The sequence below is a fragment of the Haematobia irritans genome, chromosome 3 (assembly GCF_050003625.1).
Source record: "Haematobia irritans isolate KBUSLIRL chromosome 3, ASM5000362v1, whole genome shotgun sequence".
NCBI lineage: Eukaryota > Metazoa > Arthropoda > Insecta > Diptera > Muscidae > Haematobia > Haematobia irritans.
This window is the reverse complement of record NC_134399.1, coordinates 32977808-33094887: the sequence shown is the minus strand read 5'-3', so window position 1 is coordinate 33094887 and position 117080 is coordinate 32977808. Positions and strand designations below refer to the sequence as shown.

The 117080-nt window shown below is 31.3% G+C and overlaps 5 protein-coding genes and 2 long non-coding RNA genes across 11 annotated transcripts; 4 read left to right on the top strand and 3 right to left on the bottom strand.

The window, feature by feature from the left end:
* The first annotated feature begins 40802 nt into the window (after positions 1–40802).
* Positions 40803–41842, top strand: LOC142227932 (uncharacterized). The gene is made up of 2 exons (XR_012720017.1): positions 40803–41139; positions 41565–41842. It is a non-coding gene; the product is annotated as an uncharacterized LOC142227932 (long non-coding RNA).
* A 1586-nt stretch (positions 41843–43428) lies between these two features.
* SamDC (S-adenosylmethionine decarboxylase) lies at positions 43429–44927 on the top strand. Its single transcript, XM_075299952.1, has one exon. The coding sequence runs from the start codon at positions 43663–43665 to the stop codon at positions 44713–44715; it is 1053 nt and encodes a 350-aa protein (XP_075156067.1). The 5' UTR covers positions 43429–43662; the 3' UTR covers positions 44716–44927.
* A 3434-nt stretch (positions 44928–48361) lies between these two features.
* Positions 48362–49734, top strand: LOC142229727 (uncharacterized). Its single transcript, XM_075300294.1, has one exon. The coding sequence runs from the start codon at positions 48425–48427 to the stop codon at positions 49613–49615; it is 1191 nt and encodes a 396-aa protein (XP_075156409.1). The 5' UTR covers positions 48362–48424; the 3' UTR covers positions 49616–49734.
* Positions 49735–55420: 5686 nt separating this feature from the next.
* Positions 55421–64613, bottom strand: LOC142229631 (uncharacterized). 3 transcript variants are annotated; one of them, XM_075300208.1, is made up of 2 exons: positions 64512–64613; positions 55421–58248 (listed from the first exon to the last, which is right to left on the bottom strand). In XM_075300208.1, exon 2 carries the CDS (start codon positions 58025–58027, stop codon positions 56603–56605), a length of 1425 nt encoding a protein of 474 aa, XP_075156323.1. In that variant the 5' UTR covers positions 58028–58248; positions 64512–64613; the 3' UTR covers positions 55421–56602. The 3 variants fall into 3 exon arrangements, with proteins under 3 accessions (XP_075156323.1, XP_075156321.1, XP_075156322.1); XM_075300206.1 differs by having other exon boundaries at positions 64317–64592; XM_075300207.1 differs by lacking the exon at positions 64512–64613 and adding an exon at positions 59618–59717.
* A 1953-nt stretch (positions 64614–66566) lies between these two features.
* LOC142231528 (beta-1,3-galactosyltransferase 5) lies at positions 66567–68865 on the top strand. The gene is made up of 2 exons (XM_075302153.1): positions 66567–66887; positions 67802–68865. Exons 1-2 carry the CDS (start codon positions 66617–66619, stop codon positions 68710–68712), a joined length of 1182 nt encoding a protein of 393 aa, XP_075158268.1. The 5' UTR covers positions 66567–66616; the 3' UTR covers positions 68713–68865.
* A 7540-nt stretch (positions 68866–76405) lies between these two features.
* Positions 76406–116611, bottom strand: Zw (glucose-6-phosphate 1-dehydrogenase Zw). 3 transcript variants are annotated; one of them, XM_075302150.1, is made up of 4 exons: positions 116187–116611; positions 91848–92125; positions 82161–82378; positions 76406–80574 (listed from the first exon to the last, which is right to left on the bottom strand). In XM_075302150.1, exons 1-4 carry the CDS (start codon positions 116218–116220, stop codon positions 79500–79502), a joined length of 1605 nt encoding a protein of 534 aa, XP_075158265.1. In that variant the 5' UTR covers positions 116221–116611; the 3' UTR covers positions 76406–79499. The 3 variants fall into 3 exon arrangements, with proteins under 3 accessions (XP_075158265.1, XP_075158267.1, XP_075158266.1); XM_075302152.1 differs by lacking the exon at positions 116187–116611 and adding an exon at positions 92400–92423; XM_075302151.1 differs by lacking the exon at positions 116187–116611 and adding an exon at positions 92210–92363.
* On the bottom strand, positions 107302–108531 carry LOC142230667 (uncharacterized). The gene is made up of 5 exons (XR_012720767.1): positions 108272–108531; positions 108115–108178; positions 107878–108044; positions 107541–107782; positions 107302–107473 (listed from the first exon to the last, which is right to left on the bottom strand). It is a non-coding gene; the product is annotated as an uncharacterized LOC142230667 (long non-coding RNA).
* Positions 116612–117080: the final 469 nt, after the last annotated feature.

Below are 117080 nucleotides of genomic sequence, written 5' to 3'. Positions count from 1 at the left end.
AAAGTCCTACCCCAACCCGCCTTAAATCTCCTTCTTATTACAACTTCTTTTTACAAGACCTGTTTGAAGAGATTTTGCGTTTTTTTGAGAAAGCCAAATATCGGATCGATTCGCGGATTGAGTTAAAAGACGAGTCGTCATTGAAAAGTTTATGGACTTTTCGACAAGGGAAAAAAACTTTATATCTGAGAAATGCAACTTCTATGCTAAGCTAAATTTGCATTCGTTATGGACAAGAAAATAAATTTTTCAAATATTTTTACTTCTGTTACAATCACGAAATTAATTGAAATGTTTTTAATAACGAAAATGATCATATTCAATCACACACACACACAAAATTGCTTTCTGATTAATAGATCCAATTAATTTTTTAATTGAAATGTCTTCAATCACAGAAATGATAGTATCAATTAAAAAATTAAATGATCTAATTAAAAAGTTAATTGATACTATTAATTTTTGTGATTGATTTTTGTTGCAATTAAAAAATTTGTTGAATCAATAAAATTTTTAATTGAATATTTTTTAAAACTCAATTAAGACTTTAATTGGAAAATTTTTCGGTAAATTTTTGTAACTGCAATTGGGCATAAAAAAATACATGATATCATTGGGATTTTTCAATAAAATTTATAATTAAAAAGTTAATTGATGTTGATTGCACAAACCCAATATTTTTTTTTAATTCACTCCAAACAATTTTCAATCACTTTCTTAATTTCAAAATTTTCAATCATTGAGTTAATTGACATAATGCTTCAGTTACCAAATTAATTGTATGAATCATTTTTTTTAATTTAAAAGTTTTCAGTTTCTATCAACTTTTTAATTGGAGATATTTTGGTGATATGTTTTATTGTGTTGTTTTACTATTCCATTGATTTTCTATTCCCTGTTGAGATATTTAAATCTCGATTTTTTTCTTAAAAAGACCAAATTGCGCAATTCCTACAACTTGTCCCAAAGAACCTCATAGCATATGAAAAAATTAATAGAGAAGCCATGGATGTCCTTAAAAAGCAAAAGCACAGCAAGTTGTTCCAAAAACATTTTTGGTATTTTCTCAAAAATAGTTTCATTTTAATAACAAAAATTTGGCCATTAATGCACTATATTTTTCCAGTGTAGCCCCTATTTAACATAAACTTAAACAAATCTTTGATTTAGTATACAGTCTATAGGTATTGAGATATGTCGGTCAATAACATGCCAGTAGAATAATGTTGAATGAAACCAACAACAAAAAATTATAGGCATGTTTGCAATAAGCCATTTGATAGAAGAAAAAAATTGTAATGTTTAGTTTGTGTGAATGTTCTTATAATTTTATTTCTCTATATATATTTTATATCGGTCAATGGTGCTGTTACCTTCATGGTTTTTTTCTGTTTGTTTAACAACAGAATTGTGAGGATGTTGAACGCTGTATGGGGGCGTGTATCATCAGCATGCTAGTAGAACACCCAATAACAAAAACAAGTAGTCTGCTAATCGGTGGCTGCTGATACAAATGGCAAAAGTGAGTCAAAGTTCTTGAATTGTTTTCTACGATCATTAAAATGATTTAATAAGCTATAATACATTTTCGCACGTGTGAAATTTACAGACTCAACTATATCGGACTATCTCTTGTTTTAGCTGACAATGGCTGGGGTTTTCAGCATCAACTTTTTGGGCCTGTTCGAAATCCAAACTTTTTGCCATATCTAGCAAATTTTATGAATATCGATATAATTACATCGAGAATTTCAAAAAAAAAAAGAGGCAAAAAGGTAGCAATCATTATAAACTAATTTAATCTAAGAAAAGTTATTAAATTACTTTATATAAGGAAAATTTCCATTTCATCGAAAATCACTGCTAGAAATTGGTAGCTCAGCGCAGTAAATTGGTTTCATAGTATAGAAAAATTTATTTGCATACTTTCAGGCGCTACATGACTCCACTTGAAAAGGCCCCAATAAAAGATGAGAAAAGTGATCACACATTGGACGCGTATATTCCTTTATAACATCCATATTAGAGACCGATTATTTCGGTTTTTGGAAGAGTCTGTTTTCGGTTTATACGAAAATCTCAATTTTTTAAACCCCGGTTTTTATTTTGCTTAAAACCGGTTAACCGGTTAAAAACGAAAATAAAAAAATTAGTGAAAATGGGGTTTAACCACGGTTGCCACAGTTGTTAGAATTGTACCAAAAATGGTAGATTATTTACTGTTTCGTAGAATTTTTTTTTTTCGCAAATTTTGCAAAGATTTTGACAAAGTTTTCTATAGAAATAAAATTTTTACAAAATTTTCTATGGAAATACAATTTTGACAAAAATTTTCATAGTAATAAAATTTTGACAAAATTTTCTATAGAAATAAAATTTTGACAAAATTTTCTATAGATATAAAATTTTGACAAAATTTTCTATAGAAATAAAATTTTGACAAAATTTTCTATAGAAATAAAATTTTGACAAAATTTTCTATAGAAATAAAATTTTGACAAAATTTTCTATAGAAATACAACGTTGACAAAATTTTCTATAGAAATGAAATGTTGACAAAATTTTCTATAGAAATAAAATTTTGACAAAATTTTCTATAGAAATAAAATTTTGACAAAATTTTCTAATGAAATAAAATTTTGACAAAATTTTCTATAGAAAAAAAAATTTCTATAGAGAAAATAAATTTTATATAGAAATAATATACAAATATATAGAAATAATATATTATATAGAAATAAATTTTTGAAAAAATTTTCTATAGAAATAAAATGTTGGCAAAATTATTTATAGAAATAAAATTTTGACAAAATTTTCTATAGAAATACAATTTTGACAAAATTTTCTATAAAAATAATTATTTTCTATAGAAATAAAATTTTGAGAAAATTTTCTATAGAAATAAAATTTTGACAAAATTGTCTATAGAAATAAAATTTTCTCAATTTTTTTTTTTGGAAATAAAATTTTGACAAAATTTTCTATAGAAATAAAATTTTGACAAAATTTTCTATAGAAATAAAATTTTGACAAAATTTTCTATAGAAATAAAATTTTGACAAAATTTTCTATAGAAATAAAATTTTGACAAAATTTTCTATAGAAATAAAATTTTCACAAAATTTTCTATAGAAATAAAATTTTGACAAAATTTTCTATAGAAATAAAAATTTGACAAAATTTTCTATAGAAATAAAATTTTGACAAAATTTTCTATAGAAATAAAATTTTGACAAAATTTTCTATAGAAATAAAATTTTAACAAAATTTTCTATAGAAATAATTTTTCTTTTTTCTATAGAAATAAATTTTTGAAAAAAAAATTCTCTAGAAATAAAATGTTGACAAATTCTCCAAATAGAAATAAAATGTTGACAAAATTTTCTATATAAATAAAATTTTGACAAAATTTCTATAGAAATAAAATTTTAACAAAATTTTCTATAGAAATAAAATGTTGACAAAATTTCTATATAAATAAAATTTAGACAAAACAACAAAAACTTTGTGGGTCTATAATTTCTTTTCACAGAACAGAAATTAATTTCTTTCCTACGAAACGAAATTTTCTTTTATTGGTAAAGTTGTCTCTATGAAAACAAATAAATATTTGTTAATGGTAGCCTAAACAAAACAACTTTACAGCAATAAAAAAAAAACAACCAAAATTATTATTAGTAGTAAGTGCGGGAAAATATAAGCTCCTCCAAAATATCATAAGAACCAAAGTAGAAGGACGCCGACCGAGAGGGAGACGAGAAATAACATGGATAAAAAACATTCAGAAATGGACAGGACACCAAGATGAAATAAGGCTTTTGAGCGCAGCCAGACATAGAGAACTAGCTATAATTGAATGACATTTTTAATTTTGCAATATATATAAAAAAAATAACTCTGTAATACTTAACATTGTATGACCGCTAATATTCGAATACGGATTTGCAAATAAAGAAGAAGTGCGAGAATGCTTCGATGCATCGTCTATATCTCCCATGCATTGCACCATTTGTGTCGGTCAAATCAGAACTCTCAGTTTAGAGTAAAGTGTTTGGGGAGCCACCGTGGTGCAATGGTTAGCATGCCCGCCTTGCATACCCAAGGTCGTGGGTTCGATTCCTGCTTCGACCGAACACCAAAAAGTTTTTCAGCGGTGGATTATCTCACCTCAGTAATGCTGGTGACATTTCTGAGGGTTTCAAAGCTTCTCTAAGTGGTTTCACTGGAATGTGGAACGCCGTTCGGACTCGGCTATAAAAAGGAGGTCCCTTGTCATTGAGCTTAACATGGAATCGGGCAGCACTCAGTGATAAGAGAGAAGTTCACCACTGTGGTATCACAATGGACTGAATAGTCTAAGTGAGCCTGATACATCGGGCTGCCACATAACCTAACCTAACCTAACCTAGAGTGGTGCAATATAAGCCATAAAAATTATACACTGGCGGCATAAAGTATTTGCGAAAAAATAGCAAGAGATGGTCGATCATTAATAGGAAAAAATCCTAATCTTTGTCAGAGATTATAGGCCACACTGGTGATTCTTTTTTCCAAAATGTTCCTTTTTTTTTTGAAACCTGCAGTCATCACACTATGCTCATTACATTGATAGACCAAGCAATGCAAATAGATATATTTTTTAGTAAATCAATCAAAAAATGTTCGCTCTTTGTTTCATTGTAATCCGTTTATATATAGCGTCCCCATTTCAACATTCATCACTCACCGATAAGCCGAATAAATTTTCAAATTGTCCACCATTTTAAAAGTGTTTACGGATTTACAAAACGGTAGCAATGTTCTTCTGCCAACTCTGCCGTCACCCAGCACAAAGAAATGAAAAAAAATGACACCGACTGATCCCAAAAACAATGACTGTGTCAATCGAAGGAATAAGAAAAAAATAACAGAAAACGTCAAAACAAAAGCGCAAGTGGGCGGTTGGGCCAAGAAACAAACTGACTGCGAGGGCATTAAGAAAAATAACGAAATTTTAAAGAAAATACGAAAATGAAACAAAGTAAAATCTATTTTCATTTTTAACCCAATAATACCCAATATTGAAAATAGAATTAACAAAAAAGAACAACAACAACAAAATACTTCAGTAGACTTAAATACACAACGACTTTTATGAAAAAGGTGAGTGAATGTGATGATGATAGTGAAAATGTTCAAAATGTTTCTGTATTTATTTTTAGCATAGCATACGTATTTCTCTGCTGGGGTAGAATGTAATTTTTCTAAAAGACATTGCAAAAAATGATCTTGAAAGATCATAGAATAGAAGAGAAAAAACAAAGATAAAATCGCTTTTAATTTTGGCACCATGAAGAAGTGAAAATATTGAACTTGGCCTCATTTCAGGGGGATGGTTGGTAGACATTAATCAAAAACTACGATGAAAAACTAAAATGCGACTGATCCGTAGATTATAAACATACACTGAAACAAAAAGCTACTCAAATCTAAAGATGTCCCTAGATTAACACATATTTCTGGAAATACTATACTGGCAATGTCAAAGAGCCTCAACGCTCGGAATATTATATCAGAATCAAGAATCAGACAACATTAGCATATACTGCCAATACCATAGACGCTCAACGGTTATATACGGCCAGGTTTATTATAGCAAAATCCAGAATCATGTGGGTTTCAGGTACCCTACAGGGTAACAGTCCTGAAATTTGGATAACGGGCCGCTGCCTGATAGGCCATTTTAAAAAGTTTGGGGTGGTCAACTGATTGAGCTGTCTTAGATCTTATATTTGATATTCTCTTAATTATTGTAAAATAAAGGATTGGAGTTTTTTTCTGAGGAAATTACATATTCAATAAAACAGTATTAAAATTTTTGAATTTTATCGCGATGGAATTTTTTTTTATTTTGGCAAATTATTATAAAATAAAGGTTTGACGATTTTTTGGGGGAAAGTTACATTTGCAATATGTAATCATTATTTTTTCAGATACCTTCGCGGTGTGAAGAAATGGATGAAGGAAATTTTCATACACTAAAGTGTATTGTATTTGCCTTTTTTGGGGGGCGCCCGTTTTCATTAATATATTTAAAAATTTATTAATATTTTCCGTTGAATCCTTTTGGGAATTTCAGACGAAAATATAACGATGGGGTTTTTGGGATAAACTTGATTATCTCTTACAAAACAATCTGGCAACCGTGATTACGTAGGGTAGAATAAACTCGATCCCGTATGACTTTTGCACTTTCTTAATTGTCTAAAACTTTATACCATTTGAATTTTAGCAAAGAAATTATGTAAAAATTTATGGAAATTTTTTGTTATTTCCATTTTGAATACATTTCCCAATAGAATACTGGAGTTCGTTAATATATTTACACCTAACACCCTAAACGTACTCAAAATATTTGACCGATCGTTACATTCGAAGAGAACTGAGAAATATAAAATACAAATAGTGAGAGTAATTGATACACTCAGCCAGAGAGAGAGCATCTATACACGATTAGAAATAAATCGGCAATTTTTCTCTCAGTATTTTCAACTGTCAGTATGACACAAACCAGACCACCACTATCATACAGAGTATATTATTCACTTAATTACGAAGGGAAGGGGTTAATCTGCAACAGTCAGCATACACACACACACATAAATTCACAATTTATAATTGAAATTACCGAAAACATTGTGGGGGAAAACAATGTAATTTTTGCGGTTATATCATTTACCTTCATTAATAGATCCACGATTGACAAGCATGTTTTTTTTTTTTCAAGAGTAGAAGCAGGAAATCTGCATTTGATTCAAAGAATAAATCAATTGAATTTTAACAGCGTCGTATGCTACTAGCTAAGACGTCTTAAAGCGATGCAATTATCTGTTTTATGAAAATTACCCAAATGGGTTAATATTTCAGTATTCTTATTTAACAATGCAAATGCAAGTATAGCACTTTAATTAATCACTATTTTCAAAAATTAATCAATTTATTAATGTGTTTCACTTGTATGTGGTACATTTTTGTATTTATTTTTGCAGATGTTTTCGACTAGTTGACACAGTTGGCCGACTACACTGGCCAAATGCAAAACTTTATTCTCTTCTTAATTTTTATAGAGAAAGAAACTTTCAAGTAAATTTTCTTTTTTCTATTTCATTCATGTACTTGCTACAACATATTTTTGTTACACTGCGTACGTATTTCTTATGCCCTTTTCTTTGTTTTTACTTGCGTTGCGAAAAACTCAATATATTTTAGGCGCGATACATTTTGTGTGCACGTCGCTCACAATTAATAAAACTGAATATTTTTGTGAAAGAAATCCACGAAATGGTTACGAAAAAACAATCACAAGAAAGGAGAAGCCAAACGAGAAAAAAATTAAATCAAATCCATAAAGAGGGAACCTCAAAGTAAAAAAAAAACCCAAGAGTGTGAGCGTAACGAAAGCACTCTATTAAAATTGCCCCACTGAAAATATATTGAACAAAAACAAAATGTAATGAAAGAGCACATATATTGTTTGTGAGAATTGGTGGGAGAGGAAGTTCTTCTGCCAAAGCAAAGCCAATTGTCATTATGGGGAGCAACAACAACAACGACATCAAACGTAATATAAAAACAAATTGTCCCATATATAAAAATGGGGAAAACGCCAAAAACACACGCTAGAGAATTTTCTGACAAAAGGGTGTTGCCAAAAACAATTGTTTTTAATGAAACTAGGATTCAAAAATTAAAATGTTATGTTTAAAATTTTTATGAAAAATTGTATTAAGCTGCTAAAACAACAGAAATCCACTTATAAAAAGGAGGAAAATCATCTCTAAAATGGCAAAGCATTTCGGCCGCCATGCATACACAAGGTCGTGGGTTCCAAGTTTTTCAGCGGTGGATTATCCCACCTCAGTAATGCTGGTGACATTTCTGAGGGTTCCAAAGCTTCTCCAAGTGGTTTCACTGCAATGTGGAACGCCGTTGGGACTCGACTATAAAAAGGGAGGTCCCTTGTCATTGAGCTTAACATGGAATCGGGCAGCACTCAGTGATAAGAGAGAAGTTCACCAATGTGGTATCACAATGTACTGAATAGTCTAAGTGAGCCTGATACATCGTGCTGCCACTTAACCTAACCTATGTACCTCAAAATCATTACTAAAGGTTGAAATTTCTCTTTTTTTATTATGCAATTTATAATAATTGTAAAAATAATAATAGAAAATATAGACTATTTGCTATTTTTGTATCATTATCGTTTTGGAAGCATTGGTAATAAAAAAAATAATACGCACAAAAGGTGATTCTTACACACTGGTGCCAGATGATTTTTAAACATTATCGCTAAAGGTCAATTAATATCGTGATTGAATCAGATTTTTTTGTGTGTATCCATTATTCGCCACAAAAAGAGTTCGAAATTTCTAAATCTTCTAGAGTTATTGTACACAAATTGCTGGAAGAAAAAATTAAAAAATCTCGGCAGGCTTCGATCAGAATATTTTATTGGAATCAAAAAAACAAAAAAAAAAAAAAAAACAAATCAATCTAGAAATCCAACTATGGAAAATAGGATACCGATATGATCAGACCGCAAGTTATGATGCATTTCATAGCCGTCTATTCCACATGGTACAGGGGAAAACGGATATAATAAAGTCAGAAAATCCCGCAATTTTTTTTCTAAAATGTACAAAACTTAAAAATTTCAGTCAATATGAACTTTTTAAAGGTGCTTAGTTTTATAGTATTTTGTGATACCACTAGTTCGCTAATTGCTAAGCTAAGATTCAAAATAATTTTAAAATAAAAAGTAACATAGAATATTGAATAACTCCAATATAATAAAATAAAGAAAACTAAAAACATTCGACATTATGTGTTTTCTCTTATAGGATTTTTTTATAATGGGATTTTGGTCTTGTGTGATTGCTAGATTGTTTTTTTTTTCTTATTTATTTGATATGGAACATTTTTCGCACCAAAACACAGCAACAAGACATTGTGTTTTTGATACATTTTCTTATATGAGATGTGCCTACTGTAGTATCCATTGACAAAATTTTATAATCACATATTTAAAAGCGTTTTATGGGGGAATTGTTAGAAGGCAATAGTTTAGATTAAAAAATTCTCTAGCTTGGCAACCCTAAATATGCACTTTGTGTTTGATGACGCTGTATGGTGTAATACATCAAAAATAAAAGCCCACACATACACAATCCCCCCAATGAGAATTTGAAATTATACTAATAGCTGCTATGTGTGTAGGCAATCAAGAGAGCAACGGTGATGTAGGAGAGGCTTATTTTCCGTAGACCAAATTGCTTTAAAATGTTAGTCAAATAGCGACTACAACGATCAGCGCACGGTATCCAACAAATGAATCTGAACACGGAAAAATCAATACAACAAAAAATACAAATTCAACTTCCTTTAAAGGATTATAATTGAACCCCCTCATGCAGAGAACAATGACACCATCACCAATGGTAAAAACGCGATACAAGGATAGTAGCATCGGAGAAACTGTAAATGTTTTATATTCGATTATGGAAGTTTAAAGTAAAATAAATAGATAGAGGACAAAGTATGACCGTAATTTCAACATCATCGTGTAAGCATAAGAGTAAAATCGATATGCAAAATCATTTAATGAAGAAAAATCAAAACATTGAAGTATGTTCCATAACACCGCTAAAAGAAAAACACATTTTTCATAATTAAAAAACCTATTCGCATGACTTAATTGCAATAAGAAGGATGGATTAAAATTGCAATATGAATGTAAAGTGGAGAAAATACAAAACAAAAGAATTATGACTAGTACGTTTGACTCCTATTTGAGGATCTAAAAATGCCGACATGTAACATCAAAAAGAAATCCTATTGGAATGAGCTCAGATAACACACACCAATCCCCGCTATAGTTTGTAAACACAATCAAAGCGTGTATCGTTAGATTGTACCTGTTTACGTGTATGTCAAGAGGCACATCATTAACCACAACTACATCGACTGTTGGTACGCGAACTCTTGTTTGCAGTTTTTTCAATCACATATTACTACTTTACTGTGAATCTAAAACACAACCATAGCTACTTTCGGCATACGAAAGCTTATTGATATTTTGGAGAGCCCAAAATACGCGGCGAAATCTCGCGAAACCTAGCGCCGAATCGCCAAATTAAAATATATACTAATTCTTTGGCGGTAAATAACTTAGTGTTGCCAATGGTTGCTATTTTTTTACCAAACCATTAGGCATTGTTGTTGCATTACCAATCGCCAGTGATCAAATTAAAGTGACAAATATGATAATAAAAATTGGAATATAAAAAAACTAAAGCAAGTCAATTGGCGTCAAAAAATCCTATGCCGGACAAAGAAGGGCATAATTCAATTCCTACGGAATGAGTGTATTAGTCTTGCTAAATCATCTGACTTGCAGATATCTGGTACATGAATTTTGAATCGGTTAGCCATCTGTATTGGGAGTCACTATATCAGCTTTAAAAATGTTCCGGTGACATTGCAGGAATCCTATATTCCTAGGAGAGGTATACTCAATGCATAATTGCCAGGAAGTCTTTTTTATAGTTTTTCAATGATAGCTTTCCTCTGAGTGTGGATCACTATGTTTTACATATCTAACATTTTTTGATAGATTCTTTGTGTCCGATTTCCAAAATAATTACAAGCTTTATGTGCAATAAGGCATTAAGAGCATATTTAATATTTTACTAAATGCTTATGTACATTCCCCGATTTAATTTAATTTATAATTCAGATTTTAAACAAAATTATTTTGATTCATTTTCTCTTTCATACTCCTTGAGTTGTGTACGTGACACGAAATTGTGAATCACGAAAAATGTCGTGAGTCATGAGTCACACTGATGGCAACAGCGTGAGTGATCGTGATAGTGATTAACAAATCAAAAGTCGTGCGTGAGCTTGAGTCACGAAAATAATTTCTTCGTGAGTGTGTGTGAGTAACCAATTTCGGAAAAGTACGAGATGAATTCATTTACAATTTTAGTGACACCTGGGATGTCGCGATTTTAATCATGCTCATGTTTTCAAACACGTCCCTAAGGTAAATTAGTCATAAATTTACTCGTGAGTCACGACATTTTTCGTGAGTCACGATATTTTTCGTGCATCACGTTTTTTTGTGAGTCACGACATTTCGTGCGTGAGTACAAATTTTATTTTCGTGAGTGAGCGTGAGTCCTACCAAACAATATCGTGCATGAGTAAGAATTTTCCGCCGTGAGTGTGCGTGAGTAAATATTACTCACGTGCACACCTCTAGTCTTATCCACCACCTGTCTATAACAAAATAATTTTTGGAAAACCAAGTGATATTGTCGAAAACATTTAATTATTACCAACAAATAATAGGAAAATATTTCTATAATAAAGTGATTGCGAGCTTTGGGGCCAAATGAAATGCACGCAACTCTTTCACTCTTTTAGCTTTTCTTTTGTATTTTTCAATTTTCATTTTCCATAGAAGCACGAATTGTAATCACGCAAAGTCTAAATAAAAGAAATCTAACTGACGTAAAAAAAAGAAAACAAAAACAACAAAACCGCTTTATGAGAGATGATATCGATGATTGAAGGTGCCTGCCTTCAAGACTTTACCAATTTTTGATGTGGGGTAATTACTACCACGTGGTAATTAATTTCAATTGTGCTTTGTGAAATAATTTTGTGTAAAATAAGCCACTTCATCAAATTGTTTAGTTTTAATAACCACCAATTGAATTTTTTTACATACATTTCTTAGAAGATTACGAACAAGTCTATTGTAAAAATGGACTGAATAGTCTAAGTGAGCCTGAATCTTAATCGGGCTGCCACTTTAACCTTAACCTCTATTGTAAAAAAATTATAGGAACACTCTTAGAAAAAAAATTCTGCTGTTTACACCGACTACTGATTTCAGACGAATAAAGAATTACTGATATTTATGCCCTGCATTCAAAGCCTATGTGTTGGTCATATCATTCATGAATATTTGAATACGCGGAAGCTCTGTGCAAAATGGGTGCCGCGAGAGCTAACATTTGACCAAAAACAACAACGTGTTGATGATTCTGAGCGGTGTTTGCAGCTGTTAACTCGTAATACACCCGAGTTTTTCCGTCGATATGTGACAATGGATGAAACATGGCTCCATCACTACACTCCTGAGTTCAATCGACAGTCGGCTGAGTGGACAGCGACCGGTGAACCGTCGCGTGGAAAGACTCAAAAGTCCGCTGGCAAAATAATGGCCTGTTTTTTGGGATGCGCATTGAATAATTTTTATCGATTATCTTGAGAAGGGAAAAACCATCAACAGTGACTATTATATGGCGTTATTGGAGCGTTTGAAGGTCGAAATCGCGGCAAAACGGCCCCATATGAAGAAAAAAAGTGTTGTTACATCAAGACAACGCACCGTGCCACAAGTCATTGAGAACGATGGCAAAAATTCATCAATTGGGCTTCGAGTTGCTTCCCCACCCACCGTATTCTCCAGATCTGGCCCCCAGCGACTTTTTCTTGTTCTCAGACCTCAAAAGGATGCTCGCAGGGAAAAAATTTGGCTCCAATGAAGAGGTGATCGCCGAAACTGAGGCCTATTTTGAAGCAAAACCGAAGGAGTACTACCAAAATGGTATCAAAAAATTGGAAGGCCGTTATAATCGTTGTATCGCTCTTGAAGGGAACTATGTTATAAAAACGAATTTTGACAAAAAAATGTGTTTTTCTTTGTTAGACCGGGGATTTATCAGCCAACCTGTTAGAATTGGCATTGGGTGAGGCTATGTGTGGGCAAATTAACTTTAAATCGGTTCAGAATTACATGTATTTTTCAAATAATGTTTTTCAATTTCCATTACAAGTTCAGAAAATTGATTGCTAAAACTGAAGCCCTTCTCTAATAAAATCTCTACAAAAACAAAATGCCACCTCTAATTAATCATTTTGGAAGAAATTACAATATTTTCCTTTTTACATTGTACTCAATCAACATTTTCATAAAATATTTGAAGTAACTTGGAAATGAGACACATGTAACTGTAAATTTAGCCAAACCTTTAGAATGGGCAACAAAAAACACAGATTTTTCAAAATAGTAATAGCAAAGATGTTGTATAGGTTGCAATTCTTACTGCTTGTTTTGACGCCTCCCAAAACTAAATTTGGTGACTGCTTATTGCCCTCGGCAAATGAGGTTGTCCTTGGACGCCCACTCATATCGTCGTCCGCGTCGTCGGCTCCGACTCCTAAAGCAGCGGTGTCCTTCGGGCGTTTATCACTGCTACTGCTTGATGCCTGCGTGTTGGCGGTTTTTTATTAATAACACCAAGGGAAAAAATTATTACAAATAAGATTTCTCCGTTTTTACTGTTGCGAATTAGTTGATTCGCAATGCTTGTGTTTCTTTTTTTTACTATTTTGATGACAGTGATGATCAAATTACTAGTTACTGAAAATGTTTTTGTTACGTTTTTTTTTTAACTGGTGTTCTTTGTTGCACTCTAATAATTTTTATGGATTTTGTTGAGTAATTTTGCTTTTTGACTTAAATGTATCGTCTAATGGTTTGGACGATACTTTATCTCAATTGTTGTTGGAGCATAAAAAGACGAGTTATTTAGGAAATGCGTGATAGTTGTTGTTGTTCTTTATAAACCCCTTGACGTGTTTTGCTTATTAGTATCAAATGCGTTTATTCTTAATTGGTTTTAACAGCTGGCCGCTGAGTTTGATTGCTGCTATTGTTGCTGTTCTTGTGGTTACCATAAATTCAATTTCTTTTGAATCATAAAATGTTGCCAAGATGGTAAAGTAGGAGCTGAAATTAGAGAAGAAAGAGATATTGATTATATATATTGCTTTAAAAAAGTAGGTATTTATTTTGGGATATCTTGAAATCGTGGAATTTTTGATCCATCACAAAATCAAAAATCACACAGGCGAATCTTACATTATTTTAAGCGACAAATCTTATAACAATTGGCAATATTTTTTTATTATTATTATTAACTTAAGCTAAATTAAAAATTTTAGTTGAGAAATATAATGGAAAAATTTCATTTTAACATATCGGTCATTGTTTTTAATTATCTTTTGACCTATAAAAATTATCATTTGTGACAATCCCTTTTTTACCAACAAAATGTTAATTATCATACAATTGAAATTTCTTTAAAAATATAATAGAATTTCTATTTTTGATTTTGACTTAAACCTTTCAAGATTTATTCTAAAATCTATACAAATATTAACCAAACTTGACTAACCGATTTCTGGCATTGATCAAAACGAAATAATCGACGTTTTATGAGGTTCAAAAACTATTGTTTCAGTTTTAAGGCGTACAAAATCAAAAATCAATTTTGAGCTAGGGATATAAAAGTCGAGAATCAGCGCTTTGACTAAACAAATTCTTGTAAAAGATGTCGAAATCCGACTCTTCTTTATCTTCAAATTCATCAAATCGTATTTAATTGAAATTATAATCTTATTTATTTATTTAAGCATATCCTGTAAAACAAGATTAAAGTCTTATAATTAAAGTACAGGAATTTTAATAAAAAAACAATATCCGTTATAAATTTAAAAAGCAAAAATGAATCATGATGATAATAATTTATATTAAAACATCTGACAATTATTGGAAATTAAACGTAGAGGGTTTTGCTAGCAATGGAAACCGACTAATTGATTGTTAGCGACAAAATCGAAAACTTTTCTTTGAAAATCTTATTCTGAAAACTCATTAAAAAATCCAAACAAAAGGGCGTCAAAGGTTGACTTCACAACAATCTCCAAAATCGTAACTTGGCTTTTCCGGATTTTTTTTAAAGTCTAGAATATAAGGTTCTTGTAAATAAGAAAAAAAATATCTCCACTTATGCAAAAAAACTTTCCAAAATTTTTAGAATACGAGAGTACTCCATTGACCTTCCAGATTTTCTGTTTTTGGGCGCGTTAAAGTCGACATTTTTATTCGATTTTTCCTGAACTTTGGAATCTATTTATAATTTAGATCCATTATCAGGTGTGCTGGGAGGCATTGTTAAAACGATATAGCAATGCTCCCTGCGCAAATAACGCAAAATCGGATTCAGGTTTTGTTTTCCAGGGAGATTAATTTCGAAGATTTGCTAAATCGGTACAAGTTTTTATATAAACTTTTCTTGAGTATTTAGATTATTTATTTATTTTTTTTAATAGGAAATACTGAAGAAAAAAAGCTAAATGTAAATTAAAACGAAAGTCTAGCTTCAAGTAGGGACTTCTTCTCGATAACTGGATCCCAATAAGTAGGCATTTGCGAGTAGTAATCAATTCCTAATTATCAATAAATTTTTTAAAAATTAAAAATTGTTAACATAAAAATATATATTATTTAAAATATTAAATTTTTAGTGGCAAATAATTAAACTTATTGGTTAATAACCCGCGTTAGTAGGCATTTGAGAGTAGTAATCAATCCCTAAATTTTTATGTTTATATATCAAATTGTTTTTGTGACGTAGTCTACATAGTAAGATATATTCTTAGTATTAAGGTTGTAATTATATGTCAAGTTTTTGCAGTCTTTGATTGTAGTCCTAATTATTTTTATAATTTTTTTTAAGTAAATTTAATGAAATTCTTTATTTTGAGTATCCCTGTAACCGTATATGGTCATTTCGGCTTGGTTGTAAAATGAATTAAATAAATAAAAATAATAATAATAATAATTTCTTGCACTTATTTGGGAGCCACCCTGGCGCAACGGCTATCATGCCCGCCTTATTTATTTCATCTCAGTAGTGCTGGTGACATTTCTGAGTGTTTTGAAGCTTCTCTAAGTGGTTCCACATTATTGTGAAACGTGGAATCGTGTAGCACTAAGTGATAAGCGAGTAATTCACCACTGTGATACCATAAGGTACTGAATAATCTAGGAGCGTATGAAATAAAGCGCTGCCATTATAACTAACCTATATTATTTATGGCCGAAAGATAGACCAACGGTTAGTAAATTTTTTGTATGGTATCAATTGTTTTATCGACACGATAAATAATACCAACACATTGAGAAACCAGCTCTTAGTGTGAATATATATGTTGGCAGACCGATTGAAGTTGCCTGAGAAGTTTGAGATAGTGTGTATTTGATCGCGTTCGTTATATCCTGCACGAAAAATTGGGCATGATAAATCTGTCAGCACGACAACCATCATACCACGTCTAAGTAAATGTGGACATTCATTAAATGTCATCCAACATAGTTTTTTAGGCGTTCCGTAAAGCCGATAAACGATGATGGTCAAATGGTCCAAAGGGCTGTCCCATCACCTAGAAAAGCACAGACATCATTTAAATGAGCAGGCCATCGCTGCCATGGGATCTCGAAAAGTTTTGGAACATTGCTGGTTCAAGGGTATCGAGTAAACTTTTTTGAAAAAATTCACCTTTTCGATTCTTTTTACGATAAATCGTTGGCAAAACTATTAATGAAACAACAGCTGATTAGTTCAATATTCACTATTGTATTGCAAATGAGAGTACAAAATGATTCTATTACAACAAAAAAAAAAAACAATAATTTATAATAGTAATATTTTCAACACTTACGTTTTTACTAAAAAAGATGGTTTCCAAATGAATATATTTCCTTGATATCCACAGTAGATTTGGCTTTAGTTTATTTTTTATTTATTTTACTAAATAAGATTGCACAATTAATTTTTTAGCTTTTTTTAAATTAAAAGTAACTATAAATTATCTAGTACTTTTAATCTATTTTGCTCTCATGCGGATGCTGAATATTTTTTTTTTACAAAAAGTTTGCTTGTATTTTATTTGCTTTGTTTTGGAGTGGTTTCGGTTTTCATTGGATCACAACAAAACAAAGAGAAATTAATTCCTTTTGCAAATTGTAATCTTAAATTTGGTTTTAAAACATGATACGATGGATGTACGCAGAATAATTAGCTCTATTTATTTACATTATATCAAATTGTAATAAACCGCACTGTAGACTGATTAAGTTGTCGACTTGATTGATGATGCTTTCTCAATACTTTTTAAATGATTTCTTTATAGCAGAGCACAACAAATAATTTTCGACAAGCATAAGCATCGAAGAGAAAAATGCAATTATTTCCTTTTCTTTGGAAAAATCTGGAAATAGAAAGAAAAGGGAAATAATTAATAAGAAATTCAGTAGATGTTGCACATTTCATTTTCGGAATAATGTGTTTGTTGAAAGGCAATTTTTTAAATTTTATAACATAAAAGAATATATTTTAAACAATTGCAATACGTGTGTATTTCGCGCCCCCATTGTTTGAAATCATTATACTAAAGTTTAATACTATAGTAATGGGTTCTGTGCATCGGATTAGTCCGAAAATACTGTCGCCACAATGTGCAATAGCATTTCTGTCGCCTTAATGAGTTCACCAATGTGGTATCACAATGGACTGAATAGTCTAAGTGATCCTGATACATCAGGCTGCCACTTAACCTAACCTAATGAGAAGATACCTGAGCCTATATTGCATTAGGTTCCTAGTTTTCATTAAACTGTTAATACAGTGATCGTGTATGGCCAATATTGGCTCATTTATAGTGGATTAAATCATAAAAAATGGCTAAAGTCTCTTGCATTTCCAGAATAATGCAATCGCAGTATAAAAATGCATGACAATCTCATATTTTTCAAATCAGCTCACAAGAAACTTTCAGATATTCATATGAGACAATTTGACGCTATAGAGATATTGCTTGGGAGTATAAACGCTTTGGCATATAAGTAAAACGATGATGGTTGCCCATTTGCAATATTTTGCATGTGTTTGTTTTACGTTTTCATTTATTCTAAATTGTGTTGGCAACTGTTGACTAGCTCTCTCCTAATAGAATTCCTAAAAATATAAATTCCCAACAAAATTCATGCAGAAAAATTTGTGTGTGTCGATTGGCTTATTTTCTTTATTTTCAATTTCTATAGTATAATTTAAGGCGCAGCATATAAATCACTTTTACTATCGTTTTTACCGGTTCTTTTTTTTTTCAGTTGACTTGTTTGTTGAGTTGAGTTTTGTTTTGTTTTTATTCGTATATAAAATGATTCAATCATATTATATAATGTAGCAGCAAAAGCACCATTTAAAAGGTCCACTTAAGCAAATGTATTGTGGCATTACAGAATTCTTTTTGTTATAAAAATTACGCATACCAAAATCAAAAATCGTTTGGAAAGCAAAACAAGTAAGAAAATGCGGTTTTGCCTCGTGTATCAAATAATCTTGAAGGTAACTTTGTTTTGGTAAGCAATTACATTTAAATGGGAAAACTTTTTCAAGAGGATGGTCCTATAAGGAAAATACTTCTCTGTTATCAAACATTTATTTCTATAGAAAATTTTTTCAAAATTTTACATCTATAGAAAATTTTTACATTTTATTTCTATAGAAAATTTTTTCAAAATTTTACATATATAGAAAATTTTATCAAAAATTTATTTCTATAGAAAATTTTATTTTCTATCGAAAATGTTGTAAAAATTTTATTTCTATAAAAAATTTTGTCAACTTTTTTTTCTATAGAAAATGTAGTCAAAATTTTATTTCTATAGAAAATTTTGTGAAAATTTTATTCCTATAGAAAATTTTGTCAAAATTTTATTTCTATAGAAAATTTTGCCAATTTTTTTTCTATAGAAAATTTTGTCAAAATTTTATTTCTATAGAATATTTTGTCAAAATTTTATTTCTATAGAAAATTTTGTCAAAATTTTAAAATTTTATCAATTTTTTATTTCTATGGAAAATTTTGTTAAAATTTTATTTCTATAGAAAATTTTGTCAAAATTTTATTTCTATAGAAAATTTTGTCAAAATTTTATTTCTATAGAAAATTTTGTCAACATTTTATTTCTATAGAAAATTTTGTCAAAATTTTATTTCTATAGAAAATTTTGTCAAAATTTTATTTCTATAGAAAATTTTGTCAAAATTGTATTTCTATAGAAAATGTTGTCAAAATTTTATTTCTATAGAAAATTTTGTCAAAATTTTATTTCTATAGAACATTTTGTCAAAATTTTATTTCTATGGAAAATTTTGTCAAAATTTTATTTGTCAACATTTTATTTCTATAGAAAATTTTGTCAAAATTTTATTTCTATAGAAAATTTTGTCAAAATTTTATTTCTATAGAAAATTTTGTCAAAATTTTATTTCTATAGAAAATTTTGTCAAAATTTTATTTCTATAGAAATTTTTGTCAACATTTTATTTCTTTAGAAAATTTTGTCAACATTTTATTTCTATAGAAAATTTTTTCAAATTTGTATTTCTATAGAAAATTTTGTCAAAATTTTATTCCTATAGATAATTTTGGCAAAATTTTAAAATTTTTTTAAAAAATTTTGTAAAAATTTTATTTCTATAGAAAATTTTGTCCAAATTTTTTTTTCTATTGAAAATTTTGTCAAAATTGTATTTCTATAGAAAATTTTGTCAAAATTTTATTTCTCGCATTCTGCTCTGCGTACATATAGAGTACAGCTCGATAGTAACGGTTTTTTAATAAACCCTAATCTGATCAGTACGGATTTTTGTTAATTCTTCTTGTCTACCAAATAAGTAAAAACCTATTTTTTTGAGGTAGTAATATAAAAACGTTTCTTTTGCAATAAATTTTAATTTTCTGAATTTTATCCGATATAGAAAATAAGAAGCCCAAATATTATTGGAAATGCTGGAAATTTTCTATTTAGCGCCACCTAAGCTAAGAATAGACTTTCGATTTTTGGCCGAAAGTCTATTCTTAGCTTGAGCTTTAAAATGTCTAAATCTGAGTTTATTTAACCCTCGGACAGACACATGAGTCTGGCCAGACCTTTTTCGATTCTAATTGTAATTAAAATATATTTATAATATAGCTAGAGACTTGAAACTTCAGGTACCCTCCTAAAATTTTATTACCTATCGATGTGTGAAAAAATCAGGACGGAAAATACGACAGTAATAATAACAACAAAATATCATATTTTCCATATAAATACATTAAAATACATAGTGGGTCTGGCCAGGCCTCATGTGTTACGAATGTGACTATCGAAACATGTGTATGATGGAGGGTTAAAAAGAAAGTTGTCCGTAATGCTATTCATGCGTAATAGGGGGATATCATATAGTTTACTCGAAAATCTGAGCAGGTTATTGTTGCAAACTCAAATTGGATAAAAAGCGTTGTAAAAGGCTATGATTGTAGTCTTAATAAATTGCATAGTTTTCATCTAGAATGGTGTCAAAGAATATATTTTGGAAGCTGTTTTGGAGTAATCGGTCGTAGAATATGAAAGTACCACCAAGACCCGGCACTGCCACAAAAACAAAGAAAGGATAAAAAATCATGATCTCCTCTTGTTTATACAGTCGCCAGACGATAATTTAAAGGACTTTTCCATTGGGGCCAAGACCAAAGTATTGTACGAGAAGGAGCTAAAATACCGGCAGATTATATGCGTGTAGTGATCGTTTCTTTTCGAAACAAAAGTATACTGGAATTTATATAACTTCCACACATTTTTGTCATTTGAATCAATAAAAAAAACCTCATATTAAAAAAAATATATGGTCGCAATTGAATTGGTAAGACTTTGCGGCATCTACCCTTTAAACTCTCTCTATAGCTTAAAGAAAACAAACCGGACTTCAATTGACATCACAAAAAAAACACATTAACTTGACTTTATCAAAAGTCACTTTTTGTAACTGGACTAACGCTAGAGAAAACTTTGACAAAAAATCGCCCCAAAATATTTGCATACTTTTAGGCAAATATTTAATTATTTCTTTAAAGGAATATGATTTAAGGAACTTAAACCTAGTAGATATCGAGTCTATAAAAATTAAAAATATGAGTGGCACAGTACAAAAATTAGCAAAATGAACTATCATCGTATAGATGAAATAGCAAATTTGTCACGAAAGTTGGACAACGATAGCTCTCATTATGTCAATAGAAATTATCTTAATCGTTTTATAGAATTTTAAATAAATTATGAAATAAATTTATTGGAATTTAGATAACTTCGACACATTTTTGTCATTGAATTCAATAAAAAAAACTTCATATTAAAAAAATATATGGTCGCGTTTGAATTGCTAAGACTTTGCGTCATCTACCCTTTAACCTCTCTTTATATCTTAAGGTGAGTATTAAGTTCGAGTTTAGACGCTAAAATCGCAATTTTTTCACGATTACTTTTCTTTACTAATATTTTTTAAGGAATACAAACTTTGTGAAAACTTGCTTTGGGCTATTCCCCATCAAGTTATAATAAAATCTGCAACAAATATGTATAATTGTATGCCTTTTTTTACTGATTTAGTTTTCACTTTAGTGAAAAAAGTCGAACTTAATACCCACCTTTAAAGAAAATCAACCGGCCATGAAAAAAAACACCATTAACTTTATTTTATCAAAGGTCGATTTTTGTAACTGGACTAACGCTATAGAAAACTTTGACAAATAAACGCACCAAAATATTTGCATACTTTTAGGCAAATATTTAATTATTTCGGGTCTATAAAAATTAAAAATATGAGTGGCACAGTACAAAAATTAGCAAAATTAACTATCATCGTATAGATGAAATAGCAAATTTGTCACGAAAGTTGGATAGCTCTCATTATCTTAATCGTTTTATAGAAATTTAAATAAATTATGAAATAAATATATTGGAATTTAGATAACTTCGACACATTTTTGTCATTTAATTCAATAAAAAAAACTTCATATTAAAACCAGTAAGGAAAGTCTAAAGTCGGGCGGGGCCGACTATATTATACCCTGCACCACTTTGTAATTGTAAATTTTCGATACCATATCACATCCGTCAAATGTGTTGGGGGCTATATATAAAGGTTTGTCCCAAATACATACATTTAAATATCACTCGATCTGGAAGAATTTGATAGACTTCTACAAAATCTATAGACTCAAAATTTAAGTCGGCTAATGCACTAGGGTGGAACACAATGTTAGTAAAAAAATATGGGAAACGTTTAAATCTGAAGCAATTTTAAGGAAACTTCGAAAAAGTTTATATATGATATATCGCTCGATATATATGTATTAGAAGTTTAGGAAAATTAGAGTCATTTTTACAACTTTTCGACTAAGCAGTGGCGATTTTACAAGGAAAATGTTGGTATTTTGACCATTTTTGTCGAAATCAGAAAAACATATATATGGGAGCTATATCTAAATCTGAACCGATTTCAACCAAATTTGGCACGCATAGCTACAATGCTAATTCTACTCTCTGTGCAAAATTTCAACTAAATCGGAGTTAAAAATTGGCCTCTGTGGTCATATGAGTGTAAATCGGGCGAAAGCTTTATATGGGAGATATATATCCAAATCTGAACCGATTTCAAGCAAATTTGGCACGCATAGTTACAACGCTAATTCTACTCCCTATGCAAAATTTCAACTAAATCGGAGCAAAAAATTGGCCTCTGTGGGCAAATGAGTGTAAATCGGGCGAAAGCTATATATGGGAGCTATATCTAAATCTGAACCGATTTTGCTGATATTTTGCAAGTTTTTCGAGACTCATAAAATATTCGGATGTACGGAATTTGAGGAAGATCGGTTGATATACACGCCAATTATGACCAGATCGGTGAAAAATATATATGGCAGCTATATCTAAATCTGAACCGATTTTTTCCAAAATCAATAGGGATCGTCTTTGAGCCGAAACAGGACCCTATACCAAATTTCAGGACAATCGGACTAAAACTGCGAGCTGTACTTTGCACACAAAAATACATCAACAGACAGACAGACAGACAGACGGACATCGCTAAATCGACTCAGAATTTAATTTTAAGCCGATCCGTATACTAAAAGGTTGGTCTATGATTACTCCTTCTTGGCGTTACATACAAATGCACAAACTTATTATACCCTGTACCACAGTAGTGGTGAAGGGTATAAAAAATGTATGGTCGCGTTTTAATTGCTCAGACTTTGGGTCATCTACCCTTTAACCTCTCTTTATATCTTAAAGAAAACCTACCGGGCATGAATTGACATCACAAAAAACCACATTAACTTTATTTTATCAAAGGTCGATTTTTGCAACTGGACTAACGCTATAGAAAACTTTGACAAAAAATCGCACCAAAATATTTGCATACTTTTAGGCAAATATTTAATTATTTCTTTAAAGGAATAGGATTTAAGGAACTTAATCCTAGTAGATATCGGGTCTATAAAAATTAAAAAAAAAAATATGAGTGGCACAGTACAAAAATTAGCAAAATTAACTATCATCGTGTGGTTGAAGTAGCAAATTTGTCACGAAATTGGGCAACGATAGCTCTCATTCTGTCAATAGAAATTGTCTTAATCGTTTTAGAGAAGTTAAAATAAATTATAAAATAAATGAAAACAAGACTATTTCCTTTTATGTTAAAAAATCACAACAGAAAAGTAGATTTAAAAAAATCAAAAATGTATTTTTTTTAACTAAATCAATATTATTAACTTAATTATATTCAATAAAGTAACTAGAAAAGGTAATATGTCATTCCAAAAATTGGACAAATTATTGCCAGAATAATGTCAGCATTTATTTTGAAATATCATATGGAACTCTTAAAAATCTTTTCAGTTATCCAACGAAAACAAAAAACAATCCCAAACGAATGAATTGTATTTAGCAAATAAGATGGGGTTAAATTCCAAGAGGATAACATGAAAGGTGCCAATGTTAGGTACATAGGCACTTACCCCCATTTTCATGAAGCTCCGTTAGTGCTACGTTAGCTAACGAACTTTTAAACCGTGATATCTACATATCTGTCATTTTGCGTATATATTCCAAATGCCAGTTAGAAACTTAACTGTTGAAAATTTTTCAGTTAAAGTTAACCGGAGAAAAGTTATTTCCATTTTTCTTTCTGTTAACAGGCAGTTAAAGCCTAACGGAGCTACATGAAAATGGCCGTAAAGGGGAAAAGTAAACTTTATTTTAGATATATGACAATGACACAATTTTCTTTTATTTTTTCGCACAACCAAATTAAGAAGTTACTACACAGAAAAGTAAGAAGAAATATACGTGACAAGGAATACGAACGTAACGAGCAAAGAATAATTTGAAGAGAACAAAAGAGAGATTGAATGAAGTGTAGGCCGTAATAGAAATGTCAATTATTTAAGAGATTCTCTGGATTGGGGGTTTCATCAGAGCAAAGAAATAAAACGCGCATGCGCTTTACACACTATGGAAAATTGAGTTTTCTTTTTCTAATTAATGAATGCAGTACATGAAGAAGATTTTTTTTACAAATCGTGGGATTTACAATACAATATAATTTTTTTGTTTGATTTTTACCTTAGATTTCATTAAAATTTATTTACGAAGCTTTTATCCTCAATTAGGACATTTCGCCTTGTCTTAGTAAATTTGGTATATGAAGTTTCATTAACATTTGCACATTCCTTTAAATTTTAACTTCACTTTGAAGTTTTACATAAAACGAAACTATTGCAAGTTTTGTAAGTAAAAATTAGCTATGGCGTAAATTTCTTTCGCGATAATTTATTTATGAATTTCTTAATTTTTTTTTTAACTTGCAATGGATTTTTTGGAACTGCAAAATAATTAACACTTTTAAATTTTACATTTTTTTATTTTTAATATTTATTTTTTTCTACTTCAAAAGAGGAATTATTCAGTTATACAGCAGTTTATAGGAAAACCAAGAAAGCTACTAATATGAAATTACATGGAAAATGATTTCGATAAAGGAGAAAGCACACATACCTACTTTCACACGCACACACACACATATATCTAAGTACATACTATAGACTCTCACCAACTGTCACATTGGAAACAATTCCTCCCAGAAGAGAACTAGAATGTGACACAAGCTCTTGTTCTAATCTCTTTTTGGTTGCTCATGGTTTGACATACGTTATCGTATGTGGTTATTTCGTAGTAACTTCTTCAAAAAGAAAAAAATGAACTGAGTCCTGCTGAGGTATTTTGGAAGGGAAATGTAACATTGTGTAAAATGTTTGTTGCATATACTGTGGCGTTGTTATGCGGCCTTACATCGACGACATGCAAACGCACATACATGGCCAACCAAAACACTAATTTTAGTCCCATATTGATGACGTAATGGTCGTCATCGTTGCTAATACTTTAAGTCGTCATTATGACCTCCATTATAAGGCGTGAGTCTTAAGTGGAACGCAAAATATGATCAAAAACAGTGTAATGCCCTATATTCATCCTAGAAGTAGGTTATAGTTATAGTTTTTTTGCATTTTTTCTTAGACATGCAAAAAATTATGATTTTTGAAAATTTTATAAGAAATATACGGAGCGTATTTCTTTATATTTCTATAGTCCTATACTTTTCATATTTTTGTGGCACATTGTATATATTTTTTTTATACGATAACATTGTTTTATTGTCATTTCCACCTGCAAATATGCAAAGAAAACGTTCTACAGTCCTTGTAAACGCAAAAATTATAGGAGCAATTTTCAATGAAATAAAAAAATAATTGCTTGATTCGCATAGATTTAATTTCACAAATTTAAATAATTTATATATATTAATGCTTTTAATTATTTTATTATAATATAACTTAATAGGTTAATTGCATTATATTTGGCTAGAAAATCACAAATGACTTTCATTAGCGATAATGGTACGTTTCTCGAAGTCAACAGTTTTTTTTTGGCAGAAGCCGAAGACGATTATTTTCCTGAAATTTTTAATTAAAGAAAGTTGGCGTGTATTTTACTTCAAAATTAGCTTATTTTATTTAACATACACATAAAAAAATAATTATTGGATTCAATCACGAAATCAATTGATCCAATTAATAGAAATGTCTTCAATTACAGAAATGATAGTATCAATCACCGAATTCAATTGAAAGATTAGTTGATCCAATTAATACTATTAATTTTTGTTATTGATTTTTGTTTTAATTGAAAAATTTGTTGAAACAATAAAATTTTTAATTTAATATTTTTGAATATTCAATTAAAATTTTAATTGGAAATATTTATTATATTACATGTTAGCCTGATACCGAAACAGGCAATTGACGTCCAAATGCATTATATCTAATTATACAATTATTTTTCGAGCTTTATGGACAGATATAGATTAAGGAACATGGTTAATAGAGCCATTGAAAAGAAAACGCCAGATACAAATCTATACACGCCTGGACTGTACATGTTTCGGTTCGGGCGAATGAACCTTTCCACAGCCTTTAGTATAGATCTGGCTGGGAGAGATAACTCAATTTTGGGCCCTTTATGCTAACCCCTTATGGAGAAAACATTTGGGAAATTTCCTCTTACAAATTGAATCATCTTTTCTCCCACTGTACATCATCTTTTCATATAACTTACAAGTCCCTTAATCTTATTTTTATTTCGTTTTGTTACATGGTAATGCAACAACACGAAATTTATTTTTAGAAAGCTAATTTGTTAGAATTCATGTGTGTGAAAATAAATTATAATGGATCTCGTTATAAAATCACAAAATGAGCGCCCCCTATATGTCAAATTTGGAACTAAAGTTACATTATAATGGATTTATGGTCAAAAAATAATTGTAACAAAATGCACAAAACGCGCAAATTAGTTAAGATAATATATCAAATTGTATAATATAAGTCGAACTCTATCCAAAAAGGTGTTCCAATACTCCATAACAATCATTGGTATGGAGATATAGTACCTTTTATACCTTGTGTCTCAGAAAGCAAACAAACAAGTGTGGGCTGTCAAACCCTACGGGGAATGGAAGTAGAAATCGGGATCTACTCAAAAACACAAACCTTGTGTTCCAGACCCGCTGGGGAGCCGAGATATTGGCCACTTTGTGTTATGGGCCACTCATCCTGGAAAGAAATTTTCAAATTTCATCCAAATGGAAATATGTGGGCTGTCAAAACCTACGGGGAATGGAAGTAGAAATCGAGATCTACTCAAGCACATAACTCATGTGTTCCAGACCCGCTGGGGAGCCGAGATATTGGCCACTTTGTGTTATGGGCCACTCATCCTGGAAAGAAATTTTCAAATTTCATCCAAATGGAAATATGTGGGCTGTCAAAACCTACGGGGAATGGAAGTAGAAATCGAGATCTACTCAAGCACATAACTCATGTGTTCCAGACCCGCTGGGGAGCCGAGATATTGGCCACTTTGTGTTATGGGCCACTCATCCTGGAGAGAAATTTTCAAATTTCATCCAAATGGAAATATGTGGGCTGACAAAACCAACGGGAAATGGAAGTAGAAATCTAGATCTACTCAAAAACACAAACCTTGTGTTCCAGACCCGTTGGGGACCCGAGATATTGTCCACTTTGTGTTATGGGCCACTCATCCTGGAAAGAAATTTTCAAATTTCATCCAAATGGAAATATGTGGGCGGACAAAACCAACGGGAAATGGAAGTAGAAATCTAGATCTACTCAAAAACACAAACCTTGTGTTCCAGACCCGCTGGGGAGCCGAGATATTGGCCACTTTGTGTTATGGGCCACTCATCCTGGAAAGAAATTTTCAAATTTCATCCAAATGGAAATATGTGGGCTGTCAAAACCTACGGGGAATGGAAGTAGAAATCGAGATCTACTCAAGCACATAACTCATGTGTTCCAGACCCGCTGGGGAGCCGAGATATTGGCCACTTTGTGTTATGGGCCACTCATCCTGGAGAGAAATTTTCAAATTTCATCCAAATGGAAATATGTGGGCTGACAAAACCAACGGGAAATGGAAGTAGAAATCTAGATCTACTCAAAAACACAAACCTTGTGTTCCAGACCCGTTGGGGACCCGAGATATTGTCCACTTTGTGTTATGGGCCACTCATCCTGGAGAGAAATTTTCAAATTTCATCCAAATGGAAATATGTGGGCTGACAAAACCAACGGGAAATGGAAGTAGAAATCTAGATCTACTCAAAAACACAAACCTTGTGTTCCAGACCCGCTGGGGAGCCGAGATATTGGCCACTTTGTGTTATGGGCCACTCATCCTGGAAAGAAATTTTCAAATTTCATCCAAATGGAAATATGTGGGCTGACAAAACCAACGGGAAATGGAAGTAGAAATCTAGATCTACTCAAAAACACAAACCTTGTGTTCCAGACCCGCTGGGGAGCCGAGATATTGGCCACTTTGTGTTATGGGCCACTCATCCTGGAAAGAAATTTTCAAATTTCATCCAAATGGAAATATGTGGGCTGTCAAAACCTACGGGGAATGGAAGTAGAAATCGAGATCTACTCAAGCACATAACTCATGTGTTCCAGACCCGCTGGGGAGCCGAGATATTGGCCACTTTGTGTTATGGGCCACTCATCCTGGAGAGAAATTTTCAAATCTCATCCAAATGGAAATATGTGGGCTGACAAAACCAACGGGAAATGGAAGTAGAAATCTAGATCTACTCAAAAACACAAACCTTGTGTTCCAGACCCGCTGGGGAGCCGAGATATTGGCCACTTTGTGTTATGGGCCACTCATCCTGGAGAGAAATTTTCAAATTTCATCCAAATGGAAATATGTGGGCTGACAAAACCAACGGGAAATGGAAGTAGAAATCTAGATCTACTCAAAAACACAAACCTTGTGTTCCAGACCCGCTGGGGAGCCGAGATATTGGCCACTTTGTGTTATGGGCCACTCATCCTGGAAAGAAATTTTCAAATTTCATCCAAATGGAAATATGTGGGCTGTCAAAACCTACGGGGAATGGAAGTAGAAATCGAGATCTACTCAAAAACACAAACCTTGTGTTCCAGACCCGCTGGGGAGCCGAGATATTGGCCACTTTGTGTTATGGGCCACTCATCCTGGAAAGAAATTTTCAAATTTCATCCAAATGGAAATATGTGGGCTGTCAAAACCTACGGGGAATGGAAGTAGAAATCGAGATCTACTCAAGCACATAACTCATGTGTTCCAGACCCGCTGGGGAGCCGAGATATTGGCCACTTTGTGTTATGGGCCACTCATCCTGGAGAGAAATTTTCAAATTTCATCCAAATGGAAATATGTGGGCTGACAAATCCAACGGGAAATGGAAGTAGAAATCTAGATCTACTCAAAAACACAAACCTTGTGTTCCAGACCCGCTGGGGAGCCGAGATATTGGCCACTTTGTGTTATGGGCCACTCATCCTGGAGAGAAATTTTCAAATTTAATCCAAATGGAAATATGTGGGCAGACAAAACCAACGGGAAATGGAAGTAGAAATCTAGATCTACTCAAAAACACAAACCTTGTGTTCCAGACCCGCTGGGGAGCCGAGATATTGGCCACTTTGTGTTATGGGCCACTCATCCTGGAAAGAAATTTTCAAATTTCATCCAAATGGAAATATGTGGGCTGTCAAAACCTACGGGGAATGGAAGTAGAAATCTAGATCTACTCAAAAACACAAACCTTGTGTTCCAGACCCGCTGGGGATCTAGATTTCTACTTCCATTTCCCGTTGGTTTTGTCAGCCCACATATTTCCATTTGGATGAAATTTGAAAATTTCTCTCCAGGATGAGTGGCCCATAACACAAAGTGGCCAATATCTCGGCTCCCCAGCGGGTCTGGAACACAAGGTTTGTGTTTTTGAGTAGATCCCGATTTCTACTTCCATTCCCCGTAGGTTTTGACAGCCCACATATTTCCATTTGGATGAAATTTGAAAATTTCTTTCCAGGATGAGTGGCCCATAACACAAAGTGGCCAATATCTCGGCTCCCCAGCGGGTCTGGAACACAAGGTTTGTGTTTTTGAGTAGATCTAGATTTCTACTTCCATTTCCCGTTGGTTTTGTCAGCCCACATATTTCCATTTGGATGAGATTTGAAAATTTCTCTCCAGGATGAGTGGCCCATAACACAAAGTGGCCAATATCTCGGCTCCCCAGCGGGTCTGGAACACATGAGTTATGTGCTTGAGTAGATCTCGATTTCTACTTCCATTCCCCGTAGGTTTTGACAGCCCACATATTTCCATTTGGATGAAATTTGAAAATTTCTTTCCAGGATGAGTGGCCCATAACACAAAGTGGCCAATATCTCGGCTCCCCAGCGGGTCTGGAACACAAGGTTTGTGTTTTTGAGTAGATCTAGATTTCTACTTCCATTTCCCGTTGGTTTTGTCAGCCCACATATTTCCATTTGGATGAAATTTGAAAATTTCTTTCCAGGATGAGTGGCCCATAACACAAAGTGGCCAATATCTCGGCTCCCCAGCGGGTCTGGAACACAAGGTTTGTGTTTTTGAGTAGATCTAGATTTCTACTTCCATTTCCCGTTGGTTTTGTCAGCCCACATATTTCCATTTGGATGAAATTTGAAAATTTCTCTCCAGGATGAGTGGCCCATAACACAAAGTGGCCAATATCTCGGCTCCCCAGCGGGTCTGGAACACAAGGTTTGTGTTTTTGAGTAGATCTAGATTTCTACTTCCATTTCCCGTTGGTTTTGTCAGCCCACATATTTCCATTTGGATGAGATTTGAAAATTTCTCTCCAGGATGAGTGGCCCATAACACAAAGTGGCCAATATCTCGGCTCCCCAGCGGGTCTGGAACACATGAGTTATGTGCTTGAGTAGATCTCGATTTCTACTTCCATTCCCCGTAGGTTTTGACAGCCCACATATTTCCATTTGGATGAAATTTGAAAATTTCTTTCCAGGATGAGTGGCCCATAACACAAAGTGGCCAATATCTCGGCTCCCCAGCGGGTCTGGAACACAAGGTTTGTGTTTTTGAGTAGATCTAGATTTCTACTTCCATTTCCCGTTGGTTTTGTCAGCCCACATATTTCCATTTGGATGAAATTTGAAAATTTCTCTCCAGGATGAGTGGCCCATAACACAAAGTGGCCAATATCTCGGCTCCCCAGCGGGTCTGGAACACAAGGTTTGTGTTTTTGAGTAGATCTAGATTTCTACTTCCATTTCCCGTTGGTTTTGTCAGCCCACATATTTCCATTTGGATGAAATTTGAAAATTTCTTTCCAGGATGAGTGGCCCATAACACAAAGTGGACAATATCTCGGGTCCCCAGCGGGTCTGGAACACAAGGTTTGTGTTTTTGAGTAGATCTAGATTTCTACTTCCATTTCCCGTTGGTTTTGTCAGCCCACATATTTCCATTTGGATGAAATTTGAAAATTTCTTTCCAGGATGAGTGGCCCATAACACAAAGTGGACAATATCTCGGGTCCCCAACGGGTCTGGAACACAAGGTTTGTGTTTTTGAGTAGATCTCGGTTTCTACTTCCATTTCCCGTTGGTTTTGTCAGCCCACATATTTCCATTTGGATGAAATTTGAAAATTTCTCTCCAGGATGAGTGGACCATAACACAAAGTGGCCAATATCTCGGCTCCCCAGCGGGTCTGGAACACAAGGTTTGTGTTTTTGAGTAGATCTAGATTTCTACTTCCATTTCCCGTTGGTTTTGTCAGCCCACATATTTCCATTTGGATGAAATTTGAAAATTTCTCTCCAGGATGAGTGGCCCATAACACAAAGTGGCCAATATCTCGGCTCCCCAGCGGGTCTGGAACACAAGGTTTGTGTTTTTGAGTAGATCTAGATTTCTACTTCCATTTCCCGTTGGTTTTGTCAGCCCACATATTTCCATTTGGATGAAATTTGAAAATTTCTCTCCAGGATGAGTGGCCCATAACACAAAGTGGCCAATATCTCGGCTCCCCAGCGGGTCTGGAACACATGAGTTATGTGCTTGAGTAGATCTCGATTTCTACTTCCATTCCCCGTAGGTTTTGACAGCCCACATATTTCCATTTGGATGAAATTTGAAAATTTCTTTCCAGGATGAGTGGCCCATAACACAAAGTGGCCAATATCTCGGCTCCCCAGCGGGTCTGGAACACAAGGTTTGTGTTTTTGAGTAGATCCCGATTTCTACTTCCATTCCCCGTAGGGTTTGACAGCCCACACTTGTTTGTTTGCTTTCTGAGACACAAGGTATAAAAGGTACTATATCTCCATACCAATGATTGTTATGGAGTATTGGAACACCTTTTTGGATAGAGTTCGACTTATATTATACAATTTGATATATTATCTTAACTAATTTGCGCGTTTTGTGCATTTTGTTACAATTATTTGTTGACCATAAATCCATTATAATGTAACTTTAGTTCCAAATTTGACATATAGGGGGCGCTCATTTTGTAATTTTATAACGAGATCCATTATAATTTATTTTCACACACATTTAGAATTCACCTAAGTGGTGAACAGTCGAACAATGCTTATTGTTTCTACAGTCAACTACAACATATGACAATTAACAGAAACTGGTTTCCAGGATACAACAACAATTCTAACGCGTACATTAGTCGTGTTTTTCCTAGTTTTACGACGGGCTCATCGTTGCTTATTATATTACATGTTAGCCTGATACCGAAACAGGCAATTGACGTCCAAATGCATTATATCTAATTATACAATTATTTTTCGAGCTTTATGGACAGATATAGATTAAGGAACATGGTTAATAGAACATGGTTAATGTGAATTTTTTTCTGTGTAGGCATTCAAAACTACAATAAAAGGTAATTCTATCCATGTCTTATAATAATCTCCTAGTAATAAAAGACTTTTAAACCCTTTCGACCCCGAATTTTTATAGGTATCGCTAAATTTTTTTTACTTTTAATCATGTTGAAGTCATTTAAGAAGCGTCTAGCCAAAATTTCGGGTCGCCACGCCCATTCGTTTAGGCGGTAGAGAATGTTGTCTGTGGGCAACTTTTACGTATTACGTTTTATTGGATTTTTGTTAAGTTTTCTGTTATTTTACAGTAAATATATACTTAAATGCGCGCGTGAGTGGAATTTCAATCACGCTCAAACACATTCACGAAGAAATATTTGTACTCACGCATGCCATGTGGGTAGGAATTCACGGTCACGAAATGAAAAGTCATACTCGCACACGGTCACACATGAACAATGTTTATGTCCCACGCTTTCGCACGATTCACGACAATTTTCGTAATTCACGACAAATCTCGTAAGTCACGAATATTTTCGGAACACGACAATTTTCGTGGCTCAATAAAATTCTGGTAATTGACGAAATTTCTCGTGACTCACGCTATTGAAATCTTAAACGTGATTAAATATATAAAGGTGATTAAAATCTTGAATTTAAGCTTGAATTTAATCGTGAACGTGAATTTGTTCGTGATTGTGACTTTTTGTGTCTGTTTTACCGTGAGTGCGAATTTTATCGTGAATATGAATTTTATTGTTAACGTGAATTTTATCTTGAGCGTGAGTTGGATCGTGAGCGTGGGTTGGATCGTGAAAGTAAATTTTTATCGGGAGCGTGATTTCGGAGAAAGTTTACTCACTCACAATCACGAACACAATTTGATTTTTACTCACGCTCACGCGCCACACATTTTTCTTTAATACCGTTCACGCACTTTCACGAGGTTTCGTTTAAATTTCATTGACGAGATTTCGTTTAAATTTCGTTCACGGCTTCGCGTGAATCACGCGTGACTCACGAAAATGTTTTGTTTTTTTTTTTTTTTTGTTTTTAACCCATGTCAATTTAACTGGCGGTGTAAAAAACCAAAGTATTATAAAGCGTCTATATTCGTGCTAATCCACTAGTATGTTGCCAAGAAGTGGCTTCCTCCCTTTTTACGATTCTTTCCAAATTCCCCACTGCACTGCAGATATGTTTTCCACATCATCGCCGCTTTTCTCGTCACTGGGACATCCCAATTGAAGTTCAAAATTTTTTCAAAATCATTCTTTTTCAAACCTTTTTTCTCCAGGTCTTATGTTCAAAAATATGTAATTTTACTACCACAATTGCCCAAAGTTGCCCACAGGCAACTTTTCAATTTTAAAAATTTCCCATCTGTTGTTTTTTTGCAATTCTAAGATTTGACTTCCAGAAATATTTTATTTGACATGTACTACAATAGATTTAATAAAAACTTTCAACATTTTATTTGTAATTTTTGAAAAAAGTCACATGTATAAAAACTTCTTCTTAAATTCGCAAATATTTTTTTCTTGAGGTACGTGCGTATTATTGAAAATTTTTTTGCTAATTGACAACCAAATTAGCTGATTTTTCATTCAACTTGAAGAAAACACTTGTAGCTTTCAATACCGTTACAGTTTTATGAACAGAAACAAAAACAACGCTGACAGTGAGTCTCAAACCACAAAAAGTTGCCCACAGGCAACTTTAGGGTCGAAAGGGTTAATATTCAAAATTCTGTAGTTGGATATTACAATTTTTATATTTTTTTACGTTTTATTTGTACTGGTTCTTTTGACTGAGACAAATTCAACACTGGGACAATTCGATATGAATGCCCATGTTCCCAAATGCACTTCCAGGTGAATGTGAATCAATTCCACGATTTTCGTGCCCTACAATCCACTTTCACCGGAATTTTCGTGAAATCAATTCACTTGCAAAGTCTTGGTGAAAGTTGAATTATGTGCATGATGGGTGTATTTCCGGTTAAAAGAGTACTCGCTTAAACAATTTTAAATGTTTTATATTTAATACATGAGTTTTATTAAAACTGCGTCAATTTTAATTTAAAAAAAAAAAAATAATAAATTATAATAAGTCTATTGATTCCACTTATTTTGATTTCCGCCTTAGTGAATTTTTGGGTGATTTGTGCAACCCAGCTGGTTACAGAAAAGTTCAAAAAGAACGTGGAATTAAGAACGCCAAATTTTCACGTTCGTGGATTTGACGTGAATAGTGGAAGTGGAATTGAAGTGGATATCGGAACATGGGTGGAAATAAATTATTCAAAAAGCTTCGGCTTCAGTTAATTGGCCTCTTGACGCCGAAGGCCGATTCGTGTCTGATTATCGATTTTTGGTCGAATGCCGTATCCAATGCTTGGGTCGAACTCGACTAAACAATGTCCTTCTAAATAGTGGAATATAGTAAACGGTCAAAGTAAAGCCATTAAATTGCCAAAAGGCACCCGATTTTATAGCGAAGCCAAAAAATTTTAAATTAAAAAGTGCACTATGAATTTCCTAATATCGTGTTCTCTGACGAGAAATTTCTAACTTAATAATTTGTAAACCAGTACCAAAAATGGTACTGTTTACTCCACTTAAGGTAAGGTCAGATGGGGCCCCCATTGGTCGCTGTCCAAGCATTTTCATTCAGACTGGCTTCAAAGTAAATGCGACTTGCTATCGAGAATATATTTTATAGACTTTTTTGGAGACTACAAATACATCATGATCCCCCAATTTATTTCCATGGGGTTCATTTTAGAGAGTAACTCAAGAATATGCCAGTATGAATCACTGAAAAATCATTGAGCGGGAATGGGCGGATTGCATTCATGAAGAGCAAAAGCCAAACCATTATTTATTTAAGTCAAATAGATTAATAGATTCTGCAATTTAAATTACTTTACCACATGAATCAATGGAAGTCAGTTGATAAAATTAGTGTAACTGGCCACCCATGTTACTTGTAAGCTACTTCAGCATAGAGTCCGTCGCCTGCGAACGTTATCAATTATATCCTTAAAGGTGGGTATTAAGTTCGAGTTTAGCCGCCAAAATCGCCATTTTTCACGATTAACTTTCTTTAATAATCCATTTTAAAGAATATAAACTATATGAAAAGTTGTTTTCGTATATTCTCCATCAAGTTTTAATAAAATTTGCATCAAAGAGGTATAATTTTATACTTTTTTTACTGATTTCTTTTTGTTTTTAGCGGGTAAACTCGAACTTAATACTGACCTTAATGTGAAAATTATCTAACTAACTAATTTCTAGAGTTTCCTTTTACCTTTTAAAACACTAACGGTATTTTGGCATTGATTTTCCCTTATATTTGTTTCATGGTTAAGCCATTTATAGAAAAGAAATATCCGCTCTACCTATACAGTGCCACCAAAGAAAAGGGTCTAGAGCAAACATAGCTCAAAGCTTTATTTGATCTTGAAAGGATTCATAACTGCTGCATTCGTGGCTGGTAATTGTTTTAAGCTTCAAACTACGTGCACTTTACTAGGGCATAAATTCCACTAGTATTTGTAGACACAAACATTTCATTTCTTTGTTTCGCCCTACCCAGTGTATGCACAAACGTATATCTAGTATATCATGAAGGATTTAAGCCTCATAGTAAGTACATAAATGGTGCAGCCTACTTTTAGGCAATGCCTTTTTGTTTTACACTATTGATTTCTTTTCAAAAAGTTGTCACTCAAGATTACTTGTGTAGTGCACAATACGACACATTCAAGTAGAACACAAATTAAGCATGTCCTTTAGAGAATTTGGCATGCAGGCATGCCTTCCTTAAGATATCAATCCTTAGCATACATTTGACAAGAAATATCTACGAAAGAAGAATTTAATGAAAAAAAAACTGGTCCCTTGGTTACAAAATGCAAAGTGGTGACAGATAAGTTAAGACCATTGAAGGCGCATGCGCGGTGAGAATAACCTAAAAGACTAAAGCAAAAGAGAAAGGCTACTTTTAATCATGTGAAATAATAGAGAATAACACTCATTTCTTATTTTCAACTCTAAAATAATTATTGGAACTTCTATAGGTTTGGTAAGAGTTTGGAAATGCAAAATTATGGAAATTTTTTTGTGGTTTCTTGCCACATAACTGAATACTTTTCTCCTTCAAAAATACTAAAAACCAAAAACCTATAATGAGAGATCATCATTTGACAATCATAACTTAATTGAATCTTTAAAGTAAGAATATAAAGAACCTGGGAAACTCCCTGATATGATAATGACAATCATTTCGTAATGTTAATGACAGATTGAGTGACAAGAAAATAATAGCTTAAGTATAACCATCTAAAAGAAAAAAAATGGAAAATTATAAAAAAAGCACTTGCTAGGTGGTAGCCACTAACAAATACACTATCAGCAACAAAATCCTTAGATGTTCTAACCATCATACAATTCAGTTGTATGTATATAACATACTGCAGAATATGGTAGTCGCTACACAGTGAGATTGTATGTAGAAATCTTGATATTGCTTTAAATTTATAGAGGTAAACTTTTTCAAAAGACCGCTTTGGATCTAATAAAATTTGTTTAGTTACATAATTGCTTTTTCATCGTGTTATTCGGTATGTGTTTTCTGTGAAGTGGTACCATCATATTTCAAATTATGTTATAGATTTTCTTGGGTGCACATTTGAAGACTTTATAAACATTCGAATTTTGGTTCACTTTTATAAAGTCTTTAAAATTAGGGAACCGTTATTTGTATTGGATTTATTCTCGTTTTCTAGGTCAACGAGAAATCCCCAGATACTTATCCCCAGGTTGACATCCATTCTTGAAAGATCTTTTTTCGTAAGAGTTGCCCGTGCATATAATGCACTACCTGTGTCTTTAAAATCGTTTAGTTATTCCCCTATAACTTTTAATAAGAAACTTTGTGAATATGCTAAACTTTATGACATATGAGCTTGCAATATTTAATATATTTATTTTTTTAGGTATGTTTTAGAGTAGTTTTTGAAAGAGAGAAAGTACGTATCATAAAGTGGTGTTATTTATATACATTTTTTTTAAATAAGTTTTAGTTTTATTTATTTATTTTATTTTATTTTTTATTTTTTTTTATTTTTTCTTTAATGTATATCTTTTTGTAATTATGCTTTTTTGTTGTATAGGTTATATGTTTTGTTTTATTTGTTTATTTATATTTTATATACTTTATGTTATATTTTGTAATATGTGTCCAAATATTTATAATTTTAATTTTATTATACATTATAATAGAGTAGTATCCTGTTGTTGTATTATTGTTAGTATATTAATGTTAGAAATAAGAGAATTGTTTTGAGTAGTATTTAAAATGTTGATTTAAGTAACTGTATAAGGCCTTTGTAAGGCTTAGTTACATATGAAAATAAAATAAATTAAATTAAATTAAATAAGAGTTTCCTAGATCTTGTCCAGATTGAGGACCAGTATTTTGATTTAGAGTTTCATGAAAAGCAAACTTTAAATTATTAGTATACACAGATGAGTAGGTGGTTTGCGGTCTCCATAGTATTACCTAAAATTTTTAATTTAGAAATAATCTCCTTAAATAATTCTTATTTTTAATATCCACATTCTGTGTTAATTGATGTAATTTATTTTTTCCACAATAAAATATGTCATTATTTCACAATGCTATAGGGGAATCCAGTACAAATATCCCACTAGCCTCTATGAACTTTACGTTCTTTAAGTTCATTGTTCTCCCACCTACTGAATGCTTATATTTGCATGTAATTACTCCGATACATATTGCAAAGCGTTTGCCTTTTGTTTGTAATTTTCAGCACTTGCATCATTCAGTTTTCAATTTTCCTACGTCATGCATGTATTGTTTTATTGCCAGCAACTAAACATTGTGCTATGTGCACTTTATATGGGAATATAATGAATATTAAATTGACACGAAGAAAGAACATTTACTAAATGGAAAAAGGGATTGATGACGGAGGATTGGTTCATTATTACACTGTTTTCAATGCGAAAATCAAGAGAAAAGGGGGATTATGAGTTCATTGCATTAATACAATACATTATATAATAATCTAATAAATGTGCAACCGGCAACAGAATTAGTTTAAGTACTACCTATTATTTCAGCATTATTGGTTTGATCTTTAATTTGCAAAAATTTGTCTAAAGACGTCTGTTCTGGTGCATGATTATTTTTTCCCCGGCTGTAGTGAACTACCTTGCCTCTCTAATGTTCATGTTTTTCAGACCAATTTTCGGATAATCATCAACGCAGTAGTCGCCCGCTTGATACCTTCCCTGCTATGGTCTATCTTCCCAACGGATTTTCAGACCAGCGTGATGATATTCTTTGGGCTTACCCTACTGTTGCCAGAGTCAGGTAACTGAACTTAAAGTGGGGTTTCGTCACTAAGAGGAATTGGAGAATAACTATCACAAACCTTAAAACATACAACAATTCTGGCGTAATAATTATGACATCAAACCATACCATAATTCTCAGGGTTACATTCAACGTCCAAGTCATGGCTCATGCATACCTATAAGTCAATTGAGCTATCTGTGGTGATATAGGCTGCGGCGACACGAAGTGAACTCCTACCTAAAAAAACACCAAAAGTTCAGTTTTCTATAAATGACCTTTTGGAAAACAGTTCGAGATATTGACTTTAGTCCAGTTCGGCGCTAACAATTCTGCTTTTTATGAAGTAGCGTCGAATAGTTATGCAGCTACGTAAATAATTTGGCTTAATATGGAACATGGATATAACGCATTAGAATCTCTCCGCCGAAGTCAGTCGCCAAAATTCGACCCATAAATTGATATATGTATAACACATTTCAAACTATGAAGATAAACTACTTCTCGTTTATGTCAGATCAGAATCTAATGAACGGTTTTTAATTATATTATGGAAAGCAAATAATTTCTATAAAAATTATTCGTTTGCTTGTATCTTAGAAATTCATTGTGTGGATTATTTTTTTTTCGATTTCTCAATTAGAACAAAAATCCTTTGACTTTAGACCGTTATAACAGTTTTATAACAACTCTGTTCTTACGACGCAATTAATAGTTTTTCTATAATTCTCTTTTCGAAGAACTATACAATGCAAACACGCAATGACAACAACAAAATCGGCAGTGTTGGCATAGCAAGTAACATTTTGTTGATGTCAAAATATATGTTTATGATATTTCAATTTGATTTTTAGGAAATTATCTAAGTCATCACTTTATATGTAGGTAAATCGCATAATTTCATTTCTCCAACTTGTGTTAATCATTTTAATTGCCGTGGTTTTTGAGTTTTCTTCCTGGTTTCCCATGTCATTGCATTCTTCTTCTTCTCTTCTCTTTTCTTTTATTCTTCTTGTCATACACTTTGCAACACTCTCACGCACATACACTTCTTCTAACAGGGTTGTATTTCCTGACTCTCAACTAACAGCACCGCTAGCTGTCTCTTTTTCCCTTCAACGATTTGAAAGGCTTGTACATTCAATATGGTCGAGTGGTACCACTTTTTTCGTAGCAAGGCTCTATCTCACAAAAGGGGGAAAATCGAAAAAACACTAAATCATACGTTTGATGCATTTTTTGTATGTACAAGTTTTTCAAGGATATCCAAAAAAAATTCTTATACATTCCCCACTAACTGAAATGTAATTTGTCTTTATTTAAATCCAGCACTTAGTATACTTAGCCTGCTTAGTTAGTTTCAGTTTTTTTTGTTACTCTCTTTCATACAACTATATTAGTTGCCATCCAAATGAAATTTCTTTTTGCCTTCGATTTTATATTTTCCAATTTTCACTAATCCACACACAACTTGTGTTCTCATCTCGCACTCAAACATTTGTTTTATGCTTTCACATTCACATAGGCACAGAAAATAGACAATTATATTTCAATTTCATTTTTTTCTTATCTATATGGACCTAAACCATTCAATTTGACAAACTTTAATTATTTTTATTATTACTTTGTGAGAATTTTGTCGACTTTTTCACACAGGCCTCAAGCTCCGCAATTCACAAATTCATTTTTTTACTGAATAAATGTCGATGCTTCTTCTTTAATTCGCCTTTTCGTTTCTTCTGTCTTCCTTGTAATCAACTCACAGTGAATATCGTATTCTCTTGCACACATACATACACCACTTATGGATTTTTTCTATATCTAATCAATCACCAAGAATATAATTATCTTTATTCTATAGTTGTTTTCGGGTTTAATAGTTCTATCAAATTTGAACAATATATTATTCATTAATTTTAGTTCAAAGATAATTTACCCTACTCGTAAAGATCGTGGAACTTTTTCTCTATAGGACGATTTGACAGTATAGGTGTCAAACTCTTGGTGACACTTGAAGATATCGATGGCAGCATTGCAGGGCTGCCAATGCAACATATAGAAAACTGTTTCAACATTACCCAATAAACACATGAAGAGCATTTTACAAATGCAACACCTTTTAAGTTAAAAAGTGAGTATTTAATTCGAGAAAAAGAAATTGTGCATAGATTGAGTTAAGTTATTTGGCTTGAATCGAAGTTAGCCGCTAGAGGTCAGTACTGTTTTCGCGGTACTGTTCAGTACTGTTTTATTAAAACAGTTCAATATAAAGCAGATAAATTAATTCAATTGATGTGCAGTTTCTTGTTCCTCTAGATTTTGGCACAACTTTACATGAAGATGTTTGTTTTCATTTATACTTTTATTATTTAAGGAAAAGGTGGGTACTTTGTTCGATTATCGAGTTGAAATCACTTTCGCGATTACTTTTCCTGAAATAATCAAAATTATAAATGACAACAAAAATCAGATTATTTTCGCGATTACTTTTTCTGAACTTTGTTTTATTTTTTATTGTTGGTTTCTTTTTAATCATTTTTGTTGTTTTGGTTTCAGCTTTAAACCACACGTTGACTAAGCTACAAGAGTAGCTTAACCAATTTTGAAATAATCAAAATTATGCATGAAAACAAACATATAACTCATGGCTGAATAAGGAGGTTGAATCACGATAACAAAAACAACAAATTTCAATATGTTGTTTACAATTTTAAGAAGTCAAAATCAGCTGATAAAAGAATCGTATGGCATTGGTAAAAGTGGCAATTATTTATTCTTTCAATTGTCCTGTAAAAATAATTAAAATCCAGAGAAAAATAAAGATTCAAATTTAATTGCGTCACCTATGAGTGATTGTGAAGTGGATAATTCATCCGAGGAACGCCGATATGAGACAAATAAGACTATAATACCCGCCAAAGTTAAGAATGGAAGTCAGTCAAATGGATCTTCGCCATCTATTAACAAAAACAGTTTATGATGCAGTTTAAAAACTGATGTGTGTGGTATTTTGGGTCTGGAATATGTTATCAAGATACTCAAGTCATCTTTGAACAATTCTCCAGCTATGAATGCGTGAGTTTGTTTGAGATGCATTTGCTATGCAGTGTCATTTGGAGAGCTGCAATCACCATAAACGTATGATTTTGACATCTTAAAATTTTATCGAAATAAAAAAATTGTAATCATATATGGGCCCTTCTTGTTCAGCCATGATATAACTGTTAAAAATTTATGAAATCTCAATAAAGGAAAAAGTGCGCGTCAATCGAGTTAACTTATCTGCTTAAAATTAACCTATTTTAATAAAGTAACCACAAAATTTTCAACGGGAAAAGGGAATATAGTATCGGCCTATAAAGGGAATTTAATACCGGCCTTAGGTTCGAGTTAAGCCTCTAAAGGTGGGTCTTAAGTTCGAGTTTAGCCGCTAAAATCTCCATTTTTCACGATTACTTTTCTCTAATAATCCATTTAAAGGACATAAACTTTGTGGAAAGTTACTTTGGCGTATTCCCCATCAAGTTTTAATAACATTTGCATCAAAGAGGTATAATTTTAGATTGTTTTTACTGATATTTTTTTATTTTAAGGTGAGTATTAAGTTTGAGTTTAGCCGCTAAAATCGCTAAAGTGAAAACTAATGGTGTTTTCTTTTCTGAAAAAAAATTGCTTTGCCTTCATTTTGTCTGTACAAAATGCACATTTTTAAAATGTGCATTTTAAAAATGTGCATTTCAGCGGGCAGAAAAGAATTCAAAGGAGCAAACAGGGCAATCGCAGCACTCTCGTTTGTCGGCAGTGTAGAAAATGCCTCTCTGTGTGGCACTATTTTCACAGCAGAATTCGAAGCCTTTTCGCACTTTTGCCTATTTTTTTAGAGAAGAACTTAAAAAGCTCATTTTCCGGGCAAAATGCAAAAAAGGTGCGCATTTTTTACAAGAAAAGAAAACGCCATAAATCGGAGAAAAAAGGCTTAATATTATACAAATTTGTTGCAAATTTTATTATAACTTGCTGGGGAATAGCCCAAAGCAAATTTTCACAAAGTTTGTATTCCTTAAAATGGATTATTAAAGAAAAGTAATCTTAAAAAAATGACGATTTTAGCGGCTAAACTCGAAATTAATAACCACCCTTAGCGTTTAAAATCGAACTTAATACCCACCTATATCGAAAATGATATGAGGTATTATTGTGTTCCGATGAATTTCAATTTGAGGATTAATGTTGAGAAATTGTTGGTAATTTGCTGAATTCTGTTGTTGAGGTAATGACTCTAGAGAACGCAATTTTCTCAACAATTTCTCAACTTGAATATTAGCATTTTTCAAACGTTTAGGCTTGTTGTAGATAGTCATCTGATTGTGATGCTCTACCTATAATTCTTGTTCTTATCTACGGATGGCAACGCTAAAAACAAAATGTAAACAAACATCCCAGAAGTAAAGAATTTTATAAAACATGACATCAAATTATTAAAAAACTACCATACACATTGCTATAAAGATCATCGAGAGAAGAGCAAGAAGATAATCGGGTAGCAATTACCAATAGATCTTAAAATAACTGATAAGGCGGCACATAGTGTCATAGTGCAATTGGATTGTATAGCCCTTTTCGTCTGTGTGCAACAATCAATTCCTAGACGGAGATGGAAGCGAATGGTGAACATTATTTTGAAGGCGTAGAAAAACTGGTAGAAGTTTGGTTTGTTGACCCCCCGGGAGATCAAGACAATGTCGATCTAAGGATTATTGAAAAAGATGTCTGGGTTGAACTTTTGAAGGCTGTCAAATGCGAGATAATCAGTTTCACAAAAAATGAGGAAGTTGATGCCTACGTCCTTAGTGAATCCAGCATGTTCGTATCAAAGCGAAGATGGATTTTGAAGACTTGCGGCACCACGACTCCACTCAATTGTCTGAAGGCTGTTATGAAACTGGCTGCTGAAATGGGATTCAACGAAATATCTGATTTCTTTTACTCCCGGAAAAACTTTTCCCGACCTGACTTACAGCATTTGCCACATCGCTTGTTCTGTGAAGAAGTGAAATTCTTAGACACCATATTTGAAGGAGGACAGACATATTGTCTGGGACAAATCAACAAAGATTGTTGGTATTTGTATACACTTAGTCATCCCGAAAGAGGAAGAGATGACAGGCATATTATAGAAATACCCAAAGTTGAGACTAAAGGATTATTTGAACCCGATCAAACAATTGAAATTATAATGGAAAATCTTGATCCAGAGATTATGAATATTTTCACAAAATCTCGCTGTAATGATGGCAAGGAGGCCACAGCAACAAGTAAAATCAATGAAATTCTTCCCGACATGGTTATTGATGATTTTCTTTTTGAACCATGTGGCTATTCAATGAATGGAATAAATAGCCGTGGGGAATATATGACAATTCACATCACGCCTGAGAAGGAGTTTTCCTACGTGAGCTTCGAGAGCAATGTGTCTCGAAACAACTATACGGATTTAATCATGCGAGTCATACATACATTTTTACCTTCTAAATTTATAATAACCATATTTGCAAATAAATCTTCGGAAGCTTATGCAACTATACGGGAATTAGAGTATAACAACTATGCTCAATGGCAGAGATCTGAGATGCAATGCTGCAATTTTCCATCCTATAATCTTCTGTTTGCAACCTATACTTCATGTCGAAAGGAAAACAGTTGTTGATGAGTGTGAAGGCAGAGGGGAATAAAACTTAAGCAGTCGATGGCGAGGCTAATTTGTTATTCTACATTTATGTTTTTTTTCTTTGTTTTATAATGTTCTAAGATCACAAATTATTTCAAATTTAATTAAGTGTGTAGAAAAATGACATTAAAGTAGAAAATTAGAGCAAAAATAAATTCTATCGATGACTCAATGGGAAAAACAAAATTAAATTTTTTGTTTTGTTAAATAGTTGACCACATAAACACACAAACATATAATTTTTTCCTTCGCATTCTTATCAGAAGACGAGTTCGGAAAGGCTATCAATCCATTACAAAGTATTCACGCACATTGACAAAAAATCTGAGATGAGATTTTGCCATGTTTGATAATAGGTCTTGGTACATTATTGGAAAATGGTTGAGGATCTACGGCGTACTTTGCTAGCACCGAGATACTGCAGTCTGTGTAAGACCCACAAAATTACAACGATGATCTTAGTTGATTTTCATTGGGTAAATGCGCTAAATACATTGTTGTTATATTAGATAGAAATAATGTGGTAGATTGGTAGAATTCCTGATGTTTTGGTCGATTTTTCAAGATATTCCTCTCCAACTAAGTGGTACAAACAAATTTTTCTATAGAAATAAAATTTTGAAAAAATTTTCTATAGAAATAAAATTTTGAGAAAATTTTCTATAGAAATAAAATTTTGAGAAAATTTTCTATAGAAATAAAATTTTGACAAAATTTTCTATAGAAATAAAATTTTGACAAAATTTTCTATAGAAATAAAATTTTGAGAAAATTTTCTATAGAAATAAAATTTTGACAAAATTTTCTATAGAAATAAAATTTTGACAATATTTTCTATATAAATAAAATTTTGACAAAATTTTCTATATAAATAAAATTTTGACAAAATTTTCTATAGAAATAAAATTTTGACAAAATTTTCTATAGAAATAAAATTTTGACAAAATATTCTATAGAAATATTTTTTTATTTTTTGTTTGTTTTTGATTTCAGCATAAAACTATGCATTGACTAAATTACAAGTGTAGCTTAACCAACAGTAGAAAAGAATGTTTGTCAAATTTATTTGGCAAAGCCCTATAGACTGTAAGATGGTTTGAATGGACGCACGTTTCGGAATTACCACATTCCTCATCAGCATCCTCTACTTGCAGTAAAACTATCAACCAATTATTTTTAATTTTAATTAAAATTTTGATAAAATTTTCTATAGATATAAAATTTTTATAAAATTTTTTATAGCAATAAAATTTTGACAAAATTTTTTCGTAGAAATAAATATATGACAAAATTTTTTCGTAGAAATAAATTTTAATAAAATTTTCTATAGAAGTAAAATATTGACAAAATAAGATTATTTTTGTTTAGTAGTTTTTTTTTTTGGTAAATTGTCTCCAAATATTAGAAGATTATTTTGGCCTCGAGTGGCAACCGTGAAGTATACACATTTTTCTAATCAGGTCGGGAGTTTTAGTTCAATTGGCTTGAAATTTGGTAAAAGTCCATTTCTGATTTAGGAGTAGATCCCCGCCCGACTTGCACTTATTATGGCTCCACAGCCCACACTTTTCAAATTAAAATTGTTATTCTATCAAGGTTTCCATCAAAACACAAAATTAGAAACTTGTCAGAAGGCTTCTAATTTAGGCATTGGTTACGAAATATTTCACATTTTTAAATTAATTGATGATTAAAAAAAAAGAAGGTAGGTTTCAGCTTGAAAACTAAACATAGTGCTTGCCTTTATAGTTTGAGATGAAATGTGGGCCTTTTCCATCCATGATTAAAAAAAAAATTAAATCATCGTATATATTTTTGCGCTTGTATTTTGTGGAAGACCAGTACATAGTTAAGGCAGGTACTAAGTTCGTATTTCCCCAGTGGAAATCAAAATTACAAGTGCAAAATAATAATAAAAGTAGGACTTGTAAAACGTAACATAACATGGAATAAAAATTGTGTAAATTACACAAGGGAACAGTAGTTCTGATGATTAAGAACTGAATATTGTTTTTAAGGTTATTTGGGACGCTGAATCCAAATCTGCACTTGGTTTTTTGTATCAGCTCGAATTTTCGAGATATACCGTTATGTTCAAAATTGGGGCACTTCCGCTACATATTTTGGAATAACTTGAAAACGGTGGTTAACAATATTAATTTTTTTTTAATTAAAAAACAAAATCCGAAACTCCCAAACAATATTCTCTTTAAGTCCTGCTTACATGGTTTTCAATTTTCCAAGTAGTTTTAGAGATATCATTCAAGTTTTGAAAAAAAAAAAATAAAAATTTTAATAATTTTTTTTTGTTCTTTAAAAATTTCTAAAAATAAAAATGGAACAAAAAGCATCGTTTTTCCATAAACAGTTAAATATATTTCGAATAAAATGAGCTTTATTTTACTACAATCGGTGCACAACTTTTCATTTTGTTCACGAGAATTGATATAAATCGCGATTTCCATACAAAAATAACATTTTGTAATGTACGCAATAAGTTATTTTTTTATGGTTCTGTTGATTAAGAAATGACTATTGTTTTTAAGGTTATTTGGGACGCTGAATCCAAATCTGCACTTGGTTTTTCTATCAGATCGACTTTTCGAGATATACCATTATGTTCAAAATTAACCCTATAATGCCCCATTTTTTTGCCAGCTGATTAAATATCGACACAAAAGCAAGAAAACTAAACAAGAAAAATTTATACGCTAAAATTCAGTATAAGCCTCTTGAACACTTTTAACTAAGTTTTCTTTTTATTTTACCCATTTTTGTTGCTTGAAGGTGTGTTTTTCTAAAAGCTTCCTGATTTAATGAAGCCCGCCTAAAGGCGGGATTGGGCATTAGAGGGTTAAGGCACTTCCTCTACATATATGGCGTATATCACCTTATATACTCCAATGTCACTAGATTTTCATTGAGTTTGTGGCTTTGACATTCCGCTTAAGCCCTATTAATTAAAGTAAATAACTAAATTAAAATGAAACCCAGAAAAATTCATTACAGTACATTAATTAAATTAAATTAATTAAATTGCTTTCTCGATTTACAAATATGCTTGCCCAATTTTCTAAAGAACTTTCGGAAAAGGGTAACACTGCCGTTGAGTGAAAGATCAGAAATTATCTTTTCCAATTAGTGTAAGATTGGACCCACAGACTGTAAAAAATAATAAAATATAATATATAAAATATAATATAATATAAAAAATAATAAAATATAAATATAAATTATAATAAATAAAAATAACATAAAGTCTATGATTGGACCAATATTCAACGGCGACCTCTATTGGGTATTACCTGTAATGTAAGTGCGACATCTTTGCTCTCTGCGATAAAAATACTTTCCAACACTGATTTCAACATAAACAAGAACAGCTGTAATATCATTTATTGTCATCTATTAGAGACGAGTTGGTGAGTGAAATAGGATTTTGATTCAAAACTATAAAACAAAAATCCATTTGATTTACATTGAAAATCTTTTTTTGTATGAATTTGTATTTCTAATCCTAATAATAATGCGGACTTTCAAACGTAGCGTAAACGGTGTACAGTTTTTTTTAACTAAAGTGTCTAAAAATCCATGCGTGTATTATCAATTTTTCTGTCACTTGCCCATCGCTATTTTGTTTATAGTAAGTAAATAGAAAGAAAATATACAATATTCAGATGTAAACAGAATGTTACGAAATCAACAGAAAACTTGCAAGAGTATAACGAAATATATAAGTAATCAGCAACATTTTTTTCACACTCAACAATATGGACTCCAAAACAAGAACACCAATAACGTTTTTCGGCAAGGAAAAATTATGGGTAAACTTTTCGGAAATCGCGTAGCTGGAAGCAAAAAACGGTGGTTTCCTTCCTCAGAATCATCTACCAATGTTATGTTCAAACAATCGTCATTTGGTAAGAAAACGAATGGCAATGGGAAAAACGATTCCCGACGAATGACAGTGTTGAATAAATTGTTTATGACCCATATAACCGATCTCCTGGCTACGGGTGAGATATCTGAAAAGATATTGGGAAAGGGTCTACAAGTGTCTCGTGTTAAAATTTCACAAGACTTTGCTTATATAAATGTCTATTGGATAACAACAGGCGACTTGGCCACGGATGCACTGCTGGAAGATGAACTCCATCGTTGTTCAGGTCTCCTGAGGCATGAACTTTCGCAATTGGAACTAATGGGAGTGATACCACGTATCAAATTTGTCAAAGATAAAATGATGTCAAACATTGGTCAAGTGGAAGCCTTGCTGAAAAATATGGATTTCGGAGTGGATGAGGAAAATTCTGAAGATTTGGAAGAATATTTGAAAAATGCTACCAATCTTGTCAAAGACGATTTCTATGGCAAAACAACACAAGCTTTGAAAAGGAAAATTTCAGATGTTGAAAAACCAAAATGTAGCGAAGTTAAAGAAGAAGCATCTAAGGAACTCCCAGAAATGCGCCATGACGTTCTTGGTTTGGATCATAAAGGTATTATGTTTAAAATATTAACGAAAATGCGAAAATCAAAACAAGCATGGGAACAACATGAAAACCAAACCAAAATATGCGCAGAAACCAATGGAGAGCCAATGGCTCCAAACGCAACTGCCGTAAGTAACGGATACTCTAATAAAATGAACAGCAAATTATTAAAAGCTGCCGAAAACGCTGAAAAATTCGAAGCCTTCTTGGCAAAGAGACGGGAGCGTAAAAACACGCCCGAGCGTAAGAAATATCGGGTATCAGATCACCTCATAGACGGAGTCATTGACGACAGTAGGGATGAATCCATATTATCTAAGAGCCAAAGGCAATTATATGAGGCAGAGGATTATTTGCACGAAGATTTAGACGATAAAAAACGCTAAGACTGAATTAGACGTTACGATAATTTGTTCATATTGTTGTGTTTGTCATAAATTAAGAAGAAAATAACATAAAAATTATACAATGTTATAAGTAAATAAATAGTATATTTGATGTTAAATGAGTTTTATTTAAAATCCGGAGGGTCATAGAGCCGTATACTCATCGGCTTAAGTTAGCTGTTCAACAAATTTTGCCTGCTGAAGAGATGAAAGCCATATCGTTTGTAAATTCAATTTGAATCTCTAGAAAGTCAGTAGTTTGCTTACATCAACGCGTAAAAACATTTCAATTTTTCTTTGCCAAATCAAATCATCGAATTTAATGCAATTGTGCATTTTTATGTGCGTGCTTCCTTTCATCTTCAAAAAAAAAAAAAAATAAATAAATAAATAAATAATAATAATAATCTTAGCCTATATTTGAAGATGTTTAATAAGCTACAAGAGTATCTTAACTAGCACACTAAAAAAGTTAGCTACAATAAACGTGCTATAAATTTTGGCTTTGGCTTTTTTCACACTCAACACTCTACTCAAGTTATCCGATTGGTCCAGGCCATAATTTTTTCAACTTGGAACACAAAATGTAATGTACAATTTTTTGTCGGAAATGGAAATCGGGCGAAGTTTTCGAACAAAAGGCAGTAAAGGGAATATTTAGAATTCAGACAAAAAACATCATACCCGTGACCCGGGGAGGTCCCAGACCCCTTCACATATAATATGGCACTCATATTAAAGCTAATTTCGAGCACATTATAGCAACAGCAATGTGCACCATTTTTTGGAAAAAATTCGCCTGCGGACCTTTCATTCATCAATAGTGAGTCTTCGCGCCTTTGTTAATAGCAACCTACATTGCGAGGCCATTGGTGCGAAATATCAATCGCGCGATTTTTTTTAAAACATTTTTCGCCTGCAGAAATTCGATTAATAGTGACCCTTTTCGCGTGCCGCTTTTATTAATTGTAACGTAAATTTCTAAAATACACTATTTACCGCAAATCCGCAAAAAGTAACAAAAAAAAATAAAATTGTTCACAGGTTGATATTTCGAAAACTAAGCTTCTCCGACCACATTTTTACTTTACATTTTCCCTGTAATATATACTATTTACCGAAAATGCGCCAAAAAATTAGATTTTATCAAAATATATTCATATTTATAACAAACTTAAATAAAAATACCTATTTTCAGGGGTTGATTTCTCAAATACTAGGATTTTCCGACAAAAATTTTACTTAGATTTTCTCTCTAAAATACACTCTCCTACAACTTGTGATAAATTAGTTTTGTTCTTTTTTTGCAATTGTTTAGAAAAGAATTCCAATCTAATTTGACCCACTGACAAGTGGGTTTCGGAGTATATTCTACAAATCTGGAACTTCGAATAGCGAAAAGATTACCTAATCACTGTAGTTTTTCAGGCTGAAATATTAGCAATAAGAGAGGTGGCGAATTGGCCGAGAAGTAATGTTCCAAAAAATGTTGGCATTAATATGTACTCAGGCAGTCAACCTGCAATAAAATCCTTGGACTCTCGTGTTCCTTAACTCGAAATGTGGAACGCCGTTCGGATTCGGCTATAAAAAGGAGGTCCCTTGTCATTGAGCTGAACATGGAATCGGGCAGCACTCAGTGATAAGAGAGAAGTTCACCAATGTGGTATCACAATGGACTGAATAGTTTAAGTGAGCGGGCTGCCACCTAACCTAACCTAACTAGAAAACGGCCATCGACTGCCGCAAATCTCTCAACGAGCTGAGCAGTGCAATATTCACCTAATATGGGTGCCTGGCCATAGGAACATACCGGGGAACTGCGAAGCAGATGAGTTAGCAAGGCCGGGAACTACCTTACATATTCCAGGGGAACTAGAATCTGTTGGTATGTCTTTGGCTACCTGCAAGCTCTTACTACGTGAGAAGGCTGTCATGATGGCAAATGTTCGGTGGGAGAATTGCAAGGGTTGTAACGACACCAAGCAAATATGGCCCCCATTAAAACTTGAACCGCACACTAGATATGCTAGTGTTCTCAAGACGTCAGATATCACTTCTGATATCTGCTATAACGGGTCACTGCGTGATAGGCGAATTTGCAAAAACTATTGGTGCGAAGTATAATGACTACTGTATGAGCTGTCATGATGCGGAGGAAAAGGAATCAATTAAACACCTCTTGTGTAAATGTCCTGCATTTTGTGTAAGGCGTAAGCGAATTTTAGGGGCATATAGCTTTAGATTACTGGTGGACCTGGAAAACGTTAACTAAGCAGTCCGTTAATGTTTTTGGAACAATCTGGTTGGTTCAACAAAAGAAAATAATAGAGAAGGTTCAGTGGTTAAAACTAGAAGTGCCCATATGTAATAGGTACTTTTAGTTAAATGTGGTATCACAATGGACTGAATAGTCAAAGTGAGCCTGAAACCTAACCTACTGTATAGATTTTCCTTGTGTTGTGTGATAAAGCCTGAATATTTTATCAGCTGGCAAAAAATAGGGCAATGAAGGGTAAATTTTTGTATTGCAAATCGCCATCACAAAATTTCAAATGTGTTGCTGTTATATCATAAAAATTTAAATAAATATTGTACTGAATCTTTTTAAGTTCTCACTTATATAGTTCATTTTTAAAAATATCCAAATTTTCGGCATAAACATTAAAAGCTTTCCATACAGGTTATCCCCAATAAAAAATGCAACATTTCATGTTTACATGTTTTATTCTCTTCTTTTATATTTATGTACATTGTTATTTTTAAATAATGTAAGATTTTATTTTAATTGTTAATATTACCTTTGTGTATATATATAGAATATTTCTTGTTCTAAAGGGCTATTTCTCAATTAATGCATTCTTGTTGCGGTTACGAGGTATGTATGTGATTTCAAATGTTTTAATATTTTTTCTCGGTTTATTGATTTTCATTAAGGCTGTGGGTTGTTACTTGAGACAATACAAAAAAAAAAAAATATACATACCAATTATTACACTATAAAATTAAATTGTAAATGGCAATATAAAGTCTTTTCGTAAATAAAATAAAAAAATTAGGACACCCTAAACTATTAGCTGCTAATGCTACACAAAAAAATTAAAATTATTATGGTTTTAGATTTGTGTTGCACAACTTTGCAAATGTTTATAATGATTTTCATATGAAAACTTTACGTAAAATTAAAATAAAATACATATACTGTAAATGCATTATTTAACATAAATAATAATAAATATCAGATTCTTATTGAAAGCAGTCCTTTTGTTGTAAAAACTTAGTAAATAAATATACAAAAGTAATCATATATTGTGAGTATATCCTATTTTTTTCTGATGGCATCTAGAGATTTCTCTAGCTGTTTGGGGGGTTTTGTTTTACAAATAATATTCTTGATTTTGAATATCAGTTATAATTGTTAATAAACTCAACTTCATGTTTATTTACGTATATGACTTTTTTCATGTAGCTCTCCCATTTGAAGACGATTTCTTTGTATGTAAGTGAAGTGCCAACAGAATATTGTACAATTATTATAAAAATGTATGATACAATAATAAGCCATATTGTTTTAATGAAATATTTATATCATATTCCATAAATATATATATACATGTATTACTATTTACATAACAAAACCAAGTATGTTCGTGTCATTGTAATTTTCTTTTAAAGAAACCTATATAAACTGAAGCCTATAGTTCTATAGAAAATATAAATTTGCATTTTCCTTTTTCTGCCTATGAATAAAAAATATTAAATTACTTAGAAAAAGATGTATCCTAAATAAGAAAACAAGGATTACTACAATACAACCTAAGTATTGATACACACTTCTTGCTATCCGGTAAGTTTATCCAGTCGAACTTGAACAACAATTCATGTCAATCTATGTAGTGTTTAGGAGTCATATCAATACTTATTAATTTTAGGTAGTTACAACAAAATAAAAAATCATATTGATGGTCAGACAAAACCAAAAAAGTTATCAAATCACCTTTTTATTGCCTAGTGAGTGTTTCCAAGCTTCCCTAAGCGGTTTCACATCTAGGTGACACTTTAGGTAGCCTAAGGCTATTGTTTTTTAAATTCAAGCTGAAAGATCTGTGTTACATCTCATAATATTAATTTGTCAAAATGTTATTTATATAGAAAATTTTGTCAAAATGTTATTTCTATAGAAAATTTTGTCAAAATTTTATTTCTATAGAAAATTTTGTCAAAATTTTATTTCTATAGAAAATTTTGTCAAAATTTTATTTCTATAGAAAATTTTGTCAAAATTTTATTTCTATAGAAAATTTTGTCAAAATTTTATTTCTATAGAAAATTTTGTCAAAATTTATTTTCTATAGGAAATTTTGTCAAAATTTTATTTCTATAGAAAATTTTGTCAAAATTTTATTTCTATAGAAAATTTTGTCAAAATTTTATTTCTATAGAAAATTTTGCCAAAATTTTATTTCTATAGAAAATTTTGCCAAAATTTTATGTCTATAGAAAATTTTGTCAACATTTTATTTCTATAGAAAATTTTGTCAAAATTTTATTTCTATTGAAAATTTTGTAAAAATTTTATTTCTATAGAAAATTTTGTCAAAATATTATTTCTATAGACAATTTTGTAAAAATTTTATTTCTATAGAAAATTTTGTAAAAAATTTCATTTCTTTAGAAAATTTTGTCAAAATTTCATTTCTGTAGAAAATTTTGTCAAAATTTCATTTCTGTAGAAAATTTTGTCAAAATTTTATTTCTATAGAAAATTTTGTAAAGATTTTATTTCTATAGAAAATTTTGTCAAAATTTTATTTCTATAGAAAATTTTGTCAACATTATATTTCTGTAGAAAATTTTGTCAACATTATATTTCTGTAGAAAATTTTGTAAAAATTTTATTTCTATAGAAAATTTTGTCAAAATTTTATTTCTATAGAAAATTTTGTCAAAATTTTATTTCTATAGAAAATTTTGTCAAAATTTTATTTCTATAGAAAATTTTGTCAAAATTTCATTTCTTTAGAAAATTTTGTCAACATTATATTTCTGTAGAAAATTTTGTGAAAATTTTATTTCTATACAAAGTTTTGTGAAAATTTTATTTCTATAGGAAATAAACAAACATAAACTATTCTGCCAATCTACCAAATAGTAAAAAAGTAAAAAATCATTTTTGGTATAATTTTTTGTGGCAACCGTAGTTATATGATGTACAAAGTCGTGAGACCCAGAACAGGCATAACTAATATGTTACTTAGATTGTTTATATTTATCGTTCGTTTTAAAATAAAATATTTATCAAGACATTTTTTTAAATAGCAGTAACTACATTCATTTCTTTGTCATTGATCTAAACATAGAATGGGGTAACAATTTTTTTTGATTGTATCGATGTCGCTGGAACGTTTTAAATTTTAGTCTAGTGCTGGGTTCAAATGTAAAACGATTCAGGTATTTAAATTGATACATTTCGAAGAGAAAGTGCTAAATCGACGCAACAGGCAATTGCGTGTGATATTATCTTGTATATATAATGTCAAATATAGGACCAATATTTGTTGTAAGAAATATGTTTACACAGACCAAAGTTATGGTGAGCACCATGTTTGCCTCTAATTTTGAATATAATAAATGGCAATCAAAATTTTGTCCAGCAACCATCAAATGAAAAAAAAAAAATCATCTCTTCATCGACAATACCTATAAATAGGCCTTGGATTTTAAAATTAGTTATTTTCTTTGTTAGGTATCTTCACCTTAAAATATATATTATGTGTGTGTGTGTGTTTTTTTCAAACTGAAATCTTATTTTATGTAGAAATTTTGTTTTCTTTATTCCGTTGTTAAAATCTAATCATACTGGTTTGGCTTATTGTAACAATACAAGCTACATAAGTAAATTTATAAATTAAAAACTTAAAACTAATATGTATATATAGAGAGAGTAAAAAAATATATGTGTAATGTATGTAAAAGTAACAATTACTAAATAAAAATGTTATGTTAATATAACATTAAATAGTATTTTGTGGCATAATATACAAAGGAACAGGACCAAAAATAGGTCTTTAAACAAGCTTGTACATAGATATACTAAATTCTAGAACTAAGACTAAGACTAAGAAATAAGAGAGATATTATGTATGGCAATTGTAAGTGTTTTGAGTGTGTTTGTGTGTGTATTGATTATCGTTGTGGTTTCTAGCTTTATCAGGATATTTAGCGAACAATAATTTAAAAAATATATATAATAATGGATTATCCCATTTAATATTAATGGGATGTCATGAGATGAAGTGTATAAGCTTTGAGCTAAATATAGTATTTTATTTTGTCGACAAAATTTTATTTGGAAATATTTCTCAACTTTCTGCAAATATCAAATATATTCAGAAACACCTTTCGATATTAGTTTATAGAAGATCTAAGTCTATTTGTGGTAATATCTAATTACAACTGTTTCAGTTTGAGGCCTGACCCTAGTTGGCTGTAGTAAGCTATAATAAATTTTCGAATATGTAAATCCTGCAATTTGTATATGGGTTAGAAGAATCTGTGGCTAAATGACACTATTAAATATAATTTTAACGACTCATGTGATCGATAAGATATATAACGACATTGAAAAGTTAAAAGCATTGTTCCTACAAGAGTATCAAACAAAATTGCGGTAAATTAAGTACAGAAAATCATAGATATGCTTTTCTTTAAAGAAACGATTTTAAAAGGAACATTCATTTCTCAATATTCGTTTTAAAATTAGACCTACTACTTTTTATCGAAGGTAAATTACAAAATTGCATAAATGCATAAGAAATACAAGGTTTATGGCTTTAAATGTGTTCATGAATTCTTTCCTGAACTGGAGCATCATTATAGCATGGAGTTTCGGTTTCTTACTGAATCTTTCAAGTTTGCAACTTAGAATTTAGAAACTCACAACTTATTATCCCTTAAATGATCTTAGATTGGTTATATTAATTTCTCTCAAACCAAACGAGGAGCTTCTGTTTTCATTTTATAACTTAGCAAATGGTAGGCTGCTTCTTCAGAATACTGTGCGGCATTGGGACTCGTGTCCACTCGTTGCTGTTTCATTTGTGCCAGAGCTTGAGACATTTGTGACATAGCCAAAGCTGCGGGATTTGGGGCAATAACACCACCACCCATTATATTATTACTACCGCCAAGAGTCATCATGCCACCTGTACCACCTCCAATAGAACTTGCTGCACTTGACGATGCACCTCGACCACGTTTTCGTTTGGGTAATATACCTTTGCGAGCCATATAGAAACGTATTGTCGATACCGGTATATTATACATATTACTGACTGTTTGGAATGTTTGACCTTTCGAGACACATTTGGCGGCCTGTTCCAACGACTCCTCGGATCTACGTATACGTCTCAAAGAACTGTTTTGATCCATGGACATTTGCATCATTGAGTTGTTAGCTGTCGAATCATGTTCCGTATCAGTCATAGTGGCTCCACTAAAACTATCCATCATGTGATCCTCATCATGGGCCACATAATTGTGGTCATCCTCAATGGTCGAGTCCATATGATGAGTTGATATGTTTTGCGGGTTAGGTGTAGGCGTTGAGGTCTGTGCTGGATTTGTATTGCTTTGTTTAATAATATTGTGTTGTTGAGTGGCTGCGGGAACAATCACATTGTTGGTGGCTTGATTATTTTCATAGTGTTCATAGGCATTTGATGTCGATTCATCACATGAATCCTGACGATGTGCCACATTAGCCATAAGTGTGTTTAAAGCGACTGGTGTTAGCATTGGATGTATTACATTTGGGTTACTTGTCGTTGGTTCCTTTTTAATTACAATATTCTGTGGGTTTGGCTGTATTGTACTTGTGGCCGTCGTAGTTGTGGAATTGGTAGCTGTATCCTCATCGTGACTATCGGCTGGCAGACCTGTTGATTGTGCTGAATTTGAATTAATATTATTGGCTTGTTGCGGAGTCTTCCCGGTTAAAGCTTTCAATTGATTCAGATTCAATGCTGCATCCGATCCATACAGCCCTCGAATTCGTAATTGCTCAGCACAGCGTAATAATTGTGGCAAACCAGCCTGGGTAACATTGACCTCCCCTTTATACATAAAATCGACCAATGCCTGAATTTCCCATAATTTTATTTCTGAGGGCAAGATAATGACGGGATGTTTGCAAGGATTCTCGGCCAAAATATTCTCGAAATACGATGAACACGCTGCCAAAACAAGGCGATGACAATGAACCTGATGACCTTCACACGCTAATGTGACATCGACAAATCTCTGGCCTGCCAATAGTTGGGGAAATGCTGCTCCAATACTACCTAAGTGACTGTTCCAACGGACACAAAACTCCTGTCGATGTGAGGGTGACATTTTGCTTGCTCTTGTCATATACTATCAACAAAGCAGTTTTGTAGGAACAATGTTGTGCTGTTGGTTTGCTTGTTTTGCTGGATTTAATGTGGATACGAATACACGGATTTCAATATAAAAATTAAGTATTTAGTAATCACTCTTTTGAAGACTAGAAATGGAAGATTTCCTCTATCCGAGGATTATATAGGTTGGGAAGTATGATCGATTTTCTTCTATCGTTGTTTTTAAGCAGTAACCTGTAGAGATATTAAGTAAAATCAAATAAAATTATATTAATACATTATATTATTATCAAATTTAATAAAAAATGTTTTTTTTGCAAAGTACATATATGAGAAATGTGTTAAGAGCTACAAATGAGGATTACTTCCGAACTTTTATAAATTTTGTTTATGATAGAAATTCGTTCAATTTTTATTTAGAAATCGACCGGTGTAAATACTTTTCGTGATTTTTTTATGATTTTCTGCTTAATCCCCCCAAATTTCTTTATCGATGTCATGATGATGAATTAATCGACTACGGCTTCGGCCTCGGCGTGATGAAGCCGATTAAACTAAAGCCGAAACTTTTTTAATTTTTGTTTTTGTAATTTAACGGTTGGTTCAAAACTAGAAATAGAATTGTTCATCAACAATAGACGAATACTTTCCGGTACCTTCTACATTCGATTTGACTGTATATTAATTCATATATATTGTTTCTTGTTTCGAGTTTTCATGGAGAAAATGTTAAAATTTTTCTAAAGAAAAATTATATATTGGAATTATGAATGGATGGAATTTGGATTACATTGACGAAATATTTTGCTAGTCTCACAAAAGTACAACTAAAAGGACTTTAATTTAATATAATTTAATAATATAAAATTGAAATGAATAAAAGTTTTTCATTTGTTTTTATTTCAATAAAAAAATTACTTTACATGCTTTGGCTTTTTTGTTTTAGTACTCAGTTTAAATTGGAAGGATTTTCGATGAGGATTATACTACATTAGGTAACGGGTATAAGCACATCTCATATAAGAAAATTATGCATATAAGAAAGGCATTAGAAACACCATACCCTCTTTTTCTTGTGAATAATTGCCTATAAGAAAAAACGCAATATAAGAAACAAAAATTGTGCATTTTACTGAGTTTCTTAAATCCGGTATCCACTGTACATCACTTAAGTGTATTCGATTAAACTTTGGAATTCATCTATAGATGGTGCCACTGCTCATGATTTTTTTGTATAATTTCTACCTAGTAGAATAAGCATATTGGTAAATTGCATAAATTGTCTCCAATTTTTCGCAGTGCTAATGAAGAATTTGATTCTGGTCTTTATAACATGGTGCAATGCTAACATAATATCCTTTAAAATATTTGTATGAAGTTTATATTTAGTTTCGCAATTTGATTTTTTTTAAACGCAAACATATTTTAAGCAGTTCTATCTATCCACAAAATATTTTTCGTGTTTTTGCATATATTAAATCGTATTTTATGTTCCTTTTTCTTTACATATATTGTTTCGATAATATTAAACGTGAATGTTATTCCATAACAATTTCTTCGGTGAATTGGGATTTAAAACAACTAATATAAGTTTTGTTTTTACCATTTTAAAATGTTAATTTTTTTATATGGCTAGAATTTTCTCCTACTCCGCCTTATACTTTAAACAAATGACGCCAGAAAGGCACAAAGCCAAGTACTAAAAGGTAATTTTTATATATTTATACAGCATACAGAAGACAAGAACAACTACCAAAAAAAAAAAAACATAATGAAAGAACACTCATACAAGGAACAATAATACGGCTGCAGGAAAATAGCTTAAGACCAACAATTTCGAACACTGTACTTAATATAAATTTATAAAAAAAAATATAATATAGAGAACAAGGAGAAGTAAACGAATGTAGAAAAAAAAAACAACCTACACGTATATAAGCCACACACACACCGTACATAACACACACACTCAAAGAAAAATAAACTAAAAAATTATAACAAAATAAAAAGAAATCCTCATTGTGGAGGCAAGCAAAAAATTAAGAATAGTAGTAAGTCTGCTGCTAGCTTCATAAACATTCAGGAAACACATGAAACTCTTTATTAGTGTGAGTGTAAAAGAGCAGAACAAAGAGAAATATGCGGCGAAAGAGAACATAAAAACATTTGAGACAGTGTTGCCATTATTGCTTATTTTTCAACCATTTCAAACTGCAAAACGTTACGTTGCCCCAGTCAGAGATTTTGTACACCCAGAGAAATGGTTGGTTCCAATTCGATAATTACAATGAGGAAATGATGTCAGTAACTTATTTTTTGTTACAAGAACAATGCTTTGATTATTTTCCCCATTATACATCCAACATGACCATAAAAAAGTTCACAGGATCAAAACGAAATTCCCATCACCATTCAATTGGTTACAATAACCAATGCCAATAAATTTGGTTTTATTCTGCATAAAATTGTTGAGCTAACCACCAGCATAGTGAGACCTACATCATGGGAATCAACAAATGGCTGGTACAACCAAAAGTTGAGTATACTAATAGAATCTTAGTTCAATTATAGGACGGGCGTAAGTTAGTTGTTGCAACAAATAAATATTTATATTAACATCGACATGGTAAATGGTATGACGCTACAAAATTTGCAAAACGGGGAACAGCATTTACTTGATAATAGTCCCCAATACATTGAATAAAGTTTATCCCATAGAAAAGAAGTTGCATTCAGGTAAGTATCGCACCGATTAATAAAAAAGGAATATTACAAAAGTTTCCATAAAATTTGCGGGGCTTCATATACCAACAAACACAAATACTTTAACGCATGATATGTAACTCAAACGAAAAGAAATAGATTTTCGATGGGAAAAGTAAGCACACTACTGTTTTCCAGTAAAGGTGAGTACTACTATGTTCGGTTTAAAAATATATATGAAGACGATTATATTTTTATCAAGTCTTGTCAAATTATGAATGGAAAATATCCAAGGCAATGATTGTGAAACATTTTGTATGTATTATATGGATTCGGGATTCATGCATCAATAAATTGTTAGACATCAAGCAAATTTGGCTTAATTCAATTTTATGAACAAAAACGTAACAACAGAACATAAGAGTAAATTAAATAGCAATTTCATATTGCTACTTAACAAAAAATATGAACACAAAAATAAATTAAAAAGCTTTTTCATATTGCTTTCGTATTCAACTTTTTGCTAAATATATCAATCAATCAACTAAAGATTTTAAGAATTTTCTTTTATACTTCATCGTTTTAAGTAACCTCTTACAAATATCAAGGCACCCAAAGTTTCATCATAACATATATACGCGATCCTATCTTATTGCAGATGAAAAACATCTCTCGCAGTCTAAGGGTTTATACTGAATGAAGACACCAATTTATTAATTAAAAATTCTAAAATCCTGCAAATTTAACAAATTCAGATTTTTTCGGGATCCCGAAAAATCCCGGGATTCAAAATAAAGCATCCCGAATTGTTCAAAAAGTAACAATTTAGTGTGTAAATATAACCATAGTGATAGGCGGTAGGCGAAACATTTTTGCCGCAACGGCAAATACAATAAGCTTGCCGGCGAATAATTCCCTTTTTCACGTTTCCTAGCGTTTTTGTTGTCAATACAGCATGCTTTGACAATATTAAACAATGAAGTTGAATAAAAACATACAATGGCTTGTTATTTGTTGAGTTATTTCAAGAAAAAATAATCTACACGTGTCCAGGCAACAGCAATTCCTAGTGGTGAGTTAAAAAAATTGATAAGCGATGGCAACACTATACCAGTTTTCGCCAAGGAGTTAGAATAAGTTTTAATTTAACGACACGCCGCTAGCCGTCACGGTTTTCCGTCGCGGATTTTGGGCTTCCCATAAGAAATACACGTAAATAAGTGTTCGCCTACCGCCTATCGCTATGGTTATATTTACACACTTATTTATAACGCATTATTGCTTTTTAATTTAATCTTATTGATAATATTTGGCCAGATTGATTCTGTTGAGATGTTTTGGATAGAATACCCGTGCAACGGGATTGATTCCTAGCCGGGATGGAACTGGAAATATTCTATTACTTTTATATAAAATCCACAAAAAGTTACAACAAAATCAATACCAATTTACAGGATAATTGATCGAGTTTTGATTAGGGATGACATTCGAGATTTTTAATATTAAATCCAAGGATTTTTTGGGATCGCGGAAAAATAATCCAAATTTGTTAAATTTGTGGCTTTTTAGGATTTTTTATTAAAAAACTGGAGTAAGATAGAGAATTGCTTTAATTTACACTTATGTTCGTGTGTTGTTTGTGGTTTCTTTCATTAAAATAAATTAAATCAAATTGACTTTGCGTACTAAAATTTTTTGGTGCTGTAGATTGTTGTTAGTCAAAATATTTTAATATCCTGACAATATTCCAAGATTCAATATTTTCGGGAATCCCGATATTAAAATACTCATTCCCCAATGGCATATCCAGCTTTAATTCAGAAGAATTTTAATTTTTTTTATAAAATTTCTACATGACCGGAACCATTAAAACTAGGCCCAAAGCATACTTTTTCATACATATTTTGGTTTTTTTTTTTATCGAAATATGATTTTTTAAATGTATTTCCCTTTAAAATGCTCTCGACTACTCAAAAACATGTTTGTTATACGACTTGTAGGAAAGTAACAATGCAATTGCTATTGTGAATTGAGTACCAATAACTTAAAAAGTAAACATGGCAATAGTGCAAGTTTGCAATGATCAGTGTTGCCAGGTGATTTTTGATTCTTCCCCCCAAATCTTAAGAAAAAAACCCCTAAATTGGTCTAAGCTTTTTTCAAAAACCCCCAAAAAATTTCAGAACATAAAAGTACAAAAAGTGGTCCCAAAATTACGTGAAAAAAAATCCGTTAGTGATACACTTTACAAATTAAATTTAACACAAATATATATCCTGAAAGAAGAGTTCTTTCCTGAGAAGCGAAATTTTGGAAAAACTAAGTTTTTCTTTTGATGCTAAATTTTTTTCGTTTGAAGTAAATAAAAAATAAAATTTGCTATACTTTAAAACAAAAGAGATTTTCGTTTGTTTAAAATTTCATCCCTGAGGAAATTATTTTTTCTATGGATGTAATAATACAATATGTATATCAATATAAAAAGCGGGCTTACTCTTAAAAAGCTTTCAGCTGCTAAGTTAAAATACGATTGTTTTTAATTTTGTCAAATATTAAAAATGCCCTTTCAACAGAAGAGTTTAAAAAAGATAACGAAATTAATGCTATTGGATACTTGTTTGTATTTAGGATCTTCTTGTTGACTTTCCGCATCTCTTTTCTCATAATTCATGCTAGAATTGTTCCGAATTTGCTTGAGAATTGCTCCACTTTATAAGGTCTGAAATAATTTTTTACCCCCAAAAAACCCCCCAAATAAATTTTACCCCTAAACGTGAAAAAACCCCCTAAATTTGGGGGGGGGAAACCCCTAACTTGGCAACACTGGCACTGATGCCCCATGGGGAAGAGAGTGAGTGCAACGTTCTTAACCCATGCTTGCATGCAGTGCAAAAGAAAAACAAATCAAATGGGATTCAAAACTTTTCAAGGTGAAGATATTAATATGCTTAAGACCCTGATTATGAACTTAGTTAATTATCTTATTTCTGAAGAATATTTGAACATTTTATGGACAGGTTTTTTTTCATTTAACAAAGCCGCTCAACATAAATAAATACGTACTCATCAACGCATCTTAAATGACTAAAATATTTTACTTGTACTTTGCCTTATATGTATACCGATTTCTGCGCGCGTCCTTTGCAAAAACTTGCTGATTCCCTGTAGCTGTGTGTGTGTGTTTGAATTAAGTTCCTTTGTTCAATTTGAAAAATCATTAAATCTATACATAAAAACATTAGCAAAGGAGGTATTTCTTCATATATAATTTTCCCACACAAACGCGTAAATAAATCCCTTAGTGTTCTTTTTGGAGAGAAGAGTACTTCTCCCATTTAAAAGACGAAAAACAAACAATCCAAACAAAAACAAAGGGAGTCAAACATACATACGGACAATATGTACATAAGTGTGTATGTTGATTTATAGTTTATTCTTTGTGGCTAAGGAATACGGAGATATGAAAATAAAAAAAGGCAAAAATTAGAATTCTACATTCTACCCCTGGTTTTTTTTAGGAACCAAAGGAATATAATTTTTGCAAGATAATAAATTGTGTCAGCACCATAAATCGCAGACTAAAACTTCATTCAACTCACCCACGATGCGAATTATTAGTTTTAAATGGATTTCTTGTAACACTCTTCTCAGGTTCTTGTTTGTTAGCCTTATTTTATACTTTTTCATAGATATAAATTCTTTTTTAATTTTGGTGTGATATATCTGTTTTTATAAATTATTGATTTTTCATTTATCCGTATACTTTACACCATTAATTTATAACCTCCACTTACACACGCGACTACGCAAAGATCTCGTTTGCTCCTTTTTAATAATGTTTAATCTTCGCCATCTCACAATCACTTTTGTTGTTAAGTTGCGTGTATGGGTGAGCGAGGAATCGGATGGATGTGTGTGTTTTTAACACAAGATGTCAAAATTATTTACTCTCCTTCCTTTTTTGTTATTGTTTTTTGCTTTATTGTGAATGCACACTACTTAGAGTTCGAAGTCAATACTATTTTATTAACGGTGTTGGTGGCTATAAATCATGATAGCATTGTCGGGTAATAAGCGTAAAGTTTATAAGTCTAATACGCCGTCCAGTTATAAGTTTGTCGAACATATCCCAGATATTGGCCACACCATAAGTTATGCTCGAAGACATAATCGATACTGCAGCTGGTTACCCTGCCAACATTTTTTCAATTTGCCGACACTTCTGAGAATCCCCACCACGTAGAAAACAGTCGTATACGATTGTTTTTTTTGTAGTAACTTAACTCGTCGCAAACGAGTTCAGTTACTACAAAAATGTATCGCATGAGTGCAAATATTAGGTACATTTTTAGATAAATTTAGAACGACGCCAATAATAGCCCCTTTAAAATATTAGAAAAAGTGAATTTTAAGATAGTTGTAAAAGAATCATTGTGGTCAAGTAAACCACGATTGTCTAGATATTTATTAATTTAATATTAATATTTATAAATTATTCCAGGTATAACATTTATACGAATAACAACACATTGAACATAATGTCTTAATGCGCTTTACAGCCAGACTCCGGACGACAGTGCTCGTGTCGAACATATCCCATATCCCTGCCAGCATTTCAAAGTACCATTTCATCCTCATCGGTACCACAGACTCGTAAATGTCACCACAACCATCGCGAACTGTGATGGGGGAAGCATATCAAAAAGTACAAAATGTACATGAAAGTATTTTGCCATCACTACTGTTAGAAGAGCCATTTTATTTTTTGTGAAACGCCAAGCGCAACCAGCTTGTTATATTTTATTTAAATAAAAACGAAAATAAAGTTCTGAAAACATAGATATTACGCTTAAAATTGTGAAAGGTATATGGTGAACAATTTTCGACTTTCCAAATAGAATAAAGTGATCGTTTTTCAAATATTTTTCCAGGCACGCTGTCTCCATCGAAAATAAACAAACTGGCTGATAGACGCTGCAATATGTAACTTGCTACATAAAACTCAACATCATTCTTTTATTAATGCAAAAAATTATGTTAAATGTGATGAGATAAACCGAAAAATGTTATATTTATAAGAAATTGTAAATGTTTAATCAAATTAATAAACATCTACACAATCGTGTTTTACTTAACCACAATGATTCTTCTACAATTACCTTAAAATGCACTTTTTCTGATAGTTTGCAGGGGTTCTTATTGGCGTCCTTCGAAATTGATCTAAATAGGCACCTAATAATTGCACTGATGAGAAACTTTTTCGTAGTAACTTGGCGTGGTACAACTTCTCAATAGTGACGGCGCTTTTCCAACGAGTTTTTGATGTCGTATATGATTGTTTTCGACGTAGTGGGGATTCTCAGAAGCGCCCCCAAATTCAAAAAATGTTGGCAGGGATTGTGCACATTATAAGTTAAGTCCGAAGGCATAATCGATACTGCTGCATGTTTATGGGATCGATAACACATTTACCGATTATTTAGTCATCGCCGACAAGTCGTATCGATTCGACACACTGTAAGATTCTTTACAAACACCGACATTCCATCCGGAATAATTGATAGTCTGTAAAGCGCATTAATGGGATCGCCAACGCATTTATCGATTATTAAGTCATCGCCAACAATCCCTAGCGATTGGCCACACTTACGATTCTTTACGAACACAGACATTCATCCCGAAAAACTTATAGTCCGGACGGCGCGTAATACGAAGAAAGATTATACGACTATTATCTTCTTTGGTTTTGTAGTAATGTCGTTACCCTTAAAGTTGTTTTCATGTCCACGCCGTTTCAGTATGAGCGACTTGGAGCTCAGGATTTGTTTATATTTTGCATTGACATTTATCTGTCATTCGTTACAACAAAACGAAAAAAACAAACATTTTAGATGGAAAAATGCGTCTGCGCCGAGTTTTTTGGAAACTTATTATAATAATAGCTGCATTTCTCATAATTCTACTTATTGTTCTAAATAACTCAGAAAACTCAACAAATGTGGATGAATTTCTGACAATACTCCATTCGAAGGAAGAGGATGATACGACGACAAATGGTGGAAAATACTCTTTTTCTGCGCATGAACAGCGACGACGTTTACTAAATTACTCAAATTTTGAGTATTTAATAGACAACGACTCTTGTAAAAATTTTAAGAAGGAGTTAATGGGTAAATTGTTTTTTAATGTCATACTAACTCAAATTCACTAACCCAAAATAAAGGGATCTCTCCTTAAACTGAAGATATTAACAAAAAATCTGATCCGTGAAAGTTAATAAATTGCACCCATATTAAACGATAATTTAACGGCTCAACCAAGTTTATTGCATTTTGACACTGCGTATGTCCCAACTGCTTTTGGCTTTATTATTGTCAGCAAGGATTTTCACAGTTGTATCGGGTTTTGCATTATTTTCAACTGTTTTAGTTAATGCACGTAGTTCCCACTTTTCAGCTATTGCTTTTTTACACGAGACAATATGGCCTTTCTATTTTGAGCCAGGTTCCAATATAACTATGAAGGAATTTTAATGACGCCTTAGGAGATAGGTATGAAGTTTGCGTTCCTCGCAGGACATAACTTTCTTCATTTACATCACTCTCTCTCCAACTACTTCAAGGATTTACACTCTAACAGCAGGCGCCACAACATCTGATTACATCAACGTGTTTAATCCTTTTTCTTAAGGACATCTAAAACAGCTTAAAGCATAGAACTTTTGCTTTGGAAGTCTCAGTTCTTAATGGTCATATGCTTGCTTGTCCTAGAGGGGATAGTATATGTTTTCGTTATGATTTCACAATGGGGCTACTTTCTCGTTTTAGGGCTGATCTCCCACCCCCTTTTTATATAAAGCCAACAACAATGGAATTATTCTGTCAGATACTTATTCAAAGCTAAGATAAGACCAATTTATGGTGCCTCAATTCCCTGACGGGTGATAACCGTTGGGCCTTTATAGAATTTATTTTTATCCCTTATTGCGTGCAGAGTGACCACGTAGTAGTTATCATACCAATCGCTTATGTATACAGATGTTTAATAATTTTGTTAATTTTTTACTTTTATATTTTTTTTTCAGCCATATTAATAGTCACTTCCTATGTGGGCCATGATGAACTTCGATCCGCCCATAGAAACGCCATATCACAAACCAAATTAGATGATATGGGAATGCAACGTGTTTTTCTTTTGGCATCTATACCACCGAGAGAACACTTTATAACCCAGTCGCAGATTATTAACGAACAGAAGCGATTCGGCGACTTGCTGCAGGGTAACTTTCTCGAAGGATATCGAAATCTCTCATACAAACATACTATGGGCCTGGAGTGGGCAGCTCAACGTTGCTCCAAAGCAAAATTCATAATAAAAATCGATGATGACATCATTTATGATGTTTTTCATCTTAAACGTTATTTGGAATCCTTGGAATTGGAAAATCGTAATTTAGTCACATCCGATTCCCTATTGGCTGGTTATATTTTAGATGAGAAACCCGCTATAAGAAACTCGGCGAATAAATGGTATGCCTCTCCAGAAGAATTCAATTCAACTGTTTACCCTTCATACCTCTCTGGTTGGCTATATGTGACCAATCCAAAAACTGCATTGCGTTTGGTCGAACAGGCCTATATACATCCAATCTTTTGGATAGATGATACCTGGATAACAGGTATTTTGCGTGAACCCTTGCATATACCATTACAACGTTTAAATTCGTGGTTTTCGGCCAATCCAGATTTTCTTAATTGTTGTGTTCGTGATTTGAAAAAACCAAATGCCATTGAGTGTGAATTTTATGTGGGACCCAATGGAGGTGATACCAAGTTATTGATCGAGTTTTTGCATAATGTTGAAAAGTGCTATTATGATGAATGTATGAAAAGATCAAAGGAACAAAGTCTCACAAATACTTGTGTGGGATCAGCTAAACGATTTTTACCAGAGCATGGAAATGCCGAAATAAAGATGGTGTCAATGGGTAGATGATAGTGAGCCATCGATTGTCCAATTGGTGGTGGTTGTCTTATACGTAATAAATGTTCTAGTAAGATGCAATAAGTATTTTTAAGTATTATTTGTAATTATATTTAATACCAATAGATTATGTTCGAATTAATAATAATTAAGATTATAAAACAATGTTTTATTGCATTTATATCCAACGTTGGTTCACTAAACTGATTCAATTGTGTATAATGGAACTAATATAGGTAGGAATTGGAAAATACCATTTCTGTTGTTGGGTATACATATTACATGCATGCATTCATTTCTATTTGATCCATTTATGCAATGTAAGGACCAAAATAAATGCAATGTAAGGACCAAAATAAATGCCAATATAGATTTCCTAAACAAGGTTATTACGCCGAGGAGGCAAATCGTTGTTTGAATTGCCAAACCGTCGATCATCGGGTTTATATATGTATCCTAAACCACTATGTGGTTGAGGTATTATATTTTTTAAACTACCCATCATAGGATGGGAGATATGCTAACTTTGTCATCCCATTTGTGAGGCATCGAAATATTGCTCTCAGACATCAAAAAATATATACTTTTGTTCATGGTGAAATTCTGAGTCGATCTAGCAAAGTCCGTCCGTCTTTTAGAGCCGTCCTTAGTATTAGGGGAATGAAAATTTCATCCGATCCGTCTGAAATTTGGTAAGTGGTATTAGAATTTTTTTAAGTATGCTCTCTGATAATCATGCAAAATTAATCCATTTCAATGCATTATTATATATGCACCCCCCACAAATTTGATTTCTGGACCCTGCTGGAGGAGCATAGTTCACCCGATGTAGTTGAAATTTGGTACTTGGTATCAGTATATGCCCTTTAATAACCATTAAAAAAGCCGAAGTCGGGCCATATTTATATTCAGCCGCAATATAAACTGGTAATCAGATTTGACTTCTTTAGCCTCATGTGGACTAACTTACAATTTAGAAGACAATGTTAAAAAGATTTAATAAACTTGGATTGTGGCAATTGTTACCACAATTAATTATAGTTTTTGTTTAATTCGAACATTTTCCTGCTCTCTTCGATCGTGAGGGCCACAATACCATTATGCTCATAGCAGGAATTTTGACCCTACCCTATATATAAACCCAAAGAATTTATTTAGTAGTCACGGCAGAAAAGTCTGCCAAAACACCAAAAAGGTCTGCTGAAAAAGCACTCACTGGTTGCTGAAACAGTAAACATTCATTCCTGTTCTGGTTTTCAAATTTTTGTAATTAGTGTAAAAAATGTTTTTTATTCGAAAGAAATATTTTATACTGAATTTATAGGAAATTTTGTCAATTTTTTTTACTATAGAAAATTTGTTCAAAACTTTATTTCTATGGAAAACTTTGTTCAAAATTCTATTTCTATATACAATTTTCTAAAAAAAATTTTCTATAAAAAATTTTCTGAAACATTTGTTTCTATAAAAATTTCATAAAAAATTTTATTTCTATAAAAAAATTTTAAAAAAATATTTTTATAAAACATTTTCGCAAAAAATCAATACTTCTATAGAAAATTTTCTGAAAGTTTTTTTTCTAAAGAAAATTTTTCAACATTTTATTTCTATAGAAAATTTTCTCAAAATTTTATTTTAATAGAATTTTTCTCAAAATTTTATTTTAATAGAAAATTTTCTCAGAATTGTACTTCTATAGAAAATTTTCTCAAAAATTTATTTTTATAGAAAATTTTCTCAGAATTTTATTTCTATAGAACATTTTCTCAAAATTTTATTTTTATAAAAAATTTTCTCAAAATTTTATTTTTAAAGAAAATTTTCCCAAAATTTTTCAATATTTTATTTCTATATAAAATTTTATAAAAAAATTATTTGTATAGAAAATTTTCTAATTTTTTTTTATAGAAAATTTTCGCAGAATTGTATTTCTATAGAAAATTTTCTCAAAATCTTATTTTTATAGAAAATTTTCTCAGAATTTTATTTGTGTAGAAAATTTTCTCAAAATTTTATTTTTATAGAAAATGTTCTCAAAATTTTATTTTTATAAAAATTTTTCTCAGAATTGTATTTCTATAGAAAATTTTGTCAAAATTTTATTTCTATAGAAATTTTTGTCAAAATTTTGTTTTTATAGAAAATTGGATTAGACGAAAACCATTACACCAACAGTAAAAAGTGTGAAGTATATCTACATAAATTAAATGTCAAAAAGAAACGATTGGGTTTATTGGAATAACAATTAAAGTCAATATGTGTAATGTACACAAATATTCAAGGATTAACTAATAATTTTAGCCAAGTGGAAATATGAACTACAGCAGAAAAACCTGAGTTTCTGATATTTTCTGAGACACATTTAACACAAGATGTGGACAATAGTGAAATCAATTTAGATTGCTATAATCAAATCATAAGTTATTCAAACTCCTGTCGCACGGGGGGAGTTATTTTATACACCCACAGAAATTTGTTAGTAGGTACAGCAGAAAGTCTGCTGAAAAAGGGACAGCAGTCACTGTTTGCTGAAATAGCAAACATTTCCTGCTATTTTTTAAGCTCGATTACATTAAAACATGTTTTATTTTGGCTAAAACAAATAAAAATGTCAACTTTGGGGCTATCCTAACATAATTAACAAAATATTTTATGAATATTTATAGTATTTGTCCAAAAATCTGAATATTTATCGAATTGAGGCATAACAGCAAACAAAATGTTTGCTGATCGTATTTAGGAGGTTGTAAGTATATTACAGTGCAAAACATACCAAAAACTACTTTTGGTTCTTAAATAGGCTTTGGGGAAAAGTTTATAACCTAAAAAATTATAAATTGTTGTTCATTTGGCCTTGAAGTACGAAAATATAACAGCAGACATCGACTGCTGTTTTTAGCAGACTTTTTTCTATGAGTGTATTATAAGGAAGTGTGGACCGAAAACAAAATACTGGAAAATGTTGTAACATCAAAATATTGGATTCTGTACTGTTTAGCAATAAAAGGAAATGTGAAATTGGTTCCGAGGTCGAATTCTGTGAAAAGTTGCAAGAATCTTTTGAAAACATTTGTGAACATAAGTGTGATATTATTATTGCGGGTGATATAAATATAGACTGGGTAAAGAATAATATATAGTTATTTCGCTTAAAATTGTAAAAGGTGTATTGGTGATTTATTTATATATATATATATATATATATATATATATATATATATATATATATATATATATATATATATATATATATATATATATATATATATATATATATATATATATATATATATATATATATATATATATATATAAATGGTTCACCAATACACCTTTTACAATTTTAAGCGAAATAACTATGTTTTCAGCACTTCATTATCGATTTTATTTAAATAAATTATAAGAAGCTTGTTGCGCTTGGTGTGGTAGCGATGAGGATGAAACGGAATTTTGAAATGCTGGCACGGATGTTGTCCAGAAGGGCGTTGGTTGATTACATAAATAAATAAATTCATTCGATGAACTATCAATAAATTGTTTTGCATATGAGCAAGAAACTATAAACAAAAACTATGTTGCCGGTAAAATTACAACAGAGTGTCCAATAAAAGATGAAAACAACCCCTAAACATATACACCTGTCAAAAAAAATGTTGTTCAAATTTCATTTTTTAATCATATATTGTGCCGCATATACACAGAAAAAAATATTACCAAAATATTTCCAATTAAAAAGTTAATTGAAGTTGAAAATTTTTTCAATTAATAAATTAATTGATACAATTAACTTTTTAATCAAATTCGGAAGACTAAGTCAGTTAAAAAAGTGATGAACATTTTTTTAAATTTTTAATTAAAATTTTTTTTCAAACAATCAATTGTTAATCCATATAAAAATTCGAAGCCAATTCAAAATGTAATTGAAAATAGTTACCTTTTTTAATTAATAAATTAATTGATTTTTGCAATCAACATCAATTAAATTTTTAATTGAATCAATTAAAAAATTAATTGAAATTTGGTAATGAAATCAATTAATTTTTTAATCAAGAATTTTTTCTATGCCCAATTAAAACTATGATTGATACTATCATTTTCGTGATTGAAGACATTTCAATTAAAAAATTAATTGGATCAATTAATTTCGTGATTGAATCAGAAAATTTTTTTTTTGTGTGTAAGTGATTTGCAAAATATATAAAACATATCTTAAAGTTTCAGACTATCTTATTTATTTGGATTAATTCCGACCCTAAATCCCGGGATTTTCGGGACGGGATTTATCCCGAATCCCGGTATTGTTCGGTATCCCGGAGAAATAATCCAAATTTGTTAAATTTGTGGTTTTTAAAGATTTTTATTAATAAATTAGTGTTTTCATTGAATATATGTTAACCCTGCCAGCATTTCAAAGTTCCATTTAATCCTCATCGCTACCACAGACTCGTAAGTGACACTGCAACAATCGCCAACTGTGATAGTATTTTGCCATCACTATTTGCATGAAAGTATTTTGCCATCACTATTGTTCCAAGAGCCATTTTATATTTTGTGAAACACCAAGCACAACTAGCTTCTTATAATTTATTTAAATAAAACGATAATGAAGTGCTGAAATCATAGTTATTTCGCTTAAAATAGTGAAAGGTACATTGGTGAACAATTTTTGACTTTCCAAATGGAATAAAGTGATAGTTTTTCAAATATTTTTCCAGACACGCTGCCTCCACTGGAAATAAAAGCACTGGCTGATAGACGCTACAACATGTAAATTGCAACTTGTAACTCAACATCAATCTTTTATTAATGCATAAAAATATGTTAAATGTGATGTGATAGTCGTATAAATGTTATACTTATGAGAATTTATAAATGTTTAATAAAATTAATAAACATCTAAACAATCGTGTTTTACTTGACCACAATGATTCTTTTATAACTATCTTAAAATGCATTTTCTCTGATTGCTTGAAGGGGCTCTTATTGGCGTCCTTCTAAATGTATCCAGAAGGGCACCTAATAATTGCACTCATGCGATACTTTTTTGTAGTAACTTGGCGTGGTACAACTTCTCAATAGTGATGGCGCTTTTCCGAGGAGTTTTGGATATCGTATACGACTGTGTTCGACGTGATGGGGATTCTCAGAAGCGCCCCCAAATTCAAAAAATGTTGGCAGGGAAACGACCCTTAGACCAGTGTAGATTGCATTAGCGTAGCTAGACAATTTTCCTAGGGGGGGGCTATAGCCCCCCCTAGCTAAAAATGTTTAGACTGAACTTATAGGTTCAATTATTGTTTTATTTCATAAAAAAGAATAAAAACATAGACATCAAAATAATATATAATAAAGCAACTAAAAGTAGTTCCACACTTTTCCCAGCAAAAAAAATTGGGATTTGTTTTAAAGGCACAACTTTAAAAGCACTTCCAAAAATGTCCTCACAAAGAAGTTAATTATATTAACTACACAGGAAGTTTTTTACTTCAGCTTTTTCATATTTTAATGCGTAATTTTTGTTTTCTTTTTTCAAATAGTTAAAAAAAAGAGTAAGAATAAATAAAATGGTAAAAATTATTCAAATTTTGCCACAAAAATTAAATCCATTATAGAAAAATCGATAATTTTTGAAAATATTCAAACAAGCGTTAGAATGCATTAAAAATCATAAAAAATATAAAAATTACTATAAATTAATGTTTCTTGAAGCTCGAGGTCTTTATAAATATTTATATAATTCTAACAAAAGGTCGACCAAAAATCAAATAAAAAACGAATAAATAAAAATTATTTATTTGGGAAAATATATTAATTCACATCCAAAACTCTGAATTCGGATCACACCTTAAGAAGTGATGCAAATTTATTGCAACGGCTGTTGAAACGGTGGACATTCGTTCTATGACGAGTTCCTATTACATTCATCGCTTCTCCGCCAATTTCGCACCACTTCCGGACCCAAAAAGAACATTTTCACTTCTTTTTTGGCGACGCTTTTTTGCAGCATTATTAAGATATTAATTTATGAAAGAATAGTTTTAATACCAATTACTATTTTTTAATTAAGATGACTAAACCAGACTAAACAATATAATAAAGGAGCTTTACAGCCTGTTTCTGTATGTCGAATGAGCTCTGTCGATCGACTAAAATGGAAACAAACAGCTGAATTTAAAGGGTGATTTGTTAAGAGCTTGATAACTTTTTTTAAAAAAAAAACGCATAAAATTTGCAAAATCTCATCGGTTCTTTATTTGAAACGTTAGATTGGTCCATGACATTTACTTTTTGAAGATAATTTCATTTAAATGTTGACCGCGGCTGCGTCTTAGGTGGTCCATTCGGAAAGTCCAATTTTGGGCAACTTTTTCGAGCATTTCGGCCGGAATAGCCCGAATTTCTTCGGAAATGTTGTCTTCCAAAGCTGGAATAGTTGCTGGCTTATTTCTGTAGACTTTAGACTTGACGTAGCCCCACAAAAAATAGTCTAAAGGCGTCAAATCGCATGATCTTGGTGGCCAACTTACCGGTCCATTTCTTGAGATGAATTGTTCTCCGAAGTTTTCCCTCAAAATGGCCATAGAATCGCGAGCTGTGTGACATGTAGCGCCATCTTGTTGAAACCACATGTCAACCAAGTTCAGTTCTTCCATTTTTGGCAACAAAAAGTTTGTTAGCATCGAACGATAGCGATCGCCATTCACCGTAACGTTGCGTCCAACAGCATCTTTGAAAAAATACGGTCCAATGATTCCACCAGCGTACAAACCACACCAAACAGTGCATTTTTCGGGATGCATGGGCAGTTCTTGAACGGCTTCTGGTTGCTCTTCACTCCAAATGCGGCAATTTTGCTTATTTACGTAGCCATTCAACCAGAAATGAGCCTCATCGCTGAACAAAATTTGTCGATAAAAAAGCGGATTTTCTGCCAACTTTTCTAGGGCCCATTCACTGAAAATTCGACGTTGTGGCAGATCGTTCGTCTATTCATGATGAAATGTCAAAGCATACTGAGCATCTTTCTCTTTGACACCATGTCTGAAATCCCACGTGATCTGTCAAATACTAATGCATGAAAATCCTAACCTCAAAAGAATCACCCTTTATAACCAAAAAACAGCTGTTTCTATGCATTTCAGTCGATCGATTGAACTCGTTCGACATACAGAAACAGGCTGTTAGTTATTTAACTAAACCATAAGTTCAATCACAGTTCTATTTCATAAATATCAGACTTCAAACATTGTCATCGGCAACTGTTACCACAACCCAAGTAATTCGATTGTGCATGAAAGTCTTTAGAGGAACTTTGTGCGGTTGTATATACTTGTTTAATTTTTATAAAAATGTAAAATCGTAAATAGGTTTTCAAATTCTGGGGGGGGCTAAATTTTTTCTGGGGGGGTCTAAGCCCCCTCCCCAGAGGCCTTCCTACGCTTATGGTAGATTGTGAGCGATGTTTTACATCTTCAATAAGATAAGATCGCGTACATCTGAATTCCGAATCCCGAGATTTATACTAATACTATTGTAATATAATAGGCTTTGGGTAACATTTTAAAACCTAAAAAAATTAAAATTTGTTGTTCGCCAAACCGTAAAGTACAAAAACATCAACTGCTGTATTTTCAATGAGTGCAGATTAAGAACTAAAAAAAAAGTTTTGTGCAAAAAACACGAAAAATTAAAAAAAAAAAATTAATTCATTTTTATTAAATAACTTGTTTATTCATTAAACCGTAAAAAGTATATATGTAGATGTTAACAACCACAAATCCATATTTAATATATTAATAAAATAAATGTATTTGTTCATATTTATATGAATGATTATAAAGGCAAAGAGTTTTCGTAAATTTACAATAATTTAACTGTCTCTACAAAAAATGTACAATATGTTTATACATATAAGGAATGTTGTGAGTATATTTATCAGAGTATTACATTTAAGATTTCATGGAACGGTGGGTTATTTTGAATATTTTTAAATTCGTAATCAAGAAAACTGCCACAGTTTTAGATATTATTGATTTAAAAATTATGCATAAAGTCAGGTTATTGGTATATGATTGACACTAAAGTAGGTTTATTTCATGGTGAGTTATCCACAGCATATTTGTTGATTTAGATCAAGGGCAAATTCAATTAATATAATGGTATTTTCAATCATATTTGTAATTTTCACTATGAAACTGTGTGCATAGTAGTTGTATTAAAAATCTATATTAATTTTTTTTTTATTTTCGTTTGAAAAAAAAAAATAAATTTATGGTGAGTATAAACATTAAAAATATCAACAAAATAAAAAATAATTTTTAATTCAGTGAAATTTTAGAAATTAAAAAATAAATTGATTTTAAATTGATGTTGGGTCTAAATTTAGCTTGAAACAATTTAATTAAAGATTAATTTGCTCAATTAATTTCATGATTGTAAATAACAAAAAAAGTTTTGGGTATATATTACATTGAATTTAATTCAATTAAATTTGGATGGAGTAAAAATGTCAGAGACATATATGCAGATTAAAGCTACGAACTATATTCGGTTTTCGTCGGAGAAAAAAAACTAAAGACTATTGAAAAAAATGTTTAAATAATATTTGCACAAATAGATTAACATACAAAATATTTGTGTAAGCTTAGAGCTAGCTAAAAAACAGAAAGTCTGCTGAAAAAGAGAAAGAAGCTATTGCTTACTGTAAAAAGGGAATATTAAAATTTTAGTATAATAAATAGAAAATAGATAATTTTCTGTTATTCCTGAAATATCGAGTAATTTGCAATATCATAATCGTAGACACACTGAAAAAATGTCCGTAGTTTGCTGATTGACTGAACAAATAACAGGGTGAGCTAATCACCTTCATCGTTTTCGTTGTGTTAGGATAGCTCCCAAAGAAATTTGTTAGTAGAATCATCAGAAAAGTCTGCTGAAAAAGGGAAAGCAGTCACTGCTTGCTGAAATAGCAAAAATTGTCTGCTATTTTTTAAAGCTCGGTTACCCTAAAACATATTTTAGTTTAGCTAAAACAAATAAAAATGTCAACTTAGGGGCTATCGTAACACAATTAAAATCTCTGCTTAAAAATCTGAATATTTATCAAATTGAAGCCTAACAGCAAACAAAATATTTGCTGATCTAATTTAGGAGCTTGTAAGTATATTACAGTACAAAAATATACTAAAACCTACTTTTGGTTCTTAAATATGCTTTGGCGAAAAATTTATAAACTAAAAAATTTTATAATTTGTTGGTCGTTAGACCCTGAAGAACAAAAAAAATAACAGCTGACATCGATTTTTTTCTATGAGTGTTGTTAGCAGACTTTTTTCTTTTTTTCTTTGAGTGTTGTTTACCTTTTTATTTGTTTCGGCAAAACTAAAACATATTTTGGTGAAATCGAGTTAAAAAATATAGCAGAAAGGTTTGCTATTTCATCAAAAAATAATTGCTTTCCCTTTTTCAGTGGCATTTTTTTAGCAGACTTTTCTGCTATATTTAGCAACCAATTTCTTTGCGCGGATAAAATGTATTTTTCTAGGCTGTTGGAAGTAAGAAAAATTAACGATAGCATTAGATTGGGCTTAATGTTGTGTTTTGTATTTTATGATGAGGCTTGCCCTGTCTTCAAACTATTTCGCTAAAATTAAATTCGAAAATAAAATGTCCACATTTCATCCCGGCTGAAACAGCAGACATTTTCAACAAACTACGGAGTTTTCGCCAGCAAGTCTGCTTTTATGAAGTTGCTATTATTAGCAGAGTTTTTTTCTATGAGTGTAATGGAATAGCAAAAAACTTGATTGATAAGTGGTATATGGAATTTCTAAAACTTTCTTAACTTTATATGAGTTTACTATTAAAATTATTTTTTTAGAAAAATATAAAGAATTTTTTTCTTGAGCTTAAAAATTGTAGTTATGTATCAGCAAACAATGGCTGATTTAATAGCAAATGTATATTGAAAAATTTTTAAACTTTTAAGATAGGTTTTTTAATGTTTATTAAAAAAATATAAAGAATTTTTTCTTGAGCTTAAAAATTGTAATTATGTATCAGCAAACAATGGCTGCTTTAATAGCAAATGTATATTGAAAGTTTTTTAAACCTTTTTATTAAAAAATATAAAGAATTTTTTCTTGAGCTTAAAAATTGAAACCTTTTTAAACTTTTAAGATATGTTTTTTAATATTTATTAAAAAATATAAAGAATTTTTTTCTTGAGCTTAAAAATTGTAATGTATCAGCAAACAATGGCTGCTTTAATAGCAAATGTATATTGAAAGTTTTTTAAACCTTTTTATTAAAAAATATAAAGATTTTTTTCATGATCTTAAAAATTGCAGTTATGTATCAGCAGACAATGGCTGCTTTAATAGCAAATATATATAGCTGCTTTAATAGCAAATATATATTAAGATTTTTTAAGCTTTTTGAGTTTCAAACTTTGTCTCTTCTATTTCATCATAATTTGTATTTATCAATAGACAATTAAATTTATTTTTTTTATTCATAGGCGATAAGCCAATATTGGCCAAAACTGCAATTAATACCATACATTTTATGCTCTTTAAATTTTCTACGAAAAGCGAATATAGCACCTAACTTAAAAATATGATGGGGAGGGGGGATAAATAATCAACAACACATCGAGACGCAATAATGATTATAATACATTGAAAATCTTCTACTACTACAACTTATGTATTATTCAAAGAGATATTTGATGAATGATCCTTAAGATATCTTACAAGGGCTCGATAATTGTTTTTTTTTTTTTTGTTTTTATTACTCTATTGTGTCTTATTAAGCCAATTATTACCGTGCCATTTATAGGAGCCATAGTATTTAAAGTTACTTTCATATAATTTACGATCAGCCTCCTTGGGACCACGTGAACCATACACATAGGGTATGGGCTTGATTTTAGTTTGTTCTATTTGATGTAGAATGGGAGTAAATATACGCCAAGCTTCTCGTAACTCATCGGAGCGTACAAAATGCATTTGCGAACCACAAAATACATCCAATATCAAACGCTCATAGGCATCGGGCAAGTAGGAATCTCTATAACGATGTTCATAGGTCAAATCCAATTCAGTCTCTTCAATGTCAAATGTAATGCCTGGAGATTTGGTCATCATCTTGAAATACAAAGCCTCACCGGGTTGAACACGAATAACCAATTCATTGCGTTTCGTATTGCCCTCGAAAATATCGCCGGGTACATCTTGGTATTGTATTCTTACTTCAGCCTTACGTTCATTCAAAGCTTTGCCACAGCGCAATATGAATGGCACCCCTTGCCAGCGTTCATTGTTGATATGTAGAACGCCCAGAGCATATGTGGGCGTTGTTGAATCGGGATTTACTGTGGGATCATCTAAATAGCCCTTGGTTGCCTCACCAGTGCCTTGTGGATTACCCACATATTGACCCAATACCATATCATCCAAAGTCAAGGCATTTATGCTCTTTAATACTTTGACCTTCTCATCTCTTATGTCATCCGGATGGCATGACACCGGTTTCTCCATGGCGACCAACGAAAGAATTTGCAGCAAATGATTTTGCATGACATCACGTATAATGCCAAACTGATCGAAGTAACCACCACGACCTTCGGTGCCAAATGGTTCCTTGAATGTTATCAACACTGAGGCAATATTCTCTCGATTCCATGTGGAACCCAAAATTTTATTACCGAAACGTATGGTCATGAGATTTTGTACCATTTCCTTGCCCAAATAATGATCAATGCGATATAGTTGATCTTCATGGAAGAGAGAGGCTAAATGATCACTGAGCTCTTTGGAAGAAGCATCATCTCGTCCAAATGGTTTTTCGATGATAACACGATTCCATCCACTGCAAAGAAAAAAAGGAAACGAGATTTTTAAAATACATGAAGCCAAAAAAGTCTAAAATTTATAATATGAGCATATTCGTATAATTCCAGGTAAATTTACTTCGAGTGATCTGATAGGAGAAGGTTTAAGCAATATTCTGATGTTTTTATAACCTCCACCATAGGATGGGGGGTATACTTTGTCATTCCGTTTGTAACACATCGAAATATTGTTCTAAGGCCTCATATAGTATATATATTCTGGGTCGTGGTGAAATTCTGAGTCGATCTAAGCATGTCCGTCCGTCCGCCCGTCTGTTGAAATCATGCTAACTAAAACAAGCTATCGACTTGAAACTTGGCATAAGTAGTTATTATTGATGTAGGTCGGATGGTATTGCAAATGGGCCATATTGGACCATTTTTACGTATAGCCCCCATATAAACCGACCCCCAGATTTGGCTTGCGGAGACTCTTAGAGAAGCAAATTTCATCCGATCCGGTTGAAATTTGGTACGTGGTGTTAGTATATGGTTTCTAACAACCATGCAAAAATTGGTCCATATCGGTCCATAATTATGTATAGCCCCTATATAAACCGATCCCCAGATTTGACCTCGGGAGCATCTTGGAGGAACAAAATTCATCCGATTCGGCTGAAATTTGGTACAACTAATGCAAAAATTGGTCCATATCGGTCTATATATATATATATATATATATATATATATATATATATATATATATATATATATATATATATATATATATATATATATATATATATATATATATATATATATATATATATATAAATATAGCCGATCCCCAATCACACAAAAATTGGTCCATATCGGTTCATAATCATGGTTGCCGCTCGAGCCAAAAATAATCTACCAATGTTTTAATTTCTATAGAAAATTTCGTCAAAATTTTATTTCTATAGAAAACTTTGTCAAAATTTTGTCAAAATTTTATTTCTATAGAAAATTTTGTCAAAATTGTATTTCTATAGAAATTTGTCAAAATTTTATTTCTATAAAAAATGTTGTCAAAATCTTATTTCAGTAGAAAATTTTGTCAAAATTTTAATTCTATAAAACATTTTGTCAAAATTTTATTTCTATAGAAAATTTTGTCAATATTTTATTTCTATAGAAAATTTTGTCAAAATTTTATTTCTATAGAAAATTTTGTTAAAATTTCATTTCTATAGAAAATTTTGTCAAAATTTCATTTCTATAGAAAATTTTGTCAAAATTTCATTTCTATAGAAAATTTTGTCAAAATCTCATTTCTCTAGAAAATGTTGTCAAAATTTTATTTCTATAGAAAATTTTGTCAAAATTTCATTTCTATAGAAAATTTTGTCGAACTAAATTATATACGTATTTAATCGGGCTTTTTATTGTTTAATATATATCCCGTATGGACTAACTTACAATTTAGAAGACGGTGTTAAGAAATTGTAAGATACCTTGCTATCGGCAAGTGTAACCGCAACCCAAGTAATTCGATTGTGGACGACAGTCTTTAGTAGAAGTTTCTACGCAATCCATGGTGGCCTGGCCGAACTTACGACCGTATATACTTGTTTTTACTTACTTTTTTGATAAACAGATATTCTTCACTTGTACTGTTACGGTATTGAACACTGATGGTGGTAAAGCTAAATAAAATATCCGATTAGCAATTCCTTTGCTTTCCATTGCTTCCATTTGTTGCTGTAATAGTTCATATCCCAAACGGCCATCGTAGCTACCCGATACATATTCATTCAATTTCCAAAAGTCTTCGTAACGTTGCTGTTCGTGGGGCTGGACCTAAAATCAAAAAATATAAGAAAAAATAATGATATTGGTAAGAATAACAACAAAATACCAAACGAAAAGAAATTTTTTCAGTAGATCCTGTAAAAAAATTCGCCTATAATTGTTTGCTAGAAGACCAACTTCTTAATATCTTTTTTTTTGAGTGTACAAATTTTTTTAATTATTTTCGTTAATTTTAAATATCAGTTTCTGATTTTTAGCAGAAATCTTTTTTGTTGATTGGGATGACATTTTTTGAAATGGAAAGAAATTTGTAACCCATAGATATATCAGCATTATAGTACACTCAAGAGAAAATGCCAGTTATAATATCTCTTTTGCTTCAATAGCAATACTACTAATCTTGTTTCGACTAAAAGATGTTCACTATTTCGCCAACGAAAAACTAAACTTTATAAATATTTGCTAGATTTTTAGAAAAATAGTCATTTTAATTGTACACCCAAAGAAATTTGTTAGTAGAAACGGCAGAAAAGTATGCTAAAATAGCAAACGGAAGAAATTTCCTCTTCTAAGAGGGTCCGGAAGTCACATCTAGAGATCGGTGCTATATATAAATATGAATCGATATGGACCAATTTTTGCATGGTTGTGAGTGGGCATATGCTGACTACAAGTACCGATTTTCAAACGGATCGGATGAAATTCACTGCCTAAGAGGTTTCGGAGTTAAAATCTGGGGATCGATTTATTGAGAATTGATATTGATCAATTTTTTGCATAGTTTTTAGAGGGCATATACCGGCTTCAATAACTGAATTTCAACCTGATCGGATAAAATTTGCTCTTCCAAGAGGTGCCGGAAGTCAAATCTGGGAATACTTTTATATGGTGGCATACCTAAAAGAGGTCCGATTTGGCCGATTTGCAATACCATCCGACCTACATCAATAACACCTACTTATACCAGATGTCAAGTTGACAGTTTGTTTCTTTTGGAAGTTAGAGTGATTTCCATAGACGGAAGGACAGACATCGCTACAGTGTTAGAAAAATATGTTTTTCATATGTTCCGATATAAACAAAATGTGCTTCGGGCACAATTTTTAAACACAATATATTTAAGTGCAAACATTTAATGTTCCTAAACTAACACTAAATGTTTGGGACACATATGTTAATATGTTAGAGTATACTATGTTTGGGGCATGCATGTTTCATAAAAATTATATGTGTGAATGTAAACATATATAAATTTAGAAATTTCGAGTACACATATATATGTTGTGATATTTTATTCAGAGAGCGACAGAGAGAGAGAGAGTATAGAGATGGAAACCGGGACGGTTGACGAAAGATATCAACATAACACAGCGAGAGAACCAAAAGGGAGCAATTTCTGTGAAACCGCTTGTATGTTGTTTCGGAAAACTGTTTTATGATAAGGCCAAAAATTTAATAAGTCTAAATATTATTTAATTTGAATATTAGAATGAGTATTCGGAGTAAAGAGAATTCGGAACCAAGAGAATATACCAAGAGGAGTTGACGGACACCTTCAAGTAGAAAAGCGGACATTAAGTTCGAGTTTTGCAGCTAAAACAATTGAAAAAGATTATTTTCTTTAAAATGAATTATTAAAGAAAAGTAAAAGGCAAAACCATTTTAGAGTGATAATGCCAACTTAATACCGGCCTTAAAGGTAAAAATGAAATTAAGTACAAATATGTAAATTAAAAAAAATGGTGTTCGGTCGGAGCAGGGATTGAACCCACGACCCTTTGCATGCAAGGCAGACATGCTAACCACTGATCCACGTGGCCAACAAATGTATGTTTCTGTTAAATAATGTTATGTTTGCATGGGCTCGTGGGCGCTGCAAACTATGCTATATAAAAGTAACTTATAACGATAATTGTCTACAGGGGACTATAACAGCTACGTAGTCCAATGGATAGTGTGTCGACTTACAAACTGTATGGTTCTCGGTTCGATTCTCCGTCCAGGCAAAAGGTAAAATTTAAAAAATTGAATAATTTCTTCAACATTATTTGTTTTACACAAAATATTGAATATTGTTTTTATTATATTAAAATATTGTTTTTATTGCGTTACAAAACGAAAACATCGAGTTTTCAGCAGACTTTCTGCTATTTTAGCAAATTTTTCTGCTGTGTCTACTAACAAATTTCTTGGGTTTGGATCCTGATTGTTGACTAGAGTACTTCCAAAAATTTCTGTTATTTACTTGAATTGATCGAAAATATTCGAAACCGATGGCAAAATCCGACGATAGCGGCGATAAAAAATTACTATTGTTTTTTATTTATATTTTCCTAAATTGTTTGCATCTTTTTTTCATATAGTATGCGCAAATGAATCATTTTCCCGACAAACGTGTAATTTAGTCGTAATATTTCTAAGCCAGCCAAACTGATAACAGTGATTGCGTTATACTTTGTATTACCACCTATAGTGAGCATTATTAACATTTACTAGGTGATTGACCATCACTCACTGAACATTTTGAAGAGTAGAGCAAACATTAATTAGTAAAAAATGAATTTGGCCTTTAATGATGTATGTAAAGTTTAACATAGTTTTTATTTACCGTTGACCCTGAATGAATTTTAGATAGGTTCGAAATAATTTAAATTTAAAACTCAACCACCTAACCCAAGTCCCTATGTAATTCGAGTAGTAGTAAACTGATCGGTATGAAATGTGTATGTCATGTATGTGAGTACACGCAAAAAAAAAAACTTTTGTAACAAACTTTATTTTTGCCATAAATAAAAACATTTTCATTCTCATCATGCAGTACTATGCATCGCCACATATCCTACACGCAAAAAAAAATTCTTTCCTCACAAACGAGGGAGCCACCGTGGTGCAATGGTTAGCATGCCCGCCTTGCATACACAATGGCGTGGGTTCGATTCCTGCTTCGACCGAATACCAAAAAGTTTTTCAGCGGTGGATTATCCCACCTCAGTAATGCTGGTGAAATTTCGGACTCAGTTATAAAAAGGAGGTCCCTTGTCATTGAGCTTAACATGGAATCGGGCAGCACTGTGATAAGTGATAAGAGAGAAGTTCGCCAATGTGGTATCACAATGGACTAAGTGAGCCTGATACATCGGGCTGCCACCTAACCTAACCTAACCTTCCTCCCAAACGAAATTTTAACCAAACAATGATCGTTTCTCATTTGCTTTTCGCTGTAAGGAAGTTTCTTAGGAATATGCTTTTTGGTTTATACTTTTTGTGATAAACGTTTCATAAAGATTAACCCAAAAAACAATCTTTTCTGGCTAATTGCATTTTCCCTCTCATCTTTCTCACTTCCACTAGGTTTTTAGTTCTTAGCGCCTTTTTCTGCAATACAAACAATATAGAAGAAATTATTCGATTTTATAAACTTTTTAAATTTTACCTTTCGCCTGGATGGAGAATCGAACCGCGGACCATACAATTTGTAAGCCAACACACTATCCTCTGGGCTACGTAGTCAAAGAGTCATGTTGACTTCAACATTCAAACAGTTATATTTATATAGCATCGTTTTCGGCGCCCACAAGCCGATTAAACAATCTTGATTGAGCAATGGTTAGTACGTCCGCCTCGCATATATTTTTTTTACATATATTCCAGAAATATTCGGAAGCAGTGTTGCCGACTCCCCAAGGTCAAAAAGCACCAAAAATATATTATAAATTCTAACATACAACTTCCTATCACAAAAACGAGAATTAAATGCTCTACTAAAAAACAAAAAAAAAAACTTCCGAAGATGTATTATAGGACTTTTGTATATTGAATTTTGGAATTCATTTTTTAGAATTTTTCATGAAGTTAGGAACCGCTATTCAAGTATACACTTTGAGCAGTTTTAATGCTTTCATCCAATTCACTTTTAATCAGTAATGTCTTTCAACCTTCAAAATATTAATATATAGAAGGAGTCTATTGCTTATTTCAGTTGTGCGTGCTTTTGTGAATTTAATACAAACGTTTTTAATGACATCTTTATCAAGTTCAAAACTTCGGCACTCGTCGCTAGACTTTTCTGCAGAATACCCTAAATAACAATATTAATTAAAAATAATCAATACCACCTTCATAACAATCAAATTCTATATTTGGCAATAAAGTTGAGTTTCTTAAGCTATCGAAAGTCTAATCCAAATTTTTGTATCAATTAAACTTTATACTGTTCAAAATGAAAAAAAAGCACCAAAGCACTAAATGAAAAGGCCAGAAAGCACCAACTTGGTCCTTTTTTGAAAAGGCACCAAAAAGGCAATTTGGTGATTTTTAGAAATCCAAAAGCACTAAATTTGGTGCTAAAAGCACCAAATTGGCATCACTGTTCGGAAGAAAATGTGTAACACACGAATTTTTTTGGTGATAAAAGTTTAAAATTCTCTAAGAAATTCAAAAAACTCTAACAAAAGAAAAACATTTTCGGTACACGTTTTTTTCTTTGCGTGTAATTAAAGTTGTATGTTTTCTTTAAACGAAGTTTATTTAAATAAGCTTCGTGTGTGAATTACATAAATACATCTGCTTGGCTGTGTGAATTACTTGTGTGCTGATGTTATTTACTGTTAAAGAAAAAATTTCAGCGTCAAAAGAAAATTTCGTTTCTCAGAAAAGGAACGAAACTCTTCTTTTAGTGTATGTGTACGATTATTATGCGAAGCTATGTCGAAAACCTAACGTAAAATTTTATTTTTGTGTGCATAAGATTTGTTTTGTTCTCACCTCTTTCTCTTCTCTTTCTTTCTACAAACAATGCACACGAAAAATTGATTTCTTTTCTAGGAAATGAAATTTTAGACCAAAGAATTTTTCTTTTGTTGTTTAAGTTATTTCTTTCGGGCTAAACAAAGTTCATTGGGGACAAACGTGACAACGCCTAGTCATAAACAAAACTTCGTTGGGAGGAAGGAATTATTTTGTGTGAGTGTGTAGAAACAAATTTTAAAATGGATCCCCAAATGGGGTTATTTTTTGGGCACGGAATTTTTTAGTTCGGGACTATGGGATTTTAAGAGAGAAGTTCACCAATGTGGTATCACAATGGACTGAATAGTCTAAGTGAGCATGATACATCGGGCTGCCACCTAACCTAACCTAGGGGATTTTATGGAAAATTTCCATAAATTTGGGGACTTTTTCAAAATCGGTTCACTATAATAAATCAGGTTTCCCATAATGGTTTACATTTCTAAAGTCTACATGATTATTAAAAAAGAAGCACAGCGAATCGTCAAAATTTAAAACATGAGACTTTACCCCTCTTTATTCCACGGCATACAAACCCAGCAAAAAAAGCGTCGCCAAAAAAGTTATGAAAATGTTCTTTTTGGACCCGGAAGTGGTGCAAAATTGACGCAGAAACGATGAATTTAACATGGGCTTGTCATAGGACGGAAGTCCTCCATTTCAAAGCCGTTGCGCTGAATTTGAATCACTTCTTTAGGTGTGATCCGAATTCAATGTTTTGGATGTAAATTAAAAAATTCTGTGATATTTTATCAAATAAATAATTTTTATAATTTTTTATAATTTTTAATGGATTCTAACGCTTGTCGGAAACGTTTGGCCTCAAATATTTTCAAAAATTCTCAATTTTTTCAGATTGGATTTAGCATTTTTGTCGACAAAATTTAAATGATTTTGAAACAAAAAAAGTTAAAATTACCTATTAAAAGTATGAAAAAACCAAGTTATAAAAAATTGAATTAAAAGAACTTCATGGGTAGTTAAAATAAAGAACATCATTGGGAGTGCATCTTCTAGAAGTGCTTTTAAAGTTGTGCCTTTGGAAGAACTTCCAATTTTTTTTGCTGGGAAATGGTGCAGGTGGAGCCTTTGGACTAGAAAAGGACACACGATTTTGTTTTGGAGGCTCAAGAGCTAATTTATAATTTTTCTCAGCTTGGCTCAGACATCTTTCTACAATTTTTAAATCATTTCGTGAGTACTCTGGCCTAAGTATTACCCCTTATTAGTGTTCTTCTCGGTTTTGGACAATAAATATAGAAATGATGATGATGTTTCATCTTCATATTGATCTATCACCTAATCAGCGTTGCCATTTTGGTCCAAAAGATTTTTAATTTTTAAATTTGGTCCGATGGTCCGAACGAACGGATTTTAGCCCATTTTGGTCCATTTTCTATGGATTATATACTATTTCAATTTTGTGAAAATTTCGCATTTTGAGGTCTTGAGTCAGGTTTTATATCTTTAACATTTAACCCCTATATTCGAATATGCGGCAGAAATTAAATAGTAGAATTGAGCTATATAAGAATATGGACCGATTTGAACCACTCTTGACGGATCAAATTATGGGTGCAAAGCAACACTACAGCAAATTGGATGAAAATTTAGAAATCTATTGTATTCTCTAAAAAAGTAAAATCTGAAGATCGGTCTTCATATATACCAAAATAAACCAAATGAGTCTGTTCTGGTCTTGAACTACCTCTAAGGTGAAAATTTAAGTCAAATTTTTGTAATTTGGAATTTCGACTTTTGATGTTAACTAAAATTCTGCTTTTTCAAAAAGTCTAATTTTCCATATTTAAAAAAAAATTAAAAGTCGACGTTTTTATTCTGAAGTCAATCGCTAAGTCATATCAGTTCTTTCTGGTTTATTTTATTTTTAATTAAAAGCAACAATAATATACATTTTAAGGCAGTTTTCTTCGAAATTAGAAATTTGGTCCGCTGGAGGGAATTTTGGTCCGATTTTGGAAAAAAAATTGTTCTTTTGTAAAATGTATTTTCAAATCAAGTAAAACATAAATGGTTTTAAAAAACGTATACTGTACAAAAAATATTTATATTGCAAAAATCCTAAGTATTTTACGAAGATTAGCATTTTTTTTAATGAAACGAATGTCTTTCGTAAATACAACAAGTAAGGAAAGTCTAAAGTCGGGCGAGCCGACTATATTATACCCTGCACCACTTTGTAGATCTAAATTTTCGATACCATATCACATCCGTCAAATATGTTGGGGGCTATATATAAAGGTTTGTCCCAAATACATACATTTAAATATCACTCGATCTGGACAGAATTTGATAGACTTCTACAAAATCTATAGACTGAAAATTTAAGTCGGCTAACGCACTAAGATAGGGTGGAACACAATGTTAGTAAAAAAATATGGGAAACATTTAAATCTGAAGCAAACTTCGCAAAAGTTTATTTATGATTTATCGATCGATATATATGTATTACAAGTTTAGGAAAATTAGAGTCATTTTTACAACTTTTCGACTAAGCAGTGGCGATTTTACAAGGAAAATGTTGGTATTTTGACCATTTTTGTCGAAATCAGAAAAACATATATATGGGAGCTATATCTAAATCTGAACCGATTTCAACCAAATTTGGCACGCATAGTAACAATGCTAAGTCTACTCCCTGTGCAAAATTTCAACTAAATCGGAGTTAAAAATTGGCCTCTGTGGTCATATGAGTGTAAATCGGGCGAAAGCTATATATGGGAGATATATCTAAATCTGAACCGATTTCAACCAAATTTGGCATGTATAACTACAATGCTAATTCTACTCCCTGTGCAAAATTTCAACTAAATCGGAGTTAAAAATTGGCCTCTGTGGTCATATGAGTGTAAATCGGGCGAAAGCTATATATGGGAGATATATTTATCTAAACCTGAACCGATTTCAACCAAATTTGGCACGCATAGCGGCAATGCTAATTCTACTCCCTGTGCAAAATTTCAATTAAATCGGAGTAAAAGATTGACCACTGTGGTCATATGAGCGTAAATCGGGCGAACGATATATATGGGAGCTATATCTAAATCTGAACCGATTTCAATAAAATTTGGCACACTTGACTACCCTACTAATTGTACTCCTAGTGCAAAATTTCAACCAAATTGAGGTAAAACTCTGGCTTCTGGGGCCATATAAGTCCATATCGGCGAACGATATATATGGGAGCTATATCAAAATCTGAACCGATTTCTTCCAAAATCAATAGGGTTCTATTCTGAGCCAAAACACATACTTGTGGCAAATTTGAAGTCGATTGGACTAAAACTACGACCTAGACTTTGATTACAAAAATGTGTTCACGGACAGACGGACATGGCTATATCGACTCAGGGGCCCACCCTGAGCATTTTTGTCAAAGAAACCATGTGTCTCCTTCTGGGTGTTGCAAACATATGCACTAACTTATAATACCCTGTAAAAAAAAGTACGAAATAAACGGATCTAAAACAAGTGTACTGTACAAATTATTATATTGTCAAAAACTATGTATTTTAAGAAGGTTTACGACATTTTCGACGTATGGTAAAATACGTCGTAAATATATGTCAAATACCTTACAGTTTACGACAGACCATCTCTGATTGCGATACAATTTTTTACGAAAAATAAATGCACGTAAAAAATAATTCTTTCCTCCCAAACAAAATTTTATACAAACAAAGATCGTTTCTCATTTGCTTTTCGCTGTAAACAAGTTTTTTTGGAAGAAAAGAATGTAATTTTTGTGGTAAACGTTTATTCTTTTCCAGGATGTAAAAACAATTTCATACAAACTAACTCAAAAAAAGTTTTTTTTTTAATATATTCCGGAAATGTTCGGAAGATTTCGAAAAGAGGTTCAACATTACATACTACTATATTAAATTTTTACTATGAAACTGTAAAATGTGCTTATTAAAGACTTAAAGTCAGAAAAGAACACATCTTGATATAAACGAAATGGACTGTGTTGTTGGTTCAAAAAGAATTTTTTTATAGAAAAAATAAAAAAAAAATTGTAACAAACTATTTTTTTTTTATAAAAGTTTAAAATTCTCGAAGAAATTAAAAAAACTCTACCAAAAGAAAGCGGCACACTTTTTTTCTTTGCGTGTACACCCAGAGAAGGAATATGATCAACTCAAACATGTTTCAAGAGCACCCTGTTACTTTTTCACAGCAACCATGTAGCATTTTTGTCGCAAAAATATTCTTTTCTCGTCAAACATAACATGCTTTCCGAAATCAAATACATATTCTCCGAGAAAAGAACATGGTTTGGACAAACATGCTACATGTTTTCCGTGAAAAAGTAACATTTTCTCTTGGAAAATGGGTGGGGTGATCATTTTCCTTCTCTGTGTGTATATTCCAAATTTCTCAACTTTTTCTTAGGGCGTTGTATAGTACTACATTGTCATTGAGTTTAACATGGAATCGGGCAGCACTCAGTGATAAGAGAGAAGTTCACCACTGTGGTATCACAATGGACTGAATAGTCTAAGTGAGCCTGATACATCGGGCTGCCACATAACCTAACCTAACCTAGTACTACATTAAATTTTTACTACGAAACCTTCAAATGTGTCGTTCGCAGACTCAGTGTGTAATATAAACGAAATCGACTTTTTCGTGTAACGTATCTTACAATCGACTCTGACTGATTTGCCTCTTTTCCACTTAGTTTAATTCTAATCATATCGCTTACCTTCATGTATTTCTCACACGACTTTCGTATATCATCTCGTGTCAAATTCGAACGTGCATAACCGCAAAACTTTGTTGGTATTGGCAGCAAATTATCACGATATAGCCACCATAATGTTGGATAGATTTTCTTTTTGGCCAAGTCTCCAGAGGCCCCAAATATGACAAATGTATGAGGAATTTGACCATCAAAATGTGTACCCTCACACACCATGGTGGGAGATTTAAGAGCTTTGATAATCCGATCAAGGGTTTCTTCGTGATTCTTTGGGTCCTGGCCTGTAATGTTACATGGAAAGATTTAGATGTATAGTAGACACTTTGGAATCATTGTAGTATAATTATATTGCTACGAATATTTACTATAGATGCTGAGTTGATAATCCTAAAGGGTATAACCCAGATCAATGTAGAATGGGATTACAGAAGATACTTGGCTCAACTAAATAGGTATCGTTGAACAATTTGATATGGGTTTATTAGTTTTGCATTCACAATTTGCGAAATAGTTAAATGATTATCAATAAAAACATGTAATGGAATAATTGATTACTTCACCGATTAAATTTACTCTACACATAAAACAATGCCCTTTTGATGTTTGTATTAATACACATATATATGACTATCTCTCGGCAATAATTAACAATTTGTCACTATAATCTATGTTTATCTCACGATGGTTAGGGCTCTACTAAATATTGATTGAATCGAAAATTCATTCAGATCGTAAAGCATGCTTAGACAAAAGTCTTCCCTTTGGGAGAAAACGAGAGAATTTAAAAATATATTCATTCAGTTCAGTTTGCTTTTACTTTAGTTGGAGCAATCTGGGAATGAAATCTATGACGGCATCAAAATGATGTATCAAATACCTAAGCAATTTAAATGCATTAGCTTAAACACCCAAAGAAATAGGTCTGTTGTTTATAGTATGCATTCTGGAGGGATCGATATCTATATGTCTTATAATTAAACCCAAAGAAATTTGTTGGTAGATACTTCAAAAAAATCTTCTAAAAACGCAAAAAGTCAGCTAAAAAGGAAGACAGATTCTGTGTGATGATATAGACAACAATGTCTGCTATTTTTTAAACTCTAGTGTTTTAGTTTGGTTAGAACAAACAAAAAACGTTAAACTAGGGGCCATTCGAGCAAAAAATAATCAATCAAAATGTGGAAAAAAAACTACCAAGAAACTGCCAAATAAAAAAAATTGTTGTGAAAAATTATACTTCCGTAGAAAATTTTGTCAAAATTTTATTTCTATAGATAATTTTTTATAGAAAATTTTGTCAAAATTTTATTTTTATAAAAAATTTTGTCAAAACTTTATTTCTATAGATAATTTTATCAAAATTTTATTTTTATAGAAAATTTTGTTAAAATTTTACTTCTATAGAAAAATTTTTCAAAAAATAAAAAATTTGGGCAGCGTTTTATTTTTATAGAAAATTTGTCAAAATTTTATTTCTGTAGAAAATTTTGTCAAAAGTTTATTTCTATAGAAAAATTTGTCAACATTTTATTTCTATAGAAAATTTTGTCAAAATTTTACTTCTATAGAAAATTTTGTCAAAATTGTATTGTGTTGGGAAATTTTGTCAAAATTTATTTCTATAGAAAATTTTGTCAAAATTTTATTTCATTCTGTTTTTTATTGTTGGTTTGTTCTTCAATCATATTTGTTGTTTTGATCTCAGCTTAAAACCATTGCGTTTACTTAACTACAAGAGTAGCTTAACAAACAGAGGAAAATAATGTTTGTAAAATTTATTTAGACAAAGCTCTATAGACTGTAAGATGGTTGGATTAAAACAACAAATAAAATATTTTTCTATAAAAAATGTTGTCATAATTTTATTTTTATAGAAAATTTTGTCAAAATTGTATTTTTATAGGAAATTTTGTTAAAATTTTACTTCTATAGAAAAATTTGCTAATATTTGGTCAACGTTTTATTTTTATGGAAAATTTTGTCAAAATTTTATATTTATAAAAAATGTTGTCAATTTTATTTTTGATAGGAAATTTTGTCAAAATGTTATTTCTATAAAAAATTTTTATAGAAATAACATTTTGATAGGAAATTTTTTTTTGATAGGAAATTTTTATTTTGATAGGAAATTTTGTCAAAATGTTATTTCTATAGCAAATTTTGTCAAAATTTTATTTCTTTAGAAAACTTTGTCAAAATTTTATTTCTATAGAAAACGTTGTCATAATTTTATTTTTATAGAAAATTTTATTTTTATAGAAAATTTTGTCAAAATTTTATTTCTATAGAAAATTTTGTCAAAATTTTATTTCTATAGCAAATTTTGTCAAAATTTTATTTCTTTAGAAAACTTTGTCAAAATTGTATTTCTATAGAAAATGTTATCATAATTTTATTTTTATAGAAAATTTTGTCATAATTTTATTTTTATAGAAAATGTTGTCAAAATTTTATTTCTATAGAAAATTTATTTTTATTTTTATGGAAAATTTTGTCAACATTTTATATTTATAGAAAATTTTGTTAACATTTTATATTTATAGAAAATTTGTCAAACTTTTATTTCTATAAAAATTTTTGTCAAAATTGTATTTTGATAGGAAATTTTGTCAAAATTTTATTTCGTTCTGTTTTTTATTGTTGGTGTGTTCTTCAGTCATATTTGTTGTTTTGATCTCAGCTTAAAACGATTGCGTTTACCAAACTACAAGAGTAGCTTAACCAACAGAGGAAAAGAATGTTTCTAAAATTCATTTAGACAAAGATGGTTGGATTAAAACAACAAATAAAATTTTATTTCTATAGAAAATGTTGTCATAATTTTATTTTTATAGAAAATTTTGTCCAAATTGTATTTTTATAGGAAATTTTGTTAAAATTTTACTTCTATAGAAAAATTTTCCAAAAATTTTATTTCTATTAAAAAATTTGGTCAACGTTTTATTTTTATGGAAAATTTTGTCAAAATTTTATATTTATAGAAAATGTTGTCAAAATTGTACTTTGATAGGAAATTTTTTCAAATTTTTATTTCTATAAAAAATTTGGTCAACATTTAGTTTTATAGAAAATTTTGTCAAAATTTTATATTTTTAGAAAATTATGTCAAAATTTTATTTCTATAGAAAATTTTGTCAAAATTTTACTTCTATAGAAAAATTTGTCAATATTTTATTTCTATATAAAATTATGTCAAATTTATGTTTCTACAGAAAATTTTATTAAAATTTTATATCTACAGAAAATTTTGTCAAAAGTTTATTTCTATAGAAAATTTTGTCAAAATTTTATTCCTACAGAAAATTTTTTTCAAAATTTTATTTCTACAGACAATTTTGTCCAAATTTTATTTCTATAGAAAATTTTGTCAAAATTTTACTTCTATAGAAAAATTTGTCAATATTTTACTTCTATATAAAATTATGTCAAATGTATATTTCTACAGAAAATTTTATCAAAATTTTATTTCTACAGAAAATTTTATCAATATTTTATTTCTATAGAAAATTTTATCAAAATTTTATTCCTACAGAAAATTTTGTCAAAATTTTATTTCTATAGAGAATTTTGTCAACATTTTATTTCTATAGAAAATTTTGTCAAAATTTTATTTCTATAGAGAATTTTGTCAAAATTTTATTTTTATAGAAAATTTTGTGAAAATTTTATTTGTATAGAAAATGTTGTCAAAATTTTATTTTTATAGAAAATTTTGTCAAAATTTTATTTCTTTAGAAAACTTTGTCAAAATTTTATTTCTATAGAAAATGTTGTCATAATTTTATTTTTATAGAAAATTTTGTCAACATTTTATATTTTTAGAAAATTATGCCAAAATTTTATTTCTATAGAAAATTTTGTCAAAATTTTACTTCTATAGAAAAATTTGTCAATATTTTATTTCTATATAAAATTATGTCAAATTTTTATTTCTATAGAAAATTTTGTCAAAATTTTACTTCTATAGAAAAATTTTTCAATATTTTATTTCTATATAAAATTATGTCAAATTTTTATTTCTACAGAAAATTTTGTCCAAATTTTATTTCTATAGAAAATGTTGTCCAAATTTTATTTCTATAGAAAATTTTGTCCAAATTTTATTTCTATAGACAATTTTGTCCAAATTTTATTTCTATAGAAAATGTTGTCAAAATTTAGTTTTATGGATTTCGAGCCAAAAATTCGGCTTCTTTAAAATAAGGAAAGTTTTTAGGGAGCTTAAAATTAGGATACAGATGCCATTTATCGAATATTTATTCTCTCTTTGCGATATATCATGGTAAAATAATTCCCAGGTAAGTGCAGTATTACAAAAAACAATAAAAACAACAAAATTCAAGTACATCCAGATGTCAGGGGACAAATATTTTCAGTGCCCCATCATCAGCGTATGCTACCCTTTTATCGTAAACTCAAAAAAATTTACTTGGCTCCAATGATTTTGACATTTCCTTAAGGATTTTGGTAAAAATCCTTTATATAAAAAGTATGAAAGCTGAATTGAAGGTAAAACGACACCATTGAAATTTAATTAACAATTCCTAACAAAAATCCACAGTAAATATTTTACAAGTGTTTATGAAAAAAAAGAATTAATATCAAGATTACAAAACCAGGAGAGCGCACTAAAAAAAATATTGACCTAATATGGAAGATTATGCAACTTAAATTTTAGGACTCGAAATTTACGCAATGCTAAGGACAAAATTCTTTAAAATAATGACATTTTAATTAAAAGAAAGTTTATAATCCTTACTTCAATTTTTTTTATTAAATTTAGGACACAAATCTTGAAATTTTGCGTCCCTCTGTTGAAGTTGTAAATCTTTGAAGTAAGGCAAATGTTCCTTAAAATAAAGAAAAACATTTTTAATTTAAAGGAATCGTCTTTAACTCAACTGACATATTGCATTTTTAAATTTAAGATAAAAATGCTACAAATATAGGCTAAGACTTATTTTAAGGATTTGCATCTTTGGTTTAAAGTTTTTTTAGCATTAAGAAAACAGTTTTTACTTTGAAGTACTTGGCATAATTTGGATTTTGAAACTGGAATTTGTTTGTACATGAATACCTTTATTAATATATTGCAAACAGAGAATAAAAATTGGATGAATGAGATCTGTATCCAATTTTAATTTTTATCGATCCTAGATTTAAAGCCAGGGAGGTCCCAAAAAAATGTCTTTATTTTAAAGAAGCCACATCTTTGGCTCGGAATCAATACCAAAATCCTTAAAGGAAGGACAAAATCTTTGGATCCAAGTAAACGTTTTTTTTGAGTGCGGTGATCGTCTTCCAAATGCTCGAGGAATTATTTCTACATTTATGGAATATAATGTCCAAATCAGTGATGAACACTGATGAGGAGGCAGCATTTTGGCTCGCGTCATCGCGAAATTATCTCACAGTTGTAAATTATCTCACAGGGTCTTAGCCAAGCTAAGTAAATATATAAATTAGCGCTTGGGCCCCCAAAATAAAATTCTGTGTCCATACCTATTCCAAATGTTCCATTTGTACCCTAATGTATGCCGTGGAATAAAGTGGAGCAAAGATTTAATTTTTTAATTTTCACTGTTATTATAGTTTTATTAATGATGTAGAAAAAAAGAATTTCATGTAAACCTGTTTTAATATACTGAGCCTATTGCGAAAAAATCACCACAAAATCCCCAAATTTATAAAAAGTTTGCGCTTAATCCCCAAGTCCCCAACTAAACATTTACGAACAAATATCCCCTATTTCCCAATACGGGCATCACTGTTTGAGCCATTTTCGAGAGGACTGATAAGTATGCCAGTATGAATGCGTTGAAGAAGATTATTTCATGGTACTAGATTACATTCGTGCTGTTTGCAATCGGGTCTTTGGACGACTCAGAGCAATAGTCAAAGCAAAAGGGGATCATATCCGGCAAAAGTGAAGTCTGAAATTTAGAGTACATGCGCACATATTTTGTCATTTAATTAATTAAAAATTGTGTACCACAAATAAATATGTTCCACTTCGTGTACATGTTTTAGGAATGAGTAAATATTTTTGGTTAATCTCGGATCATTAACCCTTTTGTGTAAAAAATTTTAGATTCCTGCTTTCACAAATCAATACCTTGAAAAAATTCCAGGTGTAGACTTTAGTATGAGGAATTTTAAAACGTGACATCTGAAATTTTGAAAATCATACGTGATGTTTAAAATTACATTTAAACACTGTTTCTTATAAAACGAATCGAAATTCATTGACCCTATACAGATCTAAACTAAATAATAAGTTTGCACAAATATCTGTTTTTATTACATCCTACACTGAAAAAAAATGATCTAATATGAACAATTGTTTATCGTACACTTCAGAATAGATTTCGTTTAAATAAAATTTTAATTAAAAGAATTTTTACTCTTTGTTTTAAAATAGTTGCATTATATTTAGGATACTAAATTAAAGGTTAGGTTAGGTTAAACTGGCAGCCCCATTAAGATTCAGGCTCACTTAGACTATTCAGTCCATTGTGATACCACATTAACTAAAAGTACCTATTACATATGGGCACTTCTAGTGTGCGGTTTAAGTTTAAATGGGGCCATATTTGCTTGGTGTCGTTACAGCCCTTGCAATTCTTCCATCGAACATTTGCCATCATAATTGCCTTCTCACGCAGCATGAGCTTGCAGGTAGCCAACGGATTCTAGTTCCCCTGGAATATGTAAGGTAGTCCCTAGCCTTGCCAACTCATCCACTTCGCAGTTCCCCGGTATGTTCCTATGGCCAGGCACCCATATTAGGTGAATATTGTACTGCTCAGCCATCTCATTGAGATATTTGCGGCAGTCGATGGTCATTTTCGAGTTAGGAACACAGAGTCCAAGGATTTTATTGCAGGTTGACTGTATATATTAAGCATTACTTCTCAGCCAATTCACCACTTCTCTTATTGCTAATATTTCAGCCTGAAAAACACTACAGTGATTAGGTAATCTTTCTCTATTCGAAGTTCCAGATCTTTAGAATATACTCCGAAAACCACTTGTCCATCCAATTTGGAGCCTTCAGTATAGAAATCTATATATCTTTTATTCCCCGGGGTCCGTGTACACCACGCCTCACTGTTGGGAATTAGAGTCTCAAAATTTTTGTCAAAAAGTGGTCTCGCCAAAGTGTAATCCACCACGTTAAGCACATCTGGCATTATTTTGAGGACGGAACTGTGACCGTAACTTTTTTCCGACCACAGCGATAGCTCGCGCAACCGCACAGCCGTTGTTGCAGCTGATTGTTTGGCCAAAATGTCTAAAGGCAATAGATGCAGTATGACATTAAGGGAATTTGTTCCTGTCTTGCTGAATGCACCTGAGATACACAAGCACGCCATACGCTGAACTTTGTCTAAACTTGTCACCAGACTACAACACCATATAGCATTATAGGTCTGGCCACTGCCGTGTATAGCCAATGCACAATTTTTGGTTTTAGTCCCCACTTTTTCCCTATTGCCTTTTTGCACGAGTATAAAGCTACCGTTGCTTTCCTCGCCTTTTCTTCAATATTAAGCTTAAAGTTTAGCTTCCTGTCCAAAATAACGCCAAGGTATTTTGCACACTCGCAAAAGGGAATTTCAATACCCCCTAAGGAAATGGGCCTAACCGTGGGAGTTTTGCGATCCTTGCAGTACATGACTAGTTATGTCTTTGCAGGATTTACCCCAAGACCATTATCTTTCGCCCATTTCTCAGTCATCCGGAGGGCTCTCTGTATAATATCTCTAACTGTTGATGGGAATTTTCCCTTGACTGCTGCCACATCATCTGCGTATCCCACCACTTCTATCCTTTCTTTTTCTAGGGAAACCAGAAGGTTGTTTATAGCAAAGAAGAGGTGATAGAACTCCTCCTTGAGGAGTGCCTCTGTTCACATACCTTTGTATGTTTGTCCTAGTGTGGCTGAAATGCGTCTCTTCCTTAGAAGTTCGTCTAACAGCCTAAGTAAGTACTAAATTAAAGGGAAAGTTTTCTTGTCTGAGGATCAACATTTTTGACAAAGTTTTCTTTTTTCTGTATAGGCAAAAAAAACAAAGGCTTTATGTACTTCTAAATAAAATAATTTAAAACCGAAGGGAATTTCGTTCCGAAAGAAATTAGTTTTTCTTTGTATGTGGTCTCTAAAATTTGTTTCTTTTGTGATAAAGTCGTACACGTCTTTGATGTAAGTTAAAGAAAAACTTTTTGACTTAAAGTTTCGAACTGAGCGTTTTTTTTTTGGTAAAATGTCTGCTGAAAAAGGTGAAGCAGTCAATGTAGTTGTTTCAATAATCTTGCGTTAGATTAAACAGCAAACATTTATCGCTGGTGAAACAAATACGACTTAATTAGCAAACGTGTTTTCTTAACATATTTGAAAAACATCTCTGCAGAAATACCACAGCAGCGTTGCCAGAATTGTTTCACCAAAAACCGCTAGATTTGCCCAAAAAAGCTAAAAAGGCTAAAAAATTCTAAAAAATAGCTAGAAAAAAACTAATTTTTTTTTTGTATCAAAAGTTACATTTTTGATTGCAATTTAGCAAACTTAAAGGCTTTATTTCACTTAAAATGCATATTATTTTAATTGTATTCATTTAAAATCTTCTTCTGTGAGACTATAACAACATTTAAATCATATTAGCTCTGTTTGCGTACTCGATACATTTTGATTACTATCACAAATTTTTACTGGTAGTCATTCGTTTACATTCCACAGTAAAAACATTTTTCCCAGTAAAAACTTGCCATTATCAGCTGGTTAATCATCAACAAATCCAATTGCACTAGAATTAGAAAATATAAATATCTTTCGTTTTAATTGGTTTAAAACCGCTGAATTAATAATAAATTCGTGAACGTGTACACTTCTACTAATTTTACCCCAAGTGAATATAAAACCCATTCTTACTATCTTGCAAGTTTATACTGAGTAACTTTTATTGGAAAAATACCTAAACAAACCTATTGTTGTCCAATTTTCGTAAAAGTAAATCTATTCCATTAACCATCTAATGCCCCAATTCTTTCTTACATACACTGAAAAAAAGCATGTCCGGTTCCAAAGATTTTGTACACTAGTGATTTTGGTATTGATTCCGAATTGGAACTTATTCGTTTTTTCAGCTTTTTCTTCATGAGCTATCAAAGAGCTTTAAAACGCGCTAACGACAATTTAAATTTCCAAATTCAGACTCGACTTCAAGTAGAAATTATTCTATGTATACGTTTTTAAAATAAAGTGTTGAAAAACATCTTCTATTTTTGAACGCTTTTTTGGTTTGTGGTCAAGATACAAAAACTCCACAAATTTAAAGACTTTTTCTTTAATTTTAAGAATTTTTTAGAATTGACCCTAGCCTTCTTTCATGTAAAGATACCCATTTTTAAGTTGAATCACTTAACTATAAGGACAAAACGACTTTATCGGCTTTTGGACAAGGAAAAAAGTTTATATAAGAGAAATTCACAAATGCTATTATAACAAAAATTCGCGTTCATATTTTAAGGACATGAGGCCAAAGAGGCCTCACGACAATATTTTTTTAGCGTCCCAGCAAAAAAAGCGTCGCCAAAAAAGTAATGAAAATGTTCTTTTTTGATCCGGAAGTGGTGCAAAATTGACGCAGAAGCGATGAATTTAACATGGGCTTGTCATTTAAACAGCCGTTGCACTGAGTTTGCATCACTTCTTTAGGTGTGATCCGAATTCAATGTTTTGGATGTAAATTAAAAAATTCTGTGATATTTTGTCAAATAAATAGTTTTTATATTTTTTTATAATTTTTAATGGAATGTTTGACCTCAAATATTTTCAAAAATTTTAAATTTTTTCAGATTGGATTTAGCATTTTTTCGACAAAATTTAAATGATTTGTACCATTTTATGAATTCTTACTCTGTTTTTAACTTATTTGAAACAAAAAAAAAATAAAATTACCCATTAAAAGTATGAAAAAAACCAAGTTAAAAAAATTGAATTAAAATAACTTCCTGGGTACACTCAAAAAAAAAGTTTACTTGGATCCAAAGATTTTGACCTTCCTTTAAGGATTTTGGTATTGATTCCGAGCCAAAGATGCGGCTTCTTTAAAATAAAGACATTTTTTAGGGACCTCCCTGGCTTTAAATCTAACTAAGCAGTATTACAAATGCTGACATCACACCAAATGTCGCCTAAAAAGTAGTAAAAATGTTCTCTTTGGATCCGGAAGTGCTGCAAAATTGGTGCAGAAGCGATGAATTTAACGTGGGCTTGTCATAGGACGGATGTCCACCATTTCAACAGCCGTTGCGCTGAATTTGTATTACATCTTAAGGTGTTATCCGAATTCAGTGTTTTGGATGTGAATTAAAATATTTTATCATATTTTGCAAAATAAATAATTTTTATAATTTTTCTGGAATGGATTTAGCATTATTGGAATGGATTTAGCATTTCTTACAAAAGAAAAGTTAAAATTACCCATTAAAAATATGAAAAATGTGAGTTATGTTAAATTGAATTTAAAAAACAAAACTTCCTGTGTAGTTAAAATTAAGAATTTCTTTGGGAGAACATTTCAGGAAGTGCTTTTAAAGTTGTGCCTTTAGAAGAACTTTAAAATTTTTTTGCTGGGACCGATATCACATAAAATAACTAAATATATTTCTACAAATTCAAGAAAATTTATTGGACATAATTAAATTTTTCACATGTTAAAGAAAATTTTGTACTTTGAAGGAAAAATTGGAGTTCAAAATTGCAAGAATATCTTTAGTGCGGTATGAAATTCAGGATGGGCGCCTTTGTAGTAAAATTTACAAATTAAAAGACATAATGAACTGTTTTTTAAGAAGTACTAATTTAGTGAATCTGTATGCTTCATTTGTCTATAATTTTTTCCCGTTTTTCCCGTTTTTAGTTAGTTTAACTAACATAACACAAAAAATTATTAAAGTGAAGGAAGCTTTCTCAAAACATAATAATTCCATGAACTAAAATTAAGTTAAATTGGCTTTAGTGATATAGAGGGTTCACTTTTTTTAGTGTAGTCGTTGTATCTTAAAAAATACAATGCGCATAAAAATAAGTTTTTATTTATAAATAAACAATTTGATTTAAGTAGAAAATAGAGATGTTTTTACACCACACAGTTTTTTTTACCAACATTACTTTCAAATCTGCTAAATAACAGGTTGGCTGATAAGTCCCCGGTCTAACAAAGAAAAACAATTTTTTTTGTCAAAATTCGTTTTTATTATTCAACCTAGTTCCCTTCAAGAGCGATACAACGATTATAACGACCTTCCAATTTTTCGATACCATTTTGATAGAACTCCTTCGGTTTTGCCTCAAAATAGGCCTCAGTTTCGGCGATCACCTCTTCATTGCAGCCAAATTTTTCCTCTGCGAGCATCTTTTGAGGTCTGAGAACAAGAAAAAGTCGCTGGGGCCAGATCTTGAGAATACGGTGGGTGGGGAAGCAATTCGAAGCCCAATTCATGAATTTTTGCCATCGTTCTCAATGACTTGTGGCACGGTGCGTTGTCTTGGTGGAACAACACTTTTTTCTTCTTCAGATGGGGCCGTTTTGCCGCGATTTCGACCTTCAAACGCTCCAATAACGCCATATAATAGACACTGTTGATGGTTTTTCCCTTCTCAAGAGTATCGATAAAAATTATTCCATGCGCATCCCAAAAAACAGAGGCCATTACTTTGCCAGCGGACTTTTGAGTCTTTCCACGATTCGGAGACGGTTCACCGGTCGCTGTCCACTCAGCCGACTGTCGATTGGACTCAGGAGTGTAGTGATGGAGCCATGTTTCATCCATTGTCACATATCGACGGAAAAACTCGGGTGTATTACGAGTTAACAGCTGCAAACACCGCTCAGAATCATCAACACGTTGTTGTTTTTGGTCAAATGTGAGCTCGCGCGGCACCCATTTTGCACAGAGCTTCCGCATATCCAAATATTGATGAATGATATGAACAACACGTTCCTTTGATATCTTTAAGGCCTCTGCTATCTCGATCAACTTCATTTTACGGTCATTCAAAATCATTTTGTGGATTTTTTTGATGTTTTCGTCGGTAACAACCTCTTTCGGGCGTTCACCGTCCTCCGTGCTCATTTCACCACGCTTGAATTTTGCATACCAATCAATTATTGTTGATTTCCCTAGGGCAGATTCCGGAAACTCATTATCAAACCAAGTTTTTGCTGCCACCGTATTTTTCCCCTTCAGAAAACAGTATTTTATCAAAAAACGAAATTCCTTTTTTCCATTTTTTCACAATAACAAAAGTTGCTTCACAAAAGACGCTCTATCTCACAAACTAATTGACTTAACACGAATCATTTGAAGGTTGGTACTATATAAAAATAACATGCATTTAATACTAGCGACGCCATCTATGTGTCAGACCGGGGACTTATCAGCCAACCTATTATTATTTAACTTCAAATTTGTAGTTTTTTGAATTTTTGGTCAAAATTTGATTTTTGACTTCAGATTACTCAGAAGTACTACAAATATTTTTATAAATAACGTTATGATGTTTTAGTTGCAATAAACGTAAGATTTTTTTCTGGTTGTATCTTAAAAGATTCAGAGCGCATTTAAGAGTTAAAAAATATTTTTACTAAAATGTTAATTACGATCTCCGTGTGGGTCATATATTAAAATTTTGTTGCATAATCAAAAACTATTAATTATTTTTGAAGTTTTTTAAAGGTCCAATGTGCCCCTTTCAATTTTTTTTTTGCTTAGTGCCACAGTAATTATCAGTGCGGAGAGAATTTATGATTTCGGATCAGCTGAAAATTTCAGCAAACTACTGACTTTTCAGCAGTATCTTTGATTTTCCAAATTGGGCGATTTTTTGCGGTTTTAGCAAAAAAAAAAAAACAACTGCTAAAATATCACTTTTTTGTCTGTTGAAAAACTGAAGTAAGTATTTGGTATTAGCATAGAACAGTGTTTGATGTAAACGAAGTGAACTGTGATTTTAAAATTTTTCTTTGCGTGCATATAAGATGAATTTCTCTGGTACAAGAAAAATCAGAAATGAATCTTCAATGTTATTGAAATCGTCCTTAATCTCGATGTTTTTTTTCGAACTTTACATTAAAGCTAAAAATACACTCAAAAAAAAGTGAACTCTATATTTCACTAAAGCCAATTAACTTTATTTTAGTTCGTGGAATTATTATGTTTGGAGAAAGTTTCCGTTACTCTAATAATTTTTTGCGTGCGTTAGTTAAAAACAAAAAACGAGAAAAATTGTACTCAAAAATATACTCACAAAATAGTTCATTATTTGTTTAAATTTGTAAATTTGACCAAAAATGCGTCCATCATGAACTTCGTATGTCACTAAAGACATTCTTGCATTTTTGAACTCCAATTTTTTCTTTCAAACTACAGAATTTTCTTTAAAAAGTGAAAAAAATTAATTATGTCTAACAAAATTTTTTTGAATTTGTCCAAAAATATTTACTTATTTTTTTTGATATCGGCGTGATGCTAGCGGTTGTAATGCTGTTTAGTTAAAATTTTCTACAAATATTCAAAATTTTCTAAAATTAACAAAAAGTTTTCTTCCTGGTGAGTTCACTATTTTTTTCAGTGTAGATGTATTCCATAGATCTCATTCAATAATTTATTTTGAAGAAACATATCATAATATATACATAAACTCGAGTCCCAATTAAGTACGTAAAGAACTTTGATACGACATGATAAATTCAAATTTGTTTCCTAGTGTTAAGTACGAAAAACTCAAATGTAAAACAGATTTGCCTCGGAATCAATTCCAAAATCATTCTTTTAAAGACAGGGTCTTTGGAACACACTAAGTTTTTTTTTTCACTGTAGGCATTGCACTTTGTTCCAATCTTTTTTGCAATAACCATTAGCGTAGCTAGACAATTTTCCTAGGGGGGGCTATAGCCCCCCTAGCTGAAAATTTATAGACTGAACTTATAGGTTCAATTAATGTTTTATTTCATAAAAAATGAATAACAATATAGGCATCAAAATAACTCGACAATTAATTTATAATAAAGCAACTTAAAGTAGTTCCACACTTTTCCCAGCAAAAAAATTGGGAGTTTTTCTAATGTCACATCTTTAAAAGCACTTCCAAAAATGTCCTCACAAAGAAGTTAATTATTTTAACTACACAGGAAGTTTTTTTACTTCATTTTTTCATATTTTAATGCGTAATTTTTTGTTTTCTTTAAAAAAAAAGGTAAGAATAAATAAAATGGTACAAATTATTCAAATTTTGCCACAAAAATGCTAAATTCATTATACACATTTTTATAGAATTTTTGAAAATATTCGAGGGAAAACGTTTCAAACAAGCGTTAGAATACATTAAAAATCATAAAAAATATAAAAATTAATTATTTGGGAAAATATAACAAATTTTTTAAATTCACATTCAAAACACTGAATTTGGATCACAACTTAAGAAGTGATGCAAATTCATTGCAACGGCTGTTGAAACGGTGGACATTCGTTCTATGCCAATTTCATATTACATTTATCGCTTCTCCGCCAATTTTGCACCACTTCCGGACCCAAAAAGAAGATTTTCACTTCTTTTTGGCTATGCTTTTTTGCAGCATTATTAAGATATTAATTTATGAAAGAATAGTATCAATTACTATTTTTTTAAATTATATTGACTAAACCAGACTAAATAAAATAATAAAGGAGCTTTAGTTATTCAACTAAATCAAAAGTTCAACCACAAATATATTTTATAAATATCGGATTTCAAACATTGCCATCGGCAACTGCTACCACAACTAAATTAATTCGATTGTACATGAAAGTCTTTAGCGGAACTTTGTGCGGTTGTATATACTTGTTTAATTTTTAGAAAAATGTAAAATCGTAAATAGGTTTTAAAATTCTGGGGGGGGGGCTAAAATTTTTCTGGGGGGGTCTAAGCCCCCTCCCCAGAAGCCTTCCTACACACAAAAAAAATTTTTTGATTTCAATCACGAAAATCGCGGATTCAATCATTTTTTTAATTGAAATGTCTTCAATCACGAAAATGATAGTATCAATCACCCATTTTGATTGAAAACCAACACGATTTTCAATTAAAAATTTAATTGACTTTTGTCACGGAATCAATTAATTGTGTGATTGAATCAATTAAAAACGTGATTGATTTTTAACATAAAATTCAATCACAGTTTTAATTGAATCAATTAAAATTTTAATTAATTTCGCGACAAAAAACAATAAACTATTTGATTCATTCAATTAAATAATTAATTGAAATTGGCTATAAATTTCAATCAAAAAATGTATATATTGCGACCCCAAAATCGTATTTAATTTTATTTGAAATAAAAGAAAATATGTGTTTCTTATAAAACATATTTAATATTTTATTATTTTTTGAATTATGCAATAGACAAATAAATTTGGTTCTTGTCATTTGTGGTTTGTTCTAACATAATTTACAAATACAATTACATAAATTATATAAATCATTATCTTCCTTATAATAATTACCATGTTAGCATGGTCCTTCTAATATGTAGATGCGCCTAGATTTCCAATAAATCAGCAGCCTGTAAGCTAAATTAGTTTTTCTGAAAGTAAACAGAATAATTCGAATTTACTTTTGTTAAATTAAAAGTTAATTTTGTTAAACATTACCTGCATAGAATATCAAGTTCAATTCTTAGTTCCAGGTTGCAGATTTATAATCTTCTTTTGCAGTTGTAGTCTTTTAGCATAAAAAGGTGTATTAAGGAGCTCGGTAATTTAATTTTAGTAACAATTCCTTTCCAAAATTTCCGCACATTGAAATCGTCTATTAAAATTTGAACCAATCATAGACAAAAATAATGGGAAAGCAATGTAATATTTGGTATTATATTGATGATACTTTGCAAATTCTAAAAATAGAAAAAATATATAAATGGGAAATACATATTTTTATTATTTTCGGATATTTTTCATATTTTTAAATCCAAAAGAAAGATTTTTTTACCATTACATAATTCAGCTCATTAGTTTATATATCAGATATACTGATCTCTACTTGGGTTCAAACTGAAAAAGGCAGGTAAAACAAAAATACAATTTAATGCCAACGCCACTTTGCAACTTCAAGGTGAATCTTCCAACAAACCCATACCGCTCTTGGTTTTAAGAAAACTAGGAGTGAAAAAAAATTATAATTTTAAAAGATCAATACGGTACTTTTTTGTTGCAAACATATTCTTACATATTTGATAAAATGATGGAGTCGATGGGATTGATTGGTCAATTTCACGAAATAAAATTGGTTACTAAAAGAAATGAATAAAAAATATATTATTTTAGTCCGTTTAATGTAAACAGGCTTCAATGGAAAACGGTATTCACATTTCACAATTTCTTACCTTCAATAAATGTAGATTGTTTTCCATTTTTACAATACCACAAAACACAAACACAGGTAATTTCAAATGCGTTCTCTCATATATTTTTTCAAACCTTTATCACGTGGCCATTTGTTGTTGCACATTTTATTTATTTCAACCCTTTGCTATGATTTGTTGTTGCGTTCAAAATATTTATGTACACATTTTCAATGCAGCAGACAGAATGTCGCCAATCATGTTTTTCAATTTACGCGAAAAACAAAAACCCAACCGTTCGATACAAGTTACTTATACAGACTGATCTCTCCATCATACAATGTTGAATAAATACCCATTCTCTTGTTCTCTTTTCGCTCTTTCCATTGCTCAAAATTATTGAATTTCAATCACAAAAGTGATTGGATCAATCACATGTGTAATTGGAAACGGAAAAAATTTCAATCACGTTTGTAATTGAAAATTATTTCCGAATTGATTAACAAATTGATTGAATCAATTAATATTTTAATTGGAAACGTAACAAATATCAATCATTTTTTTAATTGGGTTTTATTCGGATTTGATTAAATAATTAATTGAATCAATTAACATATTAATTGAATCCATTTCCAAATTCAATTAAGTGTTTAATTGAAAAAATGTTGGTGATAATTTTTTGTGTGTACGCTTATGGCAATAACTCGTTACGATGCGTTACTTTAATAAAAGATTCAAAGGAGTATTCTAAATTTAAAAAAAATTTAAGATATGATAAACTTCCTTTAATATTTTTTCCTATAGAAAGTTCTCTTTGCACAAGCTGAAAATCAGCTTGTTTTCACGGTTACTTTTTTTTGAATCAAATATTTTTGAAATATTAAATGATTCGCAGTCAATACCTTGGATCTTTTCACCTTTAAACAAAATTTTTCAGATGTTAGTTTATGAGATAGAGCGTCTTTTGTGAATGATGATTCTGAGCGGTGTTTGCAGCTGTTAACTCGTAATACACCCGAGTTTTTCCGTCGATATGGGACAAAGGATGAAACATGGCTCCATCACTACACTCCTGAGTCCAATCGACAGTCGGCTGAGTGGACAGCGACCGGTGAACCGTCTCCGAAGCGTGGAAAGACTCAAAAGTCCGCTGGCAAAGTAATGGCCTCTGTTTTTTGGGATGCGCATGGAATAATTTTTATCGATTATCTCATATCTTCGAATTGCTTCCCCACCCACCGTATTCTTCAGATCTGGCCCCCAGCGGCTTTTTCTTGTTCTCAGACCTCAAAAGGATGCTCGCAGGGAAAAATTTTGGCTGCAATGAAGAGGTTATCGCCGAAACTGAGGCCTTTTTTGAGGCAAAACCGAAGGAGTACTACCAAAATGGTATCAAAAAATTGGAAGGTCGTTATAATCGTTGTATCGCTCTTGAAGGGAACTATGTTGAATAATAAAAAAAATGTGTTTTTCTTTGTTAGACCGGGGACTTATCAGCCAACCTGTTATGTGGTAAATTTTTCAGTGTAGTTTATGCACATTTGAGTTTAAGATTGCTCATGTTTTTCATTAATTACTTAATTTTAACTGTAATGGGATTATGATATGGTTTTTTACCATTTGCATTAATGTGTTATGGTCAGTACCAAATGTTGGGAGTTGAGGTAATTGTTAGTATATTTAAAGCAATGATCAACAAACGGCCATGTGATCTTGAAAGTCGTTATGCTTGTACTGAAAATTTTATAATATATGCGTAGATTTGATACTTTCAAATTTTTCAAGATATTTTCATACAATCTGTGGCTTTTGCTTGCTTTATATATTCTATTGAATATCATTCACATGTGACTTGAAATTATTTTGCAATAAAAAGTTACTGTGGCGGCATTTCATTGCCATAGATCTCATGAAAACAATTGCTGCCGCGTACTATTTACACGTACTACAAATAAAAGGTTATATCAATGCTTTCGATTTAAGGGATCTTTCTGGGCTATATAGAAAAAATTTAACAATACGCAGAAAATAAAAATTTAGCAATACGTAGAAAAAAATATCACGAAAAATTTTCAATTAAAAAGTTAATTGAAGTTGAAAGCGTAATTAATTTAAAAAGTTAACTGATACAATTAAAGTATTAATTAAATAAAAAATAATGTCAGTTAAGAAAATGATCGATAATAGTACATCTTTAATTAAAATATTAATTATACCAATTAACATTTTTAAACGTTGAATTACATTTTTAATTGAACCAATAAAAAATAAATCAATTAAATTTTTAAACAAGTGTATTTCAAGCAAAACATTAATTGAACCAGAGAAAGAAGCCGCCGAGTCCCGCCGCTGATTTTAGTCGTCGTCGACAGTCGACATTGCCGCCGAATATATCGACTCATCTTGACTCAAATTTAGCCGCCAATAATCAAAAATATTTGTTTAAAACAGAAACATTTATTTATAATTGTTGTATTTTGTGTCAAAATGTTAAACTTTCGATCCACAATCATTCAATATCAAGTTTCTATAATTATTTCGCTCAAATCATGCTCAAAGGATATGAATGATATGTAAAGTTGATTGTAAGTTTGGTTGTATAACTAATCTGATTACCATTCCGATAACCTCAATTTGATTTTATAATGAACAAATGTCTGCCGCCGAACATACAAAATTACATCGGCTTAGCCGTCAAGGCGCCGCCGGCGGTGGCAAAAATTTTGTATCAACCGCCGCCTTTAAAATTGGTCGGCTTCATTCTCTGATTGGAACATATAATTTCGTTATTGAATCAGAAAAAAATGTTATCTGTGTAGTTACCGCCTGCTATTGTTTGTTTACTTTTTTCTATGAGTGAGCTGTATCTATGTATTCTATTTTTCCGAACTTTAAAACGCCTGTCCCAGTATAAAAATGTTCCACATATCAAATTTCAAGAAAATCGAATAATAAATAGTTAGACGAAAGAAAATGTAGGTTAATTTTAGAAATTTTTAATTAAACTATATTATAGATGTCAATAATGATAAGTAAATATTTTTCGACAAATTCAAGAAACTTTATAAAACAAAATTAGTTTTTTCCTTTTTTGTACGTGTACTTTTTTATATGGAAAAAATTGGAGTTAAAAATTACAAAATTTCAAGATGGACTCATTTTTGGTAAAATTTAGAAAATTGTAAACTATTATGTTGGTTAAATAGATTTTCATATTAGGTCTACTATAGATTTTGACCTTTACTTAAGGATTTCAGTATTGACTCCGTGAAATAAAGACATTTTTCGGATGCAACCGAGATTTAAATGTAATTTCTATGAAATTTAAATTAGGTTCTACGAAATTAAAATTAGAAAGCAGATCTCATTTGCCAACTTTTCATTTTCTATTTGATACTCAAGAATTTCAGAAATTCAGAAGAATTAAAAAATCCAAGTTATAAGCGTCACCAGTAAAAAATGTTATCTTAATTAAAAAATCTTAATATCTAGGTTTTTATCTTTAATCCATATCTCAGTTAAATTAAAGATAATGTTTTAAAATTATTAAAAAATCTTTTTTTTTTAATAAATTTTATTGATGTAAGCGGGATGGTATTTTGAACACGGTTACCTCTCGAGCCAAAAATAATCTAGCAAAATTTGGAGAAAATTTTACAAAAAATCGTATTTTATTTTTGACAAAATTTTATTTCTATAAAAATAAAATTTTGTCAAAATTTTGACATTTTGTGAAAAAAAATTAATTATGTCTAATAAATTTTCTCGAATTCGTAGAAAAATATTTGCTTATTTTTGTGATATCGGCGTGAAGTTAGCGATTGTAATACTGGTTAGTTTAAATTTTCTAAAAATAATTAAAATTTTTTAAAATTAACCAATATGTTTCTTCATGGTGGGTTCACTGTTTTTTCCGTGTATAGAAAATTTTTCCAAAATTGTATTTCTATAGAAAATTTTGGCAAAATTTTATTTCTATAGAAAATTTTGGCAAAATTTTATTTCTATAGAAAATTTTGGCAAAATTTTATTTCTATAGAAAATTTTGGCAAAATTTTATTTCTATAGAAAGTATTTTGTCAAAAAATTTTTTTCCATAGGGGATATGGGTACATAATATTCGGCCTGTACGAAGGTTCGGCCGTATTTACTCGTTTATATACACCGACAAAATGTAAACTGTTTTATAGGAAGAATAAACTAACTCGTACGAAAATAGAACTAAATTTTACTTCACATTTTGAGATTTCCCCAAAGCGTTGTTAAAACCAGGAAAATTTAATGCCCTTTTTAACTGCAGTTCACGAACTTATACCCTCTTATAGAAGAAGAAATGAACTGAAATTTAAGAAGAAAATCATTGGCGCCAAATCATGACCATTTTAACCATACACAGAAGAAAATTTCACGAAAAATTTTCCAATTAAAATTTTAATTGAGTTTGAAAAGATATTCAATTAAAAATTTAATTGAATCAACAAATTTTTAATTGAAACAAAAATCAATCACAACAATTAATAGTATCAATTAATTTTTCAATTGGATCAATTAAGTTTTTAATTGACATTCAATTAATTTTTTAATTGATACTATCATTTCCGTGATTGAAGACATTTCAATTAAAAAAATAATTTCGTGATTGAATAAGAAAAAAAATTTTTGTGTGTACAGTAGTTCATTCTTACTATTTTTGGGAATCGTATGAAAATTTTCATTTGCTTTAGTTCATATTGAACTTATGTGTACGGACATCGAACTTTTTACTCACGTTTAGTTCATAAAATATTTGAGACATACTTAAAAAAACGAAGACTTCATTGGTCTGTGGACAATTTCGCAAAAATAATAAAATAAATAAAAAAAAAACAAATATTTTTTTACAATAAAAATAAGTTAAGTAATTTAGCGTAAGATTAACTACGGATATTTTTTTCTGTGTAGTAAATCTAGTTAAAGTGGATTTTGGAAGTGTAATGTGAATGAGGTATAAAATTTTCTAGTTTTAAGTATTTGTTATAATTTGGATTTTTAAAATGACATTTATTTGTACATGAATAGTTTTGTTAACGTATCGAAAAGGGAGGATGAAAATTAGATAAATGAGATCTATATCCTAATTTTATTTTTAGGAGCCTACAGCCTTAAAGCTCCCTAAAAATTACTTTATTTTAAAGAAGCAACACCATTGGCTTGGAATCAATACCAAAATTCCTAAGGGAAAGTCAAAATCTTTCGATCCAAATAAACTTTTTTCAGTGTATCAACATAAAAATCCTTAAATGAAGGTCAAGATCTTTGAATCCAAATAAAACAAATATATTTTTTTTATTTTCTATAGTCTATAGATCACAATATCCTTACAGACTAAAATATAAACGTTATGGATACATATTTACAAATTCTAGATTTATTGATAACATAATTCATTCATTCAAATATAGTATATATTTAAGACACCAGCGGAAAAAATTATCATTTTCATTTTGAAAAAAAAAATTGTTGAGTGTATTTGCATAATACCAAATTCACTGAATGAATTTCGCCATGACCCTTAGTATTATGCATACTTTTTACATTATTTTATGTATTTTCCTTTTGACATGCATTCGTATTTTTTATCATTTGCTTTTTATTTAAATATTATACTCCATACGTGGTTTTCTTTAAGGTGGCATTTGTTAGTGTAGCTTGCTTCCACATTATTTGCGAACAATAGTTTCAGAAAACTACACTGACAAAAATAATGACCTAATGCAACTTAAATTTTACATAAAAAAGTGAACTCAATATGAAAGAAAGATTTATTTTAGAAATTTTGAACTAAAATATTTTACCAATTGCAATAAAAATATTAACTGATTTGTATCATCAGTTAATAGTTTCTGTCAAATTGAAGAAAATTTATTAAAAATACATCTTTTCTGTTATTAAAGACAATTTCATATTTATAAGAAAAAAAAACTTGGAGTTAAAAATCGGTCAAATGTTTTTGAGTTATACGAAGTTCAAAACAGTCAACATTTAAGTAAAATTTAATCATTTTATAAAAATATGAATTATTTTCGAATCTAGTAAAATTGTGCGCTTCATTTGTATATAACTTTTTTTTCTCATTTTTATTTCATGTCATTAAAGAAAAACAAGTATATACGGCCGTAAGTTCGGCCAGGCCGAATTTTTGTACCCTCCACCATGAATTGCGTAGAAACTTCTACTAAAGACTGTTATCCACAATCGAATTACTTGGGTTATGGTAATACATGCCGATGGCAATATATCTTAAAACTCCTGAACTTCGTCTTCTAAATTGGAAGTTAGTCCATACGGGGTATATAAAAGCTGGTTAAGTTTACCGATCAAGAACTGAATTATATAGGTTTAATTCAGTTCTTGACCGGTATTAATTTTTGCGCGCTAGGCAGAAGTGAAATATGGGGGTCGGTTTATATGGGGGCTATATACAATTATGAACCTATATGTTCCATTTTTTTTTGTGATTAGTACCAAATTTTAGCAAGATTAAATGAAATTTGCTTATCCAGGAAGAAGTAAAATCTGGATATCGGTTTATCTGGGGGCTCTATATATATATGGACCGATATGGATCAATTTTGGCATGGTTGTTAGCGACCATATACTAATACCACGTACCAAATTTCAGCCGAATCGGATGAAATTTTCGCCTGCAAGAAATTTGCTCTTCAAAGAGGTTCCCGAGGTCAAATCTGGGTATCGGTTTATATGGGGGCTACATATAATTATAGACCGAGATATGGATCAATTTTTGAATGTTTGTGAGAGACCATATACTTATACCACGTACCAAATTTAAAGCAGATCGGGTAAAATTTGCTCCTCCAAGAGGATCTGGAGGTCAAATCTGGGGATCGGTTTATATGGGGGCTATACGTAAACGTGGTCCGATATGGCCCATTTGCAATGCCATCCGACCTACATCAATAACAACTACTTGTGCTATGTTTTAAGTCCTTGTTTCGTTTAAGCGCTTGTTTCGTTCGAAAGTTAGCGTGATTTCCACAGACGGACGGACATAGCTAGATCGACAAAGAATTTCACCACGACCAATATTTCGATGTGCTACAAATTAGACCAATATTTCGATGTGTTACAAACGGAATGACAAAGTTAATATACCCCCCATCCTATGGTGGAGGGTATAAACATGTTTAAAAAAAAATCTTTAAACCAAAGATGCTAAATCCTCAAAGTAAGTTTTGGCTTATATTTGAAGCGTTTTTATCTTAAATCTAAAGATTCAATATTTCAGTTAATTTAAGGACGATTTCTTTAAATCAAAATTTTGTTTCTTAACTTTAAGGAATATTTGCCTTAGTTCAAAGACATACGACTTTAACTGAGGGACGCAAATTTCCGAAATTAGTGTCCTAAATTTATAAAAAAAAAACTTTTGAAGCAATGATTATAAACTTTTATTTAAAATTCCATTATTTGTCGTTAATAGTTTGTAAATTGCGCATCGTAGAATTAGGTTGCGTAATCTTTAATATCACGTAAATAATTTTTTTCAGTGTATACTACGCAAAAATGACATGTAATCTTTGTGCTTGAGACAATATTTTTTTCAATGTAGCAAACAATTTGGGAATCTGTGACCTTTCTCTATATGCTAGTTAAGCTTATCAATATTTATTTTTTATAATCACTAAAACACACAAAATAAAACCAATTTTTTACTTGAAATACCAAGTTTTCAATTTTTTTCGGTGTACCCAGAAAAACACTTCTATTACAACAAAGAGTTAAATTTAATGAGAGCTTTGTTCGAAGAGATAACAATTTGTAAATGCAAGAGAATGTAATGTTGTACGCATATTGAGTAAATCTGATTGTAATCAGTTGCTTGGACATTTCTCTCAGAATATCCATATACATATATATGACATATATACGTTCATATTGTATTCCATCAACTTACCATTATGATTAATATCAACCTTTAGAGTATCCATATTGATTTTCACTTCAAAAATATTCTGAGTTGGTAATCAATGCTTTTCGAAATTTGTTTTAAAGAATTATGCACTGTTGTTGCACTTGAATGAACCACGCGTTTTGATCGTACGATCGCACTCGCACTCACTTAAAATAAGCCAAATGGCAAAGCACAAATTTAAATGACAAACGAATGTATGTACGTATCCGCTTATATTAAAAAAAACTAAAATCGCGTAGCTGCGATCAGCTCCGAGCTCCACTACCGTAATAAAACGACTGAATTCTATAAGCTATGGTAGCGGTCTTGAAATGCAAGTGTTACTTGGCCATCGGTAACGCAACGAATAAACAAAAACATACAACGAATAGCATTTCTGCTATATTTCATTACCTCCAGAAGCAGAAAACTGTGCTTCAGGGTGAATCATGGTTTTATTGTCAGTCGCGTTGTTTGTCTATCGACCTGTTCGTCCGTCTCTAACATTCATACAGAAAGATCTCCATTCAAAATACATCGAAGTAATAATTCAAACAAAAATTGGTTTACTTAAACTTGGTTGTTTTAAGTTTGTATAAATATAAAAAATGTATATTCATATTCATACATACATGTATGTGCGTACCTACTACTTTGCCAATTTTTTTTTGTTTTAATAAATGAAAGCTTATAAATGTAAACAAACGGCACAATGTTTAGCTACTCTTAGAAAAGAGCGGGAGAGTGAATAATGGACCAGACAGAGTTACCGTTGTGCTTTTTTTGTTGTTAAAAAACTAAGAAATTTTTGCTACGACTAAGATCGTGTTTCACAGTGAAAACCATCATTTATTCACACGGGTACATATCTTTATACTTTATAATTAAATGGTGGTC

What these genes read in the sequence shown, in the direction of transcription:
- SamDC (XM_075299952.1), top strand. Translation starts at nt 43,663, where the DNA reads ATGGAAGCGAATGGTGAACATTATTTTGAAGGCGTAGAAAAACTGGTA.
- Zw (XM_075302150.1), bottom strand. Translation starts at nt 116,220, where the DNA reads ATGGATACTCTAAAGGTTGATATTAATCATAATG. An exon ending in CGTGTGAGAAATACATGAAG is followed by an intron (nt 82,379 to 91,847) that starts GTAAGCGATATG and finishes TTTTGATTTTAG; the next exon opens with GTCCAGCCCCACGAACAGCA. An exon ending in AATATCTGTTTATCAAAAAA is followed by an intron (nt 80,575 to 82,160) that starts GTAAGTAAAAAC and finishes TTTTCTTTGCAG; the next exon opens with TGGATGGAATCGTGTTATCA.
- LOC142229631 (XM_075300208.1), bottom strand. Translation starts at nt 58,027, where the DNA reads ATGACAAGAGCAAGCAAAATGTCACCCTCACATCGACAGGAGTTTTGT.
- LOC142231528 (XM_075302153.1), top strand. Translation starts at nt 66,617, where the DNA reads ATGCGTCTGCGCCGAGTTTTTTGGAAACTTATTATAATAATAGCTGCA. An exon ending in TTTTAAGAAGGAGTTAATGG is followed by an intron (nt 66,888 to 67,801) that starts GTAAATTGTTTT and finishes TTTTTTTTTCAG; the next exon opens with CCATATTAATAGTCACTTCC.
- LOC142229727 (XM_075300294.1), top strand. Translation starts at nt 48,425, where the DNA reads ATGTTACGAAATCAACAGAAAACTTGCAAGAGTATAACGAAATATATA.